Source organism: Ambystoma mexicanum, chromosome 9, assembly GCF_040938575.1.
Source record: "Ambystoma mexicanum isolate Mex_15411 chromosome 9, UKY_AmexF1_1, whole genome shotgun sequence".
NCBI classification, from domain to species: Eukaryota; Metazoa; Chordata; class Amphibia; order Caudata; family Ambystomatidae; genus Ambystoma; species Ambystoma mexicanum.
In genome coordinates this window covers 307,173,227-307,317,405 of record NC_090931.1, presented here as the reverse complement: position 1 = coordinate 307,317,405, position 144,179 = coordinate 307,173,227, and the positions used below count along the sequence as shown (strand labels likewise).

Here is a 144,179-nt window from a genome sequence, read left to right as displayed (position 1 = left end):
GGTCACGGGTGATGGGGATTGGGTTATCCCATGTGGAGGGGGCTACCTGCAGGGTGTGGTCACAGGTGATGGGGCTGGGGTATCCCATGTGGAGAGGGCTGCATGCAGGGTGGGGTCACAGGTGATGGAGACTGGGGTATCCCATGTGGAGGGGGCTGCCTACAGGGTGGGGTCACGGGTGTTGGGGGCTGGGGTAACCCATTTAGAAGGCGATGCCTGCTGGGTGGGGTCACGGGTGATGGGGCTGGGGTATCTCACATGGAAGGTGCTGCCTGCAGGGTGTGGTCACAGGTGATGGGGGCTGGGGTATCCCATGTGGAGGGTGCTGCCCGCAGGGTAGGGACACGGGTGATGGGGGTTGGAGTATCCCATGTGGTGAGGGCTGCCTGCAGGGTGGGGTCACGGGTGATGGGGGTAGGGGTATTCCATGTGGAGGGGGCTGCCTGCAGGGTGTGGTCACGGGTGATGGGGGCTGGGGTATCCAATGTGAAGGGGGACGCCTTCAGGGTGGGGTCATGGGTGATGGGGGCTGGAGTATTCCATCTGGAGGGGGCTGCCTGCAGGGTGGGGTCATGGGTGATGGAGGCTGGGGTATCCCATGTGGAGGGGGCTGCCTGCAGGGTGTGGTCATGGGTGCTGGGGGCTGGGGTATCCCATGTGGAGGGGGCGGCCTGCAGGTTGTGGTCATGGGTGATGGGGGCTGGGGTGTGGGTGGCCTGTCTGGAGGGGGCTGCCTGCAGGGTGGGGTCACAGGTAATGGGGGCTGGGTTGCGGGTGGCCCGTCTGGAGGGGGCTGCCTGCAGGGTGGGGTCACAGGTGATGGGGTTGGGGTATCCCACGTGGAGGGGGCTGCCTGCAGGGTGTGATCACGGGTGATCAGGGCGTGGGTATCCCATGTGGAGGGGGCTGCCTGCAGGGTGGGGTCACGGGTGATGGAGGCTGGGGTATCCCATCTGGAGGGGGCTGCCTGCAGGGTGGGGTCACGGGTGATGGGGTTGGGGTATCCCACGTGGAGGGGGCTGCCTGCAGGGTGTGGTCACGGGTGATCAGGGCGTGGGTATCCCATGTGGAGGGGGCTGCCTGCAGGGTGGGGTCATGGGTGATGGAGGCTGCGGTATCCCATGTGGAGGGGGCTGCCTGCAGGCTGTGGTCACAGGTGATGGGGACTGGGGTGTGGGTGGCCCGTCTGGAGGGGGCTGACTGCAGCATGGGGTCATGGGTGATGGGGGCTGGGGTATCTGATGTGGAGGGGGCTGCCTGCAGGGTGTGGTCACAGATGATGGGGGCTGGGGTATCCCATGTGGAGGGGGCTGCATGCAGGGTGTGGTCATGGGTGATGGGGGCTGGGTTATTCCACGTGGAGGTGGCTGGGGTGTGGGTGGCCCATCTGGAGGGGGCTGCCTGCAGGATGGGGTAATGGGTGATGGGGATTGGGGTATCCCATGTGGAGAGGGCTGCATGCAGGGTGGGGTCACAGGTGATGGAGACTGGGGTATCCCATGTGGAGGGGGCTGCCTACAGGGTGGGGTCACGGGTGATGGGGGCTGGGGTAACCCATGTAGAAGGCGATGCATGCTGGGTGGGGTCACGGGTGATGGGCCTGGGGTATCTCACGTGGAAGGGACTGCCTGCAGGGTGTGGTCATGGGTGATGGGAGCTGGGGTCTGGGTGGCCCGTCTGGAAGGGGCTGCCTGCAGGGTGGGGTCACGGGTGATGGGGATTGGGGTATCCCATGTGGAGAGGGCTGCATGCAGGGTGGGGTCACAGGTGATGGAGACTGGGGTATCCCATGTGGAGGGGGCTGCCTACAGGGTGGGGTCACGGGTGATGGGGGCTGGGGTAACCCATGTAGAAGGCGATGCATGCTGGGTGGGGTCACGGGTGATGGGGCTGGGGTATCTCACGTGGAAGGGACTGCCTGCAGGGTGTGGTCACAGGTGATGGGGGCTGGGGTATCCCATGTGGAGGGGGCTGCCCGCAGGGTAGGGACACGGGTGATGGGGGTTGGGGTATCCCATGTGGTGAGGGCTGCCTGCAGGGTGGGGTCACGGGTGATGGGGGTAGGGGTATTCCATGTGGAGGGGGCTGCCTGGAGGGTGTGGTCATGGGTGATGGGGGCTGGGGTATCCAATGTGAAGGGGTCCGCCTGCAGGGTGGGGTCACGGGTGATGGGGGCTGGAGTATTCCATGTGGAGGGGGCTGCCTGCAGGGTGTGGTCATGGGTGATGGGGGCTGGGGTATCCCATGTGGAGTGGGCGGCCTGCAGGTTGTGGTCATGGGTGATGGGGGCTGGGGTGTGGGTGGCCTGTCTGGAGGGGGCTGCCTGCAGGGTGGGTTCATGGGTGATGGGGGTTGGGGTATCCCATGTGGAGGGGGATGCCAGCAGGGTGTGGTCATGGGTGATGTGGGCTGGGGTATCCCATGTGGAGGGGGCTGCTTGCAGGGTGGGGTCACGGGTGATGGGAGCTGGGGTGTGGGTGGCCTGTCTGGAGGGGGCTGCCTGCAGGGTGGGGGTCACGGGTGATGGGGATTGGGTTATCCCATGTGGAGGGGGCTACCTGCAGGGTGTGGTCACAGGTGATGGGGCTGGGGTATCCCATGTGGAGAGGGCTGCATGCAGGGTGGGGTCACAGGTGATGGAGACTGGGGTATCCCATGTGGAGGGGGCTGCCTACAGGGTGGGGTCACGGGTGATGGGGGCTGGGGTAACCCATTTAGAAGGCGATGCCTGCTGGGTGGGGTCACGGGTGATGGGGCTGGGGTATCTCACATGGAAGGGGCTGCCTGCAGGGTGTGGTCACAGGTGATGGGGGCTGGGGTATCCCATGTGGAGGGTGCTGCCCGCAGGGTAGGGACACGGGTGATGGGGGTTGGAGTATCCCATGTGGTGAGGGCTGCCTGCAGGGTGGGGTCACGGGTGATGGGGGTAGGGGTATTCCATGTGGAGGGGGCTGCCTGCAGGGTGTGGTCACGGGTGATGGGGGCTGGGGTATCCAATGTGAAGGGGGACGCCTTCAGGGTGGGGTCATGGGTGATGGGGGCTGGAGTATTCCATCTGGAGGGGGCTGCCTGCAGGGTGGGGTCATGGGTGATGGAGGCTGGGGTATCCCATGTGGAGGGGGCTGCCTGCAGGGTGTGGTCATGGGTGCTGGGGGCTGGGGTATCCCATGTGGAGGGGGCGGCCTGCAGGTTGTGGTCATGGGTGATGGGGGCTGGGGTGTGGGTGGCCTGTCTGGAGGGGGCTGCCTGCAGGGTGGGGTCACAGGTAATGGGGGCTGGGTTGCCGGTGGCCCGTCTGGAGGGGGCTGCCTGCAGGGTGGGGTCACAGGTGATGGGGTTGGGGTATCCCACGTGGAGGGGGCTGCCTGCAGGGTGTGATCACGGGTGATCAGGGCGTGGGTATCCCATGTGGAGGGGGCTGCCTGCAGGGTGGGGTCACGGGTGATGGAGGCTGGGGTATCCCATCTGGAGGGGGCTGCCTGCAGGGTGGGGTCACGGGTGATGGGGTTGGGGTATCCCACGTGGAGGGGGCTGCCTGCAGGGTGTGGTCACGGGTGATCAGGGCGTGGGTATCCCATGTGGAGGGGGCTGCCTGCAGGGTGGGGTCACGGGTGATGGAGGCTGCGGTATCCCATGTGGAGGGGGCTGCCTGCAGGCTGTGGTCACAGGTGATGGGGACTGGGGTGTGGGTGGCCCGTCTGGAGGGGGCTGACTGCAGCATGGGGTCATGGGTGATGGGGGCTGGGGTATCTGATGTGGAGGGGGCTGCCTGCAGGGTGTGGTCACAGATGATGGGGGCTGGGGTATCCCATGTGGAGGGGGCTGCATGCAGGGTGTGGTCATGGGTGATGGGGGCTGGGTTATTCCACGTGGAGGTGGCTGGGGTGTGGGTGGCCCATCTGGAGGGGGCTGCCTGCAGGATGGGGTAATGGGTGATGGGGGCTGGGGTGTCCCGTCTGGAGGGGGCTGCATGCCACGGATTGTGAGGTGCAGATGCACAATCAGGCTGGGGTTCGGCCAGGGATTGCGAGTTGTTGTCGCGCGATTTGGCTGGTGGAGGGGCAGGCCTTGCGTGGTAGAGTTTGCGTTTTCTATGGGGTGCGCCCGGGGATCGCGGGGTGTTTGTGTGTGTTTACGCTGGGGTGCAGCCGTGGATTGTGAAGTGTCTTCGTGCAATTTGGCTGGTGGAGGGGCAGGCCTTGTGTGGGAGGGTACGTGTTTTCTATGGGGTACGCCGGGGATTGCAGGGTGTTTTCGCACATTTACGCTGGGGTGCGGCTGCGGATTGTGAGGTGTTGTTGTGCGATTTGGCTGGTGGAGGGGCAGGCCTTGCGTGGGAGGGCACACGTCTTCTATGGGGTGTGCCCAGGGATCGCGGGGTGTTTCGGCGTGATTTTGCTGGGGAAGGGGGGCTGTATGCTGGGCCAGGGATGGCGTGGAGGCTTGCACCGTGTTAGGCATTTCACTTCCTTTTTGGTGTGCGTGGAGGCGTGTTGGGGGTGTTACTCGTGCAGCTTGCTGTTACTTGCGCGACAGGTACTGATGCCTCTGGGAATACATGAATACACGTGCTGCGCAAGTATTTCTCTGTGCCACAGCTCGCACAGACTCCTTCTCGGCGCGCCACCCTTGTGCCTTTTCTGCACCCGATTCTATGAATCTAAGCTCTGCACCTGTGGCAGCGGTGCAATGGAGGAGTTATAGCACTTCTTGTTTATCTGTTCAAAATTAGTGGATCTAAGATGCCAATGGCCCTCATTCCGAGGTTGGCGGTAGTCATGGTGCTGCCAACAATAACGGTACCGTGTCCGGTCTGGTTCAATGGGGACTTACCGGTGTAGTCCGACCTTTGCGGGACCGCTAAGTCCCCATTGAAAAAGCCATTCCCATTTGAGCCCCCATAGGGCTCAATGGGAATGGGGATGGCGCTAATAACGGTACCGCACATTGCGGTACAGTTATTAGCTCTGAAGTCCATTAACGGGTCCCGGCGTTAAAGGAGGGACCAGCTAAGGGACCTCGTAGTAGGGCGGTAAGGGATTACCGGCACCGGTCTCTTAATGGTGCCCGGTGTCTCTTACCGCCCTACTTGGAATGAGGCCCAATGTCTTAAAAGAGCATTTTTTGATAATAATATTAGAACTGTTTTGGAAGCAATTAATTTTGTTTTGTCTTCCGACGATACATGTTTTGTTAATGATTTGCGTGAGTACATTGTCGCCACTTTTAAGCATTTGGAAAGGACACTAATTATATTCTTATATTGTAGATGGTTATAAATGCACAATTTTATATTTTTAGAAACTATGTTTTTGATATGGTTTTAACTCTGTAAGCTGTATAAAATGTATTTCTTTTTATAAATGGCGAAAGCCGAAATAAAGTATTCTCTCGCTCTGTTTTTTTAATTTATTTTACTGCACCTGTTCCCAAAGTGAAAACCTCACACAGCACACTTGGATACTTAATTTTTACCTTTAATTACAAAATCTATTCTGAATAAAAGAATACGCTCTCTATTCCATTTCCATGCTGACTGCTTGTTGGTCACATTAAAATAATGCATTCTGTTGACCTGCAATTTTGTTGCTCAACAGCAAGCTGTTATCCAGTGTCAGAGGATTAAAACTGTTTGCCTTTATGACAGGGTCTTAATAACGTTGCTAAAGCAGTAGAAAGGTTTGGCGATCTAAGCTGTCTGTTGACTGTTGTAAATTGTACAGCAAGCCCTGGCTTCAAAGATCACACCACTTTGCATTCTGGTATTTGTAGTCTTATATTTAAAAAGGAAACACAAACGCTAAAGTGGACAACAGAATTCGAAATGAAATGAGCTAAAAGAAAAGAAATTCCAAACATCCTGTAGGCTTGTGGCATATTTAAAACAACAAATAAGTTGTGTCTAATTAAACCAACTGTAATACAGTCCACTGGTTGTAATTAACTTCCCACTCCACTGAAAATAATGATCTAACAATTGCTAATCATGTAAGCAGCCCTACAGATAAGGGTCGTATTGGCCACTTTTACTCCCTTAAAATTGGCAAATACTCCCAAAAAATAAAAATAGGGAGTAAACATACTCCCAATAAAATATAGGAAAAACACACGTAGAAACTTGCGCCCCTGCTTTCACCCTGACAGCTCCATGGATATGTTTGTACCAGTAGTGCACGTAGTACCACAGGAAGAAACTACTATTTTAACTGCCTGATTGGAAGAAGTAAGCATGTGCCTTTTAATCTGCATTAATAACTAGGTGCAAAGAAATAAATATTACAAAAACATTTCAGTTTTTTGCAATTTAAACATATTTTTACTCACTTACAAAATACTCTCATTGGGAATTGGACTTACATTTTTACTCCCTAAGAAATCATTTTACTCCCAACTTTAAAAAAGAGGGAGTAAAATACTCACATGGAGCACAGCAGGTAAATTGGATTGCTAATCAAATATTTTTATTTAGGAATCTTGACTAATTAAATTTGGAAAAACACCTTGCATGTAATCGTTTCCTTCCGGGTCGTTCACTCTGGCCTTGACGATATCCGGTGTCTACCTCGTCAGACGATGGGTGATGGGCCACCATCCCCTAATGTATTTCCGGTGACAAATATGAACGATTGTCTTGTCTAGTACAAAGCGGCCGAATCTGAGATGGAGGCCTGAGTGGCCTTCACCCAGCGCCCCCGAGAGCTCCTAAAATGCTCTCTCAGCAGCCCTACAGAGCATGTTCAAACTTAGGAACTCCTGGGGCTGGGACAAGCATTACCAAAGCCAATAGGTGTGTATAGCATGACCGGGACACACTAGCAGTGGCCCCAATTATTAGCAGAGAACACTTGGGCCCATCAACGACTCCTAGCTACAAGAACGGGCGACTTAGCCATGGGACAGAGTTTACTGTTATTAGCAAAACAAAAACGGCAGTGATCACACCGGATATTGTGAGAAACCTGAAGGTGTATCCCTGACTAGTCCCCAGGGATCTGTCATCCAGGTTGCCAGGACACCGCCATCGCTATTGGATCCAGTTCCTGGGGGTGGACCAGTGAGGGATGATCACCTGGATGGGGGTCCTTGGGGAGTAAAATGTGGCACACCGATGGATGAGACGCGGTATCCCCCTTCTTCCAACACCTTTTACCCATCCTACCAGGAAGGATACTCAGAAACACTACCCCCCTTTTTTTCCGACACGAATACTTTCGCATACCATAAAAGACAACAGACTAAAACCAGAGCCATTTACCTGACATGTCCCAACACAAGGGTCAGGCAAAGTCAGGCAATTGGCCAGAATCACACACACCTGATGGCCCTTTCCCTTCCCCACAGGGATAAAAGGTGGAGCACGAGAGCACACTACGAGCAAGGCAGAGTGCACGACGAGACAGCTATCCCAGTATGGCAATTCAAGAGGAGAAGAAAGGCAGCGAGAACCGGTTGGAGGAACTGTCAAGTGAAGAATCAGGTGAGGAGGGAACTTCCACTTTGGACAGTTTGCAACACCATCCTGTTCATTCCAACATGGCATCAGCGGAACAGGTCCAAGAACTCATATCCGCGGTACAAGGACTTTCTTTAGAAGTACAAAGTCTGAAGACAGAAAATGCAGTGCTTAGGTAGATGGTGTCTGCCCCAGAAGATATGTCTTCGGATCTACCCCCCATGGGGTTGGATGTTGGGAAATTCGACCCATCACCCAGAAAGGTCAAAGAATTTGTGGATGCATGTGTAGTGCATTTCACCTTTCAGCCTGCTACCTATGCTCCTGATAAGGCAAAGGTCGGGTTCATGATCACGAACATGATAGGAAATGCCCTGGCCTGGGCAACCCCTATAGTAATGTCTACCAATCTGGTACTACAGGACTACAGCGCCTTTGTTGGACTCCTAAGGCAAACGTTTGGAAGGCCAGAAGTGAGATATACTGCCAGTGGGACTCTTTTTGATATTCAACAGGAGTCATCGGATCTCATGACTTATATCACAAATTTCCAGCAAACTGCCACTGAAGCCAGATGGCCAGAGGAGACACAGTATGCCATCTTCAGAAGGGGACTTCTTGAGTATCTCAAGGATGAGCTGGCCCCCACGGCGCATCTAGCTACTTTGTCTGACCTGATCTCACTGGTACTTCAGATTGATTACCGTCTCACAGAACGAAGAACCGAACTGAAAAGATATCAAAGAAGGGCTGTACCTCCTTCTACGCCAACTCTGTTGTTTCCCAAGACAGGAGAAGCTAACCAGGAAGAAACAATGCAAATCGGAGCCACCAGAGGACCTTTATCGTCCTGAGAAAGACGATGCAGAAGAGAGTTGGGTCTGTGCATGTAGTGCGGATTGAGTAGTCATTTGGCAAGAGACTGCCCCGAAGTGTCACATCTCACTATTCCGCTGGTCGTGGTGGCGCTGTGGCCGGTTGCATTATACTGGCGCCCTAATGTCCTGCGAGTTTGCTACACAGACTACCCCCAAAATGGCGGTGGAATTGTGCCGCTCAGATACCATGGGTTTCACTGGTCTAACATGTGAAGTATCTCCGCCCTCTAGCGGTCATATGACTGTTCTTAAGCCGATGAAGCTGGAGCTCTTGTGATTCGCTACTCCAGATTCAGATGCTCCAACTGCGCTGCTAGCGGCACGCCCGCTCCAGGATCCCGCATTTCTTATAATCCTGCTACGTTCCGTAGTGCTTCTCTTCCGCTTCAAGCTCTCAACTTCTTAACGAGTGATAACACAGAGATACGGTAGGGATTCTTACTTATAACTAAAACCGTTCCGCTTCTAGCAGAGGACGGCCAAACTAACTTCCATTCTCTTCAGTTCGTCATCTAGAGAATACACACCCCTCTTCGGGGACGTCCAATTGTTTCAATTCTCTTCCCTTGCGGTTCAACACCACTAGAAACAAGTAGGTTCTGGAGGAAGAGGGAGTTAATCTTTACGAACCAAGGGAACCCTGTATTTATTGTTCTTTACTATCTGAGTAGGAAACACTCCCCTATCCAGGAAGCACTTCTCTTCTCCCAAGCTCGCCTTCTACGGAGGTTTAACCCACGTATCTCAGTTGCAGATGCCGATCCTTACTTTCTATCTATCTCTTTAGCTTCCTCTTTCTCACAAATATACTTACCCAATCTCTTCTGTTTGAAAGACAACTTCCTAGACAACACTGCAGAAGAGTAGCAGATTCTTTGTCCGAAGATCCAGGATCCGCTGCCTTGGTCCAGCTCCAGTCAAGCACAGGGTTTTCTACCCCAGAGGGTTTCCCTGGGGATTTTGTCTGTCTCCGTTACCTGTTCCGTTCATGCGGAGAGGGGGCAAGGTTCGCAGGGGGGGTTCTCCACACGTCCAGGGATTGTGATCTGCTCAGGTTAGTGATTTCTGCTAAATCTTTGTATCAAGTCAGTTAATTGATAATACGAAGTCCCTCAACGAAGGTCGGAAAACGAAAGACCCTGACCCTAGAGAGGATCACCGGCCGGGGGTAGCAAGGAGAGTCCTTTTTTCACTTCTCATTCGTGCTTCTTAAACACTGAAGACACACGTCTCTTAGTGGTTCGGGTACTAACACATTTACCCGATCAGAACGTTGAGGCTCTTGCCCTTGTAGATTGCAGAGCGGCTGGAAACTTTATGGACACTCTATGGGCAGACAAGGAAAACATACCTTGCCAAGAGCGAGCCGAAATTCAACCAGTGGAAGGAGTTGATGGCACTCCTCTGATTTCAGGTCCCATCACCCATACTTCTAGGTCTTTAGATATGTCGGTTTTTGACCATAGGAAATCCCTGCATTTTGATATTATCACAGCGGCTCACTTCCCAGTCATACTGGCTATCCCTTGGTTGAGGAGACACAATCCGTTGATTGACTGGAACAAAAACACTCTTCAGTTTGGTTCGGAATTTTCTGTATCTCATTGCCTTTCCTTCGCTACAGAAGATACTGCAGTGGTGAAGTGTGTGTCTCCAAATCCTGTTACTGGGATAAATTGTATACCAGCACATTACCAAAGGTTCAAGGAGGTCTTCTTGGATAAGATCAAGGAATGACCCCCTCATCGGCCGGAAGAATGCGCTATTGATCTAATGCCAGAGTCTTTGGTTCCGTTTGGACGTATGTTTTCATTAATCATTCCAGAGAAGAATGATCTGAAAGAATACTTGGAAGCTAATCTACGGAATGGACTTATCTGCCCTTCTACATCACCAGCAGGAGCTTTGTTGTTTTTATACCTAAAAAAGATACACAAGAACTCTGACCTTGCATAGATTATAGAGGCCTTAATAGGCTAACAATAAAGGATGGATAGCCTATGCCTCTCATAAAGGAGATCCAAAGAAGCAGTCCAGGGATCAGTCATCTTTTCCAAGCTTGACCTCCGGGCGCTTACCATCTCTCACAGATTCGCCAAGGAGATGAATGGAAGACTGCTTTTAGGACTCCTTTTGGCCATTTTGAGTACCAGGTCATGCCATTTGGCTTGGTTAACGCTCCTGCCGTGTTCCAAAGGTTTATGGACCAATTGTTTTCCGATCTGTTGTTCCAGTCTGTAATTGTTTACTTGGATGATATCCTGGTCTTCTCTCGAACCAAGGATCTCCACCAAGACCACTTATCGGAAGTACTAGACAGATTAAGAAAAAATCAGCTCGTGATTAAACCAGAGAAATGCCTTTTCAAAGTCTCTTCTGTACAGTATCTGGGATTTATTTTGTCGGATCAAGGCTTAGCGATGGCCCCAAGGAAGGTCTCTGCTGTTCCCTAGGACTGTCCTGCCCATTACGACGTTACTCAAGAAGAAGGTTCCATTTATATGGGAGTCAGGTGCAGGGAGCCTTTTGTCATCTCAAAGGTCTGTTTTGTTCTGCCCCTATTCTCAAACAGCCTGATCAAAATGTGCTGTTTGTTGCAGGGACGGATGCATCGGTGGGGGATTTAGGAGACGTTCTTAAGCAGTATGTAGATGGTCAAGAAGATCCCTTTGCATACCTCTCCAAGTCCTTTGCCTCGAGTGAACTCAACTACTCGGTTATTGATGGCGATGAAGCAGGTCTGCATGGAGTGGGGACATCTTCTCCACAGAGCCATCCATCCTTTTGAGATTCGTACAGACCATAGAAACTTACATGCTCTACAACAGATGGAATGCATGAATGCCAGACAAGCCCAATGGGCTTACTTCGTTGCTCCATTTGATTTCACTATCACATACATTCCAGAAACTGAGAACATACTTGCAGACGGTCTCTCCAGAACATGCTGAGGGGAATCCCTTTCTACTTCCAAGACGGAACCCCTTTTTAACAGAAACACTTTCGAGAAACACTTTTCTCTGTGTTGTTTCATCGTTTTTACAAGAGGTGCAAGAAGACTCTTCTACTTCGGAGTACCATGCATCTAACCCGTCTCTTGTCAAGAAAAAAGACCTTCTGTTCTATGAAAATCGACTAGTGCTACCCGAGAAAACGCTCCAACAAAGTGCCATGTCGTGGTGTCACAAGAGACTTCAAGCAGGCCATAAAGGCTACGATGCCGCCTTGGATCTTGTTCGTCGATCTTTTTGGTGGTCTTCCATGTGCAAAGACATCAGGATTGTATTCAATCTTTTCCTGTATGTTGTCAATTCAAGTACAGAACTGGAAAACCCACAGGTCTGCTAGAACAAAGCCCTACTCCCACCAGACACTGGAGTCATGTTTCCACGGATTCTGTGGTTGATTTACCACCCTCTGTGGGATACACAGCGATCATGGTGGTGGTGGATTCATTTTCTAAGTTGGACTACTGTATACCTCTCTCTAGTGTACCTTCAGCCTCTGAAACAGCTAAGATGCTCTTCCGGGAAGCATTTCTCCTGCAAGGCATTTCTGAGTCTATCACATCTGACCAAGGTACTCAATTCCCTTCAATTTTCTGGAAGACCTTATGCAGACAGCTTGGCATTGAAAGAGCCCTCTCTTCAGGTTATCCCCCTCAATTTAACGGGCATACAGAAAGATTGAATGCCACTATGGAACAATATCTTTGCTGTTTCATTAACGACAGACACACAATTGGGTGGACGTTCTACCCACTGTGGAGTCTGCTTACAATAATGCTGTTCACACTGCGATCGGCATGAGTCCTTTCTTGTGTACATATGGTCTCCAACCACGCTTTCTACTCCTTCCAGTGCTCCCCAACATTGTTCTACCAACTATTGATTCACTAGTGAGCGACATATCCAAAGCTCACCGGGATGCCGGGGACCTGTTGGAAAAGAAAAGAAAGGAATACAAGATCAGATCTAATTCATATAGGAGTCCCACCCCTGAGTGGGAGGTAGGTTCAAAGGTATGGGTACCCACCAAATATTTACCCAGATGGATCATCTCAATTCATTGGACCATTCGAGATAATAACCAAGATCAATCCTGTAGCATTTCGTTTGAAACTACCTCCTTCATTGAACAGACTACACCTTGTGTTTCACTCCTCCTTGTTACGATTCTTTACTCCTGATCTCTATGGTCGCAAGAAGAAAAGGATACCCAATGCTCCCTCTCAAGAACCTGAGGTTTCCCACATCCGTGACTCCCGTTATGATAAGGGGAGATTACAATAGCTCGTACATTGGAAGGGCTATCATGAATCAGAAAATTCCTGGGAACCCAGGACCTATTTGAAGGCGCCAAGGTTGTTTCAGCTGTTTCATCTTCTACATCCGGGTAAACCTGGTTTTGCAGGATACAGAAGGGGGCATACTGTCACCATTCGCCCTTCCTGATAGGTTTGGAAGCACTGGTGCAAAAGATGCCATTAACGTTCCATCACGTTTTGACTGGAACGTTCTTCCCGGTCTAGTCTTTTTCCAACATGGCTACCAGCATTCATTTAGTTGGCGTCCAGCAGCGGCTTGGTGCGTTGCAATCCCTGTGTTTTTCTCCTTTTGGGTTAGACGCTGCTCATTTCCTTCGTCTTTATTCCTTCACTCTTTCTTCCTCCTTCCTCAGCTTCATTTGCCTCTCGCTGCTATTGCTAGCCTTGCTATCCGCCTCTCTTCTTATTCTGCCTTTCTCATTCACTGGCGCTGCCTTTCCACAGCATACTGCCGCTTTGCCTCCTGCTGCTCTCCGCTCTTCCTCTCTGCTCAGGTTCGCCTTTTCCTCTTCCCTGCTTCCAGATACCACTATACTTACAATTGTGCTAACCTAATTTCTTGGGGTTTATCTCACCGCCTTCTCCACGGATGCACTTTTTAAATCATTTGACTATTCCACCGGAAGTCATCTTTTTCAACGAACTGCTGCTGAAGGGTTTTTTATGCCAATCAAGGCTTTTTCCCTTCCTTCTGGTTTATCCCCGGGGAGAGGCCGCTTGCCTAGACTATCTAAACAGTTGGCATAGTGGCTTCATCTCGAATTAGACCCTACCTCTCTGAGGACCGGAAGTCATCTCGAAAGAAGGGTGCTTCACCTCCACCGGATAATCTATCAGAGGAACTGTAAAGTGAAGAATCAGGTAAGGAGAGACCTTCCACTTTGGACAGCCACCCTCCTGGGGGCCCTTAACCGTTCACAATTCTCTGTCATTTAGAAACAAGGAATGACTTATAAAATTATTTTTCCGGTTCCAGCTGCAGTTTAATATGGCCAGTCTGGCATGGCATAGCGAGCAGGGATCAGGCACCAGCGCCATTAGGGTGCTCACAGTTTTTTGGGGGGACAGAAGGAGGCGCTGCTGATTACCACACAAAGTAGCGCATTGCAGTTCCATCAACTATCACGTTTTCATGGAACGTCGGGTCAGAGCAATTATAAACAAGGGAGGTATATCCGCACATTCGTTCCATGTTTTGGCTGCAACATGCTTGTAGGGCTTCACTGTCTACCATTATGATTGGCATTTACGAGTAGCTATTGAATGATGAGACTATCCTTCTGTTTAATTTCATTAACAGCCACTGAGAAGCCTTATTTAATTAGCGGGTTCATGCCACAGGTGCACGGTAGAGCTCATGAGATGAGGGCTAGCAGCAGGCGTATGCGTGGGATTATGCACCAGTTTACACCGCTAGTGAATGTCTCCTTCATTAATTGCTACCAGGGGGCATTGTTTAATTAACATGTTCATGCTGCCGTTTTTAGGGTTGAGTTATTCGGAGGTGGGCTAGCAGCATGTTTAACTGTGCGGCCTTGCCTCTGTTTCGCACCAAATGGCAACTGTTCACTTCATCAAATGCAACAGAGCGACATTGTTTAGTCAGGGTTTTCATGATGCAAGTTTCAGGGATGAGTTGATGGATGTGGCTGAGCAGCATGTTTATTCGTGGGATTATGGTGCCATTTTCATACCTGGTGGCGGTCTCCCTCATTAACTGCTATCGAGCTGCAATGACTAATCCCCCACATTAGCGTGAGAAGGGGGTTTAGATTCTATTAAAGACAAAGAGGTGAGTATTATGCATTACAATATTTACTCTGAAACCACAGCAGCAAAGAAAAAACTTTTACAAAAAAAAGTTGTAAAAACAGAACTAAATAGAGTTCAATGTCAATGTAAGGGGGTACCCCCCAATCCATCATGGAGGACAGGTCATGCCCTGCAGGAGACCAATGAGCAGGGACCCTCCTTTATATGAGTCCTTTACTCCAAGTCCAAACCCAACTCCTCTTTCTTTGCTGCTGACACCACAGCTAAGTCACTCCTTTCAGTTTGTGTCTTACTTGTTTGTGTCATGCCTGCGCCATGGGCGCATACATTGGCGATCAATATGGACCTTATTTCCCATTTTCGAGACTTTGGTATTTTTCTATTTTTTCCAACAAACTTCACACAATGCACTTGGCTATAACCATCTATTCCTGGCTATTCCTATTGGTCATCATCGAACTACAATCCCCAGAAGCCCTAGGGATTTGCTCTGCTTCCACCAGCTCAGGAACAGGGAGGGAGGTGGCCGATTGTCTGCCGGTGTGCTTAGCCAGGTGCGACCAATTAGCCTGCCTCTGTGCTGGGCTCGGCAGTATAAAAGCTGCTGCCTGCAGGTGCTCAGTCTCTTGCATTAAGAGTCCTTCCAGCACCTTTTTGCTTCGAGCTACGTATCTTTGTATGCGGTTCCTTTGCATATCAGCCGATCACGCTCTGCTGCTACCTTCCATCCTTGTCTTCCAGGATCCAGCCTTGCAGCCGATCACGCTCGGCTGCTACCTTCCGTCCTTGCCTTCCAGAATCCAGCCTTGCAGCCGATCACGCTCCGCTGCTACCTTCCGTCCTTGCCTTCCAGGCTCCAGCCAAGCAGCCGATCACGCTGCGCTGCTACATTCCGCCATTGCCTTCCAGGCTCCTGCCTTGCAACCGATCACGCTTCGCTGCTACCTTCCGCCCTTGCCTTCCAGGCTCCTGCCTTACAGCAGATCACGCTCCACTGCCTTCAACCTACAGTCTTCGTCCGCTGGGCTTCCAGTCTAGCAGCCTTCTACAGTCCTCCTGCAGCCTTCTACAGTCAGATGCCCTACTCCTCTGGACTCTCTCCTTGCTGCCCGGCCCTTCTGGGCTCCTTGCCGTGCAGCCTGCTTCACTCCGCTGCCCTAAGCCCTTTCCCTCGGGGCTTCCTTCCTTACAGCCCTGCTGCTTTTGGGCTTGCCCATTGCTTCCCTGCTTTTCTGAGCTTTCTACCTTGTACCCTACCGTCCTCTGCTATCCACATCAGTTTACCTTCATTATTTACTTTCAGTTATTGCAGTTCCCCTGTTTCCTGATTGCTGCTCCCTTGCTTTCTTTCTTGTTTTCAACCCTCAGTTCTTTCTCCCTATTCAATCCTGTTATACTGCTTTCCCGTCATTTCCTTCTGCTAGTTTGCTATTCGACTTCCTTTTCCCTGGATTTATCTGTTAGTGTCTTCTCTTGTACTGTTTGTAGACCCCTTGTACAGAGCTTGTCTGTTGGTTTCCGTCAGGCAACCTCTGCCCCTTCCCTTGTCTAGTTTCTACGTTACAGACACCCATAGCTGTTGTTCCAAGCCATGAGCAAACAGAGTGGGCCTCTGTTATAGCAAACTGTGCAGAAGGCTAGAGATTTCCTAAGGTTTGTGGAATACTCTTTTCCTATATCTGCATACACCCCAAGAGGGAATTCATTCTGTATCTTGTTCCTTACTGCACTTGCCTACTCTTTGTTCTCCTTCCTTTCAGCTGTGTGTGTACTTATCTGTCCACTTTACTTTGGCACAACCACCCAAACCCTTCCTGGGTGTCCTGTGCCACTCTTAATAGAGTGCCATCCGTGATAGTTTGTCAGTAGAAATAAACCTTAATAGTTACATTAAGGAAGTAAAATTGTGTACAAATGTATTTAATATATATTGGCCCTTTATTTTTTTTATAAGGCATTGTATCTGTGAGGCCGCGAGCGGCCGTTTGTTTTTATTAAGGTGAAAATATTACGCTGAGTCAGTGTTTATATATAAAATAGTGTTTTGCATAGTATTTCCAGATACTGTTTATTTAACAATGCTAGCGCTCACGCTAGTTTGCCTCTGGGTATTAGGGGCGTTATGCTTAAACGTGTGTTGCTTTTTCTTTGCCTTTACCACTTTCTGTAGCTGTCTTGAACCCGACTTCCATTGCACAGATCAGATGATAAATTATGAAGACAAATCCAGCGAGGCTCCCGTATCACACACTCTGCACATCTTGTAACTGTGAGCCACATTCCTGAACAGAGCCTCAGCTCGTAGCTGTAAGAACAGCAAACAAAGAAGGGTTAGTAGTTGGGAAGAACAAACCAAAGAAGGGCGGTGGATGGGAAGAACAACAAACCAAAGAATGTTCTCTCTTGAAACACCTGTGTATAGGCGTACCATATATGCCATAGCATATCCTATCAAGGGTGGGTGGGTGGGCTAATACTCGCCTCCTTGTCTTTAATAGAATCCAAAATTAGGAACCTGCATCAGTAGGCTCTGCACAGATTTGAAAGCAAGCACTCCATTTGCTGCGCTGTAAGAAAAATAAAATGAAAGAAACTAAACAACTCCCTTCAGGGTGCAGAACCATGCTTGTACTCCTCAAGCAGAGGAGAAATTGTAACACACCGCTAGACGTATTAGCGGAAAACAGGCCAAGCCTTGGGAGGAAAACCATGGGGCGGGCTCCAAAAGGTTATTTGGTAACCCTTCCCTCTGATACCAGCAAGTGTTTCCAAACACTCCATCCAAGTCAGAACCCGGTCCTCAACGTTGCCTTGCAACAAAACTAAACATTTACCCTTGAGCTGACCTTGTCCCCACCAATAATCAAAATTGTCTAATGAATGTCCTATTGGGACAAATAGTAAGGGAAATCACACCACACTTTAAGGAGAGGGCTTGGAGTTGCTGAGCAGGTAAACCCCATCTGCACATGAAGCCCTGCAGCCCCCAGAAGAGACATAAAGGGTCATTTTCCTCCTCATAACGAGAGAAATTCTGCAACTCAATCAACACGGCTACTGAGGGAGCAATTGTTATTGGGGAAAAAAATGCCTAAGGAAACGGACTGAGTTGTCCTGAAACTAACTAATGTAAAGGGTGACAGAATTTAACTAAAAGGACAAAGGTTAACAAACATTTTGAAGTTGTAGGATTGGCTCGAACGCCCAACCTTTCAGGTACAAGTCACAACACTTACTGACTATGCCACAGTGAGTGGCCCTGAGTGATGGCTAGAGAGGAAGGTACAACCCACCTATGGGTCTGTTTACAACCACCTACTCTTTTCTTTAAAGTACTTAATAAATAAATATATGAAAACAAATAATATAAAATGCCCAAGGAAGTGAGGTTACACCCCAACAGGGGTTTGAACCCCAGCCCCTTATAAAAAGCTGATGCTTACTGAGCTATCCGGGCTACTGCCAATCCGAAAAACGCAAATGTGCCCCAGGCGCAGCTTAAACATATTGTTCAGCAAAAGATTACACTGAGCAAGTGCACTTCCACTGCTCACCCTAGCAGGGTGTGGAACCAGCAGTACACGAAGAGTTTGCCTCGCAAAAGAACACAGTCAAAGCCTGCCACCGAGCAGGTTTATGGCACACCTTCAGTGAAAGTAATCCTCTATGCCATATGCAGCGCTTAAACAAGGCTGCAGACTGGCAGCGCATCCGGCACTTGAGCGGGCGGGTTCCAAAAATATATATTACAAAATATTCTTATTTAAAAATGTATTCAAAAATATATATAATCTTGCAAAATATATATAAACAAACATCTATTGGATCTGGTGCGAAAACGAACCCAGGCCTTCCTGCATGTAAAACCTGCTGCTCTATCATTGAGCTACCCTGCTTCTGGAGTGCAACAGAAGGTACCCTACATAATGACCACTTGAAAAGAAAAAGAAACACAGGGGACCGAGCGCGCCCGCAGCACCTGGCATTCCCAGGTGGCATTTAAATGAAAGGAGACGTACATTTAACCAATTATATAATTCATTCCCAAAATGAACACTGCTGCCCACATTGGGCATTGAACTCGGGTCGCCAGCACTGCAGGCCCCGAACATGCTACTCCGCCACCGTAGCACTGTTCATTACAGCACCTGGAACTCCCAGGTCCTCTCCACAAGGAAGGCGGTAAGGACCCGACAAACAGAGGCCCGTGCGCACCGGGCTGAAGCATTATCAGCTTCTTTAAAACCGGCGCGCAACGGGCCGAATAACAGGCTAAACAAACAAAAACAAAAGAGGCTCGCGCGTCGGCACTGAATCATTAGCAGCTTGTTTTCGGACTGGCGTGCGACGGCCATAAAACACACATCAAAAGACCTGTGCGCGCCGGGTCTGAAGCAAAGCTTCCATTAGACCGGCGCGCACGGGATAAAGGCAAAGAAAAAGCAACACACGCTTAAGCATAACGCCCCTAATAACCACAGCCAAACTAGCGCCAGCGCTAGCATTGTTAAATAAACAGTATCTGGAAATACTATGCAAAACACTATTTTATGTATAAACACTGACTCTGCGTAATATTTTCACCTTAATAAAAGCAAACGGCCGCTCGAGGCTTCACAGATACAATGCCTTATAAAAAAAATAAAGGGACAATATATATTAAATACATTTGTACACAATTTTAATTCCTTAATGTAACTATTAAGGTTTATTTCTACTGACAAACATGTAAGACACAAACTGAAAGGAGTGACTTAGCTGTGGTGTCAGCAAGGAGTTGGGTTTAGAGTAAAGGACTTACATAAAGGAGGGTCCCTACTCATTGGTCTCCTGCAGGGCATGACCTGTCCCCCATGATGGATTGGGGAGTCCCCCCTTACATTGACATTGAGCTCTATTTAGTTCTGTTTTTACAACTTTTTTTGTCTGTAAAAGTTTTTTCTTTGCTGCTGTGGTTTCAGAGTAAAGATTGTAATGCATAACATGAGCCTCCTGTCTTGCCATAGAATTTGAAATTAGCGAGTTGAGGCCGCAGGTCGAGTTAATGTGATGTGTTATAGCAGCATGTTTTATTGGTGTGTTTATGCCCCGTTTTCGTAGCTGGTGACTGTCTCCTTAATTAAATGCGACCAAGCAGTAATGTTTTAAGCAACGTGCACATGCCGCGGATTTGGTGTGTAGTCGAAGGATTATGCCTCCATTGTCATAGCCGGAAACCGAGTCCTTCATTAGCTACCACTGGACGGTGGGAGGTTAACCCCACTCTGCAGCTGTAGTAGGGTTATGGGCCTACAGGGCAAGGATGTTACTTGCTGGAGGGGACTGGACAGGATTCGATAATGGATGTGGGTGGGTGATGGGTTATTGAGATAATCTGAGAAATTGAAAATATTCGGTGTGTCCTGATTTCTTTACCAAAATTGCAACTCGTCGGGGAACTGTATTGCGTAGAATGCGTTCACCTGCGGCGCTTCAAAGAGCAGGAGAATAGCGAGGATTCTTTACTAGGTTCTGCACGGTCACACGCAAGCCAATAGTAACTGGTTTTTACAATGGACTGTTAGTTTAAAATGGGCTAGAAGGTCGCAAGCCTGCTGTTTGATTTGTAGATGACCCTCAAGGTTTTGGTTTGAATTATCGGTTTGACTCCCCCACCCCTTTTAACCTTTCAAGCTGATAAAATAATTAGATGGATTTTCTCGTAATAGAACGCTTCAAACCACTGCCCATTCCCCGCTTTTCAACCGCAGTGATCCACCCAGGTTTGTATGACGGCATAGCTACCACAGGTAAAGAAATGAAGACAGTGGGGCTGGATCAGAACTAAGGGCAGGGTTGCCTCCCCATCTCCTCAAAGGCAGATCAGATTTTCTCCCTAAAAAAAAAAAAATAATAATCTTTTTACAAAACATAGATACTCTCAAGTGCCAAGTCAAGGCTTGGAAAGTCATGGGATCCCTTTGGCAACTTTAAAGAACTGATAGCCAGAGATCACATACACCTCCTCGGGACAACTGATTGAGCTTGCTTGCTCAAGCCTTACCGGCAAGATTTGCACTCGGTTTGACCGCAAGTGCATTTCCTCAAAGCATTCTTCCAGGAGTTAGTGACTCGATTGCAGTTGTAGGCGCACTACTGGCGTGGTGGAAATGTGATGTGTCCGCCAGACACTGGTAATGCAGGGATGCTCAACTGAGCAGAAGTGGATTTTTAAGCTGAACACAGTCACACACGGTCCTAACACCAGCATTGAGTGGGGGCATTCATGCACAAGAGGTAGCCACGCACATCGCACATCGAAGAATACATCATTGAAATGTGCCCTTGTTTTGTTCCTCATTACTCCACATGGGACAACACAGCTAATCAGGTCACATTTGACCAACATTCCCTGTGAGGCCGTGCAATCTACAGACTGTCATGATCTCTGCTTCCAAAAGATCAGGACTTGCCCGACTCCCTTGGAAGCAGACCCATAACCCCGGTTCCGAGTGCCAGCCAGTCCCAATTGGACCCTGTCCTGGCGCCAGTGGCACCAGGCTCATAAAGATGCCCAGTCCCAGCGCTGGAAGCGCCGGGCTCATAATGCTTAGGTGGACTTACCTGCAGCAGACCATGCTGCTTACTTACCTGCCAGTTGAACCCCTGATCCTCTTCAGTTTGGGACTACTTTTCCTGTTGGGTGGGGCAGGAGCCACTCCCTAGGTTCAGAACACTGGAACTCTTCTGGAAAGCAGGAACTCTTTTCTTACCTAGGCGTGGCTGTGGAAGGAGACACCTAAGCATTACAGGAGGCTATTTAAACCACACCCGATGGATGAATCCTGCTTTGCGTTATTCTGCATTCTCTGCAGCAGAGCGCTCATCGTGTCTTCTGCTTCTGATCCTGGGCCTAAGGGAACAAAGGCTCTTTGCGTGCTCCGGAGGTCTTCGCACTGCATTCCGGCATCTGAAAGACAAAAGCTTACCAGCTCTTCGCACGCTCCGGAGGCCTTCGGCGCTGCATCCCGCATCTGAAAGACAAAAGAAGGTGCGTTTAAAGACATTGAGCAACTTTATTACTCACGTGCCATTACTCCTTCCCACGCCGAATCCAGTGGGTATTCCAGCACCCTTCAGCTTCTCTAAAGCTCCGAACTTGTACCTGCAAGATAAAAGGGACAGTTAGTGCGCATCGTGAAGCAGGCTACAAGCGCTTACTTACGTGCTTCGAGGCGCTTCTATTCCTCACGCGGGTTCGATCCTCAACTCTCATCAGCCCGCCATCCGCCATCGCCGAAACCCTGCAAAACAAGAGATATCATTACAAAAGACTTTTAAGACATTTGAAGTGCCCAGAACTTACCGTTCGTGCAGTTAACGACGGACAGCAGTCCTCTGAGGTCAAGAGGCCTGCACCCTTATCCAGTGAAGAAACTGGTTACGGCACCCTGCCCCGAGGCAGATGGAGAGCTCGGCGTTCACTTACCTAAGGTGAGGGTGTTAACCTTTGGGGTTCTACAGGAGAAGAGAAAGGGAAGAGGAGAGAGGCACCCAATAGCCCCAGTTCATTAATCCCATACTTTCTATCTGCAGACATCTTACTCTTCGAGTCAGACATACAGTGCACAGAGGTCCAGCCCAAAGAGCCAACCGTGTGTTACACATCACCTTTGAAGATACGGCATTCACCCAGTCAAGACCGGCGCCTCTGCGGGAATCAGATGAGCGTTACAGAACGCAAAGCCTATCGCAAAACTCCCACCCAGGCGCTATGGAAACCTCGGATACCTACCAGCTAGCCCAGTTACTTGGGGAACTAAGAGCAGAAGTGCATGCAGCCCGTCAGGAAACGAATGCTCTAAGAAGGGAACTGATTATTTCCAAGGAGCGAACAGACGATCTCGCTAGACAATTGCTACAGTCACAAGCCAGACAAACTCTGTTACCCGCATCAGGGGCAAATCTTCCTTCAGCATCCTCTACGAACCCAGTGCAGATCAACCTACCTGGGAATGTACCTCTGGCTCCGCCCGAACGATTTTCTGGTGACCCAAAGAGGTTTGCAGTATTTATTAATCAGTGCCGGTTGCACTTCTTATGCCGGCCAGCAGCCTTTCCAACTGATCAAGCTAAGGTAGCTTTCGTGCTTTCGTACCTTAGTGGCAATGCGGCAGACTGGTCGATCCCTCTAGTTAATCAAGATGATCCGGTTCTCCATGATTTTCAAGCTTTTCAGCTCAGTATGGAAAAACTGTTTGCAAGACATTACAGGGGCAGGCCTTGGACAATGAGCTACTTTCATTGCGACAGGGTAATCAAGACCTTTTGGCTTATATTGCGTCTTTCAACAGACTGATAGTGGAAACTCGATGGCCTGAGGACAAAAGGATTACGCTGTTTTATAGAGGTCTACGTGGAAAGCTCAAAGATGTGTTAGCCCAAGTAGTGAATCCCCCGCAAGACTGTTCGGACTATATTGACTTAGTCGTTCAAATTGACCACAGACTGCAGAACAGGAAGGCCGATCGTTCCAAGTTTGATGCTCGAGTATTTTCCAAACCACCAACTCCTACCAAAGGAGTAGACTCCGGGGAACCCATGCAAATAGGGGGCCTGAAAGGACCACTAACACAAAAGGAGCGGGAAAGGAGAAAACAGCTGCAATTATGCCTCTATTGCGGAAACTCGGGGCACTTTCTTCGAGACTGTCCGGTGAAACCAGCCAAGAAGGCAGTAGGAGCTGCAGTTACCAGGGTCACAAACTCTGAGCAGGGAAACGACCTCGCCCGACAAGAATAGAGGTCCTCTTGCCGAGCGTTAAAACCAGTTCCGTGACCTCGCATTTCGTGATACCTATGGTCCTCATTAGCCCTGAACATCCGGATCGATTACATGCGATTGAAGCTTACGTCGACAGCGGTGCCATCGGCAATTATATGGATCATGAAATGGTTTTGAGGATGAATCTGACTCTTTGTCCAAAGGCTGTAAAGGACGTCATTACTACGGTGGATGGTACGGAGATAGCCTCCGGACCAGTAACACATACCACCCAAGAAGTGACGCTAGTAAGTCAAGATGGACACCATGAGAAGATCGTGTTCGATGTGATCAAGGCCCCTCAGTTCCGGATTATTCTACGAATTCCTTGGTTAGAGAAGCACAATCCTCAGATCGATTGACGAGCAAGAACGGTTCAGTTTCCAGAATGTGTCTCTACTTGTCACCCTCGACCTGGTGTTGCACTGGCAGCAATTTCCTCGGAGGCTCCCCAGTTACCTCCTGAATACCTAGAATTCCAAGATGTTTTCCGGAAGGATCAGGCTCACTCTCTACCTCCTCATAGGTCTTATGACTGCCAGATAGACCTGATACCTGGATCTACTCCTCCTTGTAGTAGAATTTATGCCCTCACCGAGCCTGAGAATCTTCACCTCCGACAATACCTGGATCAATACCTAGCGAATGGGTTTATTCGTCCTTCCAAGTCCCCTGCTTCCTCAGCTTTGTTCTTCGTTCCAAAAAAAGAAGGGGACCTTAGAACTTGTATAGATTATCGCGCCCTGAACCAGATCACCGTTAAGAATAGATATCCGTTACCTTTGATCCCTGAACTCCTGGACCAAGTCAGAAAAGCATGCATATATACAAAGCTGGATCTTAGAGGAGCCTACCACTTGGTACGAGTAAAAGAGGGCGATGAATGGAAGACAGCCTTCCGCACCAAGTATGGGCTATTTGAGTATCAGGTCATGCCCTTCGGACTTTGCAATGCCCCGGCCGCCTTTCAATATTTTATGAACGATGTCCTCAGAGAGCTCATAGATGTGTGTGTTGTTGTTTACATTGACGACATCCTCGTTTATTCTTCATCGGAAACTGAACATCAGAAACACGTGAAAATGGTCCTCGAGAGATTGCGTCAACACAAACTTTTCGCTAAGTTGGAAAAATGTGTTTTCAACGTGACTGAAGTTGAATTCTTGGGATTCATATTATCACCTAGCGGAGTGCTATGGATTCAAAGAAGGTCGATGCAATTCTCAAATGGCCATCGCCATCCTCCGGAAAAGGTGTTCAAAGCATGTTAGGCTTCGCTAACTTTTACCACAGGTTTATCCCCGAATTCTCTCGAATAGTCCAGCCCATCACCGCCTTGTTAAAGAAAAACAAACGTTTTGAATGGTCTACCGAGGCGGAACAAGCTTTCCAGAATTTGAAGACTAGATTTATCTCTGCACCGATCTTAAAACATCCTCGCCCAGAACTCCCCTACATCGTTGAAACTGATGCTTCGAGCCTTGCCATGGGGGCAGTTCTATCACAAAAGGATCCAGTAACCAATCAGTTGCATCCCGTGGCATTTTGGTCCCGCAAATTCTCGCCTCCTGAAATTAATTACACTATTACTGATAAGGAACTTCTAGCTATCAAGTCCGCCTTTAAGGCTTGGCGGCATTATCTTCTGGGGGCCCGACACACCATTACTGTGATTACAGATCACCGAAACCTGCAATATTTGAAAACCGCAAAAGCTCAATCCTCTAGGCAACTCCGTTGGGCACTATTCTTTGCCGAGTTTGACTTCATAATTACCTATCGACCTGGTACAAAAAACGGTAAAGCTGATGCCCTTTCTCGAATGGGAGTGGAAGAACATTTGATCAATCCTAAACCTGTACCTATCATTCCCGAACAAAGAATTCTAGGTGTAATCGCCACACAATCCATAGAGGAAGTTAAGGATAAAGCCAGGCTACTGGTAACTCCAGCAGACATACAGAATTGGCATCTGCAGGGAAAGGACTTTACGGTGAAGGACAACCTATTATATTTCCAAGAACGGTTATACCTGCCCAGCACAGATTTACAGAAAAAGGTAATCTCCTGTTATCACAATTCTTTAATGGAAGGACATCCCGGTATGACTAAGACCTCGGAAAAGATCAAGCGCTACTTCTGGTGGCCGTCTTGGAAAAAAGATATCAGAGACTTTATAATGTCCTGTGGAGTATGCGCCCAAAACAAGAGTCAAAAGGAAAAACCAGCCGGCCTCTTACGCCCTATTGGCATCCCGCCTCGCCCTTGGCATACGCTTTCTATGGACTTCATCACCGATCTACCTCCATGCTCCGGATACAATACGATCCTAGTAATCGTGGACCTATTCTCCAAGATGGCGCATTTCATTCCACTCAAAGGCTTACCAACAGCAGCAACTCTGGCCCGAGAATTTCTCGAAAACATCGTCCGACTGCACAGTTTTCCTTCAGTTCTAATTTCGGATCGAGGTAGTCAATTTATTTCTCATTTTTGGCGAAGTTGCTGTCGGTCGGCTCAAATTGATGTGAGACTTTCGACCAGCCACCACCCTCAAACCGACGGACAAACCGAGAGGACCAATCAAACTCTGGAACAGTATTTGCGCTGCATGCTACAACAAACTGAAAAAACTTGGAAAGATATCCTTTGGATAGCCGAATATGCCTACAATAACTCTGTCCACTCGGGAACTGGGAAGACCCCGTTTTTTCTTTTATACGGTAGTCACCCTCGAACCTCGGAGTTGGATCCACTCCAAGATCTTGGAACACCAGCAGTAGACCACCTGCATTCTACAATCACCCAAGCCTTTAAGGAAGCCGTTTCTCACCTTCAAAGGGCTAAAGAACAATACAAGAAAGGAGCAGACCAACATCGGAAGGAAGCCCCCCAATATCAAGTAGGAGATCAAGTCTGGTTATCCACCAAATATCTACCTCTAAAAGGACCACGCACATTCAACCCAAGATACCTTGGTCCCTATTCCATCACTACCATAGTAAATCCAGTAGCGGTCAAGTTGGACTTGCCCTCTCACATGAAGATACATCCGGTCTTCCACGTCTCTCTATTAAAACCCGTGCAACCTCAAACCCGACTAACTACATCTCCAAAACCTATTCTAGTTGATGGAGAACTCGAGTTTGAAGTCAAAAGCATCCTGGATTCCAAGATCTCCAAATCTAAACTATTTTACCTGATTGACTGGAAAGGCTACGGTCCCCAAGAAAGATCCTGGGAACCTGCAGAATATGTCCACGCGCCTCGTGTAATCAAAAGATTTCATCAAACATTTCCTAACAAGCCCAAACCCCCGGAGAAGCCCGGTTTGGGAGGGGCCTTGAGGGGGGGTGCTGTCATGATCTCTGCTTCCAAAAGATCAGGACTTGCCCGACTCCCTTGGAAGCAGACCCATAACCCCGGTTCCGAGTGCCAGCCAGTCCCAATTGGGACCTTTTGGACCCTGTCCTGGCGCCAGTGGCACCAGGCTCATAAAGATGCCCAGTCCCAGCGCTGGAAGCGCCGGGCTCATAATGCTTGGGTGGACTTACCTGCAGCAGACCATTCTGCTTACTTACCTGCCAGTTGAACCCCTGATCCTCTTCTGTTTGGGACTACTTTTCCTGTTGGGTGGGGCAGGAGCCACTCCCTAGGTTCAGAACACTGGAACTCTTCTGTAAAGCAGGAACTCTTTTCTTACCTAGGCGTGGCTGTGGAAGGAGACACCTAAGCACTACAGGAGGCTATTTAAACCACACCCGATGGATGAATCTTGCTTTGCGTTATTCTGCATTTTCTGCAGCAGAACGCTCATCGTGTCTTCTGCTTCTGATCCTGGGCCTAAGGGAACAAAGGCTTACCATCCTGGAATCCAGTCTTCAGCAGCATCTGTAAAGACAAAGAAAGAACAGGTTAGCACTACGGTCTTCAGTGGCAGCGCATCTCTTACCTGGTCCATCGGCTGTCACCAACGCCTCGCGCTGCATTCCGGCATCTGAAAGACAAAGGCTTACCTACTCTTCGCGTGCTCCGATGGTCTTCGCACTGCATTCCGGCATCTGAAAGACAAAAGCTTACCAGCTCTTCGCACGCTCCGGATGCCTTTGGCGCTGCATCCCGCATCTGAAAGACAAAAGAAGGTGCGTTTAAAGACATTGGGCAACTTTATTACTCACGTGCCATTACTCCTTCCCACGCCGAATCCAGTGGGTATTCCAGCACCCTTCAGCTTCTCTAAAGCTCCGAACTTGTACCTGCAAGATAAAAGGGACAGTTAGTGCGCATCGTGAAGCAGGCTAAAAGCGCTTACTTACGTGCTTCCAGGCGCTTCTATTCCTCACGCGGGTTCGATCCTCAACTCTCATCAGCCCGCCATCCGCCATCGCCGGAACCCTGCAAAACAAGAGATATCATTACAAAAGACTTTTAAGACATTTGAAGTGCCCAGAACTTACCGTTCGTGCAGTTAACGACGGACAGCAGTCCTCTGAGGTCAAGAGGCCTGCACCCTTATCCAGTGAAGAAACTGGTTACGGCACCCTGCCCCGAGGCAGATGGAGAGCTCGGCGTTCACTTACCTAAGGTGAGGGTGTTAACCTTTGGGGTTCTACAGGAGAAGAGAAAGGGAAGAGAAGAGAGGCACCCAATAACCCCAGTTCATTAATCCCATACTTTCTATCTGCAGACATCTTACTCTTCGAGTCAGACATACAGTGCACAGAGGTCCAGCCCAAAGAGCCAACCGTGTGTTACACATCACCTTTGAAGATAAGGCATTCACCCAGTCAAGACCGGCGCCTCTGCGGGAATCAGGTGAGCGTTACAGACAGAATAAGTTCCTAATGGAACTTTGTAATCCTCAATGATGAACATCAAGACATAATTCAAATTGTTTGTTTGTTGAAATTGAAGAACTTTATTTATAATACAACACACTTAGAGTGTGAACATAAGTCAACCTAAATTGTTTGGCTCTATTTTTGAGCTTGTGAAAGTGTGCAGGGGATGGGAGTGCCTCCATTAGGAACTTATTCTGTCTGTATTTATCTCACAACCCATATGCCAGGGTTGACTGTTATCTCCCCTGCACCTTAAATTCATTAAAAGCACTTTTGCTACAAACATAAACTATATCTACGGAATCATCAAAAATAGGAGTGCAAGGTGAACACCACTGTTGAGGCCGTGCAATCTACCCGCTACACCGGGATTCAAATAGAGTTTTTTTGGAATGTGGTTCAGCTTGTGAACTAGACCACAATATTGCTGTGATGTATTTCTGCAATTTTTCATATATTTCAAAAAATTTAAATGTATCCATGCCTGTCCCCCAGTACTGGGGCAACAAGGCTCACCATGGTACTTCTGATTAACAGACCTTGTTAGCGTTTTGCCACCCACAACTTCGGGATACAATTAGGTGTGCCCGCGACTGTGGTTTAACTCGTGAACCAGATTACAACAATGTTGATAAAAATTGTTATAAGAATTGTTGTAACCCTTCATGTGTTTCATGAAAAAGGTTTTGGGATTTCCATTCTAGTTTTTTTTTAAATAATGTTTTTGAGAGCTTCGTATTCACAATGGGAGCCTGGTACAAAGACGACCACAACGTGGGCTTTGCCTGTGTAGATACGTGTCAAACAAACACTAAGGGTGTGCCTGCGTTTTGGAAGTTTAACTGATGAATCGCTTTTCTTTTAGTTGCCCATCGCAAAGGCTCCCACGGACATGATCAGCATGTTAATACTGCGCACAAGGTGGCTGGTAACACCTACATTCAGTATGCGCGCCAAGGTGGTTGGTAATATCTCCATGGACACACTGACACATAGTATGCGTTTCCTCCGGCTTCTAAGCCTCACTCCTGGAACGAGGCTTGAACATGCCGTTACCTTGGTTACACATATAAGGAGACGTGGATTCAGTGCCACGTCTAGATACCCGCCTTACAGCTACCATCCGGACGAGCACCATCAGGCAACGAGGTAAGCTGCCTGATGACACACGCGTCTGTCCCCATGGGGACACGACCGCCTGAAGTTAGCGATATGCTCCGACGCATCCAAGGGATCGGATGATCGTATGCAGGGACACAAGATGATTTCTTGATCAAGTCCCCCAGTTTCTGCATTACTGATGTATGCCACACGCTACTCCCTGTATGGGAGCGCGGTTGCTTAGACATCCCATAGTTAACGTGACGCTCTAAATATATCAATCAAATATATTAACGCAATGACCACACACGGTGATACAAGATGCGTGTTTAATTCCCTTAGTCCGCGTAGATGCAGTAACACGTATGTAAATCTCGCAATTCAGTGCACTGACATACGAATGGGGATACAAGAACCGTATTTAACTCATGTAGTCCTCCTAGATGTAGTACTATCATACGACCAGTACGCAAATCTTGTAACTCAGTGTATTGATACAGCCTGAGCTCCACGAATAGTCATGAGCAATGCGTTTAACACAGCCTTCTGTCTGTCTATACACACAGATTATAACCAGATCTGGACTGGACTGGATCCAAATGAGCATACCAATACGGTGTATCCACACCACAGACAATTGAAAAACCTCCAAGGCAAGATTTTGAGTAGGTTTACATATACCTGGGTGAATCACAGTGAAAAGCAATGTTAGTCTAACCTATGTGCAAACAGGAGGAACTTTAGCATCTGTTTGTCTTTGTCCACCCCTGTAGAGAAGCAAAATATATTTTTGCTCGACCATGAAGAAACTGGGTGCACCAAGTAATAGTGACTGGAAATTACCGCCCGCATCAGCTCCCTATTGTTCCTGCCTTAATTAAATGTAGCACACTTTCTATGGATTACTTTGACATAAGTATATGCCTTTAACATAACAAGAGAAATCTGAAACCAATCCCTGTAATGTCTATTGTGTATTGTAGGTTATGTGAACAGTGGGGTTCCTATCTGATTTGTCCTGCACCAATAGCTGTATATGTCCTGATGATGGCTCTTTAAAACCATACATCGTGCACATGTGGGTACAGTGGAACACGAGTTAAGAGCCGAAACACGTGTCGCCAATTCGCACAAGAAAGCCACATAGTTGGGTCTTCTTGTTTCTGTGCTCCCGAAAACGGAAAAGACACTTAAACCAATACTAGACAAATAGAAAAAGAACATGATATAAATCACGTGTATACTAACCCAGAATCACAAATTTGTGTTTACAACTGCCACTTTAGGAGTGATATGTAATTAGCATGTATGTCTTCTTAAAACTGTGTAATTATGTAAAGTATTACTTTATGTTGTTTGGTGAAGCCATTTGTAAGGCTTCCAATGCACACTACAACACAAATAAAGATTTGTTTTTTTAATAGTAAAATAAATGAGTGATATGAGCCTTTTTGGCATCATCTTTTTCTCTTTAACTGGAAGCACAAGTGATATCCGACGGTTTTGTAATTTAGAAAGTGTGAGCATTTGTGCTGATTATATAATAAGGGAGGGGTAACCAGTCTCCCACAGATAGATATTAGTATTGGGCATTTGCCAGGCACGGCTATTTGATGGCCTGCACTCGCACCATTGTGCACCCGCTTCCACCAATAGCTAGCTAATACACTGCAGCAGTGCCTGTCAAGTGCCTTTCCCATGCCTGCACAAAACCCCAAAATGCTGGCAATGCAGATCAAAAGGTGATCAGAGAAGGCAGTCAGTCACCCCTTGGCTGGAGCGGGAAACCTGCTGGCTGGCAGGTCTAGAGGCTACAGCCACAATAAGGGACCTTTCGCAGTCATCCCGCACTTCCACGCAGTAAGGAGAGACATTCAGAGTCATTGTCCCAATAAAAAGGATTAGGCCCACAAACATATTGGCGCTCATATAAAAACGAGCAAGAGGAAGAAAATGCTTCTTCCACACCAATGCCCGGCTCCCGATAGCATGGTTTACACAATGATAGCTGGGCATACCAGTCCCAGCTAGCAATTGGGAAGGTTTACGCAAATTGCATTTTAATTGTAATCATTATTCGAAAAGCGCTTATACATAAGATAAATGTTTCAAAGGTAGGCTAAGTAAGAACACAGATGGCACCCGTGGGGTAAACGACTGCCAAAATCCTAGGAGATAGTGGTATGGAGCGCAAGTGGGGGTTCAATAGCTGCAGGAGGCTGGCAGAAGGGGGTGGGACACACGGTAGGGGGGACGCGCAACTGTGTTCAACTTGAGGGGCAAGGGGAGTTGGGGCCGGCGCCATTAGAAGTTGGTTGGCGAGTAACAGGGCACAACAGCAGCAAGCTCGAATTTAAGCACCAGGGGTTGCACAATAGACACGAGGTGGGGCAGAGGGGAAGGTTAAAGTCGTCATTAGTAGGGCTGCTCGGAGGCTACGTGAGCAGCATTGGGTGAACTCTGGGCGTGTGGTGTGCTCATCCTTGTGTTTTTTCATTCCTCAGGGTTGCAGGTTTTCAAGAGTATATATCGCACAGGGGCAGGAGCTCAAAGTATATTTCACCAAAGGGATTGGTGCTCTCTCAGCATCGACAACCCGCCATGCGCAAGAGGAGGTAAAAGGGGCAAGGAGTGCACGGGGGGGCGTTGGGGACTGCTACAGCTATTGTAAATGGTTAACTGGAATTGCTGGCAGCTTTTGATCTCTTTGCATTCCCAACAGGTCGCTATGTTTGAGCCAGGAAGCCCATGCCTCGCGATAGTGGAAGATACACAGATAGAAAAAGGGCAGATAGAGGTGGAGATTGGGGATCACCACCGTCGGGAAGGTCAATGGACACTGAGGCGTGGGCCAGATTTGCATCTCTGGCCCGGAGCATAGGTTGGGAAGCTGCAATGGCCAAGATGGGGGGCCCCAGACAGTGGGGGAGGCGAACAGCGCGAAAGCTATGATCTCCCCTTCCCCAAACACCAGCTCTGACTCGCAGTCTTCATCAGGGGTGGGAGAATCGATCAGCTCCCGCAAAAGGCAAACGAAAATGAGCGGCAGCCCTCAGGGAAGGGGGACAAAGAAGGAGTTGGAGGAAGAATTGGCCACTGTAAGCGATCTTGTGGGCGGGGGTAAGGGCAGAGGGCTGTCCCCGTCACCCACAGGGGTCCAGAGAACCAGAGCTGTGTACTCGTCAATGAACTGCGTAATTTCAGACAACACGGTCTTGAGCAGAAGGGGGGGATATCCATGGACATCGCCGGGGTTCAAAGGGTGAGTTGGACTCAGAGGGTGAGTTGGACTTGAGTAAAAAAGTGGACAGCGAGGCACTGGCGCAGGCAAAGTGCCCGCTATCTGATTAGGGGGCGGCCGGCCCCAGCAGGGTCTGGGCAGGGTCCCATTCAAGAGCATGAGTACTGTGGCAGTTATGTGGGGGTTCTGAAGTGTCCGGGGGGCCTACAAAAGACGAGAGAAAACAGGGTGTGGGGGGCAAACAACTGGGCAGGCAGAGTAGAGGACAGATAACCGACCATCACAGAGAACAATTAGCTAAACTGCAACATATCGGATGGGGTAAAGGTTAATATTTGGAATAGGAGGTTCATCAATGTTTTCGCTCCTCGAGCATGAGACCAAGGGGTATGACACTTTGCAAGTAACAGGGGTAGGGAAACAGTAAAGGCCAGGAAGCGGGTGAGGCCGGAGGAAAACCTGCAGAACTGGTTGAAAGGTTTCAAAATCATGGCCCAGATAATAGTTCAGAGAGAGCCAGACCAGGGGCCGGCCCTCTACAAATACAGTAAGTGCATAATAGAGGAGCAGAGGAGGCTGGGGGGGCTCACTGTGGCTCCTGAGAGACCAAATGTTCAGGAAGAGTTTAGAAAATGACCCTCTCATGAAGTGGGACCATAAACAGGTTCAAGAGTGGTTGGACCCGAGGATGGGGGCACCGGAAAAGCTCTTCAGCAAAGGGGTAATTAACGTGGGCTGGCCTCCAGCAGACACGCAACCAGGGGCTGCAGCCCCACCCCACCTGTGGCAAAGCAGGAGCGAGGGAGGTGTTCACGACAGAGATTAATTCAGCAACAGGTGGGGGAAGGGTGACACAGGCCGGACCGCAGGGGGGTTGCAGAGGCAGGGGAGGGGCTGGCGATCAGGTCTCAGGGCGTCCAACTTTCCCATGTAGACATTTCAATGAGGGGCACGGCCAGTGGTGACCCAACTGCAGCTACTGGCATGCATGTTCACTCTGTGGTAACTCTAGGCACCAAGCAGAGTTTTGCAGAGGCGGGAGGGGGTGGGGAGGAGGCAACCCATGGCCTGTGAGGGAGGGGGAAAGACCAAACATTTGAAAGACTGTTGGAGAAGTAATGGCAACTGCTTGACATGTTTGTACTAATAAAGTGTTGTCTTTCTTCAAGGTGGCACAGTTCGCGGTGTGGCTAATGCGAGGGTACACAAGGCTTACCTAGCCTCCAAGCCAGAATGGTAATTAAGGCTTAACGCGGATTGGCAGGGGAGCAGAGAGGAGGGAGGTTGAGCCCACAGGGGCGGGGGAAAGCCACCCAAGGGCAGCGTGAATGGGTTAGTTACGGGAGGAGAGAACAGGGTTGGGGGGGAACGCAAATCCAAAGGCCCCTCCCCCATTAGGATTCAGAAGCTACTGCCATGGTACCCCCTAACACACGAGAGGAAGATATTATTAGAGGGCTTGACCATGGGTTTTATAACACCTTACAAGGGATCCCTTGCGCCGTGAACATCAGGGAACCTCAAATCAGCCCGAGTCTTTCCGGTAGTGATAAGGGAGAAAATTAATAAAGGGAGGGCACTGGGTGGGGTGGCGGGTCCTTAACCGGCCCTGCCTTTGGCCAATCTCTTAGTCTTCCCTCTGCGGGTCATGCCAAAGAAGGAGAAGGGTAAATATGGGTTAATACACAATCTGTCACACCTAAAAGGGGATTCCTTTAACGACTGGTTGGAGGAGGGGTTTTTGCTCTGTGTGTAATGCATCCTTTGACCAAGCCATCAACTGGGCAAAAAAAGGCGGGCAGTGGCCTTGCTGGCAAGGGTTGATGTTGAAGCGGCCTTCAGATTGCTCTGAGTGCATCCAGATAGTTTACCCTACTGGGTTTCCAGTTCATGGGGGGTATATACGTTGTTAAATGCATGCCGATGGGTGATGCCGAATTGGAAAGCGGGGGTGGGGGGCCCATTACCTGGACGACTTCCTGTTTATCAGAGGAAGGGGTTCCGACGTCTGTAGCTCGCTCCTGAACAAGTTCCTCAACCTGGCAAATGTGAGTTGGGGGTACCTCTGGCAGCAGAAAAGATACAGGGCCCCTGCACTCGGTTGACTTATTTGGGCATTGAGATCAAAACTGTAGAATGGTTATGCTCCTTGCCACAGGAAAAGATATCAGAATGCATATCCGACATAAACTCAGTCCTAGGGCACAGCAGGGCATCCTTGAAGACGACCCAGTCCTTAATAGTGAGATTGAATTTTGCTGGAAGGGTCATCCCGGCGGGGCGGGTTATTTGCGAGGCGGCTCGCATTCGCATCTGGCGGAGTTCAAAAGGGTGGCACTTGGTACGCTTGAGCGCAGGGGTAAAAGATGATCTTCAAATGTGGGTGGATTTCTTGAGAGAGTTCAATGGCGTACACGCATCCGCTAGAGACAGCTTCGGGGGAAGAAATGGTGCAGGGACAAATGGCCCAATACACAGGAACAGGAAGGGCTGGAGCAAGAATATCAAAGTGCTGGAACTGTTCCCAATAGTGGTTGCCTTACACCTGTGGGCCAAGGAATTGTCCAACAAACGCTTGACAGTGTGGTCCGACAACATGGCGGTGGTGCAGGGAATCAACACCCATTCGGAACGTTGCCCAGCAACCCTGATCGTGCTCGGCACCTAGTCAAGATAGGGTTGCAAATAAACACTGAAGTGGGGGCTTGGCGCATTCCAGGGGTTCTTAACGTTGCAGCGGAAGCGCTTTCTCATTCACAGATGGGGCGGTCCTGTAAGGCTCACCCAGAGGCCCAGGAGACGATGACTCCATTCAATGGCGATTGGTGGAACCTAGTATGCTGGAAAAGGGTATGAGGGGTCTAGCATAACAGGTGCTATCGGGGGGGCATGAGGAAAAGATACAGCAGGAACATCAGGACCTTCTTAGAAGCCACATGGGGGGCAGGGACAAAGACAACATGGGTGGACAAAGTTCAGCGTTTCGTATTATGGGCTCAAGACACTCACAAGTCGAAGTCCTGGCTAGCTGGCCACCTTAGCGCTGTCGCCTTGCACAGCCAGCTAGCAGGTTGCAGCGATCCAACCAAGAGCTTCCTTGTTAGGGCTGCCCTGAGGGGTTGGAACAGAGAGGGACCAGCACACAAAGACGACAGGCGTCCCATACAGTTCAACCTGCTAAAAAAGATGCTTCTCAGGCTAGAGTCTGTATGTTACTCACTTTACGAATGCTCCCTCTTCAAATCTTGTTTCACGCTGGCATTCTTCGGAGCCCTGCGCCCAAGCAAATTGATTCCAAGATCCAGGCTCGACAGGGAGTATAGGGCGTTGCTGAGAGACGACGTGGACATCCCAGAGGGCAGAGTGGAGTTGAGGATAAGGAGGTCCACGACCGACCAAGGCGGCAAGGGGAGGTCATTGGTGCTGCGAAGCCTGGGGGAAGAAGAGTTCTGCCTGGTTGAGGCCATGGGTGCCTTCCTCAGGGTTAAGACGGACAGGTCAAAGTACCTCTTTACACACACAGACAGCTCCCCCCTCATGCAATTCCAGTTCAGGAAGGTAATGGCGGAAACTTTAGCCTGAACTGGGTGTGTCTCTGGTCATTACACGCCCCACTCATTCCGCATAGGGGCTACCACAGCAGCGCATCAGGAAGGCCTGGGTGAGGATGTCATAAAAAGAATAGGAAGGCAGGAGTCCTACAGATTCAAGCTGTACATCCGACCGGAAGTGGGGTGCGTGTTAAGGGAAGGGTTCTGCTAAGGTGGAGGGAAGCGCAGGGGATAAGGGGTGCAGGGGGAGGATGCAAGTTGTACTGTTGACTGGTCAACAGCCTGCACCCAGGTTAACAAACGTTCATCTTTCCACAGATTACACATCGGTATGGGTCATTGACCACGGGATTGTGGCTAGGGCAGCAGAGGTAGCAAGGAAGGAGTATCAGGGCAGTCATATGGGCTTCTCGCGAACACAAATTTTGTGGTCCACAAAAGGAGGATTGTTATGAAAAGAATTGTGGGGGTATTGAACAAATGCATGCAGAGTTGCACCCCGACTGACATCCTAGTCATTCATTTGGGCGGGGGGGGGGATGACTTAGTTTCATCGGGGAGAAGGGAGCTGCTGGCTAGAATGTGTGGTACTCTGACTCCAGTGGTAAATCGCTTTCGGGGTGCTGATCTGCTTTGGTCAGAAATAATACCCAGACAGTCATGGTGGGGGGCATACTCTCAGAAAGGGATTGAGGAGTCCCGGAGAAATGCCTGGCTGCTTTGGGGCAGATAAAGTGCACTTGTCTGATGTAGGAGTGGCGGTTACGATATCGGACATAAAGGATGTTTTGGAAGGGGTGGGTGGCAAGTGAGCAGGGCTCGAGGTCGGGGGGAACGGGGCAACGAGGGGCTGAAAGCAGATGGCTGTCACCCAAGTCACTTTCACCATGCCATGGCCGACAAGCGGAAGGCCCTGCTGGCAGGGAGCACAATAGTCTTTGGACCAGGTAACGTCTTCGCAATTGGTGAGGGCAGGGAGGCGGCCCGTCTCCGCCGCCTCAGCACGCCCTCTACAGGGGGGGGCCTCCGAAGAGGAACCTAACGGTCAAGGTCTGACCTTAATCCAGCACGCCACCTTCTGTGGACAAGGGGCACTCCTGGAAAGGAGCCAAACTAGTTTGAGCAGCAATTTCGGAGACGCCTTCACGCATGGGTGAGGGTCAGGGACTGGTGTCCCCACCACAGTGCATCACGCTGCCGGCCGAGTCTGGAGAGCCATTTTGATTGATGCAGTGTGGGAGTGGATGTGGTGCGGATGATGGTTGAAAGGGCCTATAGGGGCAACTAGATACTGGGGATGTGGCGACCAGGTGCCTGGGGAGAACTCACTGCCACCGGCAACCAGCAGAGCGTCATGGCGGAGTCATAGGTCGATCCCTACAGAAAGCACTGGCAGATACCACAAGGGGACTGCGCAGCCATCAGCGTGGAAAAAACAGCACCCAGGAATATAAGACTCAGGCGAGAGCCCATGTAAAGGGGAGGTCAAGGGGGTTTGGAAGACCTTCCAACCCCAACACGCGGGTGGGGAGTTTAGGAATGTATCAGAAGGAGAACGAGAGAAAACAAGGAATCAGAAACAAGGAAGATGAATTAAGGGGAATAAGGGATAACGGGGCTCTGGGAAGTAGTGGGAAATCTATGATTGGGGTAGGGATGGAATAGGCAATGGAACCTGGTAAAGGGATGGAAAGCATTGAGATAGAAAGGAATTGGGGAACGGAAGGGATCAGCGTAGGAAAAGAATTGGGAATGGAAAGGAGGGGGGTATTGGAATGCGGGGATTGGGAAGAATTGGGGGTGACCGGTAGGAAGTTGGAAGGGGATGAAGATGGGGAAGGTGCTGGGTAACAGGAGCCTGGGGGATTGTAGCAAATGAGGGTTGGATCTGAGAGGGGAAAGAACCCAAGCAGGATTGTAGGAAGGTCTAGGGGAAGGATCAGAATGGGGGAAGGGACGGAATTGTGGAAAGCAGAAGGTTGGGGAGGGTAAGCATGGGAAAATGAACAGCACTGGGTTTTTGACAAAGGGGAAGGAAGGGGGGAGATTCACGAAAGGGAAAAGGGCGATGGGGACAGGAGAAAAGTTGTGGGAAAGGAAAATTAACAAATAGGAAAAGAGAAAATGAGCAAAGTAAAGTGAAGAAAGCACTGTGGAAAAGTAAAGTGGAAAAGTAAAGTGAAAAAAGTAAAGTGAAAATGGCCATGGGTAGAGAGGGGAGGCTAGGGAGGGAAGAGGACCCAAACAAGGTCGTCAAGGACCAAAGGGGCTTGAGGGGGGATTAGGATGCCACACTCAGCACATAATCCTGAGACGTGGTAGAGAAACGGAGCACCTGTAAAATAACTCCTTTATTTAGAGGATCAGTGGGATTGTAAGGGGAAGGAGGGGCGGCGGAATAATGTAGTGTGGACATAATGGCGTGGATGACTGCTGGGAGTATGTGGGGACGGGCCCCTGATGTGGGCTGGCGCTACCCTGCACAGGGCAAATAATCAAACCTGCCTCTCTGCAATAGACAAATGCCCATATCTTCCCCTCAAAAAAGAGGCAATTCCCCCCTTCCCTTTTGATGTACAAGATAAATCCCCAACTACTACCCTGGGCGGATGACAATCCCACCCGAATCTCTGCTCAGGACAAATCTCCCCCCTCTTCTGGACATGAGAAATGGCCAATACTCCCCACCGCTTCTTTGGGGGATACATCGCTCCACACAGGACCACAAGTTTTGCACCCTTCGATCTCTATCACTATTTTCCTGGGCAAACTCCTGGATAAGTTGGCTATTTCCCAATGTACCCTCCACACTGAATTTGTTGGCTGCTTCCATGACCACCAGTCTGGCTTTAGAGCATCCAAAGGTATGGAAACTGCTCTTCTGAACACCCATGAAGATCTGCTCTCAAATCTTGATTCTAACTCTTCCTTTGTCCTCATTCTACTCGACTTCTCCTCTGTCTTCGATACAGTGAACCACAACACCCAGATCACACCTCTCTGTGATACCCTGGGCATCACTGATCAGGCCCTGGCTTGGGTAACCTCCTTCCTCTCTGACCGCCCACCCCAGGTGAAACTTGGGTCTTTCCTCTCCCCTCTTACTCTCTCTACTTGTGGTGTCCCCCAGGGATCTAACCAATCCCGCTGGTTTTTCAATGGCTACATGGCCCCCCTGGCCAGAATGATAGCCCCCTCCACCTCCAACTTTCAGTGTTACGTGGATGACACGCAGCTCTCCTTCAGGCTACCCTCTGCCTCTTCCTCGCTCATACCTGACTGTCCGCAATTCAGTCGTGGTGTGCTGCAAACAACCTCTGCCTCAATGCCAGTAAAACAGAGATTGTCCTCATTGGGACCCTTACTCCCGCCTTCCCTCTTTCTCTCTGGCCGGCCTCCCTTGGCCCTGAGCCGCCACCTACCAACGAGGCAAAAAACCTTGGGTCATCTTCGACTCCACTCTCTCCTTTCCATCTCACATCACGGACATCTCTAAAAAGTCCAACTACCAACTGCATCTTCTCAGAAGTATTCTACCTTTTCTCACCTCCCCCCAGAGCCCTGATCCTCTCTAGGCTGGACTACTGCAACAGCCTCTTTCTCAACCTGCCCTATTCTACCCTCCGTCCTCTTCAACACTCATCCAGAACAGAACCGCAAGACTTATCCCTGGCCTCAAGCCCAGGGACTGCATCTCTCTGGTGCTGAAATCCCTTCACTGGCTCCCTGTGGCTGCAAGGATTAAGTTCAAGACCCTTTGCATTGTCAACAAAGCTTTCTGGGGCCTGGGACCACTCTATCTGCAATGCTCTCTTCCTAAATATTTGCCTTCTCGAGCCCTCCGCTCGTCTTCCTCCAACTGTCTGTGGGTGCGCCGCTTCTCCAAGCATAGACTTGGGGGAGATCTTTATCCTCTGCAGGTGCCTCCCTCTGGAACAGCCTGCCTGCCTCTCTCCATCTTGAGCCAGATCTGCTTAAATTCCGGAAACTCCTCAAAACTTTCCTCTTCACGTCCTCCTTCTCTCTCTCCTCCCCTGATAATCGCCTCTTTCTGCTCTCTCTCCTCTACTTCTGCGCAGTTTCGCTGACTGGCTGCCTGGTGCACCTTCAGAGCCTCACAGGTCCCAAGCTTTCCTCACCAGTCTCCTGCACTTGCTGCAGCAATATTGCATTTCGGTTACGACCCATGAGAGTGGTATCTCTTTGTACTTAACCCATGTTCTGACGGAACTCGGCGCACTTGTCCCTATTGCCACTCCCCACACACTTCCTTTTATGTTCACCTGCATAATCTGAATGTACCATGCCTAGTAAGATTGTTTATCTTGTCTTCCCTAGGTCTTCTCCTCCCATGCATGGTTGCGCTTTGAAGCTCTTGTGTATAAGCGCATCATAAATAATCAATCAATCAACCTTCTGACCAGGAACACAAGTCCCAAAATACGCCCCTCTGTGCAGGACACACCTTGCACAAATGTGCCCTTCTCATACATGCCAACCCTCCCGATTTAGGTCGACCATCAGGAGGTTTGCTTACAGCACTTAAAAATCAAACCCTCAAAAACGTAGTAGAAATTTGGAAAAATCCCCTAGGTATACATGCATTCAGAGCAGAAATAAGCTTACAAGAAAAACCGTCAATTTGGATTTTCATAAACATATACTGGAATCCTGCTAACTCAAAACTTAACACTTTTCTAGAAGATCTGGGCTTACTATTGGAAACAGTAAAAGTGAATTCAGCCTCCAGTAACATCATAGTGGCAGGAGATTTTAACTCGAATTGCCTATATCCACAAAAAGGAGAGGCATGTCATCTGAACACCAAGAAAACAACTAGGGGAAGAATGTGGCAGGACTTTATGGAACAATGGGATCTTCAAATGGTAAACAGTATACAAGAGGGAGATCAAGGACCATATATAACATGGCATAGAGGGAAATCATCCTCCGCTTTGGATTTCATTTTTGCTTCAAAAGATCTGCACGCTTCACCTTCCGTCCTTATTCTAAAACAAGAAGGAGGTAGTGATCACAGCAGGCTTGAGCTCTCCTTCCAAGGTATTCAAGGAACAAAAATGGAAAGAGAAACTCAGAACTTGGAAGGGAAAAAAGGGAAAATCAGAGTTGTGAAATACAAAGATGGGGGAGCCAAACTTAACACACGTCTAAAGGAGATCCCGGAACACATTTGGAAAAAGCAATGTGACCCATACAGGTTTACTAACTTTCTTTGGGCAACCCAAGCTCCTGTAGATTTGGCGCGGAGAGTCAAACAAAAACATCTCCACGCCTTTGATGAACCAACGCAAAGGAGAAAAAGAAAGTACAGGAAAGCCCTGCGAGACATTAAGAAAGCAGGATATCCGGCTGAGCAACTGAAACTAAAAAGAAAAAAAGAAAAAAGAAATTACAAATCATGGTCTACCTCACAGAAGGAAATTCGGATGCAAACAGATGTGGAATATGTACTTAACATATTAAAAGAAGATAACAGTAAACATTTCTGGGAAGCTATGAGCCAATTTGAGGGGCAAGTAGGAAACTCCCTGTGTAATCTAGTGTTTGAAGATGGGTGGGTTAAATATCTGACAGAGACCTACAAGAGCGATTGTACCTGCAACTTTATGATAAACCAGACACCCCTTGGCAACTCAAATTTAATGAAGAGGAAATCTATGAAATCATAATTAACTCCTCAACATCAAAAGCCTCGGGACTGAATGGTTTGACCTATCAGGCACTTAAGAGTGAACCGGCACTATGGACAAAACTACTATCCGCTCTCTTCGAGGAAATCCTCAACAAACGGACATTCCCACCATCGTGGAAAACGGCTCTGGTAATACCGTTCTTTAAAAATGGGGATCGCCAATTATAGACCAATAGCGTTGCTGGATATTGAAAGCAAAATATTTATGAAACTACTACTAAGTCACATTTCGAAATGGGTAGAAGATTCTGATATTCTATCACGCTTTCAAACGGGATTTCGGAGAGGCCATTCGACATCTATTAACGGCCTGATCATAAACATACTGAATGAACGAAAAGCGGGGGAAAAAATGCAACCCTTGTATGGAGCCTGGATTGACCTTTCAAAGGCGTTTGATCAAGTGGAACGAGTTCTTCTTTGGGAGAAACTACGAAAGTGGGGAATGCCGGAAACACTATTATCCATCTTAGTGGAACTGCACAGGGAAACAAACTTAAGAGTCCGGCTGGATGCATTGGGGTTTCTTTCGAAACTAATCAAGGTAAACAGGGGGGTCAGACAAGGGTGCCTAGGAGCGCCTCTCTTTTTCAATCTTTTTTTGGCAGATATGGGACCCTTCTTAGAGTCAGCTGCAATGGCCAGTTCAACCATAAATGGTAAAAGTGGTTCCGGTGTTACTTTATGGCCTGGAAGCCAAACCAGGGCTCTGGTCTGTAAATTGGGAAAGCTTCGAGGGTCAATTATGGAAAAGAGTTTTGGGCCTTCCGAGTTGTGCTTCCACAAAAAGCTTAAGATTTGAGCTGGGCCTCAAGTTGTTGTAGTGCATGGCAGAATGGAAACGTATTTCTCTATTTCGAGAAATTTTAACGAGCAAAGATTCTACACTCTATGGAGATCTAAAACATAAGAGGCTTCAGGGCAAATCATCTCTTATTATTGCATTAGGGGAAAGGGTAACAAAGGCCCTCACGGGTATAGATCTGAATGAGGAAACTCTGGTCCTAAACCCTCGCAAAATAAAAAGAAAATTAGAACTTTTGGATTGGATCGAAACAATAGAAAAAGAGCAGATCCAATCCGATGTTCCTTTTTGAGGGGGGAAAAAGAACTGGGGCTCCCTTCAAATTACCTAAGGAAATTCCCCGACAGAGAGCTGCGTTCAAATTTCCTCAGAATGAGACTAAACCTCGTTCACTGCGGGGCGGTCTTAGAAAAACAAAACCAAGGGAATTTGGCAAAAAAACTGTGTTCAATCTGCATAAACCCTGCCAAGCAAACATTAAGGCATCTATTAATGGACTGTGAAGGTTCATGGACATATCGATTAAGACTTTTCAGAAACTTTGTGCGCAGAGAGGAAGATATAATATCAGAATTCCTGTGGGACAGAATCACTTCGAGCACTAATGCTGCGTTGATGCTAGCAGCTATCCAGGTGCTAACCAAATGTGAAATAGTTATCTAATATATAAACGAAATAAGAAAAATGCATTTAAACAACGCGCACATAGAAAATATATGGAAAAGAACAAAATTTAATGAAATGTTTGCCCAGAAAAACTTGGCAGGGTTGGTAAAAAGCGGGAAAAATATTGTTGCTCCCTTTTTAAAAAATGTCTCTCCTTTTTATTTTTTTCCTCTTTGTAAAATGTTTTATCTGACGCGTTTTTTGTAAAGGCTTTTGTGTCAAAACAAATTTTTTAAAAATTGCTATTTTTCAAGGTCTCCCGTCTATAATAACCATAGTCCCAATGCATTCCTATGGGAAAATGCATGTCTCCCGATTTCCTTGGGGAAATCTCCCTCCCAGGTGCGTCGCAATGTTGGCATGTATGCCTTCTGTACAGGACAACTGTCCACATCTCCCCTGCTGTATAGGGCATGCCCCATCAGCTGCACACGAAAAATCCCCTAATATCATTTCTGCACATGACAAATAAACTTTCTACACAAGGCAAAAGGGATTCCGGCCTTCTGCCAAGGGTCCGCAAGTCCCAATAATATATAAACTGATTTGGGAAAATCGTTTTGGAACTCTGCCTGCCTCCATCTCTGTCATTAACCAACGTAGTTCTCGATCACTGAGGAATGCCTGGATACTTCACCTCGCAGCCAAGATACCCGCCCTACTGCTTTCCCGCTCGTTCAATTATCACGAGATGCGTAGGCTTACGAGGTCTTACGTGCCATCAACGTAACGTGCAGCTCACGTGACGAGAAGGAAGCTTTGGAAGGTTGCTAGGCTCTGTTTCTCACGGTCCGCAGTGTGCACGCGACAGTGGTTCTTGGTGCCGCGCGTGCACTTCTTGTTGAGGCTATGACTGCAAAGGGTGCGCTGAGATGCTGCGTGTGTGCGGACAAAGCTCCCAAGTACCGGTGCCCCGGATGCTTGCTAAGATAGTGAGTACTGAAGAAGGCGGGTTAAGCAGGGGAGTGAACAGCCTGGCAGGCGAATAAGTGCGGACTGTTCAATAGGTGCTGTGTTTTTTCCAGGGCTGTCATGAGGTCTGAGTTTACTAATCTGTGGTTAAAGAAGGACTTTGGACGTAACCAGCTATTTTCTTTGGGTCCCTCTTTCAGGGCTGCCTCCGGTGGTTCTCCGCATAGCCTACATCACCCATGTCTAGCTGAGTCCATAGTACGGGATCATGGGATTTGTAGGCTAAACAGTTGGCGAATTGGAGGTTGCGGACTCAAACGTATTCAGCAGCTTCTCGGTGTTGTGAATACGATTGTATTACCCCCAAATAAAGTGGTATTCATTTGATCGTCTGTGTAAGGATAAAAGCCAAGGTTGGCCCTGTCGGAACACAAACGCTTAGAGGTTTTACACATATCTCTGGAAATCTATACATAATGTGTGCATGTTTTATCCTGGATGAACCGACTTGATTAGCAGAAAAAAAATCTGAAATACATTACATGCTAAATATGGAAAATATATGCCTTCAAAAGTGTTGCTTGCGTTTCACACATAACATAACCACTTTTAGGCTGGCAGTGATCCCTAAAATCTCATACTTTGTAAGTCCTGTTTTTTTATTGCATGTCATTTTGCATTTCCTTAGACGGTGTACATAGAGGACTACAAGTATTAGAAGACAACATAATGTTGGTCTGATAAGTCATAGATTATTTCACTTCGTGGCACAATTTGATATATATTATTACCTTGCAGACTCGAGCTTGTAATCACTATTTGACAAAGCCTTATTGTTACGCATAATTGCTAGTGATCACAAGATATTCTTTTCCCCTCCTTTTCTCACCAGCACTCCTGGTGACAATATTGTGTTATTAATATATTGGGTTTCATGCTAAACTGCTCCAGCTTTGAAGGGTTATAATGACAGGTTTTTATTATTACTCCATTTTCAATGGTACTTTATTTAGTGACCTCGTGAGGATGAAAGCTTTAGTTGGCACTGCCGCAGGATTCGAACTTGTGAAGTTGAGACTGTCCTCATGTCGGAGACCAACAGTTGTGTAGCTATCCACCTTTCCGTGATCAACTGCCCATGACTACATATACACACTCCCGCCCCCCATTACGACAGACATTACCGAGCTGCAATTTTTAGTCTGCCCATTTTCCTTTCCTTATTCCTGCTTTTCTCTCCCTCACCTTTTTCCCTTCTTGCACAGCCCAACGTCTGGTTACTCCCGGGCAGAGTCACAATATGCTGTAACACCATTACAGTCATTGGCACAGTATAAAAGCGTTCTATTATAGCATAAGACAACTACTCTCGTCCCTCTTGCACCATGCCCCATCCTCTTCCCTGAAAACCGCACCATGCACTCTAAATGAGGCAAATGACCCCCATCCACTCCACACTGGACAATTTGGCCCAATGGTTCCCAACTTACATTGTGTTCTAGGTGAGATTAACTTTTTTTTACGGAACTATGAGGGTGGGAGGGGGTACCTCATGATGAAAATTGCAACTGTCGGATGAATAGCTCCCATAAAATAGGGTGTGGGAGAAGTACTAAACCCCCTGCCGCCACCCCGTAAGAGGCCTGTCACGTAGGAAAACCTGAAATGGTCAATCTGCAACAGTCTGCTCCTACAGGCTGTGTAAATGGCAGACAGCATTAATAAATGCTGCATAACCTAACTTATGCACGAAAGCATGAAGGAAATCCTCACCTAAACACAGTTCTACATACCACCTTGGGCTATGGGTATTTTATTATGAAAACCACTAACTGTTCATTTTCAGGTAAGTCTGCAATGTAGTTCTTAAACAATATACATGCATTTTCTGATTGTACTTTTCTATTGTCTTATAGTTGTTCTGTTCCTTGCTGCAAGAAACATAAAGGTAGGACGCAATGGTTTTACTTCATCCTTAATTGTTCATCAAAATTCTTTAGGAAATTGAATATTAATAATGTGAGGTGCGTCATGTCAAAGATCACAACAGTATTCATCAGTTAGCTGCCTGGATATGTAATGCAAGTAGTCTTGTATGGCGCCTGTCTGTCACTGACGGCGCCCCGCTGCGCTTGGCTCCGTAAGAATGAAAGGGGAGTGGGGTTCATTAGTGGGACATTGAGAAAGGCAGATCCGAAACCTGTGGTGTTGATGGGTGCAGGTTGGAAGTACCCGGTTCCTTACTGCCAATGTTTGGCAGAAGAAACTTGGATGTATGTTATCCACCTGGAAGCGCCCAAGATCAGACTACTGTGCTTAGGGTCTGGCTAGCCGCTGATGTGGGAGAGTGCGACAAAGCTACAAATGGGGAGATTAGTTGTGGCTCGCTTAGTGTTGGTGGGCTAGTGGCCAGGTGTGTATGTGTGTGTGTGTGGTAAGGTGGCAGGCGTAGGCCTTACAAGGCAAAACAACCTGCAACTCTGCACTCCTACAGCTTGCCATTTGCATACAGTTCCCAATGCCATAGCTCTCCCTCTCATACATTGTACCCAATGTGGAACAAAACAAGTGTCTACAAGTTGGCAGATGAGGGAAAGGAATGGTGTAGAAATTCAGACATTAGCTTAAAATTTGAAGACCGCACTCGCCAGTTTCACCTTTTTTTATTTTAGAATGTTGGTTAGCAGGCTAAGCGATGCTTCAAACCTCACTGTGGTATGCTCAGTTCCCTGCTAGGAGCTTTGCTCGTTAAGGGCAGGGCAATGTGTTTGTCCGGGGATTGGTTAGGGCAATTCATGCTAATTTTTCCCAGAGGTCTGCCCTGCTGTCTTCCACAATCTCAAACTCTTATCACACAGTCCAAAATGAACCCCCTCCTTGCAGCCAAAACTCACCAGGTTTTGACGCGGCACCAGGCCTTTAGTATCCGAGTGATGCTGCAAGCCTGCAGAAGATTCTTGCCCATGGAACGAGGAGCAGAAAAGATGAAGGTATGTCATTCACCACCTTCAATGTACAAAGGATTCTTCACTCCAATTAAGAACTGAGAGCAGGCGCACACTGATGGCTGTGGGCTGCAATGTCGAGTTTCAGGCCATAATATACAATTACACTACTACCAGGAGTCCTTAGGCTGGTCAGTGAAAACTGCTAAACATACCCAGATTGATTACTGGGGCCAAAGCTGTACTGAGGGGCGATCCCTATGGTAGTGGATTGCTTAAGAAAAGTAAGTGGCATGCCTTCTGAAAAATGTGACACAGCAAACCTATAATCTGGTTTAAATATCCTACCTGGCAAATAAAGCAGAATTCAACTTGTCAACTATATGAATCCTGCTGGGTATCTGACTAAGCCCTTGGCCTGTTCCTAGGGACGTTTAGTGGAGACATTAAGGGGGGCTAGTAAACTCCTCAAGCCAAAGGATGATGGTCTCGGTGCAGTATGGGTAATAACCCCTTGTCATCCTCCATTGGGCCCTGTCATAGGGCAGTGGACTGTCGCACGGAAACCCCTCCAAACTTCCTCCCTAGTTGAGGAGCCTAATAACGACCCAAATCTCTGGTTAGAAAAAACATTTGAACTGTTTCGAAGACAAGCAGTGCAGTATGTAGGATACTTCAAGGCCTTACACTGTTACTGTTCCAAAGAGTCAGAGAATGACCTGCTTCAAAGGCCCGGGGAGATTCTCTGTGAGCCCTGAGCTCCTACGCAGGATAAATGTTGTGAGTTGGTAGTTTTCCAGCAGCCTGGCTACTCGCAAATGATTCAACCATGTCATTGTATAATCTACCGAGGCTTCCTCTATGGGAAGTGTGAACTTGGAAGTTTAACGAGGACAATCCTTCCCTCCACATATGGATTCTGAGAGCAGATTTGAGTATTTTATCACCCCAATCTCAGGCTCTGGAGAAACGTGATGAAAGTGTCCTTTCCCAGACAGTATTTTGGAGTAACCAGAAAGGGGAATTAGATTCCAAAATGGTGGAGAGGTCAAAGATGACTTGCTCTAGCCCTCCGTTAGGCAAGATTGTATGTCGTAACCCTGTGGGAGACTTCACCAGCCTTGTCCTCTTGGCAATAGGCAACCCAACCTTTGGTATAGGTCTGTACTCCACAATTTGGTAGAGTGACTTGGCAGCCAGACTTATCTCAAGAGGGGGCAACGTGAGTTGTAGGGTTGTAACATAGAGATTCACAGTGACATGTATTCAAATAACACTTACACTCAAGGTTTCTTATTAAAATAATTATTTTATTAATTTAAGTCGGTTTTAAAATAAGCCTTCTTTAGAAGGGGGCAATATGCAACACTTAAATATACTTCAACAATACACTTCTTCAGTTCAATTAGTAAGTAGATACCCTTTTGGGATGCCACACACACTTCCTACACCCTGAGGTGACTTCAAATGCTAGGACACTGTGACACTGTGGACATTAAGATATCACTGTCTACACTTAAAATGCACTAATGAAGTAATGGCAAAAAGGAAAAGGTCAGGGAAGGAAACAAAGGTTAACACGTTTCTTCAAACAGATAAGTACTTCACAATCCCCCAATGAAATATAGGTTAACCCTTTCCCAGCTATACAAGTAAGGTATGGATGACCTTTTGGAGGGACAGTTAAATCAGAGGGTAAGAAGAGTCTTCAGGGAGCCGGGCCAGCCAATGTCAATTGAGCAAAGTCTAGTGGAGCTGAGGCACTTCTTGAAGATAGCAAAAGTCTTGCACAGTGTCAAATGTCAGAGTTTTTGTAGTAAAAGAATCCCTGTTGAGCCACAACAGTGATTTTTGTTGGTTTTTTGGGGCCCTCAGTTCGTTTTCCTCCCAGTTATTCTTTTTTGTTCATTAATGATTTTGATGGCCTGAAGTCCCCCTGCCATTATGTCCCATTTTTGCCCATTATAAGGTATATGGTATTAGGTCGACCCTAGAGTGCAGAGGCACCCCATTTCTTCACTACTGTGAGTGTGTCACTGTAATTTGGTCATTAGGGAATAGACTGGTGGGGGGTTGTGCTTTAATTGTGACTTCACCAAGGGTGTAAGTCATTTTATCAAATTGGTAGATCAGTGCACCTTGTTGGTAGCCATTGGGGTACCAATGGGTCTTTTTTTTTTTTTAAATCCTGCTCAGACATTTTGTTTTCAAGGGCTTCCCTTTGTGTACGTGGCCTCAAAATGGCCATTCTGACTAGGTCTGCTCCTGGCGAGCCCATCGTGGCTGCCTCCATACTGGTCCTAACTGGTTTAAGCTGGTCACTGGGCTAGCCCTCATACTTCCTAGGGGAGTGGCTTTGGCCGAGTTTCTGTCCCAGTGACCAAGCGGTATGGTTGGTCGTCCTGACCAGTCCCTTTTTGTGATTGGCTGGCTGTCCTGATGCTAAGCCCCTTTCACAGGAGTATTTAGGTTTTCCCCTGCCCCTAACTCTCTCTTGCTGCTTTGTTCTAGGAACCTGGACGTCTGCCATGCTACTGGAGTTTTCCCACCATTTTTTTAATGCTGTCACTTGGCAATACTTGTTAAGGGCATTGACTTGTCCTTATCCCAGTTTGGGTTTGCTGCCAGAAGTCTCTTCTGGATTTCTTGGAGACTCCAGTGTCTCCCCCACATCTGCTGGGTTGAGCCTTCCATTTTGGGATCGTATCTGGGCCATCGTACTGCAATTTACCACCAGGATCTTCTGCTTGGCTGTGGGTTGCTGCAGGTGCTAGAGTATCTGCAAGATCATTTTTGTGCTGGATTGTTGGGATGTCCAAGGGTGCCACCAGCTGTTATCCCCATCCTGGGACGGCTTACTGCTGTGATGCTGCCTTTTGTTGGGTACCCTGCTGCTGGTAGCCATTTGTTTGGCTACCCTCTGCTCTTTGCAAACTCCCACGCCAGATCTTTCACTCCTAGCTAGAAGGTAGAGACGCTAGGAGGAGATTCTGTATCACTGTGGGGTTTGTTGGCCGAGGGTTCAAGTACTAGAGAGCCTAATTATTTTCCTTAAAAAAAAAAGTTTTACATTGTGTTGCAGTTTTAGTTTCACAAGCAGATTAATGCTAGTTACATTAGTTTAAAATACAGTATTTCCATCCTGTATAAAATCCAATAAACATGGTAAAACAGAAAAAGTACATTATCCAATAAGAACATGGTGGTCCCTTAGCCCGACAACTTAAAAAAAAAAAAAAAAACACGTCATTTGTCTCTATAACAGCGTAATGTACGCATGGTTATTCCCATACAAATTCATCCCATGATAAGTCTGTGGAAAGAACCCCCCTCACTCCCACCGTAAAGCACAGGCCCTGAAAGCTGCAAGTGATGCACATTCAAACAGGAGATGCTTAACGGATTCCACCTTATTCTCCCCACATAAACGACAATCCCTTCCTGCTCCGTTGCTTGGCTCCAACTCCCCTGTTAACAGCATTACATTTCAATTTCAGATAATCCCATATCAGACAATTGGCTGCAAATTGCTGGATATAGGAAGGTATGCGGTTCCGTTTCTGGATATAAGCCAGAAAGTCTTTTGCGTGCCTTTTTGTGATGAGATTAACCAAGGATTGTTCTGACCGGTACCCAGATATAATACTTTCATGATTTTCTTAAAGCCCTGCAGAGGAAGGTCCAGTGGGAGCCCACGGCTCCAATCGCAGCAATTTTTCTGCTGTACCGCATGCCTTTGCGATAGTGCTCGAGGGCATAAAAGTCGCTCTGGTTGTATACGCCACAAAGGTTAGACCCAAAAGAGAGCCCACCAGGACATTAACTAATTTCAAAAAGAGTGTTAAGCAGCCAAGGTATATTTTAGATTCAATGGGCAGAATTCCAAACTCCAGTACAACCATTTCCATAGATGTACGTTTTGGGAGGCGTAGAAGGCTTTTCATAAGGGATCTTTCGAGCTTACTTATCTCCCGCAATTGTGTGAATGCCCAAATTTCAACACCATAGAATAGGAGGGAGGCAAACGTAGCTTGGTATAACTGCATTAACGAGCCAGACGAGAGTCCGCCTCCATTCCGTGCAAAGGTGCGGATCCCACCCAGTATTGAGTAAGATATAAACCGGACCTGGTCCAGTTGTAGGTTGCCTTGTAGTCTTTGATATAACTGTATCAACAAGTATTTGAGGCGACCACCTCCAATTTCACTTCCTCAATTCCCCAGCTCAGTCCTTTTTTTCTTTGATCTTCCTTGGTTGAATATAATTATTTCAGATTTAGAAGTGTTGATGACTAGTGAGTTGATGTTAAGATGCTCTTATCAATCTATCCAGGGATGCCTGCAGACCTCCCGGTGTTAAGTCTGGTATGGCTAGCTCATCTGCATAACCAAGCCATTGAATTGGAAAGTCACCCAGTTTTGGAGGGATGGTGACCGAATTATGTAAGGCGCTCCACCCCCCCCCCCCAAAGGATACAGTCCTGTTTCAGGCCTTTATGCATTAGTATCCGGGGCAAAGCCACCCTCGCCCCCCCACCCTTACCCCCACCCCACACTGATCCAATCTAACCTAGACTCTGGTGTTAAATACAAGCCTATTGCGATCCGCTGTGTCAAATGCAGCACTTGGATCAATAAATGCCACAAAGACTGGCCGCTTCCTGATCAGACCTGCCTGTTATATAATGGTTGATGGGGCGAGCGTATTAATAGTGGTGCTTGAGTTTCTTACGGAAGCCCGTCTGATTGAGGGGAATGATGTTTAGGGATTCCGACCATTCCTCCAGCTCCTTCAGGATTACCCGGGCAAAGATTTTTGCTGGCACATTTGGCATTGCAAGTAGGCGGTCATTTCTTGGATTACAGGATTGGCACAACTATGCTATGCTACCATGACGATGCAATACCTCGATATTGAAGAAAACTCTGTGCAAAGCCCCAGCCCACAAATTTGGGTCGGCCTTCACCAAAGACTACAAATGCTATCGGATCCCGGCGCCCGCAAGGACTTACACGCCTCCCCCCACCCCCCTCTGATGTCCTCTTGGTTTAAACGATAGGCCCACCTATCCAAGAGCCTTCTCACCCCCCTGGGAGCCACTCTGTATTCCTCCCAGCACCTCCTACAAATAGGCTACCTGTTTATATCCCTGGTCTTAGTCTATTTACAATTCTGCAGAATTCTCTGGTGTTCTTCAGTTGCACGGCCTGAACTAGCTCTCGCCAGCGGCTGCAGCACATAGCATATCTAATGGTTTTTTAACCATTTGTTATAGCTTTTTTTAATGGACTTTACCCTAAGGCTATGGTAGTAGGTTCAATTTTGCAGTAGCCCTGAGTTCTCCTCTCATTTGCCCCTTTCTTTTCCTGATCTTTATCATAGGGATGCCTGTAAGGGCCCCTAGAACCCACCCCCTCTTCCCCCAGTAAAAACAGACGAGAACGTTTCTGAATAGTTTCGAGGTGCATGGCAAATTGAAGGAGGATTGCATTGGCCTCCTCTACCCAGGAGGAAAACACTTTGGAAGAGTCCTAAATACCAAAAGAGCCCAGTGAGGATTCCATTGACCATAGAAAAGCCATACTTATACAGAAGGCATGCCCACCTCAGGCCCCAAAGATGAGCCCTGGAGGAACCACCACCCCACTCATAATCTCTAATAGCCAACCACTCAGCTGCCTGGCTGGAGGAAAACATGGGTATTCTGGTGTTGAAATCCCCACACAAAAGGATCGGTCCCCCAAAATTCAACTCTTCTAGGATTTTTATTCCACTTACTTGAGTAATAGGTTAACATTCCCCACATAGGGCTGGACATGCATACCAATAAGAAGAACCTCCCGCCGCTGATTCTACAAACCGCACCTGTGGAGAAGAGCCATCTACTTTTGGGTACTGAGCCCCCTCTGCCAAGATGGGAGTACTTACCATGGGGTTCTACGAAGGGTGATGATTCACGAGGTTTGGGGTTGAAAGACAGAGTTAAAAATGTTCGGGGGAGAAAAAGAGCGAAGATAATTTTTTCAAAATAACCTTCGGTCTTTCCTGCCCTGAACATTTCTGACTTGGTCAAACCCCTGCCCACACACCCCTCGCCCCCTACTTCTACCTACCTTGCCCATGACTTGCTGGTCCCTGCAACTGCCCCCCCTCCCCCCCTCCACAGCATAACGTACTACCAAATGTTCTACTTTCTTTAGAAAGTCGAACAATTTGGAGTACCTTTTTTTTTATTTTTTATTTATTTATTTTTAGGACTTTTGGTTGGGTAGGTCATTTGTTTTTGGTCTTTTTTGGATGAAACCGATTCACGATACTCTCTCCTCTTGGTTCCCCAAGTCAGTGGTAGTGATTTCTGGGAGGCAAGTCCCAACCACAGTTCTTCACAGACTTGCATTTGGGGGGGGTCCCCTGTTCTGCAACTTATTCATCTGGCGTCGCTTTTCCAGAGTTTGGAAAACTTCCTTTGGGTATTCTGTGGCAATCCCAGGGGTTTACCGTTGCATCATCTGCACTTGTGGGGTAGAACTGTAGTTGCCTCCTTCGGTGTGCAAGGGCTTTTAACTTGTACTCTGGGGTATTTACCTGCCATTTTACATGCTTTACTGCATCCCCTAGGGGGGTTCAGTGAGTTTTGCAACAACATTCACTATTTCAATACTTACCTCAGATTTTTCTATTCGTTTTTAAAGTCGTCCCTTTAATTTCTGCAATGGTAAATGTAATTGGAACACTAACTGGTAAAGCTGCTATAATCTCTCAGGCCTTAATGTTTTGTGCTGGGTATATATGCTGTTATAAGGCCCTCAGAGGTCTAAATGTATTGGGAGTTGTGTTCTGGACCTTGGGTGTTTGTAAATCCCATTTTCTTGGGTTACATTGTGTTTCCCTTCTTAACCCCACACCCTGCCATATGTTAGGTGCTGTCCACCAGGCTTTGTGCCTTTCACATCTACTAAGTTTAGGATCTCTTTAGGATACTGCATTTAGTTGTGCAGGCTACTAGGTACTTACCTATGGGTGCAGTTGTTTAATATCCTGGCTCTCCCCAACCCCCTGGTATTGTATGTTGGGTGCTTGCCCATGTTAAAGTACTTACTGATAGTATTCTGTGTGCCTATATATGTTTTTTCAGTAGATCAGTGTGATGTATTTTCTGGATGTATGCGTATGGACTAATTGTACCTCTGTGTCGACCTACTACCCTTACCTTAGAGTTAAACCTTGTCTCTCTGACCATGCTACCCACATTTAAAAGGGGTTTGGTGTCCCTTTCTTGTCACGTGTTTTAGCCCCCCCACACCCCTAAAGCCGGAGTTAGTTATTGTAGCATCCTCATCAGAGAGTGGTACAAAAACTGCTTAACTCTGACATCTTCAGGTATCTGAAATCCCGAGCCCCGAGCACAGTTTACTTTTTCCTTTGCACAGTATCTCTCCGGGAAGGGCTCACAAGGCTGAAGCAACACTTAGAACTTAATGATTCTGAAATTTCAGTTAGTCACTGCTGCTGGAGTAATCCTACCATTTCTGCTTTTATGCCTATCCTCTTAATTATTTTGCCCACGCACTACAAAGGTTTGCTAATACGTCACTTTAATCTTACGTTTCTGGGTTTGTTTGGCCCTTTGATCCCAGTGAGTCATCACAGGTGGAAAATGTTATGCCCTAAACAAAATGTTTCTGCAAAATCTTGGACCATGGAATTCAGGTTGATACTCCTCATTGTAAATGTATTTAACAATGTAAACCAAGTGGCCCTTCTATAGAACTGCCATGTGGAGCTTTTTCTTCTAAGCTGAAGCCAAAATGACAATGTTTATTTAATAGAAAGGAGGAGAGTGGGAGACAAACTTTGTTTTTAAGATTGTACTTGTTTCCCCAAACTCAAGGAAGTTAGTAAAAATGATTCCAAACAAAGTGTAGGCTATTCCCTGAGGTTCAACGGGCTGAAAAATAATTTTCCTTATGATCCTTGTACTTGGTTTGCCTGGGACGTTGGAATTAGAAAACCTGATGAGTCTCGTAAGACTGTTCCATGACTTTTCAACGCAGCAATTGCAGTGCTGCAATTGATGGGCTGATCACAGGACCGCTAGTACGTCATTAGGCCAGCAGCCTTAGTTACATTTATCTCATAGCCGACCCTTGTTAGTTAGGAGGGGTGGGACTGTTTCACTCCCTGTTGTCCCCTGCCGCACACTCTCCTACTTTGTAGCTCGGTGCTGGCCTTCCAGGTTCCGGCACTCTGCCCTGCACATGGGCCATTGCTGTGCCGAAATTAGCAGCACCGTAAAGACCCGGGCCACAATTTCTGTGCAGTTAATACATGTGCTACTAAAAGCATAGTGAATCAACTATAACAAAAGAATCTGATCCAAGCACAACAAACTGAAGACAGATAATTCTTTGACTTGTTGTTCCACCAAATGTCACTCTCACAATAATTAGACTAGAGTAGCACAGACTCCAAATTGAATCTGCCCTAGTGGAATACCGGTACCTGGGTACTATGTTACAGTACAAGTTTATTTAATGACAGGCCTTTTCCATCCCATGATTTTGTAGTCCATTAATGCTGAATGATTATCGACCCAGGCGGACCAAACTCACTGATCGAAAGTGTCTGGATAATTGGCTTTGTAAAGTCAACACTGGGCGCTCAGTCTACTTGAGATTCTGCCTTGCTTCAGAACTAGCAGAGTCAGTAAGGCATAGTGGCTCTTGTGTGCATCGCTCAACTGATCGTCAGGCTCTCGTAGGAATAAATGGGAGAGGCACAAAAGCATGTGATTGGCTGACATCATTATGGTAACATGTCCTTTTATAGATGTGCCAAATCTAGGTATAGGGCTAATTCACATAGGCTGGTACTTGCAGTAGCTCAAAGGTAGCTGCGCTGCTCTTCGGATATTCTGTGGTGGTTACAGTGATGTGCTGTAGGCAAACGTGGTGATATTGTGCTCCCTGGAGAATGTGCTGAACCAGAAAGATGACTGCATGAAGCTGGCAGCCGTCTGTTGGCAGACGGTATAGTTCCAGTCCAGTACTGGGCAGATGGTGTGTGTTCCAGCAGTCAAAGTGCTGTAGTCTTAGCAAAGCAGTTTAGTTCTTGGTAGCCTTTTGGTTCTCCAATGGCAGTCTTCTGGCACTCTCCTTTACCAGCATTCAGGGCTTTTAACTGCTCTTGTCACTTTGTGACTGATCCACGCAGGGATTAGCAGCAAAACCTCCCTGAGAGCAGGGGGTCCTTTTTGATTATTTCAACCCAGCTGTTCCTGCTGGGTTAGAGGAAGGGAGCACCAAACATACTATTTCCTCTATACTCTCGAATTATCTTTCCTTTAACACAAGAGAACCGAGTTTAGCTGGTAAGCTTGCACTGGATTTTGACACAAGTGCCCCCTGGGACATCCTGCAGATTGAGCATGCTGAATCGCCTAGTTGTACCAGGGATACCTTCTAATGTGAGCACTCTGCAGACTAGAGTTGCGTTGGTAAGTGCATGTTGCTAGAGGCAGCCCAGCCATTGCTGACAGAAGGGCGATAGGCAAGATAAAACGCATCATTTGAAGCGGGGGGAGGGATATTTGTAGAATTACATTGTCCTTGCCTGTATCCTGCAAGTATGTTGCTATCAAATGGATGGAGGATTGTCCGTATGGGGTGGGATGTAGGTAAATGATAGGGTGGGGAGGGGGGGGGGGTTCTGTCTTCAGTCTAAAACTCTTCTTTTTCTTTTGGTAATGTTTGTATGATCCGTGGCCAGCATGCCCAATTAAGCATTGCTTTGATGCTGTGTCGAAGTTCCCTGCATTCTTCTAGTGGGGGTGACCAGGTGACCAAAGGAGCTGAGGCCTCCCAATCTAGCAATTAATGGTTCCAGAGGCGATATACAGGTATTCCCTGTCAACCTCTCTTGGTCCATGTAGCTTAGCAGCAAATAATACGAAAATAAGCATGCAAAACCCCTTCCCCCAAGTAAAGTCTGAAGCTCCTACCAGCCAGACCCAAACTCCCTGAGCGAAATCATTCACACAGCTTTTAAGGCAAACCGCTTTGCTACAAAGAAATAGGTGCTATGCACCCCTTTTCTTTCTTGACATTTCCATCATGATGCCAACTTGCATTTCAAAGTGACCCCGTATTGACAAGCTTAATTCTCACCTGTTGGAGCGGTTCATCTCCCAGGCCATCTCTCCAACCATGGAAGAGGGAAGGGTGCATTTCGAGATAGCAGACCAGCCAAAGAAATACGTTGTCGGGGCCCCTAAACGCAGAGTAGGCTCCAGTGAGCCAATTGGTGATCACCTATCCTAGCCCTCCTCAAATTCTGGTCCCAGGTGCAATACGTCCCAAGGACCACAACCCTATAAAGGCACACAGGTTCAATCTGTCGGTGTTTGGAGGGGCCGGTGGCTGGTGTTTGGGAATTTGGCAAATTGAGAAGAATGCAGCAGGAAGTGTGTGGAGGTTGCATCTTGAGGCATTATTGGGGGGAGAAGCAGTTGATAGAAGGGGAAATAGCAGGTGGAGGTTTGTGAACATCTGGGGCAGGTGGAAGGAGAGCGTCATCTCTTAAGATGAGTGGGTAGTAAGCGAGAACATGGAGCATAAAGAACATAAGTAAGAGGCGGAAGCTAGCCCAGTCGGGAAGGCTCCTGAGGGCCTGTATGGGTCAAAGCAGGTTTTTGGGTGGGAGGAGGATGAGCAGCTGGCATGACATTGAGGTTGAGTACGGCCAACGTAGAGGAGTGACCAGAGGCTAGCATTCAGCACCCTAGAGGAGGAAGATGATGGGGACTTGTGAGTTCTCTTAGGGTATCTGGGCAGGTACCCACTCTGTGGCAGCACCTGAAACTAGCACAGAAGTTAGTCACAACCAACAATCAGTGGAAGAAACAACATGGCATCTAGCAGCTAATACAGAGCAATCTATGGAAGAGCAAAAGAATGATGCAGATATGTGCAGTCTGATCAACCTGGGGAGCAGAAGAGCAGGCCCTAACTTATCTGACAGAACTATCTCAGAGTGCCCAGAGATACTGTAGAATCCCTTTCATCAGCAAGGGTTTTTTTTCCCCCCTGAAACTCATACCAACACACCCTAGACTCCTTGTCCACTTGTCTCCCTGCTGACCTAAATCCTCATTTATCTATGTATATTAATGCTTATAACATGCCAATAACCCTGGACCTCAGAGCGCTATAAGATGGAGAGAAAGAAAGGGGGGAATGCTTAACCTACTATAGTATCAAGTAGATGGGTTTTTAGATCTTTTTTTGATTCTCAATGGGCAAGACCGGTCCCGCACAGCAATTGGTAGATCATTCCAGCCTTTAGGTGCCCAGACATCAAAACATGTAGCCCCGAGTTTATTTAATTTGAAGCAGGACTGATCAAGAAGGGTACTGCAATTTGATCGTAAATTTCTATTGGAGGATTTTATATGGAGACAATCTTTCTGGGAGGCCATGCCAATGACACATTTGTATGTTAATGTGAGTACTTTATGTTCGATTCAGTGCTGTGCCGCTAACCAGTGGAGTAAGTGCCGCCTAGAGGTTACCTGATCGCTTAGGTTTAGGCCAAAAACAGCTCTAACTTGAGCCATTTTGGGCGGTCTGTAATTTCTTTAGATTGCCTTTCAATTTGCCAGCCAGCAAGCTATTGTAGTAATCGGGCCCTGGATAAAACCGCTCTGTTTTCCAATGTGAGGTAAGGTTGCATTTATCTGAGCAGTCGATTAATGTGCATACACGAAGAACTGACAAGAGTTTACCCGATTAGTAAAAGTTACTCTTAAAATAAGGGGCATCCTTAATGGTGTAGGTAGCAATGGAAAACCGTGAATGACGCGGGTCAAGTTTTTTTATTTTATATATATATATATATATATATATATATATATATGAATATGACTGGGAAAAGTGCTCATCCATTGGTTACCCATCTCCTGCTCCCCCCCACTCCCCTCTCCTCAAGTCTTTTTTTGGTGATCATTGCCCTTCCATTCACCCTAATTACTTACTTGCTCACCCCTCCTGTATGGTATTGGTAATATGTATGATATGGTAATGTTTGTTTGTAAAGCGGCTATACACAAGGCAAGTGTTTGAAAGCGCTCAAGGAGGGAGGGAACCCAGGGTAGGAAACAGTCATTCAGAGCCCTTGAATTTCTGAAGGATGCAAGTCTGCACAGGCAGAGTAATTGCATATAATACAATTTAAGTGTAGATCACAGCAGATGGGTCTGACGACGAGTCTGCAGTTTTTCCAAGTGCATTGAGGCACCACCATGCAATTAGGGGCAGACAGGGAAGATGGGTAAACTATCTTCATGGCATGGTACGATCAGATCGTGCACAGATGGATACCAAACCGGAGTAAGATGAGTGCGCCTTTCCCTGTGTAATGTCCAATGCAGTCTGTTGTCACAGCTCCAGCACAATCTTGTGGGATGAGTGATGGGGCCTTGAGTTACAGGTCACACGACCACCTGCGTCACGGCTGCAAGCCTGAACTCTGGTATCATCACTATCTTGACCATATGCCATGAGGACTGCCCACCAGTTATCCGCATGGCTATTTCAAGAGGGTGTGTTAAAAGATTTTTATGCTTTGATGTGAATGTGACCGCAGCTTGAATGTAGACCGTGAAGCGTTTTCTTCCTTCAGCATTTACCTCCTGAATTTGTGACATTGTAGTCGTCTGGGCAGTCCTTCTGTCTCACTTTATGAAAAGCACAGCTTATTAGACTGGTCCTTGCCCAGCAGTAAACTTCGGACAGCAGGTGGAGGACTACCCCCATGGAACTGGGGAAGATCAGAGGAGGCTGCACCTCGAAGTGCAACCATGCAGGAACAGTGTAAAAGCAAGGGAAACAGACAGGCGTAGAATCACACTTGTGGAGAGACACACAGCCGCACACACGCCAGTTATTGTAGGTGAGTAGTGCAGTGTAAGGGGCTGACAGCGGGAACACCAGACCACAGTAAAGGTCTGGTGTGCAAGGGCAAGCATGAAGGCACTCCAATTGAATTACATATTCTGATGATGCCTAAAACATTTATTTCCCTATACCAACAGAGGTTGACCTACACAACATGGTATGCCATAACAGAAACCGGTTTGCAATTTGGCTAGTTTTAAATCGAACAATGCAATATGCTAAATCACAAAAATAAGGATATGCTCAGTACATGGAGAGGAGAAAGGGGGGGGGAACGGTAAGCGGGAGTGGGGCTGAGAGAACGGGATGGGAAACTGGGAAGAAGAGGAGAGCAGGAAGAGGGTGGGGTGAGCAGAGGAGAGGGGGGCAGGGACGAGAAGGGGAATCTGGGTGAAAGAGGAAAGCGAATGGGAAAGTGACAGGAAATGCAGATAAAACAGGCAGTTCCTTTGGGGAAAAAAAGGCCAACATGGATGGGCAAAAGAGAAATTATGAGACGCAGAATGGGAGTGCGACCAGACCCCGCATGAGGGAGAGAAGGAGAATGGAGATCAGGAGACCTAGACCGGCAAGCCATGGAGGGAGAGTTGAAGAGAAACAGAATGGAAGGTGTTCAAGAGAAATAAGACTGAAAGGAGTGGTAGATTAGATTGCATTGGACAGAGCAAGCACACATAAAGGAAGGACAGAATGAATGGGCTAGAGGAGAGACGGGAAGGAAGGGAAGGACTGACTAAAACATGTGAGATGGAATTAACAGTGCAAAGGGATAATACACAGAGGACTAATATTCGAAGGGACGAACAATGAATACAAAAAATAACCTTATGTGAGTCTGTTCCTGCCCTACACTGTAAATTACATCCTTAGTAACTCACATGGTTATGCTGTCTGGTTTGGAACCCCACAACCCAGTCCCCACCTTTTCCCTAATGAAACGACCTGGGGCTTCTGGCAAGTAAATAATTTGGGGGTCGCAGCTGCTACCCCTGCAATCTCCCTTGCGACCCCTACAAGAAATCTGGTTTTGGCGAGACTTTTGTGGCCTCTGTGAGCTCCGTGGCCTGATCCCTCTCTATGGGCCCTTAACTCCCTTGTCGGTCACCATTTCGACCCCCGAAAGGATAAGTCTGGGCCGGAACCCCTAAGCAATAACCCCTCCAAGTTGGGGCTGAAGCGAATCCCGAGCAGCGAAGAACGGGCCACCGGAAAAATAAAAATGCTGGCGAGTGCTCCCAAGACGTCGGGCGCATACTCGTTGCATCAGCGAGGCGGCCCTTCCAGGATGATGTGCCCACTCCCCGCCTGCATTCTAACCCGGGGCTCTGTTGATAAGACTTTTGGTCCACTTCTTTTGTCGCAGGCAGATGCCCGTGAGTCACGGCTCCTTTCATGAACTGCAGACCCGGGCTCTCGGCCCTGTGCGTGGGCTGCAGCGTTGATGGCAGAGACCTGGGACGGAGGCCCTGAGTGGGTCTGCAAATTCGTCGATCAGGTGGTTCGTCCTACCCACCCTGAGGCGGTGAGAGGGCTTGGGAGGCCCCTGTGCTGTGATTACCTGTTCAATGGTGGCAGTTGTGGCTGAGCTTGTTGGCAACGTTGTACTAAGCTGTGCTGTGAGATGACGCCACGAGCGCAGGCAAGGAAACGAGGCGAGGTATAATCGGGTGGCTGAGAACGTCTGTCTCAGTGTGAATGAAGCATTCAACTTTAAGAGAGCATTTCTGAAGACATGATGGCCATACATCAGTTTGGACAATGGAGTTGTAGGCAGTAACAAGACTGCGCTGATGACTGTGAAAATACGCTGCAAACACCAGGCAAACCCCTACTCGCTAATGTAGCTTTCAAATAAAAAAAAGTAACACTTGGACCAGAATGTAGGTTAGGGCTGGCCCTTCGGCTATGGTTTTTCATTTTACAACTAAATGTTACACTATCGGAGCAGGTGACATGGAGGTTGAGAGTCCTTGGAGTCCTGCATTTTTGCATTGGCATTTTTGCCAATGGTTGGCAAGATGAGGCTGATGTATTAGGATCCTGGCCTCCCCCCGAATAAGCTTATATTTCAGCGCAAGAATGATTTCTTGTGATACGTGGATGGTACCATTCCCTACGGTTGAAGGTTCCTGATTGTGCACACCTCTTCGGGAAAGCCTCGGAGGCTCATTTAACAAGTGGAGTCTCTCCTTGCATCTACCCACCCTGTCTTCGGCGACCTGGTGCATCTCATACACCTGACTTTTCTGTATCGGTCTTGCTGCTAGGCCACCTGGTGAGTTTGTTGTGTATTGTGTGCAGTGTTCTCTGTGTATTGTCCAGTTCTCTCTCCCGCCCTCCTTTCTCTCTTACCTCTCCCGCAATGGTGCCCTCTGTCTCTCCTATTTACTCTGCCACTCTTATCACCTATCCTTCCTCTTTTTCTCAAAGCCTGGAAGAAAAAAGTTCAAAAAGCATCTCCTGATCTCCAATCCACGTCTGCCCATCGCTGACACCTACGTCAATGCTTCTTCCAGGCAGACGGTCATGGACATCCTCTTTGTCATGCCTTCTCCTTGACCTATGGACTCCCCACCTGGCCTCTGTTCTTACCCCTTACTCTTTGTCACCCATTAAAGGCACCAGGTGGGGGAAGTACTCATGGCATGCTTCTCCTCCTCTAGATGCATCATTAATGTCTGTCAGAATGGCACTGTCAAGGCCCATGGCCCTCAGCCGAACCTCTTTCTTGATGGGCGTCTTCCGTCTCTCTTCCTCTCCTGTCACTCCTTCGTCTCCCACCCCTATTGCCCCTTCTACACTGACGGGCATACCACATCCCTGTACCCCTCCTCTGAAGTCCTTCAAAGGTGGCAACCAACTTCACCTAGCCACCCTCAACTCTCGCTCTGCTGTTAAACGCTCTTTGATATCGGTCTCCTCCTTGAAGACTTTGACCTTGACGTCCTCTCTCTTACTGAGATGTGGTTCACTGCCAGTTCTGTCACTGCTTTTGACACTCCTCCCTGAGGACTACAAGATCGTCTCCAAACCCAGGTCTAACAAGTCTGGAGGCGGAGTGGCCTTGATCTTCCCTGAATGGGTCCCTGCTACTGTCATTCCCACTCGGACCTAATCTTCCTTCGAATGCCTCGTCTGCAGACTTGGTGTCTCTCCAACCCTCTTGTTAATTCTTGCCACCATCTATAGGACCCCTGGTCCGGTCTTCCTCTTCCTCCGAGTGGTCTGACCTTGCCTCTTCTCTGCTTGCCTCCACTTCCAAGTTGCTCCTCCGAGACTTCAACATTCACCTTGACTCTCCTGATTGTCATCTGCTATATTCTGCAGCGTTTTACTTTTTTCCCCCTCACCATTCCTTCCTCCGGTCCGACGCACTCAGCGTGACATATCTTGGATGCTCTCATCTCTACAGACATCCCCATCTCCAACCCTTCTCCTGGTCTGACCATGCTCTCTTGTCCTCTCACCTGGATTTCCCAGGTCCCCTCGCTAAGCCCCTGCTTGCACTGCCAGTCTCCTTCTGTCATTTAACCGATGAAACAAGTGTCGGTTGATGCTTTTACTGCCACTTTCATTCCGCCTCCCACTCCTGCCTCTGACTCCCACACTGCCCTTGCTAATCTTCATCTCTCCATCACTAATACTCTGAACATCCTTGTCGCTGTCATGATGATTCGCATGAAACCTGCCTCCAAGTGCAACACCTAGTATGACCCTGACCTAGCCTCTCTGAAACGCAAGCGCAGAGTGGCTGAGCAGAAGTGGAGGTTATCGGGCACATCGTCTAACAGATTGGACTGCTTCAAAGGCACTACAGACTCTCTATTTGCTCGAAGAAGAGGACCCATTTCCAAGCACACGTCTCTGGGGTCACTAACAACACTGGCAAACTGTTTACAATCTGCAAGGAACTCGCTAATCCTACTGCAGTCTCCACTTCTCCCCTGTCATCACTGACCCACTGTACTTCACTAACCTCTCACTTCTTAACCATAACTCGGGATATCCTGTCCTCTCTCCCTTCTACTAACCTCCCTTCCCAGCCACAGCCTCCCTTTGCCCCCCTACCACCTTCCCTTTTACTCTTTTCTTTCTCACCCATAGCACCGGATGAGGTCTCTAGACAAGTCCTCTATAGGAAAGTCTCCTCCAAAAGGGTGTTCCCCTGCTCCTCCAGAACTATCGAGGACAAAATTGCCTGCCTCGCGCCAGCCTGGTCTGATTTCTGTAATCACTCTTTCACCTCTGGCTGACCCTTCCTGCCAGGCTAACTACCGCCCTATCTCCATTACCTTCTTCCTGGGCAAACTCCAGGACAAGCTGGCCATCTCTCAACTAATCCAACACACTGAATCTGTTGGTTGTCCCCACGACCACCAGTCTGGCTTCAGAGCAGCCAGAGGCATGGTAACTCTTCACTGAACATCTGTGAAGACTTGCTCTCAAATCTCGATTCCAACTCTCCTTCTGTTCTTTTCCTTCTTGATCTTGCCACTGTCTTTGACACGGTTAATCATGCCACCCTGGCAAATCGGCCCCGTGACACCCTTGGCATCACAGGCCTTGCACTGGACTGGTTGACCTTGTTCTGACTTTTCTTCCCAGGTTCAACTAGGCCATTTTCTCTCCCCCATCACACTCTCCACCTGCGGTGTCCCTCAAGGCTCTATCCTATGGCCAAGGCTCTTCAACATCTGTCTTGTCCCTCTGGCCCATCTTATTTCCTCCTTCTCTGCTCACTTCCAGTGTTATGCAGATGATCCTCGGCTCTTCTTCAAGCTTTTCTCTACTCCCTTCTCTTCCTCCAATCTCATCTCTAACTGCTATTCAGCCATGGTGTGCTGTCGGTGATCTCTGCCTTAATGCAAAGACTGGGATCCTTCTCATTGGGACCCCAGCTCCCTCCTACCCTCTGGCCACCCTCTATGGGTGCCCTACCCTCGCCCTCTTGCGTGGCAAAAAAACCTTGGTGTCATCTTTGACTCTTCTCTCTCCCTTCTCTCCTCAGATTGCGGTCCTTGCCAAGAAGGCCCATTAGCGGCTGTATCTACTCGGAGGCGTTCTTACTTTCCTCACCCCCCACCCCCTTCAGAAACTCGATGTCTCCAGAGCTCTGGTACTCTGTAGGCTGGACTATTGCAACAGCCTCTTCCTCAATCTTCCTTTATCCTCCCTTTACCCCTTCAACTAATCCAGAATAGGCCTGCAAGACTTGTCCATGGCCTTAAGTCCAGGGACTGCATCTCTCCAGCCCTAAAATCTCTCCAATGCTTCTCGGTTGCTGCTAGGATCAAGTTCAAGACCCTATGGATCATCCACAAGGCTTTCTGGGGCCTAGACCCCTCTACATCCAACTCTCTCTGCCTAAATATCTTTTCCTAAATACCTCCTCTCTGCAGATTAGACGCTTCTCTAAGCAGAGAGTGGGGGTAGATCTTTCCTCCGCAGGAGCCTCCCTCTGGAACGGTCTCCCTGCCTTTCTCCGGCTCGAGCCGGATCTCCTTAAGTTTGGGAAGCTTCTCAAGATCCTCCTTTTCTCTTCTTCCTTCCACCCTCCCCCCTCTAATCACCCCCCCCCCCGGTCTCCTCTGTGACTGGCTACCTCTGAGTTCTACAGGGCACCAAGCCCCCTAGCCAGTCCACACCCCCTCGCACTTAGCATGTGGACCCTCTTCCCCCCCCTCAGCACTTGCTCAGTTCTGTGGCCTTCTCCCCCCTCCTCCACCCCACCCCTTTTATGGTGTATTTTGTTTTTTTTGTTCTTGCACTTCTTACCCTTCATTCCCTTCCCACCCTAGCACTTTGCACTTGCCTTTGACCGGCACTTCCCTCTCACTCGCACTTCTTGTTACTGACTTGCACAATCCGAATTTCACAAGGCCTAGTAGGACCGCTTTTTGTTACTTTTGGTTATCTTTCTCCCTTGTCCAACCCCCAAGCCCCCCACCCCCTTTAGTGGTGTGTTTTTTTTTTTTTGTTTTTTTTTTTGAGGGGGGGGGGGGCTTGTGGCACCTTGAAACACCAAATATCCAATAAATTAATAAATACATTTTAAAAAATATATTTTTTTAATATAATTTTTATTGATTTCAAATACAACCACAACAAGAATTCCCCCCCACCCTCCCGAAGAGAAGGCTCGAACTAACCGAGTTCATGACGCGAAGATGTCCAAAATCCTGATTTTGTGTGGGCACCACTGCTCCATATAGTCCGATTTAAGGTATTCTAGCACCATCCCCCATTCTTTTACAAAGGATCCCCCCGTGCCTTGCAAGTTGTGAGATAATTTTTCCATCGTTGGCAGTGACCAAACCTTCTGTAGCCACCCAAAGGTTAGGGGGGGGGGGGAATCACATTGCTTCCAGTTCTGGGCTATCGCCACCCAAGCCACTATTAACAAGCCCATAAAGCTTCTCCACTGCGCTAATGAGCTTCTTAGCAGCTGAGTCCCTGAGCCCGCACAACCACACCATTTCGCCCATTTGCTGGACATTTGGGAACATCCCCTGTATTTGTGTTCGTACCTCCGCCCAAAAGCCCTGAATTTCCTTACAGTCCCACCAGATATGCCCCCTCAACACCACAGTCCCTCCAGCAGAACTTAGTCGCGTTAGGAAACATCGTGTTCAGCCTCTGCGGAGTCAGGTACCACTGGATCATCACCTTTACCCACATTTCCCTCATTTGGGCCGAGCGAGTCAATATTGGGATACCTCCCCGAGTTCCTCCCAATGTTGTTTACTGATAGGCGCCCTCAACGTATGCTCCCACTTAACCATATAGCTCCACCTCACTGATTTCCTTTGGGCGCTAATGATCTTATATAGCGACAACACCAATTTCTTGGTGCCTGGATTGGAGATAACAAACTTTTCAAATGGGGTGAGGGACCTAGTTGCTGCCTGCTTAAAATGTGGGCTGGTGAGCCAGTGCCTTAGCTGTTAGTACCTATATCGATCGGACTCCAAGTGTAAGATACGTTTACATGTCTCCAACGACCGGACTTCTTGTTCCTCAAACATTTCCCCGATTTTGGTGCAACCTGCCTTTTCCCAGCTCCCGTACGCCTCTTTCCTGTCCCGGAGGAAATTCAGGGTTCCCAAACATTGGAGTAAACAGGCCCGGGATCCCTGTAAGGGTCCGATCCGACTAGATCATCACATACCGCCAGTGGGTTTAAACGGCTCTGCTGGGCTGCAGGCAGTGGCGTAGTGCCCACCCCCCCACCTCTCGCAGCCAGCATTCACAGCAACAGCAGGGGTCGGGCCGTGAGGGTCAGGCAGGGCTGCCTTTCGCCTACCTGCGCAGTTTAGGCGAGAAGGCGAGGCCTGCCGGAGCCACACGAGCCCTGCCACATCCAGTCACTACGTTTTTTAATTATTATTTTTTTTTTTTTACATTTAAATTGTATTGATTTTTAAACATCAATATTGAACATACAGGTGGGTGCATGTTGTATTCACATAGTAACGCCAAGAAACAATTTCTTTACCGCCTGAATAGACTTTTAACATCAAATACTCGTCTCCCCCTCATGGCGGGACGTTTTGAACCCAAACCACCCTTCCACCCACCCCTTGACCTTGCACGTGCAACTTCTGGCACTTCGGCATTTGTCGTGGCGATTTGTAGCGAGCAACATGTTTGGCGCTGATCAACGTTCGGGTTGGAGTTCGTTGGATGTATAGTGTAGGTTTGTGACCGCCATGTTAAATTGGCGGTGTATCATGTGGTGTTCTATCCGGGCCAGGGCTGGATGTTGCTTGACTTTGCTGGTGCGTTGGGTCGTTCGTCACTGAGCCTGAGATGTATTGGTTGGCAAAGTCACACCAGGCCGCTTCATGTCGTGCGGCCTTGTCATGGAGTCTTTTTTAGTCGGGAGGTGTAAGGACTTCCATTTGATGACACTGCTCGCTCCAGCAGCCAATAGCAGGGGGGATACCAGTCCTCTAACTCTAATCAACTCATCGTCTTCTTCTTCCAGACCGAAGAGGATCAGAAGGGGGGACGGTTCCCTTTCTATGCTGTCTAGCTGTTTGATCCATCCCAGGACTTCCTGCCAGTAGATGCGGGCCTTGGGGCAGCCCCACCACATGTGCTAGTAATCGCCATCCATGCCACATTGACGCCAGCACCTGGGGCTAGAGGACTGAAACATTTTGGAAAGCCGGTGTGGGTCATACTGCCATCTGTGGAGTAGCTTTGTTGCGTGTAGCTTATATTGGTCTGCGATTGACACTTTAGATGGAGTTTAACAAATTCTGTCCCAGGCCTGTTGGTCAAATTCTCTACCGAAGTCTTTCTCCCATCTCTCTTTCAGATGGGAACTCGAGGTTGGTCCTTTGAGATCAGAGCGTTGTACATGCGTGCTATTAGGCATTTATTTGTGATGGTTGTGTCCAAAATTGTCTCGAAAGGCGTGAGCCCCCTCTGTGTTTTGGCCTTCCACTCTTTCTTGAATAATAAGCCTTTCAATCGGAGGTACAGAAAAACTGGGATCGGGTGTAGTTGGAGGGCTTCCTCAAGATCTGTAATTGGAATGAATTTACAGTTTCTCCACAGCTGGCCTACTCTCTCAATTCCAGCGTCGAACCAAGCTTGGTATCTGGCATGTTCGGGGATCTCCTCTCTGATCCCGGCAGAACAGAGGTGGCTCAAAGGAGAGGGCTACGTGGTGACTCCAGACATTCCCTTCCTTCCATATGTTCCACAGAGTCCCCAGTATTCGGTGGTTGCGTAATCTTCTCGTCAGTTTCGACCTGGGGACCCATAACCATTCAGCGACGGTAACGGGGGTCAGATTATCATTGTCTAATAGGATCCTGATTCCACACCTGCGTGACAGAAGGGACCAGCAATGGATCCAAAGCTGAGTCGCTGTTGGTGTCGTTCTATGTCTGGTAGACCTACTCCCCCGTGCTCTTTTGGTAGTATCAGGGTTTCATATGATATTCTAGGTTTTTTCCCATTCCAAAGGAAATCTAATATGGTTTTCTTGATGTGTTTGAAGAATTGTTCCGAGATTGTGATGGGAAGGACCTGGAAAGGGGTACAAGAAACGTGGGAGGCTCACCATCTTAATGGCATTCAGACGTCCCATCCAGGAAATCGTAAGAGGTTTCCATTTTGCAAGGTCTGCTTTGAAGGCGTCGAGGAGTTGGGGGAAGTTTGCCTCGTACAGATGTTTGAGATCTCTTGTTAGGTTGATCCCCAGGTATCTCAGTGTTGGGCCTCCGATGTTTAATCCTAGGGTCTCCAGGTCCGCTTGGTGGTCCGGGGAGAGTTCGTGGAGCGGGAAGAGGATCGATTTGGTTTTATTTATTTTGAAGCCTGAAAGTGTGCCATATTCTTCTATCGGCGAATTGCTCAGGGAATCGATGACATCGGATTTAGTACGTGAAGCAGGATGTTGTCTGCATACAGGGCCAGCTTGTACTCTCTGCCGTTTACTCGCAGTCCCTCTACATCGGGGTCTGCTCGGAGTGTCTGGGCGAGGGGTTCCAGCGATAGCGCGAAGAGAATTGCCGAGAGAGGGCATCCTTGTCTCGTTCCTCTACTAAGGGGGAACCAGCATGAGTATTGGGAGTTTACTGCCACCGATGCACGTGGCGCCGTGTAGACGGCTTTGATCCCTTGTCGGAGAGCAGGTCCCAGGCCTATTTTCATCAGCGTGGATTCTAGGACGTGCCACTCGACTCTGTCGAATGCCTTCTCGGCGTCGATCGAAAATAGTGCGGCCGTGTCTGGCATTTTCCTAGCATCGTGTATGAGGTGGAGGGTCTTCCGGGTAGAGTCTGCACCTTGCTTCCGAAGGATGAAGCCCACCTGATCATTATGGATTATCGCTGGCATGTGAGATTCAAGGCGCGCAGTAAGGACTCTCGTGTAAATCTTCGCGTCACTGTTTAAGAGGGAAATTGGACGGTAGGAGGCGCACAGGGTGGGATCCTTGCCTTCCTTGGGTATGACAGTTATTAATGCTTCTAAGAAGGTTTCTGACGCGACGCCTGATTTAAGTATAGTATTAAAAAGCTCGACCAGGAATGGGAGGAGGGCATCCTTAAAAGTTTTATAGAAGCCTGCTCTGTAGCTGTCGTTACCAGGGGCTTTCCCAGCGGGAAGTCTTTTGATCGCCTCTTCAATCTCCTCACCCGTGATCAGGGCTTCTATGGTTTGTGCCACGTCCAGGGGAAGGGACGGGCGGGGCACTTTGTCCATATATTTGTTGATCGCCTCTGGATGTGGGGCGGCATCGGAAGTATACAGCTTTTCGTAGAAGTCGGCGAAGACTTCCGGGATATTGGGAGGACGATGGTCATGGGATGTTTCACCATTGTGTATTGTTGGGACCCATCGCTCTTTGCGTTGCCCTCAGAGTCTTGCGGCTAGTAAGGCACCCGCCTTGTCTCCATGTTCGTATTGTTTCTGCTTGAGGCGTTGGAGTTTGTACACAATACTACCAGTTTCTAGTTGCCGCAGTTCTTCCCTCTTGTTGTTGGCTTGTTCTATGTTCTGTAGTCTGTCGGGGGCTGAGGATGTGGCGATGAGGTCAAGCTGAGAAATTTCTTTTCAGAGTCTATTTTCTATGAGTTGGCATTCTCTTTTCTTAGTGGCCCCCTCCTTGATGAGTAGTTCTCTCCAGGCGGCTTTACCTGCCTCCCATACAGTATTTAGAGAGGTCTTGCCTGTGTTATTTTGTTCAAAGTAGTGAGTGATGTCCTGCTCCAGCTGATCCCGAAAATCGGGTCTTTGAAGAGTGTCTCGTTGCATCGCCACTTAGAGCTCCTCTGGGGGAGAGCCATTCCGGTCAACAGTAACTGTGACCATGTCGTGATCTGACCATGTTACAGGAGATATGTTGGATTCGGCCATAGCCACGGTGAGGTATATGTAGTCAATTCCGGTGAACGTTGCGTGTGCTGCAGAGTAGAAAGTGAAGCCTGTTGAATTTGGGTTCATGTGTCTCCATGCGTCCTTGAGGTTGTAGGCCTCCATCATTTCCGTGACCTGTGAGCGACCTGGGCCAGCTGGGTGGGCTGCAAGTGGGTTGCCTGCTTGTCTATATAGGTCTGGGTCCATCCATGAATTTAAGTCGCCTCCCAGGATCACTTCGCCTTCTGCTTCAATCATGACCTTGGGGACTGTTTGTTGGAGGAACCTGAACTGACCAGCGTTGGGCGCGTATATGGATGCGAGCGTAAGAATGGTGTCCTGTATTTTACCGACAAGCACGAGTGCTCTACCACTTACGGCAGTCCAGGTTTTAAGGTGTTCGATCCGGACTGCTCTGTTGATTAAGATGCCAACTCCGGCTTTCTTAAGGGGGCCGGAGCCCCAGTATTCGATGCCAGCTTTAGTGCCTAGAATTTTCCTCTGGTCTCCTTTGGTGTATCGGGTTTGTTGTAGAAAGAGGATGTCAAGTTTTGTTCTCTTGAACTCTGAAGGTGGGAGAATTTAATCCCTTAACGTTCAATGTGCCAATTTTGAGTGTACTACGCGTGTCACTTAGATTGTCATGTCCGTCGATCAGAGGTGTGTTCTTTGAGTTCGCTCATCATGTTCTGTCGCTCATCATGGAAGGTCGCCGTGAAGGAAGTGATCAAATAGGTGCCTCTGAAAAACTGAGGCTGTTCCATTTTCTGCCCCCCTGACCCCCACCCTTCCCTTCAGGGTATCGAACATCATACCCGTTGCCCTCTGTCTTGTCTCGTTGCTCTTCGCTCTTTTAATGAGGGTCTGTGCCGTATTGCGGTGGCGTCCGAGTTGGACTGGATGTGAACAGCCGGTCTACTATCCGACCACCAGCAAGGGTCGTAACCGCACGGCCCCGTCAGGAACTATCATCAACATAACATTCTGAGCCCCTGCCCCCCCTTATGTGAAACTTTGTAACAAACAACATTATGTTAAACAACTTTTTCTGTGAACTAGCATATATAGTGATACATGCGGTTTCCGGAGTCTTCGTTCATCGGCAGCTCGTGCTTGCGCTCCGGGCAGTTCACGTGCCATGAGATGGGACCAGTAATAAGGGAGTGCCGAGATCCGGAATATAAGTAGGTCCTTTTTGTAGAAACTCTCGAAGTGAACATCACAGGAATGCAGAACTTGGGCGAACAGTATCACTTTTTGTTGTCGGGCGTGTCGTTGGGTCGCCTGTACTTTCTGGATCACTTTCCTCTTTTCCTTCTCGGGACCTGGAGTTCCCATCTCGATCTGTCCTGTGCAGGGGCGTCCTGTGTTCCCTCCCCTGGGGCCGTCCCAAGGAGGTCTGCGATGCATTCTTGGATTTCTTCCTCCGAGCGGAGTAGTATCTTCCTGCTACCATGTTCATACGCGAGGGAAAAGGGATATCCCCATCTGTATCTCGTGCCTTGATCTTTAAGCCATCTCGTGAGGGGGCTACAAAGACGGCATAGGGCCAATGTAAGCGAGTATAGATCCTGAAAGATGATGATTTGGGCCCCCCAAGAGTGAGGGTGCCCCCGGTCCTGGCTTTAGCTAGTATCCGTGTTCTGTCCTGATATCTGTGGAATCTGGCGAGGACCGATCTTGGGCCCCCTGGAGGGCCGCCAGCTCTGTGTATCCTCTCTGTCTTGAGTTCATCGATGTCTTCGTCTGCCGTTAGAATCTTGACAATGTCATGTTTGTTTGAGGTCTTCTTCCGTTCCCCTTCGCGCTCCGGAATCCCCCAAAAAACATAGGTTGTTTCTTCTCTCTCTATTTTCCAAATCATCGATCTTAAGGCGAATTTCGTCTTCCCTTTTCTCTGTTTCGTATTCTGAGTTCCATTTGGGCCTCCAGGGTGTCAATTGAGGCTTGATTGTTCTCAACTGCCTCTAGCCGCTCCTCGATATTTTCCACCCTCTGGGTCAACTTGTCCATTTTATCGCTGAGGTTGGCCCCCATGTTCCGGATTTCACTTAGAAGGGCGCTCCCGTCTCCGAGGCATCTAGCAACATTATTGTTCTTGGTTCAGGAGCCTGAGCCAACGGGGTATAGGCGTATTTGGCTAATTTGCTTTTAACGTTCATAGGGTACTTGCATGCAAGGAGGCACACGCCCCGGGAGTGGGGGCCCTACCCTCTGCACTGGTGTGATGGGTGGCACGTGAGCTGTGTTGTGGGACTCCAGGGGGGGGTGGGGGGGAGAGTGTCCCTTGGATCGGGAGCCCTTAGATGGGAGGAGGCACACACCCTGGGTCCAGGGGCTCTACCCTCCGTTCAGGTCAGTTCCTGTCGTTGGGCCCGGTGCTGTGTCAAGGGAGCCCAGATATCGGTGCTGGCCCGTGTAGAGCCTCCGGGAAGGTTGCGTGAGGTAAAGCCCCTGATGAGGGGGTCTTGGCTTCCCAGTTAGGGGGTGGAGTCCAGGGTCTCCGCGGCCCTTGGTGGTGGAGGGGAGGTGTGTGGAGCCCGCAGGTGTAGAGCTATCACCAACTATTCCTTTACTTGTGGAAGTTGGGGCTAAGGTCTGCAGGGTCCCAGCACAAGTGTCTTTGTCCTGATGGAGACAGGGGCCGGTGATCGTGGCGGGCAGCCTCGTGCTTATCAGCCAGGGCCTCACGTTGGGCCTATGGCATTTGATGTTTGGCTCGGGGTGCGAAGTGGCGGGGCACCCTCCTCTGCTGTATTTACTGGGCCTTTGGTGTTGACACCTGTCCCAATATATGGGTCGTGAGGAGGTGACTCCGGATTCTCTTTTGGGCGAATTGCTTGCTCAGCACGTGTTCCCACTGTAGGTGGCTTCGCTGGGTCACAGTCGATGGGTGTGAATGTTGCTCCAGCAAGGGCGTGTGAGACCCCAGTGGTCGAGGCGTGTGTGGTTGTGGCAGGGCAGTTCTGTGGCTTCGGGGTCAACTCACAGGCACACTTCAGTCCCTTAATTGTGGCATTGACGGGTTATAGTCTGGGGGCACAAGCCTTTATGGGCCTCTACTTTAACTTTCTATTGCCCAACCCTTCCTCCTGTTCTTCTGTCACTCTTTCCACTGTTAGGGGGGTTTTCGCCCTTCCCGCACTTGCTTCCCACTACTTCCTTGTGTATGGGGGCTCCAGAGGCTCTTGGGGCGGGCGCGCACCTTCCTTGGTGTTGCGTGTTCTCCTCACTACGCGGGTAGCGGGCTCCGTGTCCGCAGGGCCGCCCGTGCATTAGACCGCCCCCGGAGGGGGGGTGTGGAGGAGGCTTTGGGGTGTTGCTGGGCGCCAGAGATCCAGCGACCGCACAGGGCAGTCGCGCGCTGAGCGTGGCCTCGTGGATGGATGGAGGGAGGGGGGCGGCCGCATACCTTGCTGCACTGGCGGCCCTGATCCGTGTCCCCAGCCGTTCCACTCCTCACTGCGGGCCCGGGGGGGTGGCGGTGCTAGTTGCTGCCCCGGGTTTTGCAGCGGGGCTCCGGAGAGGAAGAGGGTGTGCGCCCGACGGGGGAGGGGGCCCAGACTGCACCTCGCACTGCAGAGCAGGGGTGTGCCTTCCAAACTTGCGCGGGCCTCACGGGAGTCAGACGGGCCGTGGAACTGCTGGACGCGGGCCCTGCTTACGGGACATGTTTCTTTACTTTCCCAAATCTGATTTCACTCGGAATTTCGCCAGCGTGGGGGAGGGGGTATCTTCGACCAACTATTTCACGATTTTGGATGTTGGGGGTGGGGGGTCGTAAGGTGGGGGCTCAGATCACCTTAAGGACCAGCGGCCACGGAGCTCACACGGAGATGATACTCATCCGTGCGCCCCCTGGTGGCCAGTACCTAGTTTGGTTTTTAACTTTGAACTATTGTGTAATCCTATACTATCCCTTAACGACTGGCCCTTCCTGTTTCGATGGAGATAGGTTAACAATTCAGGAACATTTTAACTTTCCTAATGTTTTTCCTTTAATCCTGAAACAATTTGGACAAGAAAGCATCTCCTAAACTACTTTCTTCTCTGTGCGCCCGTATCTGAGCATTTAATACAGAAATGCAGCAGATATACGTTTGCTTCCTACAAATTAGCTAAATAATCTGTCAGTTGCTTTACTGTTGCAAGGAACCACAAAATGATGCCTTCTTTTATTGGCGTGAACTAGCCTCAAACCATATGGTAGGACTGGATAACGGATATATGGTGAACTCCAAACTCTTGCTTGCTCGAAAACAGTGCAAGCGCGCGTGTGCCCATCCCCGCACACGCTGTAACGAATGCACCAGATTCTAAGGTACCTTTCCCTAATCCCAGTTAATGGATGCTAGCCATGTCGTGGGTTGCTCGTGATTTAGTATTCAGCGAGCTACCTGCATGGCGTCCACATCAGCTTCTACAGTTGGTGCGGGAGGAATAATGAAGGCCCATTTTATACCTTAATGTAAGGGACCCATGTGGCCATTTATAGCGGGCTATTCGGGCAGGCTGCCGAGGCCATCGACAGGTTCCCGCGCCCGACAAAGGAGGGCCCCTCGGCGGAGGCCCCCCTTAGTGCCGATTCCCTCAGGAGGCACGGCGGGCAGGGGAGTCGGGGTGGGGGGGCGGGGGACCCAGGAGGGGCTTGGAGGGGGGGTGACGTCATCTCTAGCGCGCGGGCCAGCGCGCCCCAGCCAGCGAGGCTATAAAAAAGCCCAGGGAATTGTAGGGGGCCTCTTTCTGCAGACTCCCAGCCATGTTGGTTGCTGGCGTTCCAGCGCCTGTTCGTGTGGATTCGATTCCTGCTCCGGTTTCGTGTGGAGTTCGAGGTTCGTGTGAGGAAGGAGCCGCGGTTCGAGTCGGGCAGGAGAGTCGCAGTGCTGATAAGGAGATAGGAGGTACGAGAATGAGGAAGGCCAGTTTTATAGCTCAATTGGCTATAGGGGTAGGAGACGTGCTGCTTCCGTGCATCGGCTCTAGGCTGTAGAATAAATGCTTAACTGTGGGGCCCAAGGGTGTTATTAGAATAGAACACAGTAGGAGTCGGCAAGTTAGGCAGCTGGGGCCGGAGTGGTGAATGAAGGAATTCAGAGAGGTGGATCGAGTGTGCGTGTGGCCGCCTCGGCGCACAGGCAGGTACAGGCCCAAATAGTGAGGGGGCAACCTGGCATGGGGCGAGCTGGTACATTGTTTAGCTGCCGGATTGCAACACAGAAGATTACGGGGGCCTGTAGCACGCGGGTCAAAGTGGAAACGATTTCTCGGGACGCATCATTGATTTCGCGGGTCGCGTCGCCATAGGTAGGTTAGGGTGGGGGAAGGGCACCATGTTGGCCCGCTGGCCTGCAGGGGCCAAGCTGGGGGTGCACTCAGGTGAAGGAATAAGGCGGGGGGAGGCGGGAAGCACTCCTGGAGCCGTGCTTACATGCGCTCTGAGTCCCCCACAAAAGCTGCACAACCGTATTATGTTAACAAATGCCCACTACATGGGTCATATGTGTTTTCGGTGTCCACCTTTCCCAACACCCGGCTGAGCAATTGTGTGTTAACAAAGTCGCTGGTGATTTAGGTTCCAAGCGGCACGGAGCCAGGCCAACTAACACGCCAGTAAGAAGTTAGAATGGGAACACTCACGGAGGCACGGGTAGCGCTGGTGAGAGGTGGGGGGCGAATTCTACCGCAGTTAATGCAAATGAGCAGGGGGGCATAGGAAGAGAATTGGGCCACTTGGTGGTGGGGCTTCGAAGCGCGATGCACAAGAGGTGCTGGCAATGGTCGAGGGGCACGGGAGCGAGATGTTTTGAGGGGCGGAGTCAGGAGGTGTTATTACCGTTACTGCAAGGGGACATGCGGTTGCATGCAATATGTAAGAGACTCCGAAGGGGGGGGTCTGATAATCGAATGGGTCACTTTGCCTATTATTAGTGCTAAGGAGGTCAGAAAACGTGATGTCAATTCGGTTATTACAAAGAGGCACGGTGCTAATGTCGGGATGGTATTATGAGACTCCGAAAGGCGATGGAGGAGTTGTCGGCACGCTCAGGGTAGTGCAAGATTGATGGAGAGGTAGGAGGGGAAGAATGGGCAGGACGCAGCAAAGAGGCCAATCTAGGTAGGGGCAAATGGCATTCGAAATGGTAGCCTCTCGAATACGCATTGGTTGTTTCAATTGAAAAAAAAAAAAATGTATTTGCATCAGGTGAACTAGGCTACCTGGACATTGGCCAAGGTTCCGCTGCCGTACAGGAGGGCCCAGGGGTTGCGTGGGGGGGAGGGTGGGGGGGAACACCATGATGGCTCGGGGGGAGGGTTTAATGGCATGCACATGGGGGCGTTTGGGGGGATGGGAGCGGTCGAGGTCCGGAGCGCACAGTGATGAAAAAGCGGGAAGATAGTCTTGGGCAAGTTGGATATAGGCTTTTCAGTTTGGTCGTCGCAGCAAAGGGGCCAGACCGGGGATGGGCGATGGTATACACACTACCGGATACGGCGGGGCGGGGGGGGGGGCTTTGGTTCAGCCTGCATTCTTTCGGTGCCACGGGACCGGCGGGTATAGAGTCCCAAAAGCGATTGGCGGGGGGGGGGGGGGAGGATGCAGGCAGGGTCGTCGTAAGAGGGATAAGTTTTGGGTCAGTGTGTACTTTTTGGCTTCAGTCCGTGGGGAGCAAGGTACGGGGCCCAAGCTGCTGACGGAAAATGTATGCGTCTGAGGGGTGCCGCAATTGGTTGAGTGGAACTGCACTCAAAGGCTTATCACGTTGGGGGGTGATTCAATGGGGCAATTGCTGGTTAGAACACGATGCGGCGCTAAAAAAAAAACGAGGTTCTTAAGTTATAAAAGGCTATATTGGCGCATGGTCACGGCGTACAGGGCGGGTTGGGCATGATTTGGTGCAGTTGTAGAGCAAAGTAGCACATCATTTTGTGCAGTTTAAAATCAAATTCCTTGAGGGGACCGGGAGATATACATTTGGGTGCGATTTATTCAAAATATCTAATATATTTAGGAAACACCTTCGAACTAGAGAAGGTGTACATAATGTTGTTTGTTCACTTCGCTTATCTTAATTCAGAAGGATTAACATTGAAATGTATTCAATGTGTAGCGGGACAACGAATGATGTTTGTACAAATTGGGTTTAAAAATAAGACAACAAATCCGTTGGTGGATTTTAGAACAATCTTTTGCGCCCAGCTCTAACTCTTGGCCAAATATAGTTAACAGCATGTTTTGCTACTTTCGGAATAAGGAACGGAACTAAGATATTTAGAGGCGATGTTTTGGCATATTTGGGAAAATGGAACACAATTTCAATTCGATCAGGGGGGGCAAACCAACAGGGTGCGCAAAGGAGTGGCGAGATGGCTTGGTTTCAATGGGTGTCCCACGGGGGGTTGCGATTAACAGATTTACGGCATGGTACAGGTGGGGATTCCGGGGTTTAGCCGTAATTTATTTACATGGTGTTGACGGTGGAAAATACGGTGTAGGAAGTGGGTGGCGAAGAAACCATCATTCGTGCACGAAGGTATGGTGCGGACGAGGAGTCGGGGCCGTGGGGAAGGGAGGGGTAAGAGGGTGAAGGGGGGGGGGGCGGAGTTGAGACATGTTGGGGCATGGAAGCAGGCCCCCGTATGTACGCGAGGCTGCCAGCTAGGTGGGGTTGGGTGGTATGTAGGGTAATTGCCATATGTCTAACTGGGCATGGAAAACAAAACGCATTAGGCGGTGCTGCAATGTGGAAAACTAGGAATGGGGGGCTTGGCTGGTAATTGAAAGGCAGGGTGCGTATGATTTTAAATAGGGCGAACACGGTTTGGGGCTGTAAACGGCGTTCAGTGCTGGGTGGGGTGGGGGGGTTCTCACTTTCAGTGCTTTCTGATGGAGAATAGTCACTATGTTATTGTGGCTCTGCTTTGTTCATTGTTGGGTGAAATGTTTTGGTGAAGGTCACTCTATTGCAATCTCTAGTCCAGGTTTTTAAAGAGAGCCAATGATGAATCGGGCAATTACGCACTGCTCGAAACTGAGACCCAGTTAAGATAATAACATTCGAGAAGTGCACATGCGTCAAGTGCAATACACGTGTTGAACAGATTAATTTCAAAACAGGTTTTCCTGGTAACAGCATTTTAGCGTACAATGCCCCGAGCATCCAGGTTACTTCAGTGTTGTGCAGCACTGGGGTTATTGGTAAATTTAAGGATATGCAGGTTTGGTTGGATGGGGGCATTGGGTCGTTAGGTTTGGGTTCGGGGCGTTAGAGGGGCAGCAGCGAGGCCTCGCAGCAGGTTAAGAGGAAGGGGGTGGGCAGGCCTCACAAGAAATGGGCATGTCGACAGCTGTCTGGATCGGGGGCAGGGGGCTCAGTAGCGTAGGGGACTTAACATGATGGGCCTTGGCCACAAGGGAAAAGGCTAGCGTGCCTACGAGGGTAATGTAATCGGGTGGGCATCGCAATACGGTATGAGGCAGCACTTGGGAACCGGGGAGAGGGGGGTGCGAGGGCGCGGTAATTTCAAGTGGTGGCAGGGTCGTGGGGCTCTGGTTACTAAATTTGGGATATGCAGCATGTACAAAGCGGCATGGGGTGGGGATGCACATGGAATGTCATCCAGGTAAAATAGGTACTTTGTTGTGGTTTTGGAATGGGAACAGGTTTATACATTTCGCGTTAGCTAGGTCGCTAGGTCTGATAAAGATGGGGGTCCTGATGAGCGTGTTGGGGCACGTGGGGTAAGGCCTTGGATGAGGGTTGCTCAGTGGATTGGAACGGGGAAGAGGCCGGTGGTGTTCGACGGGCTTCAGGTTGGGGATGCCGGGGGGTTGGGGTGGGGGTCATGGCATTTCCTTTCTGGCGCATTGCAGCACACAGGGGTTTGCTATTAATTTGGACAGATGCATTTTTCCGCCCAGCGAACAACCGGTTGCCCGCCCATCCCTCATTGCGAGCCGTTGACAGGTTAAGGGGTCACAAGTAGGCAATAGCATCGCTGCGCAGGTTGTGTTGGGAGGGTGTGAGACAAGGACCGCTGATAAGGAGGCTTGACACCGCCTTAAAGGACCAAGTCGGCATGGCACAACTGTGGCCTTTACATTACTGAAGATACACAGATGCGATGGTAGGGAGCGAAGCCAGCAAGGGGGGGTGGTAGGTATGATTGCGAGTAGGAAGTTACAGTGCACAGGCCTGTAATGGTCAATAGGGATGGGGGTGATGATGGGCTTGCAACGAATTTAATCACAGGACTAGCAGGCGGGCAGTCTCGCTTACGGGTCCACTACAGGGGGGGAGATGTGCCGCCAGCGTTGGGCAGGTTATTGCACATGGTTGGCAATACTCTTTGGCTGCGGGGCCCATTCACGTGCAGTTGGCGCACGTTTAAGGTGTCGCCAGGTGGAGAATACAAGCCACGTTCGAGGTCGCTGGTGCGGCCAAGGCTGGGAGTTGCAGACAGGATTAAAGGGTCGTGTGATGCTGACAATGGGAACTGTAAGGGATACAATGCTAATAATTGTTGCCAAAGGACCAATACTAGGACCAGGGCTAGCGTGCAAGGTTCACGTGAGGTGGGAACGAGTCGCACAGCGACCCTCGAGACAAATCGCAGAATAAACCAATTGGACGATATACCCCGGCATTAGAGGGCACGTAGCCTATGCACCCAGCCCGGGGGGGGGGGGGGGGCAGAAGCGGGGGAGTGAAGTTAGGCCACTGGGTTAGCAAGCCAAGCCCTTCAACTACTCGTGAAATACTTACTATCTTGGGGGCCATAAACTGCTCTATGTAGAGTCCACAATTCTGATAATGGCAATGTCACTTAGACTAAACCAACCACAGAAATTAATTGCAGTCAAGGTTATCATTCCAAGATGGGCACGCTGATAGGCTCTTAGGTTAATCTTTCAAATGCCTATAGGATAGTTGGGAAAGGTGTCCAACGGCAATAGTTTTCCTGTATGCTTAGCATCCAAGAACAGAGCATTTCAGGATTACGGGACCAGGAGCAACAGGCACGCATAGGAAGCATAACGACACGGAGCAATACAGGTGCAATCTGTAGGCACGACCATAGAAGCTGCTGGGTTTCAGCACGCCTCATTTTAGTATCAGACAGGACGAAGGTGCAGCAAGCATACTCTGGCCAAAGTGCACAGGGTGCAAGGTTAACATTTACCAGGTCCTTGCATGGTTTAGCTGTGGGCAAACGGAAGCATTGCGGGCTTGGCCGCAAGGGCAAGCCTCCCTGCTCTGGGTGGGGTAAATTATGGAGTGTCACGGGCGCAATCTCCGCCCCGGGCTGTAGAAGTGGGATGGCCAATAGCGCGGGTCAAGCTATGGGGGAAGGTAGGGTGCGCAATCCGGATCCCCCTCTCTTGCAGGAGAGGGGTGCTCTGGCGGGCATATGAAGGGGGGGCAAAGGGAGGTGGGCGACAGGAGCGGATGACAACGCGCACAGTGTCAGGGGGGTTGAAAGGAAAGGGGAGTGGGCGTTGGTAGAGCGTACACGGGGGGGGGGGTGGAAGAATTTGCAGGATTCCCTGTTATTGAAAGGTTAAGACATAGAAAAAACCAGTCAATTAATTAATAGTAATTTAGGCCATTGCTTAGCCAGATGGAACAACAGAAGTAATCCAAATGCTTACATTTGAGGGCCCACAAGGAAGGGGGGGGAGGGGCCAAACGGAAAAACCCCACTAAAAAAGGCCGTTAGTTGGCCCGAAGCACTTGGGAGGGGGCCTCTGCTAAGGAAGCAGAACGAAACGGTCAAGGGAAGACCTAATTTCGGCACGCCGCTGCCAGGTCAGTTGGCCCTCCTGCAATGGAGTACGGAACAAGCTATCAAGCAAACGGGAAGAACGCCAGCGGGAAAGGCCTCAACACTATTCATCACGCCACCGGTTTTGTCCGGAGGGCCGCCATGTCTGTTGTGAACGGAATGAATGGGGGTAAAAGAACATTGTTGGATCATAGCTGGGGATTGGGGCAGCTCAGGCGACCAGGTGCATGAGGGGGAACTCACTGCGGCCGGTGGCCCGCTGTGAGTCGTGGCTGAGGCACCGGTCGCAGCGACAGGTCTCTTGCAGACAAGCCCAGCGGATGTTACCTGGCGTTCCCGTAGAAAGTACTGGCGGATACCACAAGGGGAACTGCACAGCCATCAGTTTATTATGAACGGCGCCGAGGAGTATTAGACTCAGGGGAGGCCCATGTTAATGGGGAGAGCTAGGGGGCTTGGAAGACCTTCCAACTCCAAAAGTGGGTGGGGGAAATGGGAAGTGCATCATTGGAAACAAAAAATGGAAAGCAACAATGAAGTCAGCAAGGGGGAAGGGTTGAATTGAAAGATTTCACAGTAAACGGGGCTCCGACAAGTGGGTTGGAAACTGAGGGGAAGGGGGGCCCATGGGAGATTAGGGGTTGGTAAGGGGGGGCTCAAGAGAAGGGGGGGCATTCGAGATTGGCAGCTCAAGCAGTTGTAAAAGAAACACGGGGGAGGGGGGGGCCTTGGAATGCGGGGGGTAGGGGCCAGGAGGAGCAGGGGGGATAGTTGGGGAGGACCCCTCTTTAGCTAAAGGCAGGGGAAGAGGATGGGGATAAGAAGGTCGCTGGGCTCTGGGGGGGGTAGGTAGCGCTGGATGGGGCTCTCGAGAACAGGAGGGTGCCATGGGGTAGAGGGGCCGGAGGGGATGGGACAACTAAGGCGGGGAGAGCTAGGGCAGACGGGGGTCTTGGCGGAAGGGGGGCTCCCTGGCAGGACGGGCTAAGGGAAGACCTTATGGGGGAGAGAAAGTTAACAAAGATTAACAAGCCAACCAGGGGAAAGGGGAAGATGGAATCCCGGGAAAGGGAGCAAAAGGGGGAAAAGGAGACCTGGACGCATCCTTTAGAAGGAGCCTAAGCGGAAATGGAGAACGCAAAGAAAATAATACATGGAATGAAAATTGCACTTAAATAGCGTTGGGGAAAGAAAATGAAAGAACATTTCAAAAGTAAAGAAATGGCCAAAGGGTAGAGAGGGAATGTTGAGGAAGGGACTGGGCGCCTGCGTCGGGTCCCCCCAAGGACCCGAAGGGGCGGGGGGGGAAAAGTTGCTTGCTCTCAGCGCAGAATCCTGAGTTTAAAACGGAACACCTGTAAGCTAACTCCTGACTTTATGTTGTAATAAAGTTTGCTGTGGCAATTTTTCTCCCACTCATCCAACTGGTCCTGCCTCTCATTTGGGTTGTAAGGGGGTTGGGCTCTGTGGGAGGAGGGTAGCAGGGAAGGAGTGTGAGACTGAATTAGAGCCGGTGGGGGGGTATTGGGATCAACAAGGGCTGTCGCCGTGCCACCCCACTGAGGGTGTCGGCGCTAAGTAGCCTTCTTGAGGCAAAAGAAAACAAGAGCTGTGCCTTGAATTGAAGTGTATATGCTGGCGACAGAAAAGAGCGCCTCGGGATTTCTGAGGCGGAATGAGAACGTGCTATTCTTGCATACATCTGTAGCAATTGAAACAGCCATTTGCGGCTGAGGTTCGGTTTCAGTGCCAGCCCATTATAGTTGGGCCCTGTGTCCATTTTGCTTTGCCAGGTGCAAAAAAATATTTGCGTCAAAGGAGACTAAAGAAAGAGCTCGTTGGTTGGAGAGATTGCAAATTGATAATTAATCCGTGTTGTCTCACTGCGCGGGCTGACCGCTTCCACCCATTGTTTTGCAGCTTTCTTTTAACTTGCTCATCTAGGAGCGTGGATTTCTTTTCAGAAAGGACATAAACGTGTCCTAAAACATTCAGCACTCTGGTGCATCATTAGAACGTTTTTCTCTTTAAAAATAAATAGTGGTTCTGAAAATGGATTTTTCCAATGTTGAGTGAGACCATAACTGACTTAAATGGGGCTAGGACTGTGGCAGTCGCAGGTAAGACACTAAAACTAGACATGCCACTGACCCATGCCCGCTTCTGTCGCCCTGTAAGAGGTACTGACCTGGCCTTCGCTGTTCAAATGTGCATTTTAGGCCAGTGTGCCTCTACAATTCCTAATTGTGAATGCAGGCAGATTCGGGAACCGCAGAGGATTGATTCGTTTACACTTTAGTTGTGTTGTACAACGCCAGCATGTCACATAACAGTGACTCAAAGGGCTTCCAGAGACTGTCTTGTGACCATAGGCCTGACCATATACCCCATTAGGTCAGAGTTTGTCCAATGCAGTGCTCTTTAACCAGTCTAGTCTAGTGCTCAGCTTGAGTGGAAGATGCATACCGAGTGATGACCAAAATCGATGCACAAAAAGCATGTGTATATATTATAAACACATATGCCAAAAGGTTGAGCTTTGCAGAGGATGAACAAGGCGAAATGACCTCTTACATGGGGGGGAGGGGGGGTCAATGTTGCTTCCATTTATACTTTCTAAACCATAACAGAGGGGAAATGGCCAATTGCTTGTCTGTCTAGTAACTCATTAAGACAATGCAGCACTGACAGTTCTTCCAACCTAATTGGGCCTGGTTTTTGAAGTATGTTTATCTGCACTGGTACAGAGTCGCCCAAGTGTGGTGTTGCGTGGTTTGGCTCTCAGAAAAGAGGAGGTGGACCCCCACCCTCGCCCCCTCCTTTGGTGTTTCTGGTTGAGGCATGGGACTGTTATTAAAGCTATGTTGGCATGCACTGGGTGAGCGCATTACCTTTTTGAATTCTGGGCCCCTTTTTATGGAAGGTGTTGTGGGGGATACATCGGGTTTCTGTGGCGAATGAAATTTCTGGGCTACCAGTGGAGTCTTAAGTAGCTTGAGGGTGGCACTCTATAAACATGAAGGTGTTGGAGCAAGGCATTGGAGGTGTAAGGTGTTGGAGGGCTGGAGTGGGTGCCAGAGGGCTGGAGTGGGTGCCAGACATTTAAAGCTGTTGATGGAGGGCCCATGGCAACTCGCAGTGGATGGAGGGGTGCCCATGGTGAAAATGGTCTGGGGATATTGAGGCTCTGGGTGACTGGCAGGAGTGGATTGCTGTTCAATGGTTCAAAGTGCACTATTGACAAGAAAATCCCTATGCGTATTGTCCAAGTGTAAAAGCATGAAGTGGTAAAGCCTCTGATTGTCTTCTGGTTGGACCTGTGTTGGTAAGTTGCTGTTTCCAGTTATTTGGCAGGCTCTGGATGTCTGCGCTTTGGGGTTTAGGCCTCTTCGAGATGCTGTGTCTGTTTACACTTTGGCCCGAGTGATGTGCAATAGTCCAGGTTTTTATGTTGGACGTCTGCTTACATTCACAGTAATTTGGAAATATGGGCCTCATCCAGGGTTTTTAGAGATGTGTGTAGATGTAGTGTCTTGACATGATACCCGGCTCTAGCTAGGTGTCCCCAGTGACTATAGGTTAAGTCGAACTACAGTTGGTCAATTCCCCCAACATTTGTGGGAAATATTTACAACCCTCCAATGGAAATAAATCCTCAGTTACCACTGATCCATGCACATAGCAGGCAAGTATCAACACCACCAGAGTAATTCGGTCCCCTCTGTTGTAAAAGTCAAGTTTAAGGGAACATTCTCGTTGGAGCTGAGGGCATGCTCCCACTGGTTTTGGCATGGTAAGCAGTTTTTTTTATTTTTCCTTCCTCGTATGTTAATTCTAGAGCTTTGATTTTTTTTTTTTTTTTTTGGTATGTTTGTTGGAAAAATCAATGACATTTTAATTCAATATGCCTTTACATTTGACAGTGGAATGCACACCAAAAAGTGAGCCGGTGCCAGAGGCTTCACTTTCAGAAATATTGCCACACTTGAAACGGTTCATACCAACTGGTACCAGTGGTATGTATGTGTTACCCCATTCTTTTATATTCTCTTTTGCTTCTTCACCCTCTCCCCTCCACCACCCCCTCAGCTTCTGACCTCTAGATAATTGTTTCTGTTTTCTAGAAATTGACTGGCATGTGGAAGACCTCCTCAGTGAGGAGGAAGAATCTGATAAAGTTCCTCTAGAGAAGCTCAAGCTCTTAGGTATGTTATAAATTCAGTTTTGATTAAAGAAAGGGGGACTGTGGAGAAAATGACTGCTATTTTGTGGTATCAATTAAAAGTGTGCAACCCTCCACAACTGGATCTTAAATGTAAGATAATGTTACTTAAAGGATTTCCTTTTTTTGGCACCTCAACATACAACTGTCTTTGACAAATTCTGTTTTATTTGGATTAGTTTTAGTTCTTCATTTTGCTTTGGTACTCTTGTAGGAGGAGTTTTGTGCTTATACAGGATGCACCTAGATTCAAGAAGCAGCAAAGCACTTTTAGAGAACATTGTGTGGAGTACTTGGAACTTGAGGTGCTGTACATTGAAAGTATGTGACATCAAGTTGAGGTCGGATTACAGAAACTGATATGTGATGGGAAGGGATGGGCGTGGGAGCATGTGATTGGGGAAGTACACTTTATGGCTGTGGTGTTGGGAAATGTATTCTACTCCTAACCATCTTTCCTCTATGCATATGGGAGTTTTGCTGAGCACGGGGACGGACTGGAGCCTTAGCAAATAGTTGCTACACGGAGTACCCTTTTCCTACTTCTACTGTCCCTCCCCATACATATGGGAGAGTACCAAGCACTGGTCTACTTTAGAGAGGGAGAACCTACACTGCAGTAAAGATGTTCCTTGGAACTGCCTGTCTGAATTGTGTGTCAGCCCTTGAGCGGATGTCAAGAGAACACTTGCAAAAACCTGATGAAAGGCCCATGTGGCTACCTTGTAGATCCTGTGAAAGTATATAATGAAGGTAAGGGATGCCTGGAGCTATGTCTATGTTCCTCCAGGTGGGTATATAGTGAAAAAAAGAGGGGGGGGGGGGTTGGTGGACCAACTAGACCAAAGATGACAAGATACTGTTTATCATATCATAGTAAAACATCATATTTATTTTACAATACGGAAAACGGTTTCACAGAAATTAATAAGATAGGCTCAATACACAAAAATCATCCCTCCAAATTCTATTCAATCATAACTCATACATACATTTCTCTTACTCGTATATGTTTTGTTTTGTTTGGAAAACTATCGTCAACACATGTTTCGGTTGGGTTCTCAAACAAGGGTAGGGTCCCCTTGCCCGGTTATTTTGATCAACCTTCCTCAGGACGGAGTGCACACGTCAAATGCACGTTGCCTCTTCATTAACAAAAAGGGGGGGTGAATTGGGAGAGCCTCAGTTCTAGGAAAAATTAAATGGACTATATTAGTCTCGTCAAACAGTGTTGTCATCTTCGCTTAATTTTAATGGTGTTAATTACAACTATATTCATTGCTTACATGAGGCCGACTCACCTCCTCTGGACTACCAGGGGCCGGTGGCTCGGCAATATGGAAAGAATCCTAGCGTGGGTACTGCCAGTAGTAGGAATCCACATCAATTTGGTACCTCACCTGCAAATTGGGGAGACAAACAGGCACCGGGGACAAAGTTAGGGGCCATGTGCTTCTTTATTTTCAATCCGAAGGGAGAGTAGCCCTAAATAATGGTACTCACTCCTATGGTGGGGGTCCTAGATATTGGACCATTTGTCCGGCTCAGCATTGTTCGTGTCGGGCGCCAGGTCATTAAATTGCGGCGACGCCCGCTGTGCAGCTACAATGAGCGCCTGCATAGGAAGAAGCAAATATAAAATATGCCTGTCGCTCACCCTATCATCTAGCAAAGGAAAAGGAGCAGTGAGTAGAAACTGGAGTCCATAGCTTACTTATTGTGTCTGCTCGTGGGCCGGATTGTGGCGGCTTTGGCAGGCATGAGTCTCTATAATTCTGGCGCTGTGTAGCTGTGAAAACAGAGGAGGTCAGAATCACTAGGGGTCCTAGAGCGACACGGTCGCCGGGTGAGGAGCCTCGTTAGAGGCTGGTGCGGTCAAGTCGATCTGATCGTAAATCTAACCTCATAAAATGAGTCTTGACATTTGGAAAGGTGCGGCTGTGGTCCGCATTTGAGATACGCATCTGCGGGCTTGAAGAAATCCACTGCGCCTATAGTTGTCAGGGTAAAGTCAGTAACAACTGCTTACCCAGTGTGGCGACCGGCTTGGTTTCCAGAAACGTGTCGCGTGTAGATTTGAGCTGCTTACCTGCCGGGATTGGAACCTCTAAAAAAAAAAAAAAAAAAAAAAAAAAAAATCAGTTACAAAAAGCCTGTCCAACGGCCTATGAGGTCTAGTCCCCTCAAGGTAGAACCTCAACGGTCTGCTATCGTCCAAACAGTGTGAGATCCGATCAGCATCTGTTTGTGGATCGGAAAGACTGGTAATGTAATTTCTTGGCTCGTATGAACTCCAAGGTCACCTTCGGAAGAAAATAAAGATTAGCCTGCAGGACAAGGTGATACATGGATCTGCAGCCGACAATGCTTGTAATTCACTAATCCAGTGAGCTGATGTAATGGCCAAGAAGTGCTGTTTTCCATGACACCAGTCTCCAGTCCAGAGTCCATAGGTTCAAATGGCTTCTAAGCCAACATTAACAATGCATTCATGTCCCATGCTGAAATGGGCCTATGTTTGGGAGGGAACAGATGTAAAATCCCCCATAAATGGTGCTTAATGACTGGGTTAGAAAGGGAATCAAATGTTCTCTGTTTTGTGAGGTAACCTCCAAGAGATGCAAGGTAAGTCCTGTAGGACCAGACTTGTGTTCCTACCGATCTAGATTATCTAAACCTCTATTGATGCCTGTAGAGGGTCCAACAATCTTTCTAGTATCCAGTTGCAAAAACAACCACAATAGAAAGGCAAGTGGCTGAGTGCAAGTCTTCCTGGCAGCCACCATAACACCAAATAATGCTTTTACAGGCCCAGATGACTGAAGGCTAGTTTTTCAGGTACCAGATCGCCAAAGCAAATATTTTACGCATTTCTACAATCTCCTGCCTTTTCTGGTGAAGGAGATCCGGAAGGTGGGGTAGGAAATGTCCACATGCTGTAAGCAACAGGTCGGAGAACCAATGCATCTGATGCCAGTGGAGAGGGACCAATAAAATCTTGCACCACCCAGAAGGAAGGGCCAGAATGTTTGGTAATCTTGGACTTGAGGGAATGCATACACAAACAGGTTGTACCAAGAGATTGACTGGGCATCCCCAATTATCCTGTTCCCTTCCCGCCTCCTTTCAGAAGGCATGGAAGAGGCCCTTGTTCATTTCCATCGTGAACAGATCCACCCAAGGGTTCCCCCGGCAATCTCAGAAAGGACCCACTTCTGTAATTCCCACTCAAAATTGGAATGGGATGGCAGAGGAGGAAAGAGGTTGGGAGAAAGATGGACAGGCCGGCCAGAGGAGTGAGTGCCTGCAAAAATGGAATGTTTAGATGCAGAGTTAATCAGGAACTGCTTCCTCAATACCTGCCACTTCACAAGTGTCCGAGGTGGTCTCTGCTCAGTCCTGTCAGATTTGGAGAAGAGGGGTGGGGTGAGGTGAGGTTGGGTGGGGGTGCCCAGGTACTCTGGAATCTCTATTTTAACATGGAAAAGAGGACTGATGATGGGCCCCACCTCCATGATGTACAACACCTCTGAGAACTGCAGTACTGATTCCACTACTGCAACTGTACCACTATACCCTCTGAGAGCATGGAAGAGGTGACAGCCCTTCTGTTGTCCCCAGGGTTTTCTAAAAGTCTGCGGTGGCGCTCATTTGGATTCTCTAGCTGAAGCTTTCTCAGAAGCTCAGCAAGTTGTTTGGGTTGTATCCATGTTTCTCAAACAATCTGTTTCCCAACAGTTGTCTTCATGGCCTGCACAGTGTTTCCTGGGCCTTCACCTTCTCTTGTTAGTGGTTCTTGGACCGTGTCCTCTCCTCCTTAAGAGATATCCCTGGAGAAGAAGCAGAGGCAGACCCGACCCGGCACTGCTCCCTGTATCCTTTGTGAGATTTTCCGAGCTCTTCAGCGTTTCTTTTACTGCTCATTCTCTCCCTGCAAAAAGCCATTCTGGGCTTTGTTGTGTGGGTTCCATTGCAGGCTATTTGCAGGTCTTTCGGTTACCAACATAACTAAGTTCAAGGTTTACCGAAAGGAATGGTCTGACTAGGAGAAGGCAAGCCGTTCATCTTTGTGATTGCCAATCTTTGCCTTTTACAAGTTGGCTTTGCCAGATTCAGCAACCTGTGCCACACACGTGGAGAAAAATTGGTATCCAAAAGGAGTTGGATACCACACACGTGGTCTGCTGCAATACGCAATAACAATGTACAAGAGGTCCCAGGGAAAAGGCCCAACCCAACAGGGGTTACAGATATACTGAACAATGAAAAGCTGTACACGCCTCTGTGGGAGACCATGAACCGCAGATCGGCCAATCCTGCAGAGTCCAGACTCTGCTGTGCATGCAAAGGTGATGTGTGAAGGGCCAGTTCTTGACTGGGATATGGGGAGTGACTCAGGCTGTTAACCATTTTGTCATTACGATTGATATGAGAAGGGTGATGCAAGGGATGGGGACTATGAAATGCAGAAACGGCAAACCAGGACATAAACTGGAGATAACATTTGTGCATCCAAGATTGACCCTGTGAGTCCCTGCGGTATGTATATCGAGCTCTCTACCAGGAACAATGGTAGATGCATGGTGCGCTGATGATGCTGGTGCAGACAGTGGTATCCTGTGCGAGATCTCTCGGATAATTCCAGAAGGGGCAGATTTGCTCTGCCTCCAAGAAGTTTGACAAAAGGTCGTCCAGATTGCTGCGCCCGCACCTCTGCCCAGTCTTCAAGCCCATGCGGTGTCTGTTTATGGACCTTTAGGTCACTGTTCAACATGGGCCTCTTTCTGACCACCCCCTTTCCCATCCAGGCTGTCTACTATCAGCATTTCCCCAACGGAAGTGGAGAGCATTCCTTGGATGGCAATGGTCTTCTCTGTAGGAATATGCTTTTTGGCGTCATTCTTGGAAAGCAAATTGTGGGTTACATTAACTGCACCCACCTGAATCTGACGGCCATATGTATGTGGATCAGCGAGTTCCAGGAACGGCATAAAGCCTGCACTGATCTCGACTCCTTCGATGTTGTGTATGGTGATTTCAACAACTGTTCTTCAGATGACTACTTGTTGCAGAAGCAAGAGATCTTCAGCAGCTACAAGGACCCATTCTGTGTGGGGACCACAGAAGGACAAGAAATGGCCTCTCAGACTTTGAGAAATAAGAGGGATGAAGGAAATGCATTGCACCCACCCCCCTCCCCATTTGCCCTAATGAGACCCCAGTCGATTCAGACACTGGATCCCTCTGGACTGGGCGAAGAATTAATTGCATCTTGCATCAAGGAGGGAAGGGTGGAGTCCAAAACTGAGATTGAGGATATCCCCTTAATCACTTGCCTTGCTGAACTGACTGTTTAGATCCTGTCACCCTGAGGAGCTCTAGAAGTCTTTGTCAAGAGCATCAACAATGTACTTCATGTCTCTGCCTGGAGGATGAACACACTGACGAATGAAAGATGAGAAAGGAGTTTGTCAAAGTGGTGATATATTGGTTCTGATGGCACCAGGTGCTTCGGTCCCCTTGCTGGATGGAGGGACGTGGTGGATGATTTAGTGAAGAGCCCCTTGTTGGGCTGTAACTCTGCATGTGATGTGGCCCCAATTTGGTCCAGGATAACTGCACAATGATGTCTGTCCTGAAAGACTATGCCTATAGGGAGACTATCCCTGTCCGGTCCCCAGAGTTTAACTTCTCTGAGCCCGATTGGGAATGGATTCGGACCAAGAGGCTGATACCTGATCCCAGCTGGGCACTAAATGAAGTTGTGTGGGGTGCATCTGAAGTATGGAACACAGAAGCCCCAGCAGACACTGAAATCCCCAGGCTTATATCTGAAAGAGGGACAAGAAGCACACCACTGTTTCCAGGACATCCTTGATTCTGCCATCGGTTGGAAATTCTAAGCCTATGGTTGCATCCCAAAGGAACCATACTAATTCCAAATCATAAAGTTATGTTGTGCTGGGTTCAAAGTTGAAACTAACAAAAGTTTGTATTGCAATCTTCATTAATAAAGTCAAGTTATACAATTCTAATCGTACTGTCCCATTGGCTTAACGTGTTGCAAAAATTAAGACACATACCAAATGCCCTATTAGTTTAACATAGTGCAAAGACTAAAACACAAACCCAAATGCCAACACCAGCCTATCTGTGCACGTGCATTGTGTTTCCCCCCCCCCCCCTCTGGGATTTTGTCAAGGCTCCACCATTAAATCAACATTATATTTTATACATTTACCAATATCCTGATGCATATAATGTTAAAAAAAATACCTCTATTTGATCATTCATCAAAGGAAAATGGTTAGCACTGCACAACCATTACTCGTGCTATATCAAGAAGGAGAAAGACATTAGAGAATTGTAATATTTGAAATTAGCCCATTTGTCTCCTTTATGTTTTTATGCTATATATCAAAATCACCATACCTAATTCTAAATATATCTTACAAGCATCCTAAAAGATTCTTGTCCTTTTTAATGGGAACCTTCTCTTCATAAATTCTTACATAAGGATCTTGTTCTAATTTAGAAGCAACAGCCAAATGTTCAAATTATTACAAACAATTCAAAAAGAATGATGTATAAGAAAACAACTAATTGTGTGTTAAATCACTGAGATAAACAAATGCAGTTTCTTATTTGTTATAAATACTAGATCAATTAGAACCTTATGTACCCCAACTGGAAAAAAAATGAAATGTTCTATAAGAGTTCAGTACTTTAAATTATGAATGAACTCATTCTGTACATTTGAAAATATGTTGAATTACATCACAGATTGGGTTTTACTGTATCTTGGTTTTGGTATGGGTCCTAGACCATTTCCTCTGGCTCACCGTACCTTTCTGACCTCACCCCCCCCCCCTCCAACAATCCTAGTACCAACTGGTTAAATGTTGGGTCTCCTCATGACCAACAGTCGTATTCCTCTCCGGCTCCGCAGCAGTATGAGCAGGGTAGCCGGGAACACTCTTCTTTCTCTGGTCCTGCCCCCGGGTTGCTCCGGAAGCTCTGCTCCCTCTCTGGCTGAACTTTCTCTGCGGCAGCTACGCAGTATGGAAACGTGGCTCCATTCAAGGACTGCTGCATTGCTTGCCTTTGCCGGACCACTGGTTCTCCACCCTTCTCTACCGCCTGCCGGTGAAGGTTTCAGGTACATGTGGGCATTGCCACTGCATATCGGTCAGCAGTCTTCTCCCCAACCAAGCTGGAAGGCTTCCTGGGCCTTGGTTCCTCCTGGGAGGATCGCTCTTCCTTAGCGGTCCTTCCTTCCTTTTTATTCGCATTATGTGCCTATTGGGTCATTTTTGTTTTTTGTCTAGATGGCTCATATTGCGTCCGTGGAGTGGTGGTCATTACTCTGCACCTCTACCTTGTCTCAGTGGTTGTTGGCAGTGTCTTTCAACTCCTCCCTATTCTTCGTATTATTTCTACTTCTTAAGTGTTGCAGAAGTACATGGGACAGGAGTATAGGGAATGGAGACAGTGGGGGTGAAGGAGAGGTGTAAGTGTTAGGCAGATGGAACATTCTCCCACAATAGTGGTCGCTGGTCCCATAGGGGGTTTACCTCCCCATGAGATCCACCCACTGAGTACCACCCCCCGGGGTCTCGCTGGTACCGGCCTCATGGGAAGGGGCTCACCCTATGGAAGCAGTGACAACAACCTGGGGTTAGTCAGTGTCAAACCGAGGCCGAAAAGGAGGACCTTGTACTGAAAACAGTCCTTCAAATGGAGGGAAGCTAAAGAAGAAGCAAGGGTTGTCCATCTTCTTCCAGATCTGCAGATTAATGATCCTTTCCGTCCCCAGTCACCACCACGAAGGAACTATGGTCCTGATGTCACTTAGCCTTCTGAGGAGGAGGAAGGCTGTGAAGAAAACCCCCTTGGAGAGTGGGTGGCTGGTTCTTATGCATAGCACGTGGCTATGTGCCCAGTTGATTCCTCTAATCATGAAACCCCTAAATCCCATTGAATTATTAGAGGAAAATTATTGGCTCTGCAGACATGAATTACTCTGCTTTGGTTGAGCATGTGTGTGTGAAGCAAGCAACTTTGCTGTTTGGGCACTGGTTTTCTTTTTCTTTTGTTCATCTCCTTGTCTGTACTGAAGATCTGATCCTGAAAAATGTTGTAGCCTTCAAGAGTGCCTGTCTCCTGTTGCTGTGCGTTCATACAGTTGTATTCGTGAGTTGTCTCCATTGCATCCTACGCAACCTTGCACACCTCCACCAACCCAGTATGAAAACCTACCTTGTAAATCGGGAGGGAGAAGGGCTTTGAGAGATAGTGATCTGCAGTATTGGAATGGATTAAGACAAAAAGAGGTAGTGACAAATGTGTTCTGGCCGATTTTGTTTACGGCAAATTCATTGGAAATAGGTCACTACGCAACACGATGCATCCGGTTTGCGTACGCAACATGATGCATCTGGTATGCTCGATGTGGAGCAAATAAGCTGGAAACGCATAAGTGGTGGCAGATGAACGTGAAAATTAAGCAGGCGTGCTTGCGGCTGTGGCTGTCATGGGGAGGACAGCAGGTGAGATTATGGCGGTTATGTCCCCCGCATAGGAGGATGGTGGGGAGAGGGCGTGCAAGGGAAATATTTGCCTGCAGCGCTGTGATAGGTCTCGGGGGGGGGGGTGCGGGGGGGGGGACCAGGATTCAATCAAATCGGCCCGCAGGGAAACAACATAGAACAGTCAGATGAGGACTCTTGAGGAAGGTATTAACTTAATAGTTAAGGATTTAATGGAAGACAGCCAGGAAAAGACTTCATCTGTTTAAAAAAAAAAATACTTTTAAAGTGTGCAAAATCCATAGGGGTAAATTGAAGGGTAGTGGGGGAATATGAGTTTAAATGGAAGAGGAGAATGAAAGAGGGCCAAACGGGCAGGTAACGAAAAAGATGCCCGTTCCAGTAGGCCAGTGCCACCGCCTTTATCTGTGATCTACAGAGTATGGATAAATCTAGTTACAAGGGAAAGAGAAGTAGGACTAGTGCTATCGGTATGCAAGATCCATGTTTCAGTGAGACATGAGAATTATAGGTTTAGCTAAAGTGTCGAAACGTAGATGACTTATTGCATATGGCACAGGCATTGAGTAAGCAAATGGAAATAGAGGGCAGGGTCAGAGTGGAGATTAAATGCATTGTGAGAATGGAAAGAGGAATAATGCACAGACGTGTGAGGAGTGTAATAACAAGGAAGAAAAATCGGGCATAAGTAACAAAAGAACAAGAGTGAGAATGAACTTTGGTAAGTAGTGAAAAGCAAGATGACTGGATTAGTGCTTAAAATATGGTGGCTAGACGAGCAACATCTCTTATAAACTATTCCCTTTGATGAGGCACACTTAGAAGGATGGATAAATGGGAGGTTACATGACCCAGTCATGTGGCCAATCATGGAAAGGGGGACGAGCAACCCGCGACAGTGAGATGGGAACTTACAGCTGGAATAGGATCTCAGCTAAAAACACAATGTCCACACAATGCAAGTGGGAGGAACAGCACCTCATGGAGCCAGATGGTGTGTGCAAGGTTTATGCACCATTTTTATAGCATGCATGTGTTTTTTTAAGCTACACACAATCTGTACAGACCCTAAACCATTGTTGGAAGCAATACATACTCTCATTGTAAAAACAATCGATTATGCAGATTAAATCTACCTTCACATGAGCACAATTTGATAAATAATTAATTTTCACCACCTAATTAACTTCAGTGAAATAGACTAGTAAATAAGTTATGTCGGGATGATTTGTTCATTCTGGTAATTTGCTCAAATGGGGCTTGTTTGACAAATAACGTCCTTACATGGGAATTGTACTGCCCCTGTACCCCTCCCTTTCCCAGTGTTAATTTTTCCTTCTATTCCCCCACTTCTTTGCCAAACTTTCCTTAATCCTGTTTATGCGCATGTGAGCAATCCTCAGTATTTTCATGAGACATCTTTTTGTCATTCTGGCTGAGGATGGAATCATTTCTAATGCATTGGTACAGTATATTACATTGTTTTCAAAGGCATCTGAATAGTGCGTTAACTTCTGTTCGGGAAACTAAATGCTCCTACTCATTGTGGAGATGGCCTGATGTTTTCTATTGGGATGTTGTAGAAAAATAAGTACCATATGTTGTCCTCTTTTGATGGGCTCATGGTGTATAGGGTCAGTATCCCATTCCTTCACTAAGTTACTAGGTAAGTAAGTGGGCGACCCAGTTTGCTATACTGAACCCCAAAATCTGGGTGCTTGCTTAGCAACTTTATCACTTAAGTTGCACGCTTTATTAACTACGGTTACCATTTTTACTCATTGGTCTGCTGGAATTGAAACTGGTGCCTTTTCGGGGGTACACAGATGTATAGCTCTGTAGTAGAGTGCTAGTTGCTTGTGCAGCTGTTCTTCCTTTTATTTTTTAAACATGGATTTGATTAGTGTGGATATTGACTTTCACAAGTGGTAGAAAAAAGGTGTTCAAATTATAGTCTCTTACCTTGAGAAAAGTGTTTTTTCATATACCTTACGTGCCACTTTGCTGTTTTTCTATATGTACATGATTTGCAGATTCTGTGTTTAATTCCATTGTGCAGTTCACTCTCCCATGGCGATGCGGTCCATCAAAATGTTTCAATATCCATTTTTATTCTCATCCTTTTTCCACAGGAGAATCCGAAGAACTAAAAGACCTGTTGATAAATCCCCACCTGGCACGCCTACTGGTGACTATTGACCAGACGGAGGAAAAGGAGACTGCTATGAAAAAGTTCATGCAAGAGCCACTTCTCGTAGAGTTTGCAGACTGTTGCTTGAGAATTGTGGAGCCTCAAAAAATCTCCATCCCCTTCCAAAGTGAAGCAGCTGCACTACAGGAGATACAGGATCTAATACTTCAATGAGAACTGCTGCATTGTATAACTCTAGCAACAAAGAATGGCATTTCTTTTGCAGTTTGCCATTAAACTGAGTTTAAATCAGTTCAATGTCTTGCTGCCTTTAAGGTTAATTCACAGACAATATTTTATGTATCACTTTGTTCATTAACAAGTACTTTGGAGCTTTATGACGAGCACAGCTGTTTACAAAAAAAGTAGACATTTTTAAACTAAAATCTTACCTTACTATTTAGTTCTTTTTGGAAAACGAAATTCACCCTTTTATTAATGCTGCAGCCCTTGCATAGTCCATGTGAAAATCTTAGGCCTCATTGGAGCAATTATATGTTTCTATTGAGGTGACTTTTCTTTCAATTGCATATACAATTATCATTTTATAATGCCCAATGTATAGTTTCCCTTAGCATTTATGATGGGTTCACTACGAGATCTTCCTTATCATTCAGTCCATTTTAATTGCGTGTAGAATTGTGATCCAATATTCTCTAGCTTTTTGGGGTCATGTTTCACTGTTATTTTGTATTTACATTAATGTTTTATAATAAGAAAAGGCAAACAAAATCTAGATATAAAAAGTGTCATAGTACATTTCATATGCAAGTACAAACATATTTTTGGTTCTATGTTCCAGCGTTGTACCATCTTATCATAACAAATTATAAACCAATATGCAGAAAATGTGACCAGATTTCATCAAAGAATTTCAACTTATTGTTGCCTCCCCAAAGGACTCTTTCAATAATTAAGATCCTCTGCATCTCTTGTCCCCGTTCTGCTTAAGTTGGCGGTTTAGTCGACTTCAGTCACACAGTATTCATGTTTTGGCTGTCATTGCAGCTCTATACACCCAACATTTCTGGAAGTACGAGAAATCTAGCTGTGAGTCATAGCCTAAAATTAAGGACTCCAAGGTGAATTCAGTGTTGTATCCAAGCACTGTATTCATCTAGATCATGTTGGTTACCTTTCTGTGTTTGAAACCTTAATACTACAGAATCGCTCATACTCCTTTCTTTTAATCTGAGAGTGCAGAATATCCTGTTTAGTACTTCTGCCTTACTCTGTCACTCAGGTTTTAGGGAAGGTATTTTGATATTTTCCCAGAAATTACTCCAATTCTCCTTTGCAAACTTCTTTTCCTAATTCCTCTGACCATTTTGCCAAAAGAGCTGTGTTAATCAATCTCACATTCTGAAGTAGTGAATCTACTGATGAGTCTAGATGACCTTACTGTCCAATTGCAATAAAATATCCCTGAGGTCTTTCGTGGTTTGATTCTTCATCCAAGTTATAAACTTTCTTAATTCTATTTTTCAAGTTTCTGTATTGTCCAAATGGGCATCACTTTATCTTCAGTTCTTTTTTTTTTTTTTTTTTTCTTTTAATTTTTCTTTTTTGTGTGCATGTTTTCCAAACACAATCCATTCTATTGTATCAAGATAACACACCCCTGATTAATTGCCAGTTGGGCCAATAAAGTGGTTGATTATTCTCTGTGAATTTAGGGCTAAACCAAATGGATGCCTTTCTTTCAGTGTATGGGTTGTGATCTAGTAGGCGTGACCATTTCCTTCAGCATTTCTAATAAACTCAGTCAACTCATTGCAGTCTTCTCTCTTTCGTGTGATTGTGGTTAACAAGGCCAAGAGTTGTAATGGCCCTATTTTGTTTGTTTCAGCTTTCGCCTATTAATTGGGTGTATCAAACCAGAATGAGAGTAAATTTTGAGCCAAGAAAGCCAGGGGGTAGTTCTTAAAAACTGGGACCCCTAGACCTCCTTTCGCGGTTGATAATTATAATTTCCACAAAGCCAATCTTGGTTGTTTCTTGTCCCAAAGAAACCTCTGAATCAAACTCTTTGAACATCTTTTTTTTTTCTTGTGAAAGAGGTATCCTTTCTAGGATATAATTGATTTTGGGTGTTGCCATCATTTCAATGCATTGACTGTGCCCCAAAGCGATAGATTAAGAGACGTCTGTCTTCCCAATTCTACTTTTGGATTATTAATTGCCTCAGACATATTGGTCTTCATCTCGCCCAGGTCATGTGTCTGCCAAATCCCTAGTTCTCATTCTAAGTGGACACCAGTAGAAATTATACTGAACTATGTCTTCTTTCTGGCATTGCCGTGTGATGGGTAAAGCTTCAGACTTTGACCAGGTTTTTTTTGCTAGCCATTGACTTAACTTAAATGCTGATTGTTTCCATCAAAGCTGGCAGATAGTTTCCTAGGTCGCTGAGTACCAACAATAAATCATCCACATTTAACCAAACTCTCTGGTCCACTTCTCTAAAAAGCTCTCCATGTATATTCTCATTTTCTCTTACATTACAGCGGAAGCGTCCATTGGTAGAACAAATAGTGAGAGTGGGCATCCCTGTCTTGTTCTGCGGCGACAGTGAAAGGACAGGATCAGGTGCCGTTAATGGCCACAGAAGTAGATGGTACTTTACAATCTAGGTAAGGTTGACTAAAATCCAATTTTTCCGTTAGTGAAACACAGGTGGTTGTGTGGACAGTAAGCTGCGCCTGTGTGCAGAAGGTTATAGAGGAAATGGAGCCGGAACTGACAGGTGGTTAGCATACAAACAAAAATGCTATAATCAATGAACTAAAAGCAGTAAAGGCACACCAATATGCAGGTGCTCCAAAACGACAAATAATGTATAGCTGCATAATCTTGAAGTCAGTTTATTGCAATCCAACTAACACAAGATACATATTTTCTCTTGAAACCCTGTTTTATACGTGCAGTGGTTAGTAGGTGACCTCCTATATTTCAATTATTATAATACGATTGCTACTATGATAGAATGTTTGCCAACTCCATGGCCATCGGTTTCACCCTTCCTGGGCTTTCTCAAGGCAAGTAGCACACAAATATGTTGGTCAACATTCAAAACTTGAAAATCAACCAAGTATTTACATCAACCAAGTACGTTAGCTAAATCCTTGCACTAAAATGTGTAAGTTACACTGTTTGCCATGTGCATTGTAGTTTTACGGTAGTAGGCTGGTTCACATGCTTGTTTATTTTTATAGCGCTCCAGACCCGGGAGTAAAAGGGCGCTTAAGGATAGGTTACAAGCACAATAATAGAGATTGCAGTAATACATTTGTCAGAATATGTACAATATATACAGTCAGAGGTGGTTAGATATACAGTTGTGGCATCTATGTAAGTACAATATATACAGTTTGTGGTGGACTGAATCAAGCTATGGTAGGTGTTTTGTTTAGTAACCATCCAATGGCGAGTGTCCTGAATAGTTGGAAGGATTTGGCCAGCTTGATGTTCAGAGGCAGAGTGTTCCAAAGTTGAGAGGCGAGGACTGTGAAGCTCGAGCCGCCGGCTCTTTTAGAGGTGAATCTGGGCACTGTGAGGCAGAGAGTGTTGGAGGATCTGGTGATTCTGGTGGCTGGTTTGAAGGTGAATTTGCTCGTGAGGTGGGGGGGGGCTAGGTGGTTTAAGGCTTTGTAGGTAAGGCACAGGGTTTTTAGATCAATTTTTTTTGTTGAATGGAGAGCCATTTGCATGAGATTCTAGTGGCAGAGATATGCTCGCGCCTAGAGATGTTTAGTGCTGCCCGTAGCGCATTATTTTGGAGTACCTGTAGTTTATTGATGATGGATTGGTTGGCACCTAGGTAGAGGCTGTTACAATAGTCTAACTTAGATTGTATGAGAGCTCTAGCCAGCGTGAGGCAGCTGGTAGTGGATAAGGGTCTGCAGGCTCTAATTAGTTTCCCGGTGTAAGCGGTGGCTGAGGCGGTCGTGTTTACTTGTTTAGTGAGGTTAGTATTGGCGTCAAGATAAAAGCCGAGAGTTTTCACACTTTTTGTGATGTCAAAGAGAGGCTTTGTAAAAGATGTTGTAGAGGGTGGGGGATACACAGGATCCTTGTGGGACGCCACATGTGATTGGGATGGGGTCTGCTGCTGCTGATAGTGAAAAAACCCTCATGGTTCTGTTAGCCAGGAAGGACTGTATCCACGTGACAGTGGAGGAGGAGAAGTGTGCGGCAGGTGAGAGGTGGTTGCAAAGTATTTTATGGTCAACCAGGTCGAAGGCTGCTGAGAGGTCTAGGAGGAGTAAGATGGCAGCCTTGCCTTTTGTCCTTTGTCATCAATCTGACTTTTGAGGTCATCAAGGGCAGTTTCTGTCCCGTTTTGAGGTCTAAAGCCAGATTGGCGCAGTCCTAACAATTGGTTGGTCTCTAGGTAATCCTGAATTTGCAGGTAGGCAACTCTATCAAGGATTTTTTAACAAGAATGGAACCGTGGTGATTGGCCTGTAGTTAGTAGGAATGGCTGGGTCAAATGTTTGTTTTTAGGAGAGGGAGAACCGATTGTTTCAAGTTGTTGGGTACTGAGTTGGTGGAAAAGGATAGGTTTATTAGCTAGGAGATGAAAGGGGAAAGGTCTCTTGCTGCATCTTTGATGATCTGGGCAGGGCAGGTGTCCCTTTTACAGTTAGATGGTTTGAGGGATGTTACAATTTTTTGGACTTCTGGTATGGTTACCTTTTTGAAGGTGAAGCCAGGGGAAATGTTAGAGGTGGTAGGTATAGTCTGGGTGGGAGGGGGGGGGGGTTGCTGTTGGAGAGTTGAAGTCTCTTGGCTTCAATTTTCGTTTGGAGGCCAGTGATTTTTGTTGGCATGGGCATTTTGGATACTTGTGCACCAAGGTTTGTCTTTCACAGACATGTCTGTCGGGGAGTTGGGATTTTCTAGCTCCTTTAGGATGGTGAAGAGTTCTTTGGTACAGGAGGCTGCTTTGTTTATTCTAACATTGTAGGCTTCCTTCTTGGTACGGATTATCTCCTTTTTGTAGTGGGAGGAAATGTTCATGAGATTGGATTTATTTTCCGCTGATGGAGTTGTTTTCCATAGGGTTTCCAACTTGGCTTTCTGTTTTCTAAGTAATTTAAGTTCAGGTGTGTACCAAGAGTTCAGATGAGCTCTAGGTTAGCCTTTGCGTAGCTTTAGTGGGGCAATGGCGTCAACGACTTTGGCCATGGCGTCATTATAGGTACTGACTAGTAGGTTAATGCCTGAGGTGGCAGGTATCATATTTGGGGTAGGGAGAACCAGTGGTATAAGTGTTTCCGCAGTAAAGTTGCACTTGTTTCTAGTTGGGCAGGCTGGTGCAAGGGAGCGCTGTTTGGGGTTTTGGATGTTGATGCTAATTTCAAATGATATGAGGAAGTGGTCTGACCATAGGAGAGGTTTGGGGGCTTTGCAGGTGATACTGCAATTGCAGGCAACAAGCCAGTCGGTGGTTCTGCCTTTCTGATGAGTTGGTAGAGTAATAAGTTGCGTAAAGTCATGTTCAGAAAGGGCAGTAGCAAGGGAGGATGCCGGCGTGTCGCTGGGGCCGTTGTACCCCAAGTTGAAATCGCCTAAAATGATGGTTTGTGAGTGAGGCTTGGAGTTCTCGGCTATAAGAGCTGGGATGTCTTCCTCAAAGGTACCTGTGGGTCTATATATTAGTTCCAGGGTAATAGTGCTCTGCGGGGTAGTTTGTATTTTGATGGTGAGGTGTTTGCATGACTTAAGTGGAATGGAGGTGATGGATCTGATATCAAGTGAGGATTTAAATATAATAGCTACACCTCCTCTGCGAGCATTAGGTCTGTCTGCCCTGAGGATGGTGTATTTGTCGGGAACCATAAGGGTTAGATAGGGACCTGCTGCAGCGTGTAGCCAGGTTTCTGTAGTGACAAGGAAGTCGAGATCTGCTGAGAGGATAATGTCAGCGATTTCGGTGGAGTGAGCCACGAGGGATCTGGCATTGAGTAGAGCACCTTTTAATGGGGCGATGTTGGTCTCGTTGGTAGTGATCTTGTCATTAGGCTTAGTCCTAGGTGTTTCCGGTGATTTTATTAGGTGCAGTATGGAGTCTAGCGCCTAGTCTATTGTTGCAGGTAGTGAGGTTAGGGTTGGCTATGGGCCAGTATGCTAGAGGCTTGGGGGGGGGGGGGGTTTGGGAGGGAGAGGTTGGTCTTGGTTTGGAAATGTTTAAAGTTGTTGGGAGAGTTAGGTAGAGGGATTAACTGGTGTGGTACTGGCCGTGGTGGTATGATGTGAATGGGCACTATGTGGGAAAGGTGGCAGGGTAGGTAGGAAAGGTGTGGGGCAAGGGACAGGGTGGTGTCTCGGGCAACAGAGTTTGGCAAGTCCATTTCTAATCGGTATGTAACTGTTTCTGCTGCAAGGCATGTTATTGTGCATGACAACAAAGGGGAACGTGATGAGGATGAGCCAGTTGGGCATAATTGTGACTGCAATGTAGGTTGGGATGAAGAGTAGTGGGAGGGGCTGTGAGATGGGTACTAGCAGGTGTGCATAAGGTGGCGTCTAGGATCAGGCAATCTCAGTTAGTTTGAGATTCAGGGGGTAATACCTAAATATGAGATGGCGAGATTGGACCAGTATGCACTAGCAGTGGAACCTCTAAGTATGGGATAGCAAGGTTAGTCAATAATGCACTGGCAAGGTTAGGCAATAATGCACTGGCAATGGAAGATCTAGATATGAGATAGCAAGGTTAGGCAGTAATGCATTAGCAATGGAACATCTAGATATGAGATAGCAAGGTTAGGCAGTAATGCGCTAGGTAGCACCTGGGTACTGTTCAGAGGTTAAATGCACAGCATAATAGTATTCCGATGCAGTGGGCAGAGTCGAGGTGTAATGGGACACATTTAAGTACAGTGCGTAACAAGGTTCGACTAATCTACGGATGGGCAGCGCCTAGTTCGATGGGCCAATAGGTCTTAATGCTGGAGCATTATTCTGGGATATGTTAGAGAGATAATTAGAGGCCAGTACACTGGGTTACAAGTTATGCAGTGACGAGAATTAGATTAACATATTTGCGCTGAGTCATACATTGAACATTAGCAGCATGAAATGAAAATATTAGCAGTTGGCTGTTCCGTGGGCTTAACGCACATGCCAGTCACAGGTGAAGCAAGTATAGAGGCATAGGTGCCGGGGTCAAGAGTTGCGGCACACTTGTGACCATGTCGGCTGTAGGTAGTTCATGTGAAAGCTGTGTTAAAGTTACCTTCTCTGGCATACGTGCGAGGACCATGGGGCCTGGCAGACGGCAGTCACAGCACCAAACGGGCACAGAACAGGTGTCTGCCTTGTCTCCCGTGGGCCTTGATGGGAGGGGGCAGGCTTCGCCTGCCGGCGGCCAATGGGGCAGGAGATGAGCCCGGTAGCCAATCAGCTGGCTGCTGGTGGCCTAGCTCTGGCATATGTGGCTGGTGGAGTCGAGAGCGGCCATCTTGTAATGGCAAAAAGCCTCGTGGATTCGGTGGCGGCGAGGGGCTCTATTGAAGCTTTTCCGATGCGTATGCAATGTGGGTGAAGCATCCGCATAAAATATTGCTCATATGCTCGCAATCAGGGAAGCGCTGGCGAAATGTGCATTGTTGCAGGAAGGATCGCAGGTGCACAAGCGCTTACCGTAATTCGGTACGCTTGTCAAGGATAACGGGTGTTGCCTTTGTTAGTCCTCTGCTCCTGCAGAGACAAGGCTTGGAGCTCCTGCTCCTCAGGTGGGTGGTGGGGACATGCGTCATGCTATGTGATATTCTGCATTGGTGAGCTTGTGGGTTAGGTGTTGTATCGGATACATGTTGCTGTGTGTTAGGTTACAGTAATTGCATTTGGTTGGAGAGTTTCCTCTTAGCCTGCAGGCCTGCGATTGCCGTTCTAGTGTTTGAAACACAGTTGGCAAACAGTCTATTATAGTGGCAATCATTGTATTCTAATAATTGATATATATATATATATATGATGTCACCTACTAACAGCTGCACCTATAAAACACGAGTTTTATTGAATTTATTTTTTTAACAAGCTCTCTTCCTTGATCTTCATTGTTACAAACATACTACTTTTCCAATCATTTCATTTCTTCTTCAAGCCTTCTTATTTTGTTTAGAAATATTATTTTTTTTATTTTTTTTTGCGTACAGGTTTTGCCTTGCTTGACAATACTATGAGGGAGCCCTCTCATATAGAAGTTGAATGTCTTTCAAACAATATCGGTCGTACCTCCTTTTTCTGTTAATGTCAATGAAGGCTTCAGCTTCTTAAATACCTTTTCCCTGACTTCATCTTTCTCCAGCAGATTAGTTTTTATTTTCCAACATACAGTTCTCCTAATCGCACAGTCCAATGTTCTGACCAATGCAATTGGGACATGGTCTGAAAGATGGATATCCACTATTTCATTATTCAGGCAATTCTGCATCTCCCCCTGGAGGTCAGCATGAAGTCTATTCTAGAGTATACATCATGGGCTCACAAGTGTGAAAACTGCTTTCTAGCCCCCAGGTGTCCTGTAATTTAAATTCTTCCATCAGATTTTTGAGCACCTGCACTGTTATCAATGTGATGGTCCCATCCTCCAGTTCTGTCCAATAATGGATCTAGAACCTTGTTGAAATCCCTGCCGAGTATAATGTTACCAATTGTATTACTTTGCAACAGCCGTCCCAAGTCATTAAAAAGCAATTCGGCATTGACTGATGGGGTGTAAATGTTACACATCGTCATTGTTTCTTGCCCTTTAAGCTGTACAACCACTACTCATGTAAGACTGATAAGGAGGACTAGATCAACGATTTTTTTTTTCCTTTTTTCTCCCCCTGAAATATATCTACCCCCTTGATTGAGTGTTATATACTAAGGCGAAAACCTGACTAACCCACATTCTGTGGAGTTTGGACTCTTCCCAAGTTAGATGTTGAAGGCGAGCGTCCCCAAATAGCACGACCCTCCCCGCAATGAGAGGCAATAATGGACTCTCCCAAAATGGGAATAAGGCTAGGACCAAGTGCGGGTGGGCTTAATGGAAGTTTTATCTAAATCAAATATGGCATGCAAAGAACTCTGCAAACTCCGAGAGCACTCTACCTGACAATTGCAAAGACAGGCGTTTATATTTACAAAAAGTGTCATAGAACCTACACACTAGAGGGGGGCACACATTCATGGGGATTGGGTGGCGTTGACTAACTATATGTGCAGCTGCGATGCGTCGCTTTGTGATTGGTGGACAACGCCGGGTGCCAACGTGGGGTGGGCAGGTCAGCTGGGCTCATCCGGGAGGTGCTGCCAGCCAGGCCAGGCCAGGCCAGGCGTGGTCATTGTCATTGATGGACGACTTTCTTGGCTTTCTGCCCTAATGGCCATGCACACCCCATTCATTCAATACTGCAATGTCATTTGTCCTGTAAATCCTACAATAGGTTATTCTACAGGTTAATACAACACAGGAGGAATGCACACTGAGCGGAATACTTTGACGATACATCAATACATGGTTACTGTTTTTCCTCTTGACTAGGTATCATGGGTCATGGGGTCGGGGTCACAGGGCACAGGGTGAGCTGTCCGAGTTTCAGGTCTTGTTAGAAGTAATGACGGATGCTTTTACACAATGTTGGCACAATATTAGGTGCCTTATTTTACAAGCGCCATTAATCTGAGGTGAACTGGTGGGTCGTGGGACCTATCAGGGGGCACCTCTGGCCTTTGGTTATGGGCAGGTTTTACTGCTGGGCTGTAAATAATTCAGGTGGCTGGCCGTGGCCATGTGGGCTGCCGGGGAACATGAATGCTTGAAGCAGCTACAGCCGAATTGGGGGAGGTGAGGCGGTGTAGCTCAGGCCTTTGCTTTCTCTGGCAGGCTTCAATGGGAAGGGAGAGGAAGTGACCTTGGATATGCCCACGATGATACTCTTCTCGTATGCAGCAAATTATATTGAAAACAAAGGGATTCGTCTAATGTATAATGCTTATTAATTTTCTAAAGGGTTACACGTCTACATTCTTTGCACTTTTACATAATCATTTCAAATATGTTAACTATACCAACGTTTCTATTAATCACTACAGGGTGAGTATTTGCAAAAATAGCAGCTCTTGCGTTATATGGTAAACCCGATACGTGAGGTAGCATTAGGGTTGGTGGAGTACGCAGGAGCAACAGACCATTATGGTTGACAGCAGTAATACATGTTAAACTCATACATTCACATTTGATTGCATTCTATGTATCTCTTTAAGCAATTTACAGGAGCTCGCAATACTGTCGCGCTTGTGTTCCTTTGCACTCTAGTAGCATCAGGTTGGTCATGGCATAAGGACTTGGTATCGCTCTCTTTACATTACCCCTAGAGAAGCACATAGTAGGAGGCCAGGGGCACTGGGTGTTTGCACATAACTGAGGAGGTTTGAGTATAGTGACCATTTTGTCACATAATAACACATTCTTCTATTCTTACAGTGTTTGTAGATTTTTGACAAGGGGGTTGTGCAGAAGGAATATCATTGTGATGCAATATATATATATATATAACAGTTTCTTGGTATAGGATTGAGGCTTTTGTTTCATCGGGGGATGATTTACAGTTATTTTCCAAGCCAGCCCCGCTACCCGGGTCACGCTGAGGATAATGATGCACTGCGGAAGGTGAATGATACAGTGTTTGCTCTAACACTAGCTCATGTCCGACTGTTCGTGGGAACGGCCTTTCAGCGGATCTGCCAGGGAGCGGAGGCAACATGGGTAGGCGAGGACTCTCTAAAGGTGGGGGCCGTGCTGCAGTGCACGAGGAATCATGTCTTAACATGGTGTTCTGGTTTTCAAAATGGTTTCCAGGACCTAGCCTAATACAGTACGTTTGGTCAATGTGTCAGCCAGTGGTCCACCCACCACCTGGGCCCTGGTCATGGATGGCACAAGGAGGGGACGGCAGGGGAGGGGGTGAAGGGGGAGGGGTCCCTTGGACCTGTCCTCCCATATAATGTGTCTCCTGTAACATGGCAATATCGGTCCTTCGCCTTCCTAGGTAAGTCAGGATTACTTTTCCTCTTTGCAGAGTTATTTATGCGTTAACATTCCAAGAGACTAATTTTAAACTGTTCTTCAGTGTGTATGGTTCTCGCTGATAATGATTTATTAACACCATCTTGAGTTGGGTTGGAAGCGTATTAACCTGCGTTGTCCTCGCTGACGCCATATTATACTATAACACAAGTGTATGTGAACTAGATAAATAAGAAAGAACTATTACATGGGTGCCTAGCTCTTTTAGTGATCGCTTAATAGCTAAACCTGTGTTCATTCAATACAAATAATGAAGTACATTAATAAGAACCCCATTGCCATACCATGGTTCCTAATATACTTTACACAAATGTATATGTGAGCAGATTATTAAAAATGCACTTGTGTGCATGTCCATGCAAAAAAGAATGTCAACCTGACCTAAATGACAGGCTTCAGAAAATAGGTGGTCATGACCCTTGTATATTAACGCTGCAGCCCCACCAATGACGGTCATCTTCTGCACATCATCATTGCAATGGTAAAAGCACTATACTGTATGTGCTTGCGACCCATTGGATATTGTATCTGTGCTATGTGTAAATGTAGGGCTATATCCAATCCTTTTATGTGAGGAACAAGAAGAGACGAGGAGTAGATGAAACAATGATAATAAATCAGAAGACAACACACCATACCACAGTTTTTTTTTTCCAAACCATAGCTGTTCATCCTTGTAAATTGTGTGTGCAGATGCAAAATTAGTGCATGTTTAGTATATTCTGTGATGAATCCTATGGAGTCATCATGGTTTCCCCGGCAGTGACCTCCTCCCATGTGGCCAGAGGACAGCAGCCGCTACCTGATCCTGACCCTGGGGACGGTTACTGAGAGAGGATCACATGGAAAGAGACAACTACTGATATCGTGTTTTCTTTGGACAAGACTCTGTATTACTCCCTTTCTCATAAGGAAGACCCTTGAATACCAGATTTCTTAATGGCCTATTGTCTTTCTGGTCAGGCCCCCACCTTTGACCCAAACACCCACAACACTGTCTGTTTCCGATGTGCCTTTATGTGAAATCTGAAGAAAAACCATCCAAGAGTTAGTCCAACGACATCCATGGACTCCCATAACCATCCAGGTACTGAGACAAGGAGGGAGGATGAGGGAGTTTTTGCAAAGTGACAGGAGCTCGAAGTACAACATGCAAGCTAGTTGTTTTTCCAAGTCTTTAGTGTGCAGGATATTTAAAAAAGGCAACTGCACTATTGGATCGAGCAGTGCAGGAGAAGACGTTGAACCTCATGCCGAGGCTCATAAACGCAAGACACACGGGCAGGTGTGGTGGGACAGGAGGAGAAACACTGCATGCGAGCAAGAAGGTCCATGGAGACGCTCAGGTGTGCAGGAGCTCCTGGATGTTGGGCTGCTCGAAGATGAAGCACTCCAGTCTGGGCTGAAATGGAAAGCTGGTGTGTGAACACAGAGCTGCGCAAGATGCTGGAAGAATGTCTGCACACTCCAAAGTGGAAAGCAGGTGAAGGAACCACACCGCAGAGGCACGCAGAATCCGAGACGCTGGAAGGAACCAGTGAGTTTGCGCAAAGCAGCTAGGGTCTCCGGAGTGTTCTGACAAGCACGCCAAAAAATGTGTGAATGGTACGAAATTGCTGGCAATGGGAGTATACCAGATGATCTGCAAAGCCATAAGCGAAGTCCTGGCAAGCGAGTACACCAGGCAGCTGACATTGTATAAAGATTCCTGGCAGGGGAGTATACCAGGTGATCTGCAAAGTTAAAAGAAATACTACAGAAAGATAACTAGAGAACCTAATGCTTAAACAAGAACTGTTGGCTGAAGAGACATTTTTACCATCCTATTTAAGAATTCAGGGGAAGGGGACCACCCTCTGGATCAAAATGTCTTTACCTTTGATAACATTTTCATTGGAGTCATTCTTCTACTTTTGAACGCTTTTGCCAAGTTAAGGACATTTCCTTGCACCCCTTTGTTGTTTAGTTTGTAGTGTAAGGGTCAGCATGGGACGTTTTGGACACAAGGATGGCTTTTCAGTTACTGGCATCCTGACACAGACGGACCCTTAGTTTCTGGTTTCTAGGTCAGGAAGTTCCTCTTTAGAATAGGGCCAGAGAGGCATTTTCCCAACCCATTTTTATTTAATGAATGTCTTTATGCAAAAAGATGGCAATTTTGTGCCCGGCTTTCATTTATGATTCCTCACAATACATAGTAAACTATGTATAAACTAAGTGCTTATAAAAATGCAATGTTGCTATGAAAATGGAATTATAATCCCTTTTCCCTTATTACATCCCCATAATATGCCTTATTGTGCAACACGAGAATATTTGTATATCTTGGTTCTAATAAATCCCACTGATCAGAATGTGGCAATATTTCATATCTGCATGTCTCTATATATCATACTATTTCTTTATTATACTGTATATATGTCCATGCAAAAAGAATGCCCCACCAATGGCGTAGTTATCTTCTGTAATGAACAAAGTGATATACTGTTTGTACTTTTAGCCCATATAAGGAAATGACCAATCATTTCATGTGAGGAATGAAGAGAGCTAGGAAGCAGAAGACCTACTCTAGATTTAATTTGATAGTGAGTTTGCTTGCGTCTCTGACATATTCCTTGTCTGTCTTTCTGCATCGGCTTCTGTTGCTGATGTGGCATTAGTGGAAATGGCCTTATAAAGATAGCATGGCCTCCTTTCCTCAGAATTAATGAAAGCATTGCTTACTAGGCTTCCATGAGAGGCACCTGTTAACGGTACTGTTGTTGTGTTTACTTAAGCAACCAGCGGAGGGGGGCATTACTGGTCAAGTAATTACCCGGGTTGTCAGTTACAAGCCCAAGTGAAGCAAGGGCTTTAATGTAAGCCCTGGGGCATTACCTGATTACCCAAACCCCCCGCCCTGGCACATTGTACCAGGGTACTAATATTGTATTTTTGTAAAGTTGAGAAACGATGTGTAAACTGTTTCTCAACTTCTTCCGCCCTATTTCACCCAATAAGCCATAAAATCACCTACAAGTACATGAAAACATTGTAGATAACAAAGGGAAAAAGGAAATACCATACAAACACAGATAAAAGACTTCCTTCTCACAGTGCTGTCAAACTAACATTTCAAAGTTTTTTTAAAAATAAGGAAGCATTGGATTAAAAGACTAGATGAAGAAAGTGCAATGTGCATAAACTGCAAATGCAATGCTAAATCAGTACAGTGCCCATATTCGCAAGAAGCACACACAGACCGGACTATTAACCATTTCATGTTTTTATTTGTTTAGTGCCTTTCACCCTAGGTATGGCACCAACGCTCTGTCGGTTGAACGTCCTCTGGGTCCAAGTAGGTGCTACAATGCGTGTGTGCATTATGGCATAAATGTTAAGAGGCGGTGGTCATGTCCCTGCTAGTCACCCATGTTAAATGATGTGTGGATGGAGAGAAATGCACTCTAGAACGAAGCTGGAGGTTGTGTGCACGAGAATGGTTGATTGTCTGAAGCTACAGTTTGAATTTGTGTCGTAAAAGGGAACTGCATTCTTATGACGGGTGTTGTGCAAGGTGTTTTGAGTTATATGTGAAGCAGATGTGTGCTGAGGTGAGGCTGTGCCTTTGGCTAAGTTACGAAGGTGCGGATTGCGAAGGACATAAGTTAGCTATACATAAAAAACATGGCCCACCTCAAGGATTCCATCTAATTGCAAGACAATACTCGCTCTCAAGATCCATTTAAGTGCAATACAATGCCCAACTTCAGTGTTCATCTAAGTGTGATATATTCTATATTGCCTATCCCCAAGTTGTTTCAAGTGCAGTACATGTCCCATTCTCAAATGACCAGGTGCAGCAACAATGCCCACCCTCAAATGCATCACAGAATGATATATGGCCCAGCTCCAAACAATCCCAGAGCAACTAGATGTCTTCCTTTGCATCAAAATCCAGTTGTGAACACACTGCTTATCCAAAGGTAAGATTAAATGCACTAAAAGGCAGGCCCTTGGAACCATAAAAGTGCAATACCTTGCCCATACTCAGAAGTTTTATCAAGTGTGAGATTGTGGATGCCCTCTTGCCTCCTCTGGGTGCCACAAAACCTGGCTTCTTGTTGGATCGGGTGACAATGGCTCTTTGGGCAGTGACAACTGCAAGGGTAGAGCTCAGTGGCTACAAATCAAAATAACTGGAATGGAAAAGGAGTGGGTGGGCCTAACACTGGTCCATGTGTGTGAGGAGAGGGGTTCAGGATGTGAATGGGAAGCGCCAGGCTTTGAGAGCCTATCTGAAGGCAAGGTGATCCTCTGAGACTGGGGCAGAGGTGAGAGAGTTCCAGAACATTGGTGCTAGGATGGAGAAAGAGGAGCCTCCTAATCTGGAGGACTTGAAAGGAGGACTGCCAGGAGGTTTGCTGAACCTGATCTGAGGGATCTAATGGCGTGGTAGCGTGAAGGTTTGTTTGGGAGGAGTTCTTGGCCTTTCTTGTGGATGGCACGGTGGGTAATGCACATGGCTTTGAATGTGCCAGTGGAGTAACCTGAGTGCAGGGTAGATGTGATCTCTAGGGGAGAGTGAGGAGCCTTGCTGCAGTTTTGGATCTGTTAAAGCTTTGAGTTGAAAGACCGAAGCACCTAGATGGAGAGGAATTGGAGTAGTCCAGGCGAGAGAGGATGGTGGCCATGATTGCAGCGATTCTGTGGGAGTATAAAAGGTAAGGAAAGATCTCCCTGAGAATGCGAAGGTGGAAATTGCATTATCTGGAGACAGCATTGATGTGGCGAGAGAGGCTCAGGTCCGAGGTGTTAGGCAAGATTGTATGTAGTAACCGTGTGGAAGACTACACCAGCCTTGTCCTCTTGGTAATAGGTAACCCACCTATTGGTATAGGTCTGTAGTACACAAGTTGGTAGAGTGACTGAGCAGCCAGACTTATCTCAAGAGGGGTAAATGTGAGCTGTAGAGATGCAACATAGTTTCACAGTTACAAGTATCAAAATAACTCTTCCACTCGAGGTTTTCTAGTAAAATAATTATATAACGGTTGGTTTTAAATAAGCCTCCTTTTGAAAGGGCAATATGCAACAATAAAAATACACTTCACAACACTTCCTCAGATTTTAAATAAGTAAGTAGATACCCTTTTGGGAACACACGGACACACCCCTCCCCCGGTGACTTCAATTACTAGGACACTGTGGACATAGATGTATCACTTTTGACACTTAAATGCAATACTGAGGTTGTGGAAAAGGTTAGGGAATGAAAAAGGTTAACATGTTCTCAGAATATGTGAATACTTTGCAATCTTTCCAATGAAGTCTAAGTTAGTCATTTCCCAGCAATACAAGTTAAACTCGTGTACCACCTATGAGGGACAATTAAAACCAAAGTCGATGAGTTTGCAGGGAGCCAAGACAGCCAAAGTCAATTGAAACAATGTCTAGGGAGCTGGGGCACTTCTTCAGATGGCACAAAAGTATTGCCAATGTTATTTAGAGTTTGTAGAACTGGAATCATTGTTGGGCCACAAGCGTTTAGGCTTGTGAAGGGCAAAGATGGGCAAAGATGCAAGCAACTCTGCAAAAGGCAGCTACTGCAAGTCTCCAGTGAGAACAAGCAAGCTACAGACAAAGGTAAGTACCCCTTCAGACAAGACAGTACCTTAGGTTGGAAGAAGAGGATCCAGCTGGCTTCTGTTCAGGTTGCAGTCCTGCAGGTCCTGGGCCTCAGTCGTGGGGACAAGAGGGAGGACGTCTGGAGGACTCGGCTGTCGGTGGCTATGGGCTCTTTCCAAATCAGCGGCACTTTGTGGTTTCAGCTACTGGCAAATAGCACCACGTGGTTCTTGGGCACCTTATGGGCTCCCCTTGCTTCTGGGGTCCAGCACTCTGTTGTGGCTCAGGTTTGGGTCGTCCTGCTTCTGGAAGGTCCTCAGGATCTTCCTGGAGCTCTGGTCCGACTTAAAGATGATTCACTCGTTTCTGGTGTTCCTGACCCCTGGCACTCGGTTCCAGCAGCAGCAAGGAAGTACAGCCAGCAGGTAGAGGGGTTCCAGAAAAGTTAGTCTTGGGGTCAGCTGGTCCCACCAACCCAAGGGAAGAAGATGTCCGTTCCGGGCTTCTCTAGTCGATACAAAGTTGGGGATTGAGCACTGCAGCAAGGCTTCACCGGGCAGTTTAACGGTCCAGGATGGTACAGCAAGCTTCTCTTCCAAGTTCTTTCATCAGATGTTTTTTCCAGTGGTCGACTCTGCCTTCTGTTCAAGAGACCTCGCCTTTTATGCAGGTTTCTCCCATTCATGCACAGCCTAGCTGTCACTCGCACAGCAGGGTCAGCCAATCACGACTGGGTGCATTCAGGTAACCAAGGAGACTAAGGACAGGGATTTTCGGGCACCTCCCTCGCTTCGTGCCCTGCCAGACACACTGGAGCCAGAAGCAGGTTTCAGCACTGAAGCCTGCCAAAGGCAAAACAAACAAAAGGGTTAAACCTGGTTTGGCACGCAGTGTAAAACCCAAGAAAGATCTCAAAAGCAAGAAATGGCGAAGGGCCATTTTGACAAAATGGGCACCCATGGGTGCAATACTGCAGCTTAGGATTCAGCCTGCGGTAAGAACGCACATTGGTAGGAGAGTTAAACCACTGCCACCAGCCATTAAATGTAGTGAGAGTAACCTAAAATCTTTTACATGAGTAAGTAGGACCTATATAGTAAAAACAGGTAATTAAAGTCAATTTCACTTTACTACTCTTGGGAACAGTAGTTTACCCAAGGAAAGGGATGTAAACCTTAAGAGAAATCCAAAGGACTTCTCTGTGACACTGCACTGAAGGTGCTGTGTGTCGCAGTACAAAAAGGTGATGCCTATGGAATTTTTCAGACTCCAAAACCAAAAGAAACCAAGTCCAAATCAGATCAAAAATACATGAGCGAGTGAGAAAAAGGTCTCGCTCCAGGATGGAAATTAAGTCCTAAAATCCAGCAAAAGAGCTGGGGGGTGTCTAAGATTGAAGGGAATTAGCAATGGTGCATCCTAAGTTTTTGACTGAGGAGGAGGATGATGATGATGATGGTGGTCCTAAGGTAAGTGGACAGGGGGTAGGTTGGGGGAAGGACAGCTGTTTTGCTGTAGAATAGAATTACGGTGAGTTTTACCATGATTTGAAGAGAAGGTGGTGGTGGTGGTTTGTCATCCAGCAGTCTGTCTGAGAGGCAGGCGGAATGGTCTATGAGGGGAGAAGTCGGGGAGTTTGGAATCTTGAAAATAATCTGTGGCATCCACATAGAGCAGGTGAGAGCCATAATAGAAACTAGGATGCAGAAGTACCTAAACAATTATCCAAAGTCAAATATGCATGTCAAACATTGTGATTTAATACAATCGTCAATAGAAAATTTGAGGGATCATCCGATTAATGTGCAAGTACTCCAATGTGCAAAATAACATACTTCACCAAGAACTCATCTTACTTTTGATATTACAATCAATTTAATTATTTCAGATTTACTACTGTTGCTAAATGAAATAAAATATTACTGTTGGACAGTTGTGGTGAATGTATTCTGTAGAGTCTAGCAAAGGGTTACCAGCCATCTCACCCTGCCTCCATGTGTTTTTTATTTTTTTATTTCTGCTTTAAGTTTTTCAAAAGCATAACAAAAAACAGGACTGAACAAACAGTTCACATCTTCAATTATTAGGTAAATCAAGAAAATGGAACTTTGACATCCTAACTAAGCATGTTAAATCTTCAGAGCCCTTCCCCTGCCCTCCCTTCCCCACCAGCCTATCCCCCCCTTCCCCCCTCAACCACATTCCTGATCCGACCTGGCTCTCCCATTTTTAGTCCCACACTTTATCACTCGCAATCTTTCTTGTACAGTTTAATCACATTTCGATTCCAGTTACCCACTTTGCCCTACTCCCCACCAGTTTCTCTTCAGCCCTTCAGAGGTCTGACCATTTTGATCGATCTGGGATCCCCATGGAGTACCGCTGTTATGCATTCCATTACATATGTTTTCCGGGCTACGTTAATCCACTCCTTTTTCCCAGGCAGCTGCACTCTCTTCCAGTGTGCTGCCTGGCACGCCCTTCCCGCCAGGAGAACTCTGTGGACCATTTTCGGCAGCCTAATGTATTCTCCATCACATTCCTGCAACCTAAAGAGAACCAGCATCAGTGCTTTCACTCTAGTAACCCCATCCTGGTCCCTGATCCAGCTCAAGACCGTGTCCCAGTAGGACTGTGCCACAGAGCATCCCCACCACATATGTCAATAGTTGGCTCTTGATCCACACTCGTGCCAACACAACGGGCTCACATTCTGGTACATTCTTGAAAGCCTAACAGGGTTGTACTGCCATCTGTGCAGTAGCTTTATGGCGTGTTGCTTATACTGCCATGAAATGGACATCTTGAAGGCCCTGTGACACATCCTTGGCCATGTTTGTGGGTCCAGGTCGAGCCCCATGTCCCCTTACCACTTCTGCCACGCCTATCCACGGTCCCCTTCCTCGTCTCTACCAAGTCCCTATACAGTGCCCCGATAAATCTCCTGGTCTCCATTAATGTATCCAGGAGTTTCTCGAAGGATGTGAGTTCTTCTGTATCTTAGACTTCTGTGCATTCCTGGTCAGAACCCCTTTCAGCTGTAAATACGAGAAAACAGAGTGTACATATCCCAAGGGCCTCCTCCAGCTCCAGTACCGTGATGAACCTCCTGCCTTTCCACATTTGTCCGATCCTTTCCAGACCTGCCTCGTACCATGCCCGGAACCTGGAAGGATCCGGGCGTTCGTCCCTAACTCCTGGCACCCATAGGTGTCCCAAGGGTGAGGGCCAGGGTGTGACCCCGCTCATCCCTGTCCCCTGTTGCGCAACGGACAAGATGGCCATGTCTGTGTGGAGCTCCAATGCCTGTGGCCTGCCTGGATGAAACCAGCCTTCTCTGCTTCCTTCTTGCACCCATACTAACTGGGCTATATCCCCAACACCCGGAGTAGCTTTTCACAATCCGTCCCCGGAGTGCAAGAATCGAGCTGTCTGCTTGGAGCTGCGGTGAGGGACGGCATCTCTGTGCGCTCCGTGGCAGAGGTGGAGCCGTGAGAGACGGAACAAGATACGATGCCTGCTTCGCTGCTGGAGCCCTGACTGGGGTCAGAACCAAGCTCTTCAACACAGTGATTTGCTGGGGGTTGGGGCTACGTTCTGAAGGATCCCTACTTCTTACTGCTGCTGGTTACGCTTGGACCTTCCCTGCAGCAATCTGGACACCGGCTCCACTGCTGAGCCTTGCCACCACAACGAAGCAGCCCTGCGGCCTATATATTAGTGGCAGGTGGCCCTCCCTACAAGCCCCACACCGGGGGGGTTATGCGCTGTACAACGTGAGCAGTGGGACACCGTAACCAGAGTCCAAGTCCCACACCATTCAGAGCCTGTGGGTCGGAGAACCCTAACATTAGTAGGGGTGGCTTGCTGTGCGCCACGTGCTGGGCCACGGGGTTGCCCCCCAGCAGAGCATGCCCTACTACCATGAGCCCAGCTCTTGTGAGGCAGCATGGGGTGGGAGCGGGTACCGGAGTCCTGTCCCACCAATCACTACTTCGAGAAGTTCAGCGTATTGAAGTCTGGGGCAGAGCGCTCTCCTGTGACGCATCCATCCACAAAAGGGCGAGTGCTGTGGTGCTGGGTGTGACCTCTGGGGATCATTTAAGCAGTGGGGCCCACTGACATGGCTTGACTGCTAATAAACAAGTGGGGTCAAACATTTGATTTCCAGAGAAAACTGGCACCTCATGCTACACTGGTGCTGCCCTACGTTCCTAACACCTTATACTGTGATAGTGCTAGATCGAAGTTTGGAGGGCCTCCCTTGGCGCATTCTACAATCTGGGGTCAATTCCAGCGTCCGCAACCTCACACCAAACAAGAAATCCTTTATCTGCCACCACACAGAGGGACCAGACTACTAATCTAGCGTAATGGTCTGCTTAGTACTGATCGAGAAGAGGGATTGCACCCCTAACCCCTGCGCAGCAGGACCAAGGGAAGTGTTAAAAATCAATGCTTTTAGCTAGTATACTAAATCTACCTCAAAACAAATTAGCGGATTGTCCACAGACCTGGAGCCTGAAGCAGCAGCTTACTGAAACTCCGCGTATGATGGCTTGCATGCAGGAAGAGTTTGCCAAGATGCATAGTAAGCTAGACGATGTGACTATGACCATAGACTCCCATCGAAACCCGGATAGACAAAACTGATCAGCGCCTGGCTGATGCGGAAACAAGAGTGGGCACAGTGAAGGATGATATGTCTACTATGAGAAGCAAACTTGTTACTGTCTCCAGGCGTGTACTCCAGGTCAAAAGGGAGAATAAGGATTTAGAATTGCGCTCTCAACGCAATAACATTTGAATTGTAGGAGTCCCCGAGAGCAATTCTGAACAGAACTTGGAGCAGTGGGTTGAGCACACCCTGCTACCACTCCTGGGAAACCCTGCATTATCTCTGCAATTCGCTATTGAGCGAGTGCACAGATCTCTGGCTCCCAGGCCTAAACCTAAAGCACCTCCTGAGACCCATTATCGCCCGGGTTCTTAACAATGGTGACCGTGACATCATCCTCCGTGAGGCCCGTGAACAGGGAAATTTGATGTTGGGGTCCAACAGAATAAATGTCGACCCTGACTTTACAGTCGTTGTTCAACAAGAGCAGAAATCCTTTGTGGCGGTCAAGAAGCGGTTAGGTAACCAAAATATAAAGTAGGCAATGCTGTTCCCTGCCAAGCTTCATTTTGAAAGGAACAATAAAACTTTCTTTTTCACGCTACCCAACAAGGCCATGAAATTTCTGGACAACCTGCTTCTGCCGCCCTGACGCTACAGGCGCGACCCTTGAAACTTACATATGTGGAGGCGTCCTAACAGCCCTAACCAGCCTGCTCTTATGATCTTTTGTTCACCGAACAGTGCACTCGTAGTACCAGGGCGACATAGCCCGTTATCAAGAATAGAAGCCCCCACATTTGTGAACTAACATATGAATGAGTGTGTGTTGCCCACGATCTGGGCACTCAAGTGAGAAGTATGTGTTCTTGTCCTCTTTATTTGTATCAAAGTCTGGTGCTAGCCCAGGTGTCCCTGTGCTTCAGCTCCCCCATGCAATGTTGTATTTACAGTTGGGGATGGTTTTTTTTGGGGGGGGGGGGCGGGGTGGGGAGGAGGTACCATCTCCATAGTTCTGGGGATGATGATGCTGGTGGGGGGTGGTTATTACATTGGTTTAAAAAGCACTTGGTACTCACTGCACCTACAATTGAGATACTTGGAAGTACAAGCAGGGCCGGGAACGCTCTGGGTGGGCCCGATCTACACACAAATCGATGCACTATTGATCACCCTACACCCAAATGGGAGACATAACCTGCCTTTGCTGGTCTGTCCAATGTCCGGGGCCTTGTGAACCCTAACAAGCACAGAAAGATAAAACTATACATTGAAAGACACAAATAGTATATTTACAGGAAACCCATGCTCTGGCGGTAACATGTGATGGATTTTGCTAAAAACTTGGTGAGCAATCGTAGTTAAAGTACATAGTCCTCGCAAGCTAGTAGGGTCATGCCCATGATACACAGGTCTCCCCCATTCAAATGCAAGCATGCCAAGGCAGACATGTTCTAGTGTATGGAGTCCTTGCAGGTAAAGCAATACTGTTGCTGAATGTTTATGGCCCCAACATCGATGGCCCCCCAATTTTCTACAGAAATCATGGATGAACTGGCCGATACCCTCTAATCCCTATACTCTTGGGTGGGGGGTGGACTTTAACACTATTGTAGATTTAAAAAGGGGCAGATCCTCTCGCATCCACAGAGCACCTACCCAAGCAGCTTCCATGATTTAATGAGGGCATGCCTTCTCTGGGGCTGGTAGATGTTTGGAGGGTACTGCATAACAATGTCAGCTCCTATTCCTTTTATTCGTAAGTCCATGACTCCCACATCGACATGTGGCTCATCACCGACACATTGCTAGGGGGAGTCAAAGATGCCAACATACTACCTCGCACCTACTCTGACCATTCCCCAATCACCATCTCCCTTAAATTGCCCTTGCTCACTAGGCCCTGCAGCACCTGGCGCTTCAAGATGCAGCTTTTGCTTCCACCATTGATGGGCATGTGCATTTATTCTTTGTTTCAAATGTAGGTTCTGTATCCTCTGCTGGTGTGCTATGGGAAGCTTTTAAGGCATCTATCCGTGGAATAGCGTTGGCGACGTAGTTCAGTCTCCTTAAGTCCATCCGTCGCAACATAGTTGAAAGCTAAAATGAGTTGCGGGGGTTGGAGTTTGAACTAGCGAACCTCCCCTCTACTGCCACGCTAGTACAGATCCAGGAAGCCTTGGACACTTTTAGGATGCATGCAGAGCGGGAGGTCCCATTTTTAGACTACCCGATGGCCGCTAGAATATACGGTGAATGGGAGATACCAGGCAGACTACTCGTCCGTATGGGAAGACATGAGAACTGTACCCGGTGTATCCCCCTTTATAATGAACACCTCGGGGACCTCAGTTTACTCTCCCGCTAAGATTAACCAGGTATTTGCTGGGTTCTATAAGGATTTGTATGCTAATAAGGACATGAACACGGGAAGAAATCAATACATTCTATGATGCCCTCCGACTTGATCAGATATCGCAAGATACTAAGGCTCTACTGGACCTCCCTGTCTCCGTCATCACTCTGGCGATAGACTGGTTGCCAGCTGGGAGAGCCCCTGGTACTGATGGTCTTTCTGCTGATTTTTACAAATGGTACAAAGGAACCCTTGCTCTGTACCTTCTCCAGGTCTGGCAGGAATCCCTCCCATCCTCAACACTCCCAGACACCATGCGTGAGGCAGTTATCATGGTCTTGTGGAAACCTGATAAAACGACTGACCAACGTGGATCCTATCAGCCCCTGTCCTTAATTAACATGGATGTGAAGGTGTTTGTGAAAATAATAGCCACCCGACTGAAGCCACACATCGTCCACCTGGATCAGGTGGGATTTATCCCAGGCAGATCCACAGCATTGAAGCTACGTCGCCTTTTCAATATTCTAGCTCGGCTAGATCCCGGGACTCCAGCTGTGGCAGCCGCATTGGACATCCAGAAAGCCTTCGATTCCGTCTTGTGGCCATTTATGTACACTGTATTGACCAAATGCGGTTTTGGTCAGGGGTTCCTTGCAGCATAACGCCTCCTATACACCGCACCAACGGCCATGGTTGGCACCAACGAGTTGCTCTCCCCACGATTTGGTATCTGTAGAGGCACTCGTCAGGGTTGTCCATTGTCTCCTCTATTTGCTATCATCATGGGGCCAATGGCAGACATAAGACTCAGACACGGGCGCAGAGTGATTAGAATAGCAGGCGAACTACAGATAGTCTTGCTTTACGCTGATGATGCACTGGTGTATGTTTGAGACACTCCCTTCCCCCCAAACACATCTACAACCTGTTATGGAGGACATCCTGCATTTTGGGAAGTTGTTGGGCCCTCGGGTAAATTGCAGTAAATCTGAACTTTTCCCCCTCACGGACACTACCACCCGCCCCCCTGCAGACCTACAGGGATTTAAGTGGGCTTTAGAGTCCATGTGATATTAAGGGGTAACTGTTGCAAGGCATAGTTCAAAACTATATGACTAACTATGACAGGTACATGACCCAGTTGCGTTCTAGGCTGTCCAGTTGGACCCATCTTCCCATAACGATCGCAGGCAAGATAGCGCGCCTCAAAATGATTGTCCTTCCTAAGCTCATATACTTCTTCCTCAACATACTGATATGGCCTCAGCACCCATTCTTTCAAGAACTAGAAAGCAAGATCAGCAAATTCATATGGCACTCCGGGGCAGTACGACTGAAGTGGGATACCCTAGCGCAACCATATGAAAAGTGTGGGTTTGCAGCCCCCAACTTTCGCCTATACTGGATGGCCACGCAAGTATAATTTGAGGCCTGCTGGTTTGGAGAGAACCCACCCCATTTGCAACTAGAACTGGGCTGGTGACAGAGACCTGTGATCACTGGTGATCCCAGCTCGATTTACAGACAACTGTAGATTTGACCCTGCAAACTCCACAGCATTAGCTTGGTGTAAAATATGGGAAGAGACGGGCACACGCGACCCATAGCATGAGAATCTCCCACTTTGTAACTGTATCCCTTCCCTCCCGTGAGTCGATGCAGGCTTGTGCGCCACCTGGGAGTGCCAGGGGTTTCACACGTTGGGGTCTCAGTACAGGGAAGATAACTTCATACAAACCACGGATGCCCCTTGTTCCAACCACAACGAACCCTCGCCGTGGCTACTGTATCCTGGACTGCGTAGAGCGTGTAGAAAACGTTGCAGCTGCTTCCCGATTCAGCCTCCAAATAACCCTGTTAGAACTTGTCTTCACAGTGGGTGAGAATAAAAACAGAGTATCCACCCTGTATCACCTACTTCAAGCCCACTCACACATGTCACGTCACAATGTACGAGCTAAGTGGGCCGTGGACCTCCAGAATGATGTCACGGACGAGGTGGACATGTGCATGCAGACACGCAGGGTATCTTATAACTCCAGGCTTCAGCTAATACAACTCAAATTACTACACTGATACCACTACACCCCAGATACGATGTGCATGTTTTCTGGACAGGGGACTGGTGCGTGCCCGCGATGCAAATCTCCCAATGCTAAATATTTCCACATGTTATGGGACTATCCGCATCTTGTGGTCTTTTGGAAAGATGTGTGTGAGATTCTGTCAGAAATGACTGATAAAACTGTGGCCCCTCTCCCATTACTTTGTTCCACATTGCTGATCTTCCATCGGGAACTGTGGGTAGACTGGTGCGATGTTGTCTTTTGTCGGCTAAGCAATGTATCCTTTTACATTGGTCAAGTGAGATTGCTCCGAACAAAGACCACTGGCTGAAGGATGTGATCTGGGCTAATGACATGGAGGAACAATGGGCACAAATGCAACCCCTCGAATCCAAATCAAAGGATATTTGGAGCCCATTCAAAGCGTATCTTTGGCGCACAGCTGAAGATCTGGATTCGCCCCAGTCCACACCACTAGAATGACCTACCTTCATGCCACTTACCTTGGGCGATATGTGCGACAGGAATGAGATGCATGGCACCAACATGTCCCTCATGAGATATTAGACTATATTCAAGGTCCGAGATTCAGTATGTTAATTCCATGTGTCAATGTAAACTGTATCACCAAACTGTTCATTTGTAATGGTGTATAGTGTGATGCCAAATGTACCAATAAAAAAAAAAAGAAAAATGGTGGTCGGGAATCTGAATGGGTAGCATTTGGAACAGGTACACGATCTTTGGGAGAACCACCATTTTAATCCCATTCAACCTTCCCATCCACAAGATGCTCAACTTGTTCCATTTTCTCAGGTCTTTCTCCAGGGCAGTCATCGAGAGGGGTGGGGGAGTTGGCATCATATGATCCCTCAAGCTCTCTTGTAAGATTGATACTCGAGTACCACAATGAGCCCACGTTGACTTCCATGCACAACGAGGAGAAGCACCCCACATCATCATCCTTGCTACTATCTAGGGGAAACAGTACTGACTTGCCCTTATTAATTTTAAATCCTGCCATGCGCCCATATTTCTCTATCGGGCTGCCGGCACCAATGTCAATGGGTTTACCAGATGGGGGAGCACATGATCCGCATACAAACCCACTTTATATATGTGCTCACATACCCCTATCCCTTCAATTCTACGGTCTTCTCTCAACCTGTGGGCCAACGGCTCCAGTGAGAGCACGAATAGGGCCGGGGAAAGCAGGCACCCATGCCTCGTCCCTCTTTCCAAGTCAAACCAGCGTGAATACCCCCCCCCCCCCGCCCTGTTCACTGCCACACATGCCCTCGGGGAAGAGTAGAGTGCCATTATCCCCCAACTTGATGAGCACTGCCTCTATAAAGTCCCACTCCACCCTGTCAAAAGCCTTCTCCGTGTTGATGGAAAAAAGAGGGAAGTCACCCTGCCGGCCCTCTGCCTTGTTGATCAAATGTTGCGTCTTCCTCATGGTATCGGCCCCCTCTTGCCCTTTACAAACCCCACCTGGTTTGAGTGAATCAGTCTCGGTAGGTGTCCTTCCAACGTTGCGACTAGTACTCTGGCATAAATCTTTGCTTCTATGTTCAGGAGAGATATCGGGCGGTTGGAGCAACATGGTATTACAGTAATGAGAGCCCGTACAAAAGAATCTGGTGCTTTCCCTGTGGCCATAATGTCATTAAACAATGTAGAAGGGGAGCCAAGCAGGCAGGAAGGACTTGTAAACTCCTGATGTAAAACCGCCCTCCCACAGAGCCTTTTCTAACTTCAGGCGCCCTACAGCAGCATTCATTTCATCCCCAGCAATTGGAGCTTCTAGGATTTCCGATTTAGTTCTCGTAAGCAGGGGGAGGTGGGAATCTGCCAGGTATTCCCCAATTTCCTCTTCACCAGCCGTCCCTTCACTCCTGTACAGACCCCCATAAAACGCAACAAATGCCTCCTGAATTCCCTCAGCCGAGACCTTGGAAAGCCTCTCCCCTCCCCCTACCTCTGTAAGCCATCTTTCTGTGCACGGTCCCCAGAGCCTAGCTGACACGACAGCGTCCGTCTTGTCCCCTTTCTCATAACATTTCTGGTTCAGAAATGTTAAGTTGTGGACCATCTTTCCTTCAAGGAGTCTCGACTCCTCCCCAGCACCCCTAGAATCCAAAATGTGGTCCTCTTCGCGCTTTGAAACACTTGTGTATAGGCACGTTATAAATGCCATATCATATCATTAGTGGCCAACTGCGCCTGATTCTCCAGAGCACCTATCCTGTCCCTCAAACCTCACTCAATGAGGGTTTGTTCTCTCTTCTTGCAAGCCACCTCTCAGATCAATATCCCTCTCCACGTGGCCTTTGCCACTTCCCACATGGTGCCCTTTCGGATCTCACCTGTGTCATGAAGTTCAAAAAATTCTGTGATACCCTTCTCCATCTCTCCCCTGAAGACTGGGTCCTCCCACAGAGACTCATTGCACCTCCACTTTGAGCTCCTCGGACAAAGGCCACTCCATCCAATATCAACTGACACCATGTCATGGTCTGACCAATTAATAGGGTGGATTGCCGATCGCACTACCGAGTCCCATAGGTCCCTTGAGATGTATATGTAATCTATTCTCGTTAAGGTTCCATGTGGGGCAGAATTAAAGGTGACCCCCCCCCATCCCCACCTGCAGGGGAGTTGCTAGGTCTGGAAAAGACCCGGGGCTAAGCTGATGTCGGAACTGTTGGGGCTAGTCTTTTGGCTGTAGCTCCTGAGATTCTATCCGGGGCTACAGCCAAAAGATCAGGGGCTATAGCCCCCATAGCCCCCCCTAGCAACGCCCCTGCCCACCTGTCCCGTGGATGTAGGTGCCGCCATATGTCCCGCATCCTAGAGAGCTCCATTGCCGTACCGAGTTCCCTGCCCGCCTGATTCTGGAGTTCGTGTTCCCCGGGATGCCTGGACTGTCTGTCCAAGCTGACGTCGCTCCAGACATTGAAATCTTCCCCCCAGTATGAGGTGTCCCATTTCCTCATTCATTACCTTTCCCAGGGTTTTCTGCAGGAACCTCAGTTGACCCTGATTGGGGGAATACATAATGGCAAATGTAAACCTGTTTTATTTTATTTATATATATATATTATCCTGAGACCAAGTCTGCCTTTCATCCACGTCAGACCACACCTTAATGACTTCCACCCGGAGACCCCTACGGACCAGAATCCCAACCCCAGCCTTTCTTGTTATCCCTGATCCCCAATACTCGCCCTGACCAAGCCACAGAGGATCCTATGTTCCTCACCTCTAAAATATTTTGTCTCCTGGAGGAATAGGACATCAATCTCAGATTTTGTAAATTCCCTCGCTACCAGAGACCGCTTGGCCGAGGAGTGTAGCCCTTTCAGATTCAACGTGCATACCCTCAGGCTGTCCCCCCCCCCCTCCCCCTATTGCCTCTGAGTCAGCCATACCCAAATCTTCTTTTCTACCCAATTATCTGCGGAGGAGTCAAACCTCCACATTGCGACATGTCAGAACATAAGTGTGCATTTGCCAATGTTAGATCAAGGAGTTCCAAACCCCCCTGTATCCCTTAAGGGCCCCACCCGCCGCATCCCCCTAGGCGCCGGGTCCCTCCCAGTTACTTTCACTGGGAGAGTGCCGAACTACCAAATGGGCCTGAAACCCAGGCACCAGCGAGTGTTGCCTCAATCTCAAATGCCCCCACCTCTGCCCCCAACTTCAACCAACATAGCAAACTACAACTGCTTACAGACCACTCTTTCCTATCTATCCCAACTGTAGTGGCGGACTGCAAAACTCCTCGCCCACACTATGTTGACTCCCTCCACCCCTCTTACGACATGCTAACAGGCTCATCCATCCCTTCAACCAACAACGGTTGCTTTATGACTTCAGCCAGAGATGTGTTCAGGACGTGCCGGCCGGGGAAGTGTTCAGTTTCTGAATTTTCCTTGATCCGGGGATCCGCCTCCTTTTGGGACCCTTGATATGCCATTGTCTGTCCACACCACCCTCTCCTTGTGAGCCAGAGGCCACTTCATCCCTCTTCCACCCCCCCCCAGGAACTCCCCCATTGCTTTGTTTATTTCTTCCTGCGTAGCCAGTCTGTACTTCAGGCTCTCCAGGTCGAAGGAAGTAGAGACCGGAAATCCGCATCTGTATCAAAATCCCCATTTCGTCAAGGGGAGACACATTCTTCTCTTCGTAAGGGCAAGGGAGGGAAGATCCTGAAAAATTGTAATCCTGGGCGTACCCATCATTCTGGGACCTCTGGCCCTTGCCGTTTCCAGTATTTTTTAAGTTTGTCTAAGTAGTTGTGGAAACGGGCCAGGACCGACCTTGGGACTCTTCCCCCGAGCCCCCAGCCCTGTGGACTCTTTCAATTTTCGTTTCCTCAATGGAGCCATCTTCAAAGAGGAGCTTAGTAATGTCATGTATGTTCCTCCTGAGGGCCCTTTCAGATTCCCCCTCTGGTATCCCAAAAAAGCATAGGTTATTCCTCAGTTTGCGGTTCTTGAAGTAATCCATCTTCAATACGATCTCTGCTGCTTTCCTCTCAGTTTTGCACATCCTCACATTCATTTGGGTCTCCAGAGTGTCCAAAGAGGATTGATTGTATTCAACCGCCTGTAGTCTCTCCTCCATCTTGTGGATTTGCATATATATCTTGTTGACCTTGCCCCCAATATCGGCCCTAATGCTCTGAATCTCCTAGATAAGCGAGGCAACATCTTTCTTGGTGGCCATCAAATTCTCCCCTTCGTTCTCCATCTTTCCTATTTCGTGATGATCTTTGGGGTCTGTTCTACATGGATATGCAAATTCAGCTAGCTTTGCTTTCAACTCTATACGACATTTGACCAGGGTGGGACACTCTGACGTGGCCCTTCACCCCAGTGCGTCCTCTTCACCCAGAGAGGGGATTCGTCTGGACCCTCACATCCACGGTATCCCCTTCAATGTGAGACCATCATCCCTGTTTCTCGTCTAGGAAAAGTCTCTGCCATCTGGTGCGGGCCGCAGGTCAGTCTCTCATGGGCAAGGCAGGCACACGCCATGAGACTGGGGGCCCTTATCTCCCCCACAGACCCCAGAGTACCGATCTGAGTAGGTGGTCACCAGTGAACCCAGGTGGTTTTAAGTTGTTCCGCTATGTCCAAGTTCTGCCCTATGTCTCCTCTAGACTCCACAGGGGCACTCAAGAGCTCGGGATCGGCTCTGCACGATGACCCCTCCCCGAACCCCCACCCAGTGCACCAATCTGTCCTTCAGCAATGTAAAGCCCCTTCTGTGCCCCGGCCCCAGGGAGCTGGGCACACGCCCCAGGACTGGGGGCCCACACCTCCCTGGCCTAGCCCACAGTGGCCTCCAGTTCACTTCTCACTGCGGCCTCTGGGCTCCTCCACCACTGGACTGGGGGCCCAATACTTCAACTTGGGCCCTGTGCCTCTCGGATCCACCCCCCTCAGGCCACCAGCACGACTTGCAACTCCCGACTTGACTGGTGTTTCCTGTTCGACACATTAACTTCCTGCTCAGGGTCCCTGGCTATCCTCTAGCTCCTGCGTTGCTCCTGGGTTCTACAACTCAAACCTACTGCTGTTCCAGTGGGTGGGGGGCAATCTCTTCCTCCCGTGCCCAGATCGCGGGGGACCCCCCTCCTCTTTCAGCTCCCTGCCTGGGTGGGTAGGGGTGGCATCTTCTCCAGGGGCCTGGCGCAGCCCCACAAGACTGTCTCCCTCAGGGAATGCCGCACGGCGGAGAAAGCACTTTCGCTTTCCCGTGGTGAAAGAGACAGTGGTTCTCAACTCCACCTCCGTCAATCTACTTTATTTATTTATTTTTAGCCTTATGCTCCTTGTCGGGTCCTCTCTCCACCTCCAAGCACGTTTCCTCTCCCGGGGGTCTGAGTGGGGGCAAACTCTTATTACCGGGGCCTGGGTGACAGAGGAGCATTAACGTGCAGCTTCCATCCATGCACCCCCAGGTGGCCTCCCCACCTCCATGCTTTTAACTCCTGCAGGCAGGCACATTCTCAAAATTTCTGGTTTATTTAACATTGCCTTTCTGTTTAGTTGTCTAGCGAGCACTTTGGCCTCCCTGAAGATTTTGCTTTTTTCAACCACTTCTTTGGGAACGTTGGAATAGATTGCCACTTGAGCCCCGTAACATCACGACCCCTTTTTCCCTTGCGATTTTGAGAATGTTCTCCTTTGTGCTGAGTCTTGTAATTGTGAACATAATCTGCTGTGGTTGTGTCCCTGTTGTTTTGCCCACTATGCACCATCCAAATCAGTAGTATATGCTGTTCATTTTCCAAGAATGTCTGAAAAGAAATCCACCACAAAATGAATCCTATCCTCCTCTTTCTCAGGTAATTCTTCTGTACCCAAGAGGCGCAAGTTGAGGTTTCTACTTTTAATGCACAATGCCATGTTCATTGACTGTAGTTTAGCCATCTCAACTTTCAGTTTATTTTATGGTCTGAAGGTTCCACCCATTTTGCTTGGTAACTCTTCAGATTTCGTTTCTACTTTCTCCAGTTTGCCTTTAAGTAGTGATACCTTTGAGGAGAAGTCTCCCAAGGGTCGTCTTCAAAAGAAGGGAGTAGATAATACTTAGTTAGATGTCTCTCCTCATCGTACATCTCGGGCTATATTTGTTTAACACTCCGTTTATGCTTAAACTCAGTGGTGGTTCAATTGCCAGTGTTGTTTTGTGGCCACTATTCTAAAGCGGCATCTTCGTACATTCATTCTGATAGACATGTTTGTCGTCATACCTGAGAGGAAGGCCTCTACTAACATCAACATACATGCATCCCTAACAAAACTTTGTGGGAGATGAATGAATATTATTTTAGAATGCAAACATTGAGGCTGCCTTAATAAGTAAGTGCTGTATTGGCCTTTCTCAGTTGTCTCTGTGTGGATGTATGGTAATTTAATATAATATGTTTAGGATTATTCCTAACTTTTGTCACATTATTACTTGGGAGCACAATGTTTAGGGTGTTAATCTTCGTCTTGTCGTATTAAAGTGGGTGTATAATTGTAATTTGTGTTGGAACTGAAATTTCTTTTTTTTTAATTTATTTTTTTAATGATGTTTGCCTTATAGAGACATAGGGATACAGAACCAGCTTTGAAAAAGATGGCAGAAGAGGCCTCGAGACCCAATCAGTAACGTTTCGACTATGCCATGTTGACCTCTACTCTTGTTCCATTGAAAAGCTTGTAGACCTGGTCTGTAGATAAAAATCTGTATTGTCTTGGTATTCTGTGGCCTGGTCTGTATGCAGACAACATCTTTGTTTGACAAGCCCCTACCCCCCTCCCTTTCCCCCCCAAATGTTAAAGGTAGTCCTTTTCTTTGTCTTGGAGTTTCCCACTGGATCGAATAGATGATTTGTATGTGAAGGGTTTGTTTTAGAAATCTATCTTTAACGATTTTTAGGCTTGGTTTAAATCATTTTTAACAAAAATATTTTGTTTTTAAAGATTTCAATTCACCCAGTTTTGATAATCCAAGAAAGTGTCATCCCTCGTACTGTTTCGGGGACGGGGGTGGAGGGGTGCAATCCATGGGTTCATGTCCGGCTCTATCTGGTGCTGCAGTCGGCTACCAATTTGTAACAGTGAATGATTGTGGACTGCATACTCTGTCAGAAGTTGCAGCGACCCAAGCTTCCCTGCTCGTTGGACAGATTTGGTGTGCATGGCTGGAGCCAACGCCTAAGACTCTGTTGTGCCACTAGATCTTCCCGGGTGTAGGCACTCTCATGAATGGAAAAAAAGCTGAGGCAATCACTGGGACTCTTCTGGAGTGTGGATGGACTGGCCCTCTCCCTATCGTACACCTGGAGCTTCCTGATGTAGGAAACTGGGGCAGAAGTGTAGACCATAGGAGTTCTCTTGTTTAACACCTGGGGGACGTGGGTGGGGGGGATGGGGGTCCTCCTGTAGTAGGAGCTTCCCCTGACTCCTAGTCCTCCCCATGTGACTGTCAAAATGGGAAATAGTCTTACAATGGGACAACAATAAGGGCAAGGTACGCAGCAAAAGAAAGAACTTTGATCAAGATCCCTTAACCGTTTCACCCAAGCTTTATTTAAAGCAAACATTCCAGTTCATTCTGGGGCTGGACTGTCCCATAAACATGAATAGTGAAAAAGGACAAAGATAGAAATGTGTAAACTACGAGCCGAGATAATGGACTCCAACCCAATGGATGCGCAAAACAAGTGAAATCCTCTTGCCACAGTAATCTATCAAAAAGAGATCTGATCACACCGTTTTGAGAGACAAGTTTATTTTTCAAGCTGCTTAAAAGAAAATGGGCTTCTGAACAAACCAACAACATCTATTTGATTGCACTAACTGTTATAGCGTCAGTAATGACATGGTGGTTCCTAGAAATCTAGTGATGTTCTGAACAGAGCATGCCCATACGTATACACAATGCATAACTACCTTTTTGCAGAATGTTTGTAGTATGCTATTTTTTGTGTGCACAGAAGTAGATGCAATAAGCATTGAAAACATGACTATGACCTCGGTATAATTTCCTATCTCACGGTCCTTACCAGTGCCAAGATGCCCTAGGGTGAACGTTGTGCTCTACCAATTCCTAACAACATAAATAATCCACCAAATTGGCAGTGAGAAGGCCACAAAACATTGCAAAAATGTACTCCAGAATAGGCTCAAGTACTCTTTCAAAGTGAGCAGAATAGGACTTCAGGAATAAGGGGCAAATATTTTGTATGCATAATATAAATATTTATTTTGGGATCTGTAGGCTGGGTGCCCTGCAATGCTCAAAAAAAGGCTGACCAGAAAATGCCACCTAGAGAGCCACCAGCACAAAAGATGGGAGGCAGTAAACTGTTCAGGCGGGAGGGCAAAGATAACAAACAAAATGGGAGAGAGGGGATGTGGTGGACCAGGGGGCAGTCAACAGGGTTCGGGTGGGTGCAGAGACTGGTGGTGAGGGAGAGGTAGGGAGTTGCTTGTATAGGATATTGTAGGGGTGAAACCTGGCTGATAAAAGAGCTTCTATGGATAATTGTGACTGGTTTGAGGCCATTCTGAGTCGGTAAAAACAAAAGTGGCCACAACCGCAAATGGAGAACCAAATGTTCTACACTTCAGCAATGTAGAAACGCATGTAATTCCATATCTTTGAGGACTAGTGTTACTGAATGTAAATCCAAAATCCACTTGGCTTTTGCCCTCCGTGACTTCAGTTCATAAGTGCTTCTCTGTGTCATCACCAGGACATGTTGAATACCCCAAAATGTAAAGTCTTTCTCTATGCGTGTCAGGAACAAATGTGCAGTAACCGGAAGGCCAACATCATTCTTTTTGATAGCATATAAATGTCAAGATTATACTTAGAAATTAGTTACTTTGATGTACCTGGTGCTGCACACACATGCTTGAGGTTTTTATAATGTGGTACCAGAGCTGTAATTGATCCCCAAAGTAATAATTGCACCTGTACAATGACACATTTGATATATTATGGATTAGTTGTGGTATCTCATGGTGCTGGAATGTAAATTCTGAAACTTCTAATGTATTAGGTTATGCTTTTTATTATCCACATCTTTTTCTTCTACAATGCATGGGTTTGAAAAATTCCTATATTTCATAATAATTAATACATTGTCATTCCATATTTTCTCCTGGTTTCGGTGTATACAAATATAAGGATGCACCTACAAACTGAATTCTGTGGGATACATCTAATCCCAGGGTTACATTGAATACTGCTAATCTAAGCAAGTGGGGATGTCTTGCCCACATGACTTAATCCAATGAAGTGATCTCCTTACTTATTTGACATTTAAAGTTAGAAATCAGTGAGTTTGAGATTTTTCACTTCACAAACATTGATAATTCCAAATAAATATTGACTCGGGCAAATCATTTGGATCAATTTTTCTTTATTAAATAAATAACATTGTTACTTCTTGTGTTGAGCGCGCCAGAAGAGGAAAACTGCACTTTTCATTAAACTGACAGGTGGTTTAGGGAAGTCACCAGTTCCTCCTCTACTGCAGCACAACTTCAGGACCATTTTAAGGACAAAAGTAGATATCAACTAGTGAGCACGCGCACTCCGCACTAGGTTCCCTACCTCACATTTGATCTAGGATTTAGTTTAGTTTATTTGCTTGTATAGCGCACCAAACCCGAAGGTATATAGGCGCTTTTGCTCGTTACAACAGAAGTTACAATCTGTTAATATGATTACCGTGGCAGATGAATACATACATTGGCATAAAAGTGCAGTGCAAGACATGAAAGGGAATAGACCTGTGTTACATATCAAGTCGCATAGATTCACTTGACAGGAAAATAATATACATTTATGTACATTGTTCTCTGTTTTTAAGCAGGTGAGGCACAAAGTATAGGCATCAGTATTAGAACAGGAGAATAGTGGCGTCATTAGTTAAGCTGGGAGAACATTCAAGATTTTACCTTGTTTCTGAAGGACGATAAGGAAGGTTCAACTCTGAGATTTCTCTTAGAAGGGAACTTCATTTCTCACACTTGGACAGTGGACAAGTTCTCCCCTTTATAATAGCAGTAATTGGAGGAACGTGGAGCCTACTGTTCAGTTTTCACATGGCTCTTCTATCCATCTTCTTAACTCTGAAGACAGGGGAACACTGCTGGGATTACAAGAGAGACAATGCAAAGTGCTCCAGCTAAGGTCTGCTGTTGAAGCAGCGTGTCCTGGCAGGCGGTCAGTGTTTCTGTGGACTACCATAAGTTTTAAGTGGCAGTGCACCAAATTGGTTGGAGCTCCTTTTAAAACGCGCTGAGACCGGGCTGGTCATGTGGATCCCCCTGCATCTAGTTTAATTCCTGAAGAGGTCATAGATGGAGAAATGTACTGATAATGTTCTTTCTGTGGATGCTTCTCACACAGATTCCTCATCTTGAAAGATCATACCCTCAGTGGCTCAGAAACACCTGACAGGGGGCATAGTGCAGCTTAACGTGCTCTCCTGGACCTCCCCATTCCTTGACTTGCCATTCCTTGACTATGGAAATGTGGCATTGGTGATTGTGTATGTATAGCATGAACTACACCTCCATATCCCCAGTTTTGCACCTTTTTTTCTCCCATGCTCCGCAGCAAAGGTAATCATTCCCCATGCATGGAACAAATAAAATAGAAAAGGGACCTCATAACGTTTTGTTTTGGTAGTGAAAAACAAATGAGCAAGACTAATGGTCTTGAAAATTGTTTGCATTCCATTATTCTTGTATACACATGTCAACCAAAAGTATGTATTCTTCCTCCATCACTCTCCAACGAAAAGAATATTGAAAGCTTAGTAAACTCCCCTAGCGGGGTAGGTAAGAATGGTGATGACTTATCTGTGGGAGAAGAACCCTTTGAAAGAATATTACTGGTAAGTAATTTCTACTCCAATGGAGTGCATTCTACCAAAGATTCTTCATCTTTATAGGCTCCCAAATGAGTACTCCTAGCAGGCGGTGGGAAGAAGCTTACACTAAAAAAAAAAAACTCTAGCACCAACCTACCAAAGCGGACATCTCTGGCCTGGGCCATGTCCAAATTGTAATGCTTAGAGAAGGTGTGTAAGGAAGCCCAAGTTGCGGCCTGAAACATTTCTGCAACCGGCATGTCATTCTCCAAAGCAGACCATGCAGATGTACCCCTGTTGGACTGAACCAGCAAGCATGGTTATGTGTCCTTACTTGCCTTCTTGTAACATTGAGGTGCAAAAAACGATCCAGCGATATATCTTCTGTTTCGTTACTGCCTTGCGTAGCATGGACTGGCAAAAAGCAATTAACTGCTGATCATCCTGCTGGAAAGAAGCCATTCTTACCAGATTAAAAACCTAATGTCCCCTCAGGGTGCAGTCAATAGAGCCTCTCCTCCTTCTAGGATGGGTAAGGTGGTTGAAAGAAAACCGGTAACTCTACGCTTTGAGAAATATGGAATTCCAACACCACTGTAGGTAGGAACTTGGCTCAGACCGTCGCAACCTTCTCCTTGAGGAACGTAAGGAACGGTGGGTTGCAAGAAAGTGGATGGTGTTCAATGACATGGCTAGCTGATGTGATGGCCACCAAAAAAGTAGTCTTTAACGTGAGTAACTTGATGGGTATTGAATGTAATGGCTCAAATGGAGCCGCCATTAAGAAAGAGCGGACTAAGCTTTCCCAAGCCAGGACAACAAAGGGTGTTGGAGGGGACTTATTTGCAAGGGAAAATAGCCCTTAACTTAGCCTATAAGCAACCCCAAGCTAGCCAGGTATAACAGGAAGTCCATGGCTGTGGAGGTGGGGCATGACACAGGGTCTGCCCTTAAACCATGCATGCTTCGAACTTTCTCCAGCCGCATGCATAAATAGACCTGGTTTGAAGGTCTGCGCACAGCTAGCAGCACCTTCAAAAACACCTCATTCAGGTCCCAATCCTCCTACCTCAACTTCTCAGGAATAGCACATGTAGTTTGATAGATCCTGAATTTGAGTGGAGCACCCAACCTGATTGGGACAAGCGGTCCGGCCTCTGTGGAAGATGGCAAGGTGGGCAAAGAGCAACTCCCAGGTCCAGATACCATGTCCGCCTCGAGCAATCTAGGATGATTAAGATCAGGCAGGCCCAGGACCTGCTGAGAACCCAGGGGATTACTGGAACCAGTGGAAACACATAGTGGAGGTTGAAGACACACTCCACCAAGACTGCGTCTCCAAATGCCCCCGTTGGGGGGCGTTTCCTCAAGCGGAATTGCTTACATTGTGCATTGTCCTTCATTGCAAACTGGTCCACTGATGGGGTTGCCCAGAGGGAGCAGGTCTCTGCAATGACCCCAAGGCAGATCTCCCATTTGTGAGAGAATGTGTTCTGCCTGCTCAAAGCATCTACCAACCTGTTCTCCATCTTTGTCACTTGGGCTGCAGAGAATAAGATCTTATTCTCCAGTAACCAGAACCAAAGCTGCATGGTCTCCCTGCACAAGGGCAGTGAATGCACACCCCCTTGTTGTTGAGGTAGTGCATGGTCACCGTATTGTCCAACAGGATCAGAACAGTTTTCCCCCACATGCAAGGCACAAAGGCTGTCCAGTCTAGCCTGACTGCTTGCTGCTGTAGCAGATGTGCCAACAACATTCCATTTGGGACTAAAGACCACTCCCCTGCAGATCACTGAAATTAGCACCCCAGCCTCTCAGAGAAGCGTCTGTTAACACTTGGGCTCTGGCCAAGGTGCCTAAAATGGTTGCACCACCATCATGTTCTTCCTGTTGACCCACAAGGAGAGGTTGTTTGCCACCATGCTCAATATCATGAGGACATCCGTCATGTCCCCTGAATATTGTAACCACTGGCTCCTGAGAAGCCACGTAAGGGTGACTCATCTGAAGTCTGGCCTCTGGCACAAACAAAATGCAGGAAGCCGTGAGGTCTTAGTGGTGGTGGAAAGCTGATGCTCGGTGACTGTTGCAATTATGGAACCGTTTGACCATCTGACTGATGCTGGTGACTCTCTCCTCCAGGAAGGGGTTGGGGGGTATCCCCCACCAGAGTGGTCAGAAGTGTGTTTTGCTGTAGTGTGGGACAAATTCAGGGAGAAGCTGTCATGGCACTGAAGCACTGTGCCTGTCCTTGGCTGTATGGGACAAAAGTCAGGTGCCTGGCCTTCCTGTATGGACATCGCCACTGCAAAGACTGATGTCTGGACCTTCCTTCACACAGCCAATTGCTGTGTGGCCAGGAAGTGAAGAGACTCTGCAGCGGTCAGCACCTTAACACTGCATTATCCTTCAGCGTGGGCACTGCCGGTACTCTACAAATAAGTGCTAATTCCTTGTTTTCCATTCCTTCTGTCCTGGTTCTTGTTTTCCCTATATTCCTAGATCCCTTCCTATCAATTCCCTTTCTGTTTTGGTTCGAGCTACTATCTCCTGGGGAATTATTCTGTCATCCATTTCCCCGTACCTCATTCCCTTCTTGCATTTGCATACATCACTCCTTAGGGTCACAGAAGATTGGAAGCTCTAGGAAATACCTTCTGGTTCTGCTCTTCACGCTGCAATCTTGCACCCCAAGGGGAAGACTATAACCTGTCTCTACAAAGTAATTCCTACCATTGACTGTGGTTTTTTTCAGCAAATGCTTTTTCCTCCAGAACATTCAGTTCCTCTTGGGAAATTCACTTGTTTCTTGGAGTATTCCAATATCACCCTGAATCATAGTGGAACCCCAGAAGGACCAGCCCTACTTTGCCAAGTCCATTTGATGCACACATGAGCAGGTAAGGCTGGTGGGAGACACAAGTCCAGTCTGTGCAGGAACAAGCAAGTATCCTCGAAACCAGCTTTAGGTATGGCCTCTTATCAGAATGTTTTCTACGTACAGCAATGCAAAGACATTGGATATCACACGGTTCCCCACCAACACTGCCATGAGCTTGGTGTTAGGTGCATAGATCAGGCCAAAAGGGAGCATAGTGAAATGATAATTATTGTCTCCTGAGACAAACCTTATGAACGGCCACTGCTTCTGGTGGATTGGCATGGGAAAATAGTTGTCCTGAAGGTCCAGTGACACCAACCAGTCCTGGTATTGCAGAGATCGAGAATCTCTCTGCATAACCATCCTGAACTTGTCCTTATGTCGCTTGATGCCCAAGGAAGACATGCAACCAGGTATGTCTTATTTCACTTCTTTTTCAAGTCTTTTGCAATGCAGTCCCAGCCTGTCAGCCTCACTCCCTCTCTCTTTGCCTTCCTCGATTGCCTTTTCAAAACCATACATTCCAGCCAGAACTACTCTGACAGAGGCATCCACATTCTCTGCTGGAACCCTCTCTAACCATTCCAGAAGATGTAACACAAATCTCCTTCCCTTCATCAACATTTGTTAAATCAAACACGCTCCTTCCACTCTCTCCCAGATGACAACTTTGCCAGTCTTTCTTTATTCCAAGCATCTCCAATGTCACGTTTTACAGAATTACCCAAGTGTTCCTTAACTATTAGTTTGGAAAACCTGGACCATCCTTTATAAACATCCCTAGGACACTTCACCTTGACCATTGTTCCTTCAGGCAGATACATTGTTCAGAGACATTGTATTTATTTTATCTACACTTTGAATACTACTCTCTTCTGATTCGATTCCTTAGTTCCTCCTCATAAATGTCTACTAATCCAGCCCACCAGCCCCATCCAGTTTGGCCACAACCAGGTGTTGGATTTGCGTCTTCTCAAATTCTCAAATGGAGATACTCCAGTAGAATCATACAATGCCAAATTATATTGAAATACCCTCTCCATCACAGCTCTCACCCTGTCCCCACCAGTTGCAGTGGAAAATCTAATTCTCCTATTGAAACGCTCAACTACTGCATTTCCCTTCGGGTAATCTAAAACTGTAGTTGCATGTCGAATCCCGTTTTCCTTTAAAAAGAAAATAACTTCCATCTCTCATGACACCAATTGCAGGTCATTATCGGAAATCCCTCTCTCCAAAATATTGACCCTAGAAATTGAATGATTGCCCTTGAATGTATCTTCCTCCTCACAGAGACTTCTAGCCCATTTGACAGAACATCTACTACATAACCTTTGTTACACTGCACATCTAAGGTATCCAAAATGTCTAGTACCACCACATCCCATACCAAGTCTGGTATGTGGGAATCTGCATTGCTGAAGTTCTGGTCTGCAAACCTTGTCACTGTCCTTACAAACACAGCACTCTTCGAGCTTGAGCAAAATATCCTTATCCACACCTGGACATCTGTAATCTTCACCTAACCCCTTGTTTTGCATACCCCAAACTGTACCTCGTGATTTATGATAGTTACTACCTCCGATTCCTTGTGGCACCACCACAGAGTGTCCTCGAACGAGACACTTCCCTTCGATACCCAAGTAATTCCGTACTCTCCTATAAGCCCTAAATTCAGGACTCCCCTTATCACGTGGCCAACCACTTGCAACAATTGTACCACTTTCCCATAAACATAGTTTTGGGCACAAACGTCATCCCATTACTATTCCAAAATGTTCTTTCCTTACCATTTGGTTGAATCATTACACACCCAATGCCCTCCGCGCTGGAATCGGTATAGAACTTTACTAGCAAATCTTCCAGAAATCCTTTCAAGGCTGGGCATTCATCACACTTGATTTAACACCTTGACATTCCTCCTCACATTGCACTTTCCATTAAAATCGTACATTTTTTCTGAATGAAACCCCTAAAATCTTTTGGTTTTTCTGATAAATTGTTTATAAACTTTCCATAGTATTCAACCAATCCTTGGAAGTAGGCGTCCTCAGCCTTGCTAATAGGTGATTTCATTTTCGACAGTTTCTATTGCATCAGATTTTGGACGAACCACATCCCCTGATGGCTCAGGACCTAAGTACTTCACATTGCTCTTGTGAAACTTGCACTTGTCCAAAAATCGGGGCATACTTGCTTTGTTCAATCTCTCACACAAATGTAAATCGTGCTTTTTTTTTCTTCACCCCACAGCAGTATATGTAATGTAAAGTGGTCTTGTATAGCACCCTTCGGCCAATGTTGGCCTCACTGCGTATGGCTCTACGAAAGGTGGGTAGGGTGTGTTAGTTGGATAGAGGGAAGGCAGATGCAGAAACCTTTGGTGTTGATGGATGCAGGTCGGAGGTACCCGTTACTTGTGTGTCGATATGAAAATCTGTTTGAGGTTGGTATCGACCAGGTAGGTTAGTCTTATGGGCAGCCCCTGTATTGTGGAGTGCAATAAATTAACAGCATGTTTGCTGATAATTGATTTAGACCCTATCCATCTTCTAAGTACACTAGACCTAGGAGGTAGTCTGTAGGAGTGCCATAGGTGTAAGGATGCAACATTTTTGTAATGAGTTGGTTAATGGATGAGGGAATGGAGTGTGGGGGTGCGGGTGTTGTCACTTCCTGGCTCTTCGTGGTAGAGTTCACTGAGATTAGAGTTGCGGACCAGTGCCATGCAGAAGAGGCTCCATGGGTCAGCTTGGTTCCCACATATGGTAGTGCCAAGAGTTTCAAAACATGCTTGTCGTGAATTAGCCCAAGTTTCTAGTGCACAGTTTTTAGTCTAATGCTTTTATTTTTCCTTTTCTTTCAAAGTGGTTGGTTGAAAAGCCAAGTATTGAGCTGTTTCCTCAATCTCTTGGTAACACCCAATTCCCTCGTCTCCTCCAAGTAACATATCCATTGCTCTCTGAAACATGCTTGAAGTGGATATCGGTCCAAAGGGCATTCTTTTACACCTATGCAATGCAAGTGGAGTTATTAACATGGTGAAATCTCTCGAATTAAGATGCAATGGTACCTGGTAGTATGCAGTTTTAAGCTCTATGATGGAAAACATCTTTGCACCGGATATTTCTAAAATGAATCCATACATTTTTGGCAAAGGAAACCTATCGGCAATCACATTCTTGTTTAGACCGCTCAGCTCTATTTTCAATCTCACCACACCGATACTTTTCCCTCAGCACCACAATCTGACTTATCCAGTCAGTTGCCTTGGCAACATCTATTATGTCTTCAGACACCAACCTTTCCAACTCATTTTCGATTTCGCCTCTTATAGCCAGAGGTGCAATAGGCACTTTAGCCCTGATCAGAATTTTAACCATGCTTTAACTTAATGTAATGCAGTAACCCCTTCAAGTACCCTGTTCTATCCCTAAACGCCTCTGGATACTGCTTGACACTTTTTTTCATTTCACCTGTAGGGTAAGACCCATAAATCACAAGTAAAAAGTAACCCACATGAGTCGATAAAAATGCAGGGGAGCAGGAAAACAAACGTTTATTACATGCAACCACAGCAGGGAATAATTCAAAAGAAATCATCAAATCAGAAATTCAAAATGGCAGAGTTTTATAGTGAGGTGTGCAATTTAGCATAGACAGTGTTTCAAAGTACATAGGCAGTAACAAGCCTCAGTTTGATCATTTACAGTTACGCTATGGGTTAATCTATACACTTCCTAGCCCAATTGGCTTTGCCCGACTCTCGTGTCCTGCTACTTGTTGATTCATTAAAATGACTTCATACTCATTTGTCTACTTTCCCAAAGGTACTATTGGACAATTGAAATCACAATTTTGTTTCTTTAATACTTGGCATTTAATTGGTGGAGCCCCTGTGGCCATCTTGGGGTGGGCCACTTCGATCATCACCAACCAATGACAGTGTGAGGTGCAGACAGTGTGGTAACATTTGTAACTTGCACATTTTGGCTCCCATGGGAATTGAATGCTGGCACCATCTTGCTGTTCCTTCCCCCTTCTAGCTGCGTCAACTGGCAGCACTTAATTGCAACTCCTGATTGGAAACATGTAACCATGCTGCTTCCTTTCTCATGGCTGATGTGTATGACCTCATGCTTTGTGCTCTTGTGCCTGTTGCTTTGGGCCGAACACCTGTCGTGCCTTGGTGTGTTCTACTTCTATATGAACAAATAACATGGCAGCCTAATTGTGGCTTGATGATTGCTTAAGAGGTCTTAATAAATACACAGTTCATGATATCCCATGTGTCACTGTCATGTTTTTTAATGTGTATATTTGTGTGCAATTTAGGCAGGGAGAGGGCTTCTGATTGTAATAGGTCTTACATTTCGGGTGGCTATTTCCCTACAGAGGGCAATGCTGTCTCTTCTGTCTAGTCACTCTGATCCATGCCTGCCTCCGCACATGGTCTGATTCTCACCAGGGCTGTGACCTTGTATTGGTTAGTTTGTGGGGACATGAGTCGAACTTTTGTTATGTTTCACTTGCTGAATGTGAGACTGGATTGAACTTTTCTTCGCAGCCAATCACTTTGTAGTATTCTACCTTTTCCCCTTGCTGACCCTGCAGCATTTGATTAAGTCATGCTTCCTTGTACTTTTGGCTGGGAAAGGACTTCACCTTGTACTTTTGGCCAATCGCTGCACAACTTTACATTGTGCACAAGGCTGTTAATCTTGCCACAAAATTCCTTTGCAATGCCTTAACTGACTTGAGTTGCGTGGAATAATTCTTCTGAATGGCTTAGGCCTTGGGAGGGGGGGGGGAGAGAGAGAGAGAGAGAATACATATATATATATATATATATATATATATATATATATATATATATATTTCACTAAAAGAACTTTGTTAAAGGAATGTTATGGGTAAGTTGACTAATAAAAACCTATATAATTCAAAGAAAAGACTTTGTTAAAGGGACGTTATGGTTCCAAGTAAAACCAAAAAAAACCTGAAATTCGCCATTCAGACTTTACGAAAACATCTAAATCTAGATCTATAATCTTTTTGCAAACCTTTGTGTAGATTTGTCAAATGGCACCACATGTATAAGCCTTTACAATATTTTGGGACCCCCACTCTAATTTAGCTTCCTCTCGACAGAATCCCACCAAACTTCGCAAAAACATGTATATCTTGATCTATTGTCAGTTTGCCAAATGAAGTGTAGCTTCGTCAAATGGCACCTCATTTATAAGCCTTTACATTATTTTGGGACCCCCCTGTAATTTTGCCCCCTCATGACAGAATCCCACCAAACGTTGCATACCCACTCAGAATCAGCTCAGGAATATACATGCAGAATTTCATGCAGTTCTATTAAATGGCGCCAAAGTTATAAGCCATCCAAGAACTGCATTTCACCAACCCTGTAATGCTGAGGTGTTCGCGAATCTCCACAGGGGTGTTCGCGAACATCCGAACTGTTCGCAGACTTTCGCGGCAAAAAACACCCGGCTTTTTTTGCTTCTTGCAGCCATATCCCATCCGATTCTCATGACCCCTCACCTCCCCAGAGATTATTTGATAAGTTTGACAAGTGGAATGCTGTGTTTTTTCATATGTTTTTACAGCGATGTCCGCGGACATCGGCCGTTGTCCGTGAATCGAAGATGGCGGGCGGTTCCAAAAATCTGCCGCACTTCACGCTCCTCAACATCCAATCAGCGAACACGTTGCATGTCCGCGGACATGACGCAAGCCGATTAGCCAATCAGTACATTGTCCGCAGACCGAATCGGGAAGTGTGTCCGCGGACCGGACATAGATATCACAAATTTTTTGTGACCTACGTTTTGGTGATTTTTTTAAAAAAACTACTGGACGGATTTTCACCAAATTTACAAAAGCTCCTGCCGCAAATTTGGTGAAAATCCGTCCAGCGGTTTGGGCTGTGGGCGTGAGCAAAGTTTTTCCCCATTCAGTCTATGGGAAAAAAGACATTTTGGGACCCCCCCTATAACTTTGCCCCCCCCCCCCCCTCACTCCCCCCCTGGACCAAACCGCACCAAACTTTGCAAAAAAATTCAGAGTGGGCCATATACTTTTTTTTGCTAAGATTGGTGAGGATTCGTCCAGGGAGAGCGAAGTTATAAGCCGCCCAAAAAGTGCTCTTCCTATGGAAACAGCAACTTAACCATAAATACAAGGCCACTACAGTGGCCGTGTTATATATGTGTGTGTATGTGTGTGTATGTGTGTGTATATGTATGTATATGTATGTATGTATGTATATATATATATATATATATATATATATATATTTACTGTATTCTATCTCATAGGTTACTTAGTGCTGCTATCACACACTCATAACTACTTAGTGTATCTTCTTTGTTCATGGTATCTATGCTGTCGCGGACGTGTTGCTTTGATTAGGGGTTACTGTGCGCTGTTGAATGCATGGCCTATCCTGTCTATAGGTGCTTCTATCTCTCTGTGTGTGTGTGTGTGTGTGTGTGTGTGTGTGTGTGTACATTTCACTGGCTGCTATTCCTACGTACCTGCGTGAACTATCACTTCTGCTGATCTGTTTCCATAGCCTAATCTATCGCAGCGTGCCTATCTACTGAGTGTTTCCTCTAGCTGTTATCACGCTTAGTGACCCTATTTACTGTCACCTACGGTAGACTTACCCCTATGTCTGTCACCTTGGCATTTGGCATATGTTTGCTGGTTCATAGTGTCTTTCATGACACCTCCACCCCTACAGTGCATGTGGGTATGCATGGACTGTATTTCAGTTTCTCTGTGAAAGGATATGGTGAGAATGACAGGGTAATCTGCTTACAGCCTGTACCTTTTGGCCTTTGTGTTTCCTGACTCGTTCTTCATGGGTTTTCTCTCGCATGTGGGATGTAGGACGTTCATTCCAACAAACCCTTTTGCCTCCACCAGTAGTATCTGCTCGGGATGCCCCGGGTCTAGCTTTATCGCAAGATCAGCTTAAGCATCTCACGATAATAATTTGCCACCTTTCCTACTGACATGAACACATCCCTCGGCCTTATGACCCTTAAACTAAAGCCTGGCAATAAATTCCTCAACTGGTACTTCTCGATATGCATGAACCAACACTGAGGACTCTTGCAGAGTACAACACTTCAAAAGATTTGTTCCATGTGTTCACGTTAACCAAGGTATAGTCTGCGCCACCGTCTGTCACTATCTCAATGTCTACTCCATCCATGGCAATTGTGGTGTGAGGCTTCTTTCTCCTGAGATGAGCATTAATGGCATTTACCACTGCACACTGTCTTCTTCCATATCCCGGTTTACATGTATTTTGCTTAGTGACGTAGCCTCATAAAAAAATGTGTGTAGCCAATCCAATGCTTTCACCACCTCGCCTAGTGTCCCTTCTTCCCACAATCTCAACACACTATGTGCAGAGCAAAACAATCTTTATCTAAGGCCAAATGCTCAGCACTGACAGTGATTGCACCTCCATGTATGTGTGCTTATTGCAACATATCGCATATGCTTCTGATCTACTCTTCTTCGTGAGGGTAGTCAATGCTGTTCCTTGTT

The 144,179-nt window shown here is 47.5% G+C and overlaps 1 protein-coding gene and 1 pseudogene across 1 annotated transcript; both read left to right on the top strand.

Annotated features, from left to right (window-relative positions):
- The first annotated feature begins 43,826 nt into the window (after positions 1–43,826).
- On the top strand, positions 43,827–98,357 carry ZNHIT3 (zinc finger HIT-type containing 3). Its single transcript, XM_069614711.1, has 5 exons — positions 43,827–44,083; positions 45,980–46,011; positions 85,545–85,637; positions 85,746–85,826; positions 96,525–98,357. Exons 1-5 carry the CDS (start codon positions 44,001–44,003, stop codon positions 96,755–96,757), a joined length of 522 nt encoding a protein of 173 aa, XP_069470812.1. The 5' UTR covers positions 43,827–44,000; the 3' UTR covers positions 96,758–98,357.
- On the top strand, positions 89,886–91,319 carry LOC138489526 (sphingomyelin phosphodiesterase 5-like; annotated as a pseudogene).
- Positions 98,358–144,179: the final 45,822 nt, after the last annotated feature.

What these genes read in the sequence shown, in the direction of transcription:
- ZNHIT3 (XM_069614711.1), top strand. Translation starts at nt 44,001, where the DNA reads ATGACTGCAAAGGGTGCGCTGAGATGCTGCGTGTGTGCGGACAAAGCT. An exon ending in CATACCAACTGGTACCAGTG is followed by an intron (nt 85,638 to 85,745) that starts GTATGTATGTGT and finishes TCTGTTTTCTAG; the next exon opens with AAATTGACTGGCATGTGGAA. An exon ending in AGAGAAGCTCAAGCTCTTAG is followed by an intron (nt 85,827 to 96,524) that starts GTATGTTATAAA and finishes CTTTTTCCACAG; the next exon opens with GAGAATCCGAAGAACTAAAA.